Raw genomic sequence first — 121,896 nt, 5'->3', positions numbered from 1 at the left:
AAATCTTGAATTATATGGGTTATTTCACTTATTTGATAATGCACTCCCTTCATATGATCACTGAGCAACTGCGTAAAATATTATATGACTTCACTTAATTTCATTCTAAGCCATGGGACTTAATCCACTAAACTTAATCCACTAACAAATACGGCACCAAAACGTTGAGTTTCTTTCACTTTATATTTTAAAGCACTTGGTTGATTCCTTTATTCATTTATCTATTTAGTGAATTTCGCCAAAAACGTACAAACATAAATATTTGACGCAAGTTCTCTGTCACGTTTTCTGAGATGATTTTTCTCAAAAATCAAAACGATTTTAAAAGACAAACTGAATTCGTATAGGTTATATAGTATAACAAGTAGAGACGCGGGTGAAGTTTACAGTTTATATTATATTTCCAAAACATTTATGAAACAGGTTTTATGATGTTAATTAGCTAGAAAGAATCATGCGTTTATGAACTAAACTTAACTTTGCTATACACACAAAAAGATGCGGTTATGTCCCAATTAGCCCCTCTCACGATTACGAATTAACATGCCGCCATTTCAGTTGGGGTACTTTTCCTCAAAACTGCAAGCGTTAGACCTCATAACGGCCACCGTCTTTATTTTAGGCTGGAGTTATTCTTCCAATGGTCAGTTGATTCTTTTTTAAATAACCCTAAATACCCCTAAAAAATGCTTTTCATGTTGTTATAACTTTTAAAACCCCTTTGAAAAAATTGAAAGTACCCCAAAAACGTCATCGTAAGAAAGGCTAATACAACTGCTTTTTTATTATTTTAAGTGCCAATTGGCTAGAAAAAATCAACTTAAGCTTTATCAACTAAACTTAACTTTGCAATACCCACGACAAGAGCTATTCTATTTTATTACTCGCTATTCATCATCGTTCCTGTCACAAACGTTTACCAGAAAACTAGAATTCGAATCACGTCGCAAACACCTCTTGCGACAAAGTTTGGAGAAGCATTCAAAACAATCCCTGCTGCACACAAAAAGAAAACGAGCGAATATCGAAATAATTGCAAAGCATACAAGAAGAAAAAGAATTGCAGGAAACATCCCTAAAATAAGAACTTCCAGCCATTTGAAAGCTTTGAAAACTGGCACCAAAGGACCCTCGATATTTTGATGAGAACTAGAAAACACGGACCTAAACAGGTTGATCTGACCTAAAATGATCAGGCTGAACAAGGAAATGGACTCAAGGTTGTTCGAGAAAGAATTTTGAAATGGTTTAATTTTGAGATGCAAACAAAAAATGACAATGCAAGCAAGCGTCATGCAGAATAATCTGATGGATGGCTCGGTCACCACACAAAAAATTACGACCAAAATAAATCGACGCGCAATCAAAATGCTCTGCCAATACAAAGCTCCTCGCTTGCTCGTTTCATTTGGCTGTGCGTATGGACCTAGAAGCAACTCTTTTAAAGCGCTCAAATTTTCGCTATTCTCGGCATGTTCGTCTTCAGATCGACAAACGATGCGAAATAGCCTTTGAAACAAGAACGACACAGGACAAACAACAGCTAGGAGGAAATTTCCGACGGTTATTTTATCATGATAAAGTTTGAACGGAATCCAAGCGAGAACAAATATGAATGGAACGACAAAGATGGCATTGAAAAAGAAAGATGCATATTGCCACCATTCGTAGCATAAGACGTTTCCATTGTAAAACCATCTGAGCTCGCCTTCAACGGGGACACAGCGAATTAGCGAAATACTGACAGTAGCCAGGGTGACGTAGCCAAGGAACACTGTTTTGACGCTGGCTTGAAGGTAGGGAGAAATGTTAGGTCGAAGAGAACCTCTCTTGCAACGAATGAGGACGTGGAAGGCATAGAGAAGAAAGATTGCAGCGAGCGTCCCGAAGACCGGAGCAACTTTAAAAAGAAGCTTTGTCTTTGGTGTCAGACCTGGAATGGGGCAGACAAAACCACGATTTGTTACACCTGGTTGGAAGTTGAAGAAGCCAAGGACGGGCATGAGAAATTCAGTTTCAAAGAATTCGGTCAGCGAAGTCGACCAGAGAAGCAGTTGTGATATTTGGTAGAAATAAAAGATGATCTCCAATAAACCCGAAAATTGTCTTTTATCTTGTTTTGTTTGCTCTGATGAAGACAGCGATGGATTGTTTTGTTCAGTGTCATCCTCAGGAACCAGATCAACGTGACGGTACAAAGCCGTTTGCCAGTTTGCGAAGCGACTGCCATCTATAAACGTTTTAAACCAAAAAATCTGTCGTAAAGGATATTTTATCATTGGAGGTTTGAAGACGATGAGAGCTGCCATTAAGAAGACATACACTAGAAATACAATCCAGAACCAATAGTCGTTGCATTCTCGTGTTAAAGTACAGTTCGTTGACCACAGAGCCTCTGAATAGCCAGATGAACACATTCCACACATAAAACCAGTACGTTTACCTTGACATGCATTGTACTCAGTGCTGTCAGATGGCGGGGACTTGCAGTAGCCAAACGGACAAGTGATGAAAGCCAACGTAGGTGGATTCGAACTAGTTTTATATCCCCAAAAGTTCGACTTTGATCTAATGTATGGAACACATACTGCGCCTCGCGGGCATGGGAGGCACTGGAAACCGGAATCTACCTTCAATCCTCTCCCCGTTCCTCTTTGCAAAGAGTAGAAGTTATAGTCACATTTCCTGCATGATAGAGCGAGTGCGCTGTCATCACGACTGTTTAGGCTGAAGTATTTATAATTAGTCTTTTCAATGGCGTGAGCCAATGGACAGATACTCAGGGAAGAGTTATCCAATGATATTTGCTCTGCTTTGGGTATCAGGATTATTGGTTCGCCGACAGGCTCAGTGATGCGATTGAATGTTGTATAATATATGTCCGCCTTTCCAGTGCTGTAAAGTCGTAGGAAAGATGAGGCTACAAATTCTGTCCCATCACTCGTAATGATCTTCGGAATAGTTTGCCTAAACACACAATGGTTTAAACTGAGATCCGATTGTTCACGATTACCAATTTGACCGCCTTGGAACCGGGCAAAATTATTCAAAATTGTGCAATTTGTTAATTTCACCTCCCCTCTTGTCACCGCCAAAACACTGTAAACTAAAGCGATATTTTCTTGGAACAATACGTTGACAATAACAGCCTGAAAAGTTCGGTTAAAACTTTTATGTTTTCGCGACTTATAACTGAACAAATCGGAGAGAAATCCCAGCTCTATTGCGGCTCCTGAACCCTCTAAATTCCTGTTCCGGAAAAACGAGGAATCTTTATTCTTAGCGAGGTAGTTCCTTTCAATAAATACTAAGTGCCCCGCAGGAATTGTTCTTAAATGTTGTATTCGTAATCAAAATCTTAGAATTATTCAAAAACAGCAACATTACGGGCGTCTTGCAAGAAATAATCCTGTTTGAATCGATGATAGAATTTTTGCATGTAAGTGAAGTTTCACCTATGATTAATATTATTCCTGTTAAGCCAATATTCTCCCGAAATACACAGGTATCCAGAGTTACATTAGTGAATCTAGATTTATTTAAAGAAACAAGAATACTGCTACCAGCGATATTTAGGTTCCCGAGGAAATGCGTGTTTTTTAAAGTCACATCAATTGGTGTATCTTCAATTCCAAAATACAATACACCTGAAGCACCATTTCCTGACACTTTGTTTCGAACGAAGCTAACGTTGTTGGTTTGAAAATTAAATGTCGACGTTTCAGATGAGACATCTGCTTCCACAATACCAAAATCAACGGCGCTATTTTCAAGAAAATTATCATCGTCAAGCCTAACCGTAGCAGCATCGTTGATATAAAAATACAAAGCCCCGCCAATATTTCTCAAAAATGAACTGCCACGAACAATTGCAATAAGGTTGTTGGTAACTATGGACACCGCAGCACTGCCTCCCGTAACGATTCCTGAAAACGATGAATTAATTATACTTAAAAAGACGAAATTCTTCGATTCTGGTATGTCTGGCTGATCAATATATACCACGCCACCGTAATATGAAGTCCAAATGTTCTCAAAATTTGAGTTTTGGACACTAAGTATCGAAAAAGATGCGTCGATTGTAAATACACCGCCCGAACCAATGTTTTTGCCATTACGAAAACAAGAATCACGAATGTGCAGGTTACATTCAGCGACGACAAACACTTTAAATACACCACCCCCGAGAATGATCGAATTGTATCCGTCCAACTGAAAGTTTGAGATGTTGATATGCGCTGAACCTCCATTCACAGAAAGAAAAGCAGCAAATGTTTTGTAAATAAACCCGTGAACCAATGTCATGAACAATTCGTCGGTGAAAAGCATGAACATGCTGTCATCTTTGTCGCTCGGGTTTGTGTGAATATTTTCTTCCATCCTCAGTCGATTGACTGCAAGCTTCGTCGTTCCAAGTAGGTTTATGATTAACATCATTCCGTATCCCTCAAAGAGGTTTTCCTTAAAACTGCAGTTTCTCATTTCAATGCTGACCGTAGAATTTCCCTCGCTGCAATTTACCAAAAGAATTGACGAAGGAGAATTACCATTTTGAAGGAAAGACGTATTAGTTACGTCTATAGAAACCTCAATCCCAGTGTCGATCTCAATTCGTATGCACGCTTTATTCTGTTGGAAGATAACAGAATCCAACGTCAGATCAAATTGCCGCAGGTTTAACACTTCAATACGTATGCTGGTAAATTTCGTCTCTGCAAATACGGTATCCTTTGCAAATACAGAGGCGTCAATAAAGCGAAGAGATGTGTTCAAAAAGGTTATTCCGGAAAAGTTAACTTGTAAACCGTTCACTAGCTTAGTTCCGTTCACCAACCAGGGGTTTCCATGGAGACACGAGATGTAAGCACGTGATCTGATGCTGACGAATGATATGCTTTTATTAATACGAATTCCCGGTTGTCCAGGGTCTTGGCTTTCGCATTGGTAAGGGTTTTTGGCCGTTTCTTTGCCATCCAGGTAGATTACTGACCCTTCTATCAGTTGTAGAATGCCATAAGATATACTGCGACAAGGGAGTATTGGAGTGCCACAATTTGTCGTATCATTCCCATTGAAACGCGATACATAGATTGAGTGTTGAGATGATTCACAACACACTGAAACAAAATTAAAGGATTAAACAAATGGTATATATTTGGTAATACCCATAGAGATGGACTATACGGTTAGCATCTGCAGTAATTGAACTGGGCAAAGATACTGCGATCCTCGAATAGTCACGCCCTATTCCGTGGTTTATTTTTGTTTCACGTCTAAAGGTTTCATTTCACAGCCCAAGAGCAAAACTATCATTTTTAATGCAGAATTGTGGTCAGGAAAGTAACATTGTATTGTTCATGCATTCTAACACCTGCAAAGTTCACGTATAGATGTGAATTAGTCTTGCTTCTATCACCTAATACTCTTCCCATTGTCGTCTGAAAATATCCTCGCTTTTGTAACCATTTAAGATCCATGCTGAATTTTTGGACGCTTATTTATAAAATTTAGTTGACAAATTGACGAGCGAATTCAGTCCCGAATCCTAGTCCTCGGTCAAACAAAACGCATGAAATCTCAGTAATCATCAGCTTGAAATGTATTGACAAGGTCGATTACTGAACATTTCGAAGTGACATTTGAAAATACAAAGATATGCTTCTTACCAGATGAATATAATAATATTGCATACAATCCTGCTAACCAGATCAACGCCATCTTCTGATTAAAACAAGCGAAAAAACAATGACGAGCAATCCAAGTTACAGTGATATAACCCACACGGCGACAGCTCAATTGTACAAAGAGCTTCTAATAAGAAACTGAAGAAAAACAATTCATCATAAGCCGGACATCACAAGACATAAATAAATTCATTTTCAAACAACAAGTCCGTTTTACCCTTATATTTTCAATTTTATTTTTTGTTTTGTTTCCTCTTCATAATCAAGTGTTCCGTAATTAACGCAAAATTTAATATTAAGTATTTATTTATCTATCACCAAAGATTCAATATGGCGATATTTGTTTGTGACCCACATGACATTATCCATCCGTACTTTACATGAATATCAAATCGGATATTAAGTCTTAAATAATATAGGTTTTTTCACTTTTTTGATAGTACACTCTCTTCATATGATCACTGAACAACTGCGTAAAATATTATATGACTTCACTTAATTTCATTCTAAGCCATGGGACTTAATCTACTGACAAATGCGGCAACAAAACGTTGAGTTTCTTTTTATATTTTAAGGCACTTGGTTGATTCCTTTATTCATTTATTTATTTAGTGAATTTCGCCAGAAACGTAAAAACATCAAAAACTCAACGCAAGTTCTCAGTCATGCTTTCTAAGATACACAGACAAAATAGTCTGGAGCTGAAGTGCATCTCCGATACGTGGATTTTTCTAAAAAACTGGATTTCAAAAGACGTACTGAATTCCGGTATGAAATAACAAAAGAGACCAGGATGAAGTTCACAGTTTAGATTATATTTCCCAAAAAAATTAAACATGTTTGTCAACAATGCATTTATGTCACAATACAGTTGCTTTTTTATGATGTTAATTAGCTAGAAAGAATTATCTTTATCAACTAAACTTAACTTTGCAATACACACGAAAAAATACGCTTATGTCACAATACAACTGCTTTTATATTATGTTAATTGCCAATTGGCTAGAAAAAATCAACTTTATCAACTAAACTTAACTTTGCAAGTATCTTACAATACACACGACAAGAGTCTCGCTATTCCTCATCGTTCCTGTCACAAAAGTTTACAAGAACACTAGAATTCGAATCACTTCGCAAACGCCTCTTGCGACAAAGTCTGGAGAAACATTTAAGACAAGCCCTGCTGCAAACGAAAAGAAAACGAGCGAATATCGAAATAATTGCAAAGCATACAAGAAGAACAAGAATTGCCGGAAACATCCCTAAAATAAGAACCTCCAGCCATTTGAAAGCTTTGAAAACTGGCACGAAAGGTCCCTCGATGTTTTGATGAGAACTAGAAAACACGGACCTAAACAGGTTGATCAGAGCTAAAACTATCAAAAACATCAAGGAAATGGACTCGAGGTTGTTCGAGAAAGAATTTTGAAATGGTTTAATTTTGAGATGAAGGCATAGAATGAAAAGACAGGCAAGCGTCATGCAGAATAATCTGATGGATGGCTCGGTCACCACGCAAAATATTACAACCAAAATAAATCGACGAGCAATCAAAATGCTCTGCCAATACAAAGCTCCTCGCTTGCTCGTTTCATTTGGCTGTGCGTATGGACCTAGAAGCAACTCTTTTAAAGCGCTCAAATTTTCGCTATCCTCGGCATGTTCGTCTTCAGATCGACAAACGATGCGAAATAGCCTTTGAAACAAGAACGACAGAGGACAAACAACAGCTAGGAGGAAATTTCTGACGGTTATTTTATCTTTGTAAAGCTTGAACGGAATCCAAGCGAGAACGAATATGAATGGAACGACAAAGATGGCATTGAAAATGAACGATGCATATTGCCACCATTCGTAGCATACGACGTTTCCATTGTAAAACCATCTGAGCTTGTCTGCAACGGGGACACAGCGAATTAGCGAAATACTGACAGTAGCCAGGGTGACGTAGCCAAGGAACACTGTTTTGACGCTGGCTTGAAGGTAGGGAGAAATATCAGGTCGAAGAAAACCTCTCTTGCAACGTACGAGGACGTGGAAGGCATAGAGAAGAAAGATTGCAGCGAGCGTCCCGAAGACCGGAGCAACTTTAAAAAGAAGCTTTGTCTTTGGTGTCAGCCCTGGAATGGGGCAGACAAAACCACGATTTGTTACACCTGGTTGGAAGTTGAAGAAGCCAAGGACGGGCATGAGAAATTCAGTTTCAAAGAATTCGGTCAACGAAGTCGACCAGAGAAGGAGTTGTGATATTTGGTAGAAATAAAAGATGATCTCCAATAAACCCGAAAATTGTCTTTTATCTTGTTTTGTTTGCTCTGATGAAGACAGCGATGGATTGTTTTGTTCAGTGTCGTCCTCAGGGACCAGATCAACGTGACGGTGTAAAGCCGTTTGCCAGTTGGCGAAGCGACTGCCATCTATAAACGTTTTAAACCAAAAAATCTGTCGTAAAGGATATTTTATCATTGGAGGTTTGAAGACGAGGAGAGATGCCATTAAGAAGACATACACTAGAAATACAATCCAGAACCAATAGTCGTTGCATTCTCGTGTTAAAGTACAGTTCGTTGACCACAGAGCTTCTGAATAGCCAGATGAACACATCCCACACATAAAACCAGTACGTTTACCTTGACATGCATTGTATTCAGTGCTGTAAGATGGCGGGGACTTGCAGTAGCCAAACGGACAAGTGATGAAAGCCAACGTAGGTGGATTCGAACTTGTTTTATATCCCCAAAAGTTCGACTTTGATCTAATGTATGGAACACATACTGCGCCTCGCGGGCATGGGAGGCACTGGAAACCGGAGTCTACCTTCAATCCTCTCCCCGTTCCTCTTTGCAAAGAGTAGAAGTTATAGTCACATTTCCTGCATGATAGAGCGAGTGCGCTGTCATCACGACTGTTTAGGCTGAAGTATTTATAATTAGTCTTTTCAATGGCGTGAGCCAAGGGACAGATACTCAGGGAAGAGTTATCCAATGATATTTGCTCTGCTTTGGGTATCAGGATTATTGGTTCGTCGACAGGCTCAGTGATACGATTGAATGTTGTATTATATATGTCCGCCTTTCCAGTGCTGTAAAGTCGTAGGAAAGATGAGGCTACAAATTCCGTCCCATCACTCGTAATGATGTTCGGAATAGTTTGCCTAAACACACAATTGTTTAAACTTAAATCCGATTGTTCAATATTACCAATTTGACCGCCTTGGAACAGAGCAAAATTATTCAAAATTGTGCAATTTGTTAATTTCACTTCCCCTCCTGTCACCGCCAAAACGCTGTAAACTGAAGCGATATTTTCTTTGAACAATACATTGACAATAACAGCCTGAAAAGTCCGGTCAAAATAGTTATCTTCCTGCGACTTATAACTTAAACGGGGGACAAATGCCAACTCTATTGCGCCTCCTGAATTGACCAAATTCCTGTTCCGGAGAAACGAGGAATCTTCTATTCTTAGCGAGGTATTTCCTATCAATACAACACCAAGTGCCGCGCAGGAATTGTTCTTAAATGTTGTATTTGTAATCAGAATCTTTGAATTGTTCAAAAACAGGGACATTACGGCCGTGTTGCAAGAAATAATCCTGTTTGAATCGATGATAGAATTTTTGCATGTGAATGAAGTTTGACTTGTGATTGTTATTATTCGTGTCAAGCCAATATTCTCCCGAAATACACAGGTATCCAAAGTTACATTATTGAATCTTGATTTATTTGATAAAACAGCAATACTGCTACCAGCCATATTTAGGTTCCCGAGGAAACGCGTGTTTTTTAAAGTAACATCAACTGGTGTTCCTGTAAGTGCCAAAGCCAATACACCAAAAGTATCATTCCCTAACAGTTTGTTTCGAACAAAGCTAACGTTGTTGGTGTGAAAATTAAATGTCGACGTTTCAGAGAAGACATTTGCTTGCACAATACAAACATCAATGGCGGTATTTTCAAGAAAATTATCATCGTAAAGACGAACAGTAGCAGCATCGAAGGTATAAAAAGCCAATGCCCCGCCAATATTTCTCAGAAATGAACTGCCACGAACAGTCGCAATAAGGTTGTTGGTATATATGGACACCGCAGCACTGGCTCCCGTCAAGATTCCTGAAAACGATGAATTAATTATACTTAGAAAGACGAAATTCGTCGATTCTGGTGTGTCTGGTTGAACAATATACACCACGCCACCGTAATCTGAAGTCCAAATGTTCTCAAAATTTGAATTTTGGATGGTTAGTATCGAAAATGATGCGGCGATTGTAATTACACCACCCGAACCAATGTTTTTGCCATTACGAAAACAAGAATCACGAATGAGTAGGTAACAAGCAGTGACACGCACATCAAATACACCACCCCCGGAAATGATCGAATTGTATCCGTCCAACTGAAAGTTTGAGATGTTGATATACGCTGAACCTCCATTCACAGAAAGAAAAGTAGCAAATGTTTTGTAAATAAACACGTGATCCAATGTCATGAACAATTCGTCAGTAAAAAGAATGAACATGCTGTCATATTCGTCGCTCGGGTTTGTGTGACTATTTTCTTCCATCCTCAGTTGATTGACTGCAAGCTTCGTCGTTCCAAGTAGGTTGACGATTAACATCATTCCGTATCCCTCAAAGAGGTTTTCCTTAAAACTGCAGTTTCTCATTTCAATGCTGACCGTAGAATTTCCCTCGCGGCAATTTAACGAAAGAATTGACGAAGGAGAATTACCATTCTGAAGGAAAGACGTATTAGTTACGTCTATAGAAATCTCAATCCCAGTGTCGACCTCAATTCGTATGCACGCTTTATTCTGTTGGAAGATAACAGAATCCAACGTCAGATCAAATTGCCGCAGGTTTAACACTTCAATACGTATGCTAGTAAATTTCGTCTCCGCAAATACGGTGTCCTTTGCAAATACAGAGGCGTCAAAAAAGCGAAGAGATGTATTCAAAAAGGTTAGTCCGGAGAAGTTAACTTGTACACCGTTCACTAGCTTAGTTCCGTTCACCAACCAGGGGTTTCCATGGAGACACGAGATGTAAGCACGTGATCTGATGCTGACGAATGATATGCTTTTATTAATACGAATTTCCGGTTGTCCAGGATCTTGGCTTTCGCATTGGTAAGGGTTTTTGGCCGTTTCTCTGCCATCCAGGTAGATTACTGACCCTTCTGGCAGTTGTAGAATGCCATAAGATATACTGCGACAAGGGAATATTGGAGTACCGCAATTTGTCGTATCATTCCCATTGAAACGCGATACATAGATTGAGTGTTGAGATGATTCACAACACACTGAAATAAAATTAAAGGACTTGGTAGACACTTGGTATTTTTATATAAATTGTATATACTTTGGTAATAACGATACCTTATCAAAGTCTAATCGTACATAAAGATAATAACCATACGTAATCTAGGATTAGCGGCACTAACGATGAAGTTACACGAAAATTATCTCTCGCAATAATTATACTAAATAAGTATGTGCCTTAAAGCATACCGTTGCAATCTATATCGTAGGTGAAGTGTTTTACTTTCTCAAGTAGTCCCTCCCTATGGACGAGACAAACGACCCCTCCCTTGTTTATATTATTATATATGCCTTGACGTCAAGCACTCACCCTATGAAAGAGTGAAAGTATCACCTTTGTCATCAGACATATTAGAAAGTATTTATCCAACGATTTAACACAAACTTAAGTTCACGCCTTTAATACTGGGCGAATAGACTATTGTAATAGCCTGGGAATATCCGTGCTAAATTGTCGCATGTTTATCGATAAAATTCACCTATGTCAAACCAATCGTATGAAATTTCCAATCATCAGCTTGAAGTTTAAATGATAAGGTCGAAGTGACATGAAAAAATACAAAGATATGCTTCTTACCAGATGAATATACTAAGATTGCATACAATCCTGCTAACCAGATCAACGCCATCTTCTGATTAAAACAACCAAAAAAAAACAATGACGAGCTATCCAAGTTACAGTGATATAACCGACAGCTCAATTGTACAAAGAGCTTCTAATAAGAAAGTGAAGAAAAACAAGCCGGACATCACAAGACATAATTATATTTCTTTTCAAACAGGATGCCCGTTTTGCACCTATTTTCAATTTTACTTTTTGCGTTTTCCAGTCTTCATTAAAAACCATGCAGATTTAAACTTTGCACGCACGTGTTTGGGTAAATGCGCGTACCAGAATTTTCTTTAAAATAGACTTTCACTAAAACTTCAATGTCGTGTTCTAACATGCTGACCTTTCTTCGCAACGGACGACAATTTTACATTAAAATCGAAACGCCCTTGCCGGATATGATATTTTAATCGCTTCATGTATTTCTGTTTTACCGAAATAACTGGTAATACCGAAATTACTGAAATAAATTCTGATCAAATACAATATATGTTTCCTCATTCTCCTAGCCTGTAATCTGCTTTAACCACACTCATATGACAAATCATTTTGAAAATTAAAAATATGAAATCAATTACGTCAACTGCTTACTACCATTTTGAAAATTATTAGCAGCGAAATGCATCATATTATAGTTCAGAGTGATACTTCAGCTCTTTGCCCTTATCTCGTCATTGTAAAGTATATGAATTCTCAATGAATACTTGTGTTGGGTAATTTTTAAACGAGCTTTTTTCTGCATCATCATTTTGAGGGATTTTACGACCAGAATCGATAGCAATGCTGTGGCATTTCAATTTGCCAATTCTTTTCCACTTTACAAAATGTCCATTTTCGCAGAATTTTTTTTTATTTTAGCTATTTTTTAAGCGTTGAGTTCTTTTCCTGCCAAAAATCTCTATTTTTCTTTCTTTCTTTGTTCTAAAGCAGAAATGAGAAAGAAGCTATAAGGGGTGGTATTACAACAGATTCTGTAACAAAGCTGGCAAATTGATAACGAGAAAATGCTCACCTGGTCGTGAAGAAAAAATCTGAAACTAGCGGCCATTTGGACAAGTGAAATCTAAAATTCAACCCTAGTCTTTTTCTGCATTTTCAGATCACCGAGTATTAATCTGAATTCAGTAAACTTTTAATGGATAAAAAAGGACTCTTAGGGTCTAAACTCGATGGCTTTTTCACCGGAATAACATGTTAAATGTACGTCAATTTTTAAACGTACTTTTCTTCTTGTTTATGAGATCGTCTTGAACTAACTCCATGTCTTTCCAAACATCTTCTTCGCCCTCACTATCAACTTCGTCTTCTTCTGTATTAACATTGTGTCTTCGCTTGTTCGAGTTATTTTTAACCCCCCCGGAATCCTGAAAATAGTTTGGAAAGTTAGTAAACGAGAATTTGGTGTGGGCGCAGGGGCCTGGGTTACAGAAAGGGATAAGGGGGGTATTAGGTGGATACGGGGAGATAGTACACAATCATTTGTTACCCGTGTATATGTTTTTGAAAACAAGAGACTCTTTAATCTGGATTTTAAGTATATCTAAACAAAAAAATAAAATTATGATAATTTATTATTAAGACGCTGATCACTGACCTCATAATATACTGGATATAGCAAGCATATCTAATAAAGCTGAACTTTTTTAATAGTACTTTGAGCTTCTGTTTGATCTGGAGACCATATTTTTCACCTTATCTACAATCTGTCGTGTATCAATATGGTGAATTCTGAGATATCTGTCCAGACCACAAGATGCAACAAGTGGTTCTGTTTGATGGCACTGAATGCCCTGAATACTGCCAGAGAATGACTTGTATGATCCTAGATTTTTACCTGGGGTGAAGTCAAAAAAACATTTTTTTTTAATAAATGTCCAAGAACATCTATAAACACAATATGCCTGTTGATGAAATAGGGAATTTCTCACCAATTCTGACATCAATAGCACCCATATCTCCATAGGCATTGCCGACAATTATAAATCTATAACATTTAATTAATCCAACACATAAGGACAACTTGATTGAAATATTATATTTCAACAAACAAGTTCAACATGCATGATATCATTTTCTCAGCAATTACTTACTTCTCATGCATTGGAACTGAGACACACGTGATTGGCGATTCCTTATAATTGAAATCTAACACAGGACGTTTTTGAGCTTTCAAATCATAAAGCCTCAACTTGTGATAAGCTGTGCCAACAACAATCTTAGGTGTTGACCCTGATGATGAGAGAAATCCAATGTCCTTTATATAGTCTGGAACTTGCAGATCTAAATTATCATTCCTCACCTAATGATGAATACAAGTATAAAATTCTCAGTCCTAATTCTGCATTGGATTTTTAAACAACAGTCAAATTATGCTTCTCAAGCTCAATCTGTTTGGCAATTCACCTTTCTTCCTTTTCCTAACTTTAGATAAAACAAGCTTGACTCACATTTTTTGCTTTAAACAATGGTTGTTCAGGTTTATTGAGATCCCATAACTTTAAAACATTCTCATTCCCACCGGTAGCAACTTGACACATCTCAAATGGGTTCTTTTTCATCCTAGCAATGTGACTTCCAACTTTGATATCCGTCTAAACAATATAGAAATGAAGCCTTAATTCTATACATTCATTTCTCTGCAAATTGCATAATATGGTAGTGAATGTGCTTAATCATCTTGGCAAAACTAATGAGTACTGTTAAGTAAATGTGTTAAGTATACTTGTATATGTAAATGCAATAAGTGAATACTTTTCTAATGGGCAAATGCGATTAAAGTAATTGGAAATAATGATGTGTACATTTTTGTAAAGTCAGCATTTTTGTTGTACCTGATTATTATCAGAATCTCTAAATATTCTTAGAATTCCTTTCTCAGAACAAACCAGCAAACTTCTAATAATTTGTAACAAGATTCATAACTTTATCCACTGAAGGAAAAAGGCTGGTAAATTCAAACTGATTCAATTCGTAGTTTTCATACTCATCCGTTCTTTCCATTCCAGTGATTTCACCCTCTTCTTTCGTAAAACAACATTTCTCGTCAACAAACTGATTCTCCTCCGTATCAAATACTTTACAAACGCCTGATTTGGCAGCAATACAAATCTAAAGCGAGGAATGAAAGCGGTTGGACAACAATTTCGTCACAATATCTGAGATATAGACATATAGAGTAAAAAATAACAGGAACAATTTATATTTTATACTTTGCGTTCATATTCGTTGTACCAGCACATACGACACACTTCGTCCGAGTTCTTGTTCAACTCAGATAGATCTCCATGATTTTGAAATTCTTTCTTGTGCAAATCAACGCCTGAGCAAGATGCATATATGTATTGAAAGTTAGGACTTTGATTGCTATGAATGTATGATAAATGTTCGAATTGTTTTGTCACATATTCTAGCTAATATTTAGGGAACTTTTTCGGGCCTGTAAGTGTGGAAAAACGTGAAGGCTATTGTTATCTTTTTGTTTACTAAAGAGTGAGAAATATGAAGTAAAACACAGCAACCTTTGAGTATTCCTGTTTCACAACCAACCCAAACGTCCGCCATATTGTTTTCGTTTCACACGTGCATCGAGCCATCGACGACATATTTTGCGCGATATTTTTGGCTGAGGACGCAACACAATTGAAGAACATGCGCAATACTTGAAAATTTGAGTCATTTGACCAAAAACGTAGTTACCCACGGGTAGAAATGCTGCCTGAAACCACTACTCAAACCTGAGTGTAGACTTTGTGGACTACATTCATATTTCTGGTTTGCACTGTGACTGGTTAGCAAGTTTCAAGTTTCATGACCGGTCAGACAAAACGATGAACACTGGAACCATCATATACAGTAATGCGTCAAAAAGAAATTTTGATTTGCGCCTCAAATTGTCCATTAGACATTAGAATCTTTTGCGTCGCTCGCTTGCTGTAAAACACTGCGGTGTTTTACGGTTCTCTAATTAGACGCATATGTTTTTGGGGTGAAAATCTTTATGTTCCAATTGCCCTAAATGGCAAAAGTTCGAATTAACATCGCTGAATTGTAACTGTGATTGTACCAAGAAAATAAACGCACTGTGTTACTTCAACTATCAATACTTCTTTTTTTTGCGAAAGAAGTTTATTTAATATCAATTCATTTGTGGTTTTATTGGTGAAATTTGTGTGAGTTTTATTTGTGCACTATTTCCTGTCGCCATTTCATAATATATATCGCTTCAGTTCAACGACGACAAGACATTGTTCTGTTTTAATGAAGATAGTCTCTTTCGCATACAAAACTCATAGTGCAGATTACGAAACAAAAAATATCAATCGAGTTGACATTACATCTCTTTTAAGAAGGGTTTAAAACTCAATATGGGGTAAACGTTTCTTAAATATGAATTTTGCACACTAAAAGACAAGTTTATTTTTCAGTGCTAAGTTACGTCAAACGTGTGTATTTCGGCATTTGTTAGTTTGTTGTTGAAGATCATTCGTGGATAATTCGGGTTTCCATTGAATCGCAATGGGAAACGTGGTGTTGAAGCTGGGGATAAAACGTCATTCCGGATCCTCGTCAGGTGTTTGTAAACATTCGTCGGAAAGCTTCGCAATTTCCTCGCGCAGTTGCGTCGTGTGTCGTCGTAGTGAGTCGAGGTGATGCGTGATTGAGCGCATTGTTCGTTTCTCCTTCGCCCAAGCCTCGAGTTCTTTGATCCATCCATTGCATTGTGCTAATACTTCGTCCTTCTTCAGAAAGAAATGGCGTTCGATCACCTGAGAATGGAGAAGATATGTTATTATCACGTCCAGGTTTCTCAAAGGAAAGATAAAACGCGCAACTCACTTGTTTAAAGCAGGGACAAGGATTCTTTAACGGTTCCAGCATTGCCCATTTCACGGTGGCTTGTCGAATGTTTGCGTCATATTCACGCGAGTTCACGGTACCCGAGTGCGTCCCGCGAGACCTCTCGTACCCAGGTTCATTGAAGTAAGGTTCTGGGACTAAGATTAGTGATTGAATTGACACAAGAACCTATGAGCAAAACTCGTGTTTTAGTGGACGTTAATTGGTGCGAAAGTCACAGAAAGTCACAACATAAAATATCTTATAAAGAATTGAGAACGTTTCTGAAATTTTACCTGGAGAAAACTGGATGTCTGTGAATTCCATTTTTCTTCAGGCCGTCCGTGCCAAGTGTTTAAAATACTCAAACAAACCTGGAACATGAAATTATTATCATCTCCTGAACCCTATTCACCCTAATTGTAGCCACTATTTTATCCCTTACAGTTACCCCTATTGTAACCCTACTTGTCCTAATAGTTACCCCCATACCAATTCTATTCACCCTAGAAGTTCATCCTATCTGAACCATTTTATCCCAATAGTTCACCCTTTATCCACCCAAATAGTTACCTCTATTTCTGAGCTAATAATAACAGTAATCTAAACTGGCGCGAAATCTTTGTAAAACATGGCGTTTCATGGTGACGTCTTTCACTGGCTCTTACCTTTCCGTCATTATAAAGATTTGGATTAAATCTAATCCGATGATTTCCAGTCGTCTCAAAGCTAATGTGCATCGGATTAGAGGGATAATCGGGAGGAAAATATACATCAAATTCGAAGCAACCATTTGCGTACGGAGTGTCAGCAGGTCCAGTCATCAGCACCTGAATACAAAATGTTATTTGAAAAATAATATTACAGCATCTTTGGGAGGGAGGTAAACTCTGGGAGGGTGGGGGCTTTGTGGAGAGGAGCAACTTCTGAGGAGAGCAGCAATCTCTGGGTAGGGTGAACTTTTGGAAGAGGGGAAGCTCTGGGAAGAGGGGCAACTTCAGAGGAGAGGGACACTTCTGAGGAGAGGGCAAACCTCAGGGAGAGGGGCACTTCTGGGGAGAGGGCAAACCTCAGGGAGGGCAAACTTCAGAGAGAGGGCAAACCTCTAGAGAGGGGTTAATAGTGAGAAACAATTATGAATAGGCCTTATTGACCCGTGGCAATCAAGAATAAAGTCGACCAGATGCGCTACCTTCATAATATCCAACCGTTCCTCGTCACATCTTACGAAAACACTTGAACTGTATGAAAGAGGCAGCGATGTTGATAACGAGGCGATTTCTTGAGCTAAACGTCTTGCTCTGCCCGCGTTTGTTCGTTGGCCCGAGGATGTGGCTGATTTTACAGAGCTTGAAAAATGGTAAGGAATCGTAAAACTTGTCTTTCCGTCCGCACCTTCGGCCACCATGGAGAACGTATCTGCAATGAAAGACACTCAAAGGTTAGAACATCAGGCTTTTGAACAGACCACTGTGCGATTCCTACAAAACCTCATTTGAAAATTGGACAGATGCTGTATAAGTTCTGAAATGCATAGAAAATTGCTGAGATTTAAAGTGTCTGAGATATCTTCAGATATTGAAATTCCAAGAAAATTTGGAATTTTAAATTTCTGAGATTGAGATTCTGGGAAAATAAACTGCGGACAAACTTACCAAACTGCAAGGGCATCATTATGGACGAGTATCTTTCCTCCGTACTCAGTTGCTCTTCACCAGATCCCTGGCCTTGAGCATCGCCATCTGTACTCGAGCCGTCAATCGTCAAATGCTCCCAGCGGTATCTATCAACAGCCTTATGAACAAGCATGGAGGTTGTCTGCACATCAGGGATAAGCAGGGATAGGCTTTCGTTTTCAAGATCTTCGGCCTTGCTGTTGAGTTGTTTTGACGGAGGTGTTTCCACTCTGATTTTCGTTTTTCCATCGTCTACTTTTTCGGACGACCTTGAAAATAAACAAATATTAAAAAGAGCTGAAATTTTGAATTGTTCATGCAAGCAAATAGCAACTGCATTCTCCAGCATTTTATTGAGATCAAAGTTGAACTTAGGCATATCGGATATGTAGCTTACCGTAACCTTGACCCATATGTGTCCACGCACAGTTTCATCTTGGTCAGCAGACTACAGAGTGATGACGTATCATCGCTGGAGGCGTTCTTGGCGTTACGCTGTCCCGGATGTAGCAGTGGAACTAAATTTGGGCTGACCGCAATGCATCTTACAAAGCCGAGGATCGCACGATACAGTGGAACGTGGCGTGCCATGTCAAGAACTATGAAATACAGAAATGAAATTTTTGCATAAGAGAAAAATCCAGTGAGTTTGTTCTACCTGAAATAAGGTGAGTTTGTTTTACCTGAATCGTTTCGTAAGTACGATGCCAAGGTGGGAATTAAACACGAGTTCATGAAAATATCTGGTAGCGATGGCATGACACTGGCAATATCTTCATCAGAAACATCCAGAGATATATCATCGATATTTGACTCGATGATTGTGACACCAAGAGGACAGATAAAACTAGCGAGAACCTGTGGAAATACAATAGAAAACGGATAAACAACTTCTTGGAACTTTGGAAAATGAACTGGAGGTGGTCTTTACTGGACCTCTAGGAAGAACAGTTTAGAAGCTATCCGGTATGAGTGATTCAGCTTGGTTTAGCTTGTTATATTTTACTTCCTGCTGCATTGCAACATGAAGTACCTGCAGTATTGATGTAATATGTTCCTCTTCATTCTTCTGTTTCACCAGCGCCTGTTCAATATCCCAGCCAGAAGAAGTCGACCCGGTTCCAAATCCAGTTCCCTTCGCCCAGTATTGCTTGCTCGATGTTCTTCCGCTTGATGGAGTTTGACCCAACTCATTGCTGGAAAACAAAAACCCATCTCATCAGAAGACCTAACTCTCAATAACCCACCCCTTATCACATAAATAGGGAGATTTAGCATGAAGACGTGAAAGTCAAAGACGACGTGAAAATGTCGAGTAAATGGCGTGGCATGTCCATATTCAGAGGCATCACGCCATTTATTCGCCATTTATTCGCCATTTTCACGTCGTCTTTGACGTTCGCGTCCTCATGCTAAATCGCCCTAATATCAGTAAGTGTCGACGACATACTTCGCGTTGAAGGCTTTGAGCGCTTCCATGGTCGCCTCGTGTTGACCGTCTGTCTTTCGTGGTTTGTGATGACTCAGCAGTCCCAGGCATGTCAGGAGCAAATGCACCACGCCAATGTCCAGTGCAGTCTGACGTATCCCAGCGCCGGTTGCCGTGGCAACGGGATGTAACGTCATCAATCGTTGTAGAATGGTAAACGGTAATGTTGGTAATGTCTGCGGTGCAGTAACTACGGGAATAGCAGTTGAAAAAAACCGAGTGAGTCATAAGGTAATAGTTCGCCATTTCAAGACGCAGTTTAAAGGGACAGTGATACGAATACAGTTAGTTTAGTTTAGGTTTCCTTGTGTAGTAACACTGGATCAATAAGAGATGATCCTTACTGGACCTCTAGGAAGAACAGTTAAGATCTGATAGAGTTATCCGGTGAAAAGATCAGAAATTGTCATAAGAATAAACAGCTCACCTCCATCGCCATAATCATCGACTCCGAGGATCAACCTCAGCATGTAGCAAGCATTTGGTTGATCTTCCAACAATATGCTGGCGTAGCCTGGAAGGCGTAGAAACATTGTGAAACCCATCAAAGAGTGCCCTGGCACGAGTGACGTCACGACTGCCGGGTTGTAAGACGACGACGACACAATCCGAATTGAGTCCGAATTAACACCGAGGGAGAACCGAGGGGGAAGATGATCTGCAATGAGAGCCAAGCCACCAAGCTCGGAAAAAACTTTTAATAATGTAGATACAGACTTCTGAGATACCATATCACGTGATTTCTCGCTGGGAATCATGGTATTGCGGTCCGTTGGCGGCCTGATATCAAGCTTCAAACATATCGTGCCCATGCCTTGGCCGTGTTCAACTACTGCTTGCATGATTTGCGCGACGGTGGTATCTTTCGGCAGCGGTAATCCAGCAAGCGGTCCATCTTCACAGCACAACCAATTCTCGGTAGAGGGGTTCACTTTGGGGGGAGGGGCATACTCTCCCTCGCTACTAGTCCCCTGCTCCTTCTTCTTGTCACCATGGTTACTGCGTTTGTGTTTAACATTGAAGGCAGAGGATGTTAGCGTGAAAGTTTCGTGTTTTGATAAATCACCAAATTCCAATAATTCAGCCAAATCTTGCAATGTTTCCGACGTTTTCCGGGTCGAATCGTCCACCCCCGAACTAAGAGTTTGTAATTGTTGCAAGGGATTCATGGCAAATGTGTTCAAAATCTCGTGAACTTTCGTATTCACTCGGACAGTCGTAAGTTTACACGAACTTGACGCGCCAAAGCGCGGATGCCATAGGGGGGATTGGGAAGCATTCCCTGCTGACGTTACCACGTTCTGTGACGTGACACTCGAACACGTGACGGCAAGAGTCACATGATCATCATCCAACAATAATTCCAAAACAAGCCTCCGGAGAAATCCTGATAAAGTTTTAGATGTGACGCCATCACCTTCTCGCGCGAGCAATTCGTGTAGTACACGAGCTAGATTTTGTTGGTTCCTCGCGTGGCCTGCCACGCATGCCTTAAAGTACCTCAACGTGGTCGTTTGTAAGCTTGCGAGCACACGCGGACATATAGGCACACGCGAGGTGTCCCACGAAGCGGCACGCGAGGAAATACGCGTGGTAACTCGCGAGTGACAGTCAGTGAGAAAGCTTAGCAGTGATTGCCAGAATGAACTACCTTTATCGCTTCCCAACCAGTCTTTGAGCTGAACATTACCTAAACACATTGTTAGAAACTGCAGGAGCTTTTCAAGACCTTCTAGCGAGATTTGCGGTATCTTCTCTGCCACTTCTGTCGAACTAGACATCTTTTTTGACCCTTTCATAAACCTTCTGCAACATCTTTCCACATTCTCGACAACGTCCCTGAGGAGATTTGACGCGAGTAAATCCGCTGCGCCTGGTGACGAATTTGAAGCGCGGGCCAAGGTTGTGAGTGCTGGATAGTCAATCTTCCCTTTTGATTGGGCAAACGACTGAGTCAACAAAAACTGTAAGTAAGGCCTGGTGACGAAGCACAGGGAGCACAGGAGGTAATCTAAAGTTAGTTTTAACATCGGGATATCAACAACACGCTGAGACCACTCGTATAATCGCCTAAAAAAGATCAAAACAAATTCGGTATTGTCCGGGGGTTTTCAGCAATTTATCAGCAAATAAAATATTGCACAAAATCAACAAAATGAATCCCATTTCTACCGTTTATCATATGGAAGAAAGAAAACGGATTATTTATCGCAATATAATGAATTTTTGGTGAAAACAACAAGAACAGAAGTTTATCAGGGGTTTACAAACCTAATTTTTTCTTCGGTAATAAGTTCTTGAAGTTCATCGCAGAGCATCGGATCATCTTTTATTAACCAGGTGACTGCTGCTATGGTTCTTATTTTAGAGATGAGATTATTTCCGCCTTTCACAGACTGACTTCTTTCAATATTGGCTTGTTCTTCAACATACAATAACCAATCATACATTGGTTTCAACCTGTTGAGGAAATAATGAACCTTTAAAAAGCTGACTATCCAACGAATGTATGTTTTACTGTTGAACCATTGGGAATATGATGACCTGATAAGCAACAATTAACTCTAATAAACATGTAATTATGAACGAATAGACAAAAAGTTTATATTTCTCCATTTTAATGAAATAACTAATTGATGAAAGAAAAATCCTGATAAACGGACTAATTAGAGAAATAACGAATTTAATTAGTCTAATCATCAAATGATATGATCACCTTCCCCACGTCTGTCCATCTTTAATGATCCCCAGCTGATACAGCAATTCATTTTCGGAGTTTTCGCTATGCGCCCCACCCAAGGAGCCAGCAAGATCAGCTCCTCCGTACAACAAGTGATTCAGTAAACGAGTACAAACTGCTTCAGAACTCGAGGCAAATTTGATGAGAATAAATTCCACACAAGACTTGAGATTTGAACTAAGAAACGAACCATAAAAATAAATAAGTGGAGGGAATAGCAAATCTTTCAAGGAACTTGTTTCCGGCATTTCAAAGGCCACGTTAAATTTGATCCACTATAGAGTTCTTCCTAGCCGTCCCTTGAATATTGATATCAATTTATTTCCAGTAATCTTACTTGGGAAAACTCCAGAGAATCTTTAGTAAAACATCAAGCATTCCTTCAACGTTGGACAGCGTTTCCAGCACAGATGATGATAAGGTGTGAGAACGACGAAGACAGTAATCAAGTGCTCTTGACCAGTTCAGACTAAGGACAGTTTAAAAATGTTAGCCATTTGATCATAGACTAAGACGACTATGTATTAGCAAACATTTCAATCGGACAGCCTACCTTGCTTTCTGAGAGAGTAACACAGGCTGTATGGCAGGTACTGGCCCGTAAAAGCTCGTTCCCAAAATTTCGATACGATTCAAACCCAGCGTATCAGAGTCACGAGGCCGATGAAACCTTAGCCTTACAACCTACGAAGAAATACAATAAAGGAAACTTAAACTAGCTTTATTTATACTGGATAGCTCTATCAGTTCTAAACTGTTCTTCCTAGAGGTCCAGTAAGGATCATCTCTTATTGATCCAGTGTTACTACAGGAGAAAACCTAAACTAAACTAACTTTATTTATACTGGATAGCTCTATCAGTTCTAAACTGTTCTTCCTAGAGGTCCAGTAAGGATCATCTCTTATTGATCCAGTGTTACTACAGGAGAAAACCTAAACTAAACTAACTTTATTTATACTGGATAGTTCTATCAGTTCTAAACTGTTCTTCCTAGAAGTCCAGTAAGGATCATCTCTTATTGATCCAGTGTTACTACAGGAGGAAACCTAAGTTAAACTAACTTTATTTATACTGGATAGCTCTATCAGTTCTAAACTGTTCTTCCTAGAGGTCCAGTAAGGATCATCTCTTATTGATCCAGTGTTACTACAGGAGAAAACCTAAACTAAACTAACTTTATTTATACTGGATAGTTCTATCAGTTCTAAACTGTTCTTCCTAGAGGTCCAGTAAGGATCATCTCTTATTGATCCAGTGTTACTACAGGAGGAAACCTAAGTTAAACTAACTTTATTTATACTGGATAACTCTTATCAGTTCTAAACTGTTCTTCCTAGAAGTCCAGTAAGGATCATCTCTTATTGATCTAGTGTTACTACAGGAGGAAACCTAAACTAAACTAACTTTATTTATACTGGATAGCTCTATCAGTTCTAAACTGTTCTTCCTAGAGGTCCAGTAAGGAACATCTCTTATTGATCCAGTGTTACTACAGGAGTAAAACCTAAACTAAACTAACTTTATTTAAACTAGATAGCTCTATCAGTTCAAAACTGTTCTTCCTAGAGGTCCAGTAAGCATCATCTCTTATTGATCCAGTGTTACTACAGGAGGAAACCTAAACTAAACTAACTTTATTTATACTGGATAGCTCTATCAGTTCTAAACTGTTCTTCCTAGAGGTCCAGTAAGGATCATCTCTTATTGATCCAGTGTCACTACAGGAGGAAACTTAAACTAAACGAACTTCATACTGGAATAGTTCTTGGATCAATTTCTACTGATTGCTACTATGTGACAAGACTTCATCGTTCACTTACAGACGCCAACTGCGGGGTTGTGATCTGCAGACGAATGTTGCTCAGACCAGCGGTTAGTAAAGGTGGACTGATCTTGGTCACCGAGGAAGTTTCGTCGCAGAATTCGATCACAACATAACTTGTTGAATCTAATTATTATAAAGAACGATACTTTTTCAACCGTTATATTTGCAGCTAACAAATATTAAAGAGAATCTTCGATTTAGAAATACTCAGGTATAAACAGGATTATACAGAACAACAGACAATTTTTGAGCGATTGAGAAAAACATTCAAGCCCGTTTAGCTTAAACGATGGTGAAGTTGAAAATAGAAAGGAAGTCTATCATTTTATTCAAGGAGAAAACTAAGTGTTTTTAACCTTAATACAAAGATACTGTTTACAACTACATATTCAGTACATAATATTCAAGTTGACTCATTCAAGAGAGATGTAAGGGTGTTATTTAATTTTGACTTATCCACCGTTTAAGCTAAACGGGCTTGATACAACCGGTCCCAGGAGTTAATCTGAAAGCACATATCACTTACTTGAGAGCGACACGGAGTGTGGTTGAACAACTACTTCGTGCACAATAACAGTGTTGGGAAGATTTATTTGCAGGGAACACCAAGTATCCTTGTGGTCAAAATGATGTAACCATGCAGCAGTGCGGGCTCGCCTGGTAGGGACGGTCATGGATATGAGTTGTTCGGGACCATTTGCCACACTGTGAGAGGCACAGTGGATGGATCCTGAAATGAGATGACATCGCAAGTTAGCAACGTGCAATGCAATTCTACTTTTGAGGGATATAAATTTGGCAATTACCAAACTTTAGTGTTTATACACTCCATACGCGTTTCTTATAATTACATTTCGAAGAAATTATTACTTTTCACTAATTTACATTTCTTAAAAGTAGAAATGCATTGCAAGTTGCAAGAAAGATCGCACCGTGTAACAGGACCTTACCAATCGCTGTACCAATTTTTGGCAAGCTTTCTGGAAGTACCTGGAACAACTTGCATGGCTATATTTTCCGTAATACTTGACATTTTGCACTCAAACTTGGCAATTATACTAATTTTGGTATGCTCTTTTTAGCTGTGGTGATTTATTTCCTTCTTGTTACCTAGATCACAAGTTGGTCTATTATGCAAGTGGTCCATTTAGGGCGATAGACCTTACCATAAGGAGCGAAGTTCACCAAGGGTTTGTCGCTTTCCCAGGCAGCTGCTAAAAGATGTTTCTCTCCCTCGAGTTTTGAATGTACTTTTACTCCCAGCTGATGTATGACTGTAGACACCACGCCTCTGACCGGATGCAAGGCACGTGATGTAGCACGTGACAGCTTGCCACAGATAACCTCTACACCGCCTTGGGGGAAGATAAAAACTAATTATGCTTGGTGCTCAGAGAGGGAAAGGTGGGTGGTGGGAAGGTGGGTGGTGGGAAGGTGGGTGGTGGGAAGGTGGGTGGTAATGGGGAAGGGGGGAAATGGGAGGTAACTTGAAAATCACGATTTTTTAAAGGCTTACCATTTTCACAAAAAATTTGGAAATTCTCGTCAGAATCCAATAACTTCAGCAAAATCCAGAGAAGTAACTCTGACAGATGATAGCAAGAGTCTTGATTGGCCTCTTCCACGTCGCTTGAAAAGAACTTGAGTAAACTGCGCATGATTAGGGATCGTTCTTTCGTGTGCTTGTAAAGCAAACAGAATATCTTCATGACGCCATCTTCGATGGAGTTCGGCTTCTCTAGCCCCTGGACCTCCGACAGATCCCCGGAGACGATATTTACTCCGATTTCGAGAAGCTCAAAGGACTCACCGCGACACATGTTTAAGCATTTCAACAGCTTGTGCATCGTCGAGCTCTCGTTCACAAGACGATCAGACAAAGGTGACTGCTCTGCGTTGAACTGGAAGAGTTTTGACAATACGCCGAGGCACTGCAGCAGAAATTTTGCATGGCTCGGATCATTCGATACCTCCTGGGATGGCCCCCCGGTGGGAAATAGGGCCGTGAACTTTTTCTTTGACGAATTTGCGACGGAACAGAATTGGTTGGATGAGGATTGGTGGGCAAGAATCGAGGAAAGAATGGAGTCGATGATTTGAACTAGTTTTGAGAGATCTGGCAAAGGTGGATCAGTGGGAATGTTTTGCGCAAGAAATTCCAAGAATGTCATGCAAACGTCGAGTGGGTAGGAAGATAATGAGGGATGACGGTGGACATCGGAGCGACTAGAGAACAAAATGGGATAAGTATGGATAATCAAAATGGTGGCAACTAGGGGTGTTATGTACCTTCTTGCAATGTTCGTATTTATATTAAGAAAAGTAGTAACTATTTACCTGTGGGTGGTCATGTACAACAATGTATCTATAAGGACCTCTTGGAACTGTGAAGGTTTTATCCCATGATGTTCTTCAACCGAGGTCAACGCGGACAGTTCTTTCAATAACAATTTGAAATTTTTTACAAGGGATGGTCCAAGAACATTCTGTCCGGAGTCGCCTGTATCACACGTGGACAGCAGCTGTCCAAGGACGCGTGGAAATCGCGAGTTGGCCACGAGGTTCGCGGCGGTGACGTAATCAGTAGGTGTGTCCTCGTTGATGTATTGAGTCTGTCGTAGCAGCATTCTGAGCCAACTGATGGCGAGATTCCAAAATCGGGCTGATTTTCCCTCGACGGTGGAAAGACTCTCCAGTGAGGACTCCATGGCTTGCTGGCTCACTAAGAAAGTTAGATTGCTTGAATCACAGAGCAACAAACATAGCTCCATTACTGATTCCACCTCGTACCATCCTTTGAAAGAGTCAATAATGAGGCTTCCAATACACTCTGATACAAAATGATATGTCGTTCTGGCCTCGCTGTCATTTTCTTCACTAGCAGAATTCAGTGCATCATCATTGGAGCTACGACTCTCCCGAACCCCGGAGTTTTGACACTCCGACTTTTCAACCCCGGAACTTTCACCCTCCGACCTTACAGCTCTCGAGCTTTGACCCTCCGAGATTTCAGATCCGGAACTTTCACCCTCCGAACTTCCGACCCCCTGACATCCAAATCCAGCAACTGCGATCCCTTGAAGTTCGACACTGGACTTTAAATCCATACCAGTCAGAAACCGCTGGCGACTTGTAAAGGCCAGGCGGCGCAGTTCCTGTTCAGCTTTCATCTCGAGACTGATCTCTAAACGACAATCTTCAGCCGTTGATATTTCAGACGGGACTGAAACCACAACGGCCGAATGGCCTGGGGCGGGCTGTGCTTTCATGCCCCTCGTCTTAGAGTGTGGCTTGGGTTTTGCGATGATTATCTCCTGGATCGGTTGCTCGGAGATTTCCGAAATCTTGGGCTCGGAGTTTTCCGACGACGTGTCGCCGAATAAATCGTGGAGCATACCAAGCTCGACAAACCCTTCGTCGACAGGTTCGTCGGTTTCCGCTATATCCCCGAATGAGGTGTCGGAAAGAGTCGTAGGTTTTTCGGCAATCTCCGACATCTGTGCTGGTTCATGTTCGTCTTTTGCTTTTACTTGCGATGTTTCGCTGACGGGGAAAGGTCGTAAATGTTCATTACCTAAAAACAATAACAAATTTGATCTCTTAAACTTGATCTCTTCCTAACGTAACACTGGATGCAAGGCTATGGTCACAAACTTTCTAAAATAGGCCTGTAATTGTCAATTACTGTGTCTTACTTACCGCTGACAAGATCTTGCAATAACGTGACACAAGCATGTCTTATCCACTGATCTCCTGAACTCCAGCTACTCGAAGGTACACCCTCGGATATCACGCATGTCTTCAGCAGCTTCATGAGTTGATCTTTGCTTGCTAGTTCATTCAAGTTGACTCTTGGTTGGCTAACAAGCGTGAGGCATCCCAACACCTTGGTGAGCGAAACAAATAGATTTACAGCAAAGAAAAGCTACTTATTTCACTACGCTGTAAAAATAACCCTATGCATGCACTGTTAAATGAATGGCTTCTTTGAAAAGATTAGAATCTCGCCTGGTATATTAGCCCAGGGTAAACTAGTGAAGCTACCGGGCTACCCCAGAGTTGCAAAAAAGCTACGGGTACGCGGGTACCACCCGGAGGAAGGTTTGCTTTGAATGAGGTTTGTGAGGAAGGTTCAAAGTTGAGCACTCTAATTGATCACATGCATGTACTAAAAAAACAAATATTTGTTTATGCTGGTTGCCACTTGACTCACTGACGTAACGTCATTTTGAAGAAGGTTTTCAAAACTTGAAATCCTACCGGAGAAAGGTTGAACTCTTTTTGCAACTCTGAGCTACCCAAAGTACATGTTAACTTCAGTTTTAAAAGGACCAGCTATTATTACAATACACAATATCTAACATTCACTAGAGGTCTCTCCAACCTTACTGAAGGTTTCTCTTACCTTGCATACGAGTACAAAAAACTCAGCGCTACACGCTCCTTGAGGCGATAACAACACAGCAAGTAGTCCTTTCATGACAGGAAGACACAAATCACGCGATAATCTTTTATTACGGCTGGGATAAGGAATCTCTATTGCTGGCTCAGATGGATTGTTCGTGATCAATTTTTTCAACCGCAAGAGGTCTTTCAGAGGCTGGCATTTAAAAGAAATGTATTCTTTTATTACCACGATACTCATATGAGATCTTAATCTAATCCTTTAACTAATCTCGATGAACCGGATACCTGAAATTGATCTTAAACTGACATGACCTTAATTGATTTGCTCCGGAGCTGATCTCAATCCCAATTATTTAACTGAATTGATCTTCATGTTAATCCTGATCTGCTTCTGATTTGTCTTACCTAATCCGATTTCATATGATTTCATGTAATCGAAACTTCAGGCTAAGACTAACGCTGTCTAAATTTCTCCTCAATATGATACGTCGCGGAAAGCCTTGAGCTCTAACTCTAACTCTAACTTACCTTTCTAGCTTTTTGTCTGAACTGTTTATTCCACTGTGTTATTTGAAACGGCGACGGTGGGCTAGAGGATGAAGCATAGTTTTCGTATGAATGAGTTTTGTTCAAGATGTGTTGATGGTGTAAAGCGTGAAGCCGTCTTTGTCTTGTCGCAATCTGTTTCTTGAGTTTTCTCATCTCACGTTTTGAACCTTTCAAACCTTTGCACGAATCTTTGAGCGAATCACCGAGGGCGTCATTGGCTGTACGAGGGACAATGAAATCCCATCTTCTGGGGGTAGTTTGATGATCATAAAGTGGTTTTCCATCGTTGCTTTCATTTTCCTCGTTATCTAAAACGGATCATCTCTTATTGATCCAGTGTTACTACAGGAGGAAACCTAAACTAAACTAACTTCATTTATACTGGATAGCTCTATCAGTTCTAAACTGTTCTTCCTAGAGGTCCAGTAAGGATCATCTCTTATTGATCCAGTGTTACTACAGGAGGAAACCTAAACTAAACTAACTTTATTTATACTGGATAGCTGTATCAGATCTAAACTGTTCTTCCTAGAGGTCCTGTAAGGATCATCTCTTATTGATCCAGTGTTACTACAGGAGGAAACCGAAACTAAACTAACATTGAATTGGCCATTCTATTTTCTAACCTCTTGCTTTCAAATAACCATCCTGTGATCTGTCCATGAAATTATCCAACAGGTTAGAAACATATAACGTCACCCATTCCAAAAGACGTGAATCAAGAGAGCGATGTGGACCTTTATCCTTTTGTGTAACATGAAGTATTGGGGAGAGCAGTTTCTCCAGCAGGCCCAGGGCGCTTGATATGACGGGATACTGGACTGGGGAAAGTTGACTGATCGACGATAAAAGCAGGAATAACCTAGGAAATGAACATAATGATAAAAACCGGATAGTGAAAGTACCGGGGTTGAAAATTCGAAGGGATAAAAGTTCGAAGGATCGAAAGTTTGAGGGGAAAAGTTCCGAGGGTAGAAGGTCAGAGTCAAGTGTGTTAATTAAAAAACTCACCTTTCTTGGGAAAACATTAGAGTTTGATCTGAACTAAAGAACCTCTCCATGACCCAAGACAGGAACTCTCCCCACCAGGATTTCTCCCCACAGGTCCGGAGTAACATCGCCCCAACCCTCGCACGAGACACCGAGCTACCCTTCACACAAAATGTCGTAAACAGACTCTGGCACGTCTCGAAGGTAATATCCTGAGTCCACGGCATCCGCTGACCAGGAACGTCCGAGGACGTATCTACACCAAATATGGACACCAGTACGTGAACCAACCAATCGGAAATGAACTTGAGTTTACTGTACGACGCATGCTCAATGGTGACATCGATATTCTCGTCAGCGGTCAGCTTGGGTAATGTTTGATAACCAGTTATGCGTTTACTGATTCGCTGAATGCTTCTTTCCAAGAAATTTAAACGTAATTGCAGACCCATGCACACTTTATAAGCCTGCTTGACTTTCGACTCCTCCTTTTTTGATTTCTCGTTGCCACCAGACATGAGCGATCCAGGTTCTATATAGTTCAGCACAGACTCGAGTTTCGAGCAAGCGATACCATACTGGCAAAATACATCGTCATACATCAGATTAAGATATGCCTCCCTCGACGCATCTTCGTCCCTCTTCGTTTGTTCTTCGACCACGGCGGTTTCCGACGACGACACAGGGTAACCGAAGTACTCCCCGAGAATGAGCTTCGTACGTAACGTGCCATGACGGGCGAATATGGAAATCTGAAAATGTTTAAAAGCAAAAAATTGAGGTCTGTTTACATTAACGTTTTCGTCTTTTGATAGATGTGAACGAGTGGATAAGTTACGGATCTTTATGTGAGGGTCCCCACACGTCTGAGGACTCAAAACTATCCGTTTTTTTCCATCTATCAAACGCAGAAAACCGCGGCAAAATCCATCGAATCTCGGCAAGTTATATCATTGCTGCAAGTCAAAATAAAGCGAATGTCCACCACTGACCTTGAGATATCTACAGATTAGGGGTGGTAGCAGGTCCGTTAGTAATAATGGTTTGCTGCCGATATCCGTGGAAACTGTGATGCGTTTGAGGTCTTTTTCTTCACCGTTCACCCAGATATCGATGACAAGAGAGGATAGATCCGGACACGTTGGGATAAATATATCCGTGAGCCTTACACTCTGACCAAAGTCCAACACGACAAAATGTCGAGCACCCGTCTGAAGCTTCTCGATCGTTAAGAGCTTGGGTACTGGTAGCTGGAAAATAAAATAAATCAGTTGCCAGGAATGGTAGCACTGGTTGAGCTTGCATAGTTGGTGAAATAACTTCAGATATGACATAAATTCTGACAATTCTGACATAAGATTTGAGATTTTCTAGTTTTACAAATTTATCTGATTTCCGAGAGCTTTTGTAAACTGTTTTATTCATGCTGGATAGCTCTATTAATTCTGAACTGTTCCTTCTAGAGGTCCAATAAAGATAATTGATCTTGTTTTACCACAGGAGAAACTCACTCTATTTATACTGGATAGCTCTATCAGTTCTAATTTCTAAACTGTTCTTCCTAGAAGTCCAGTAAGGATCATCTCTTATTGATCCAGTGTTACTACAAGAGGAAACCTAAACTAAACTAAATTTATTTATACTGGATAGCTCTATCAGTTCTAAACTGTTCTTCCTAGAGGTCCAGTAAGGATCATCTCTTATTGATCCAGTGTTCCTACAAAGAGATATCTTTCAACACCATCTAGTTCTCATCAGTTTTACCACAAAAAGAGATAATCCTAGCATAAAACTGAATAAGGCAACATACCTGAAAAGATGCTCGTGACTGTGGAACAGGAATAGGACTCGCCTTTATCGAAGCGGGTTGAGAGGACGTTTTGCTACCAAACAAAGAAGGGGCCTTAACGCCGCCAAATGTAGAAGCGGGGCCAAACTTGTACATAAGAGAAGGGGACATATCCTTCACCCCCCAAGCGTGTTCCAACATCGTGTCTTTCTGTGCAGCGTTCATGGGTGAGAAGAGCATTCCACCGAGTTCTTCCAACTCCTGATGCTGTTCCTCCAGTTGCTGTTTCTGTTTTTGAAGTTTACTCAGAAGTTTCTCGTGTTCCTAAGTAAAGACGGACCAGTTAAAAACCAGCCAACCCACCACTAAACAACCAGCCAACCCACCACTAAATAACCAGCCAAACCACCACTAAACAACCAGCAAACTCACCATTGACCAACCAGCCAACCCACCACTAAACCACCAGCCAACCCACCATTGACCAACCAGCCAACCCACCACTAAACAACCAGCCAACCCACCATTGACCAACCAGGTAACCCACCACTAAACAACCAGCCAACCCACCATTGACCAACCAGGTAACCCACCATTGACAAACCAGGTAACCCACCATTGACCAACCAGCCAACCCACCACTAAACAACCAGCCAACCCACCATTGACAAACCAGGTAGCCCACCACTAACCAAGAGCCAGCCCACCAAACACTAACCAGCCAACCCACCATGATCAAGCAACTTTCTTACCTTGAGTTGTATGACATGGTCTTGAAATGTAGACATTGGTACTGCGGGGTCACCACCACTTGCACTTGGGTAGTACAACGACCCTATACCATTGTTCTCCCCACCCTGGGGTCCACTCCCCTGACAGTAATCAATCTTGCAACCATTGCTCATGGAGGAACAGGCAAAATCCAGAGGCTCCACTTCCAATATGCCGTACATCGAAGACAGGAGTTGTTCCATCTTGGACGATGGCCCAAGCGTACGACCGCCACTTCTGGCAATGATATAATCCATGAGGTCAATCTCATCCACATCGTGAGTATTCTTTCCAATGTTTTTCGGATCAAGAAGATCATCAGATAGCTTGCTGGTGGCGAATAGCCCCATGGTTTCCATGGAGACATCGAAGAAGTTAGGGTCCAGGGGCGTGCCATATAATCTGAAACTAAGATTTGAATGAAAGATTTGTATGAAAGATTTGAAGCGTGTTATTGCAGTCGGAGGTTTGTCCTTTTGAGCTATGGGTAGATATCAATTTCTCTGATACTTTGCGGGGATTTGTGGGGGGAAAAGTTGCAAACCAAAGATCGCGGGTTCGATTCCCACCGTGGTTAAGCTAATTTTTTAGCTTACCCGGTTGGTGACTCAGAGTAGCATCGTCACAATATTCAAATCCAAACATTGTTCGATTCCTGAATCCTGACCAACCGGTTGGTTAGGGTTACCCAAGGCTACCTTGACTTACCTGGATCTTAATATGCGATCATGATAGGTTAATTTACTGTCCAATTGCTGGGCAATACTCATCAGCATTTCCATGCAAGATCTTCCAACGCAGTCTTGGTCCTTTGAGCCCAACATACCGGTCATGAGTGTGAAAAACCAGTGGATGCCACCACTCGACTCCGAGGCGATTATCGATGGCAGTAGATCGATGAAAGACTTGAGAACACCGCTCTTTACTTCGCTGTCGTTTTCCGCGGAACATAGTTGACTGAAAAAGAAAAGAATTCAAAGTGAAGTATTCTTGCTTTTACGGGTGAGGGAGGACACGGAAAGTGCTTTTTCAAAGATCAATGTAATCTTGAAATACCTGACACATAACACAATCAGTCGACTGCATTTGTGAGCGATACTTCGTGAGGACGACAGCAAACATGACTGGATCAGCATTGGTAATCTTTCCAGAACGCGGCTCGCCAAACTTTCCTTGCTGTAAAATAAACATATCGTACTAAATCATATCGTGTTAACCGAATAGAGGTACTGTGAAGTTGTTGCTTAACTCGACCGAGGATTCTAGATTTAGCGCAAATATTACATGAAGTAACCTCAGCATAGTCCCATTTGCCGATAACCAATTTCCATTGATCTACTTTACTCACCTGACAGGCTGGTGTACAGAGATTCCTGCAATCCAACACAGTAACTCCAGTGCGACCCACTGAAGGTCTTCGCGTTCTTGCCCGCTGACCTCACTGCTAGGCTCTTCGCATACGATATCCATTAGCCGGGGGCAAAAGCCCGGTGTCTCCAACAACGCACCAAAAATGTCCGCGTTGAAGCCTGGACTCAAAGAGCGAACCGTAATGGATATCTCCTCGAGATCGCTAAAGCCATTTCTCCCACCGGAACTTTCATCCCCCTTACCGGGGGTTTTTGCTTCACTTTTAAACAGCACGTGTAAGGTACGAACTTTGGCCTTGAGTAAACTTGCACTGGTCAACACCACATGGCCCTTATCCCTGGACGGCATAAGGTTTTTCGTCAGATCAACAGGTCCACATATTACGTCATCATGGGTGGGTTGTGAGCCCGAAATCGTGAAGGGTTGTGCGGGCTTTGGTCTTAAAGAAGTACTGCGTGGTTTGGATAATATCACTTGGACTTTGTTCTTGGACGTTGACGATTTGTTGATTGTGAACGTGATGCCCACGTGACCGACGTAGCAAGGGCGTGGCAACATGAGCTTGAATAACTGGTCACCGCCAACCAGCCTGTAAACGAACGATATTAGGGCATAGTTTGGTCAAATTTTGTAGCAAGGTTGGTGATCTATTCTTCAGGTAGTTCAGACACAAACTACGACAGCTTATTGTAGATGCTACCTACACTAGACCACTACGTTTGAGATATATTTCTCAGGTAGTTCAGACAAACACGACAGCTATTGTAGAATACTACCTACACTAGATCACACGTTTAAGATATCTTTTTACCTGTAGTTTAGACACAAACTAAGGCAACTAAATATCCACAACACTAAGGCTCACCCTTTCTTTTGCAACCTCCAGGTTCTTGTGTGACAACTGGCGTCTCCCTGGGAGTTTTGCAGTAAATGCTGCGGATGTCTCCTTTGCTGCTGTTCCTGCTGGATCTCACTCCAGAAGACTGGTACGAGCGCAGTGTATCGCGGGACAAGATTTTCAAATGTCGTCATTTCGGCAAGAGATCTTAACGTCTTCAGTGAAAGATCGTCCAGTGGGATCCTTTCAGTTGGTTCTGTGTCGTACATAAGATTAGATTACAGCTTAACACGAGAGTTCAAGAAAAAGGGGGTAAGGGTGACGCCCTAAAGAGGCCTCATTCTGACCCACGATTTGATTTCTTTCTAATTGATGAACAGAAATCAACCGTGGGGTAGAGCGAACAAAATCTAGTCAAATACACCAACACCTGATTTGAATAAAACCACATTTCGACCAAGAGGGGGAAGTCTAACTAGATTTGGTTAAAGGGCAGCTTTGGTTAAAAAAAAATTGCATATATGGTCACACTAGTGGGGTAGTCAGTGGGTAGTCTGGATTGCAGAGGAAATAAAAAATCTTATTTCTAACCGACTTTTCGTTACCTTTCAAATGTTTCTCGGAATCAAATGCCCGACTTCCACCAGCCGAATCAACCTCATCCGTGGACTCGTTCTTCTTGACAAGATGAAGGAAGTGCAGCTTCCCATTCTCCGTACACATGCAGAACGATCCTAATCCCGAGCAAAATATAGCGCTGTGTATCCGTCCTTCCGTTTCCACGTTACCCGGGGAAAATCTCGCAACCGTTCCCAAGGTAAAACCATCCAGCACTGCCAGAGATCCTTCAGAAGACACACCTAAAAACAGGCAAACACGAACCTTCTTAAAGGCTCGTTTACACTGCGATTTTCTTCTTTTGGTAGATGTGAACCAGTGACTAGTTACGAATGCTCTGATAAATAAGAGCTCTTATTTGAAAATCCGTAACTAATTCACTCGTTCACATGTATCAAAGGAAGAAAATTGCACTAAAATCGCATAACCAAAGCATGGTTATATTGTTTAATGTTTGTATATGAGCGCCAAACATGCTGGAAACTTTACATAGGACAAGCATTTGACCATTTAAACAGCGTGGTTATCCATATCAAAATATTTGACATCATAACCAAAGCATGGTTATATTGTTTAATGTTTGTTATGAGCGCCAAACATGCTGGAAACTTTACATAGGACAAGCATTTGACCATTAAAACAGCGTGGTTATCCATATCAAAATATTTGACATCATAACCAAAGCAAGGTTATATTGTTTAATGTTTGTAATGAGCGCCAAACATGCTGGAAACTTTACATACTATCTATTATTTTCCATTAATCCTTAAATTGAGAGGCATTTGCGGCGATTTCAGAGACCTATATTTCAAAATTTTCCCAGACTCTCCTAGCAGGCGCGCGGTTCCGAGCCCCAGGCCCCCAGCAATACGAAAAACGCTGCGCGGTTCCTGGGCTACTGCTGCCCGCAAGTAAACAAACACGCCAAGAAATAAATCAACAAACCTGCGAGATAAACATTATTATAATCATTCGCTTCGGCTGAACTGGGCATAAAGGAGTCTTCGGCGTCATCAGGCAGGAGAAATACATCGCATAAACGATCTTCTTCAGAGGTCGTCAACACTGACCTACATGGCGAGTCCTCTAACAATGTCCTCCCCTTTTCTTTCCGTGTTTTGTACAGTAACAGACAAACTGAGTAATTTTTTTCATATCTACCATTATATCTTTGGAGCAACTCCGTTTCAGAGCTGTCCGCAATGGTTTTCATCTTATGGGAAACGTTTGAGTTCTCTTGTGAAGATTCCGAGTGTCGTGATTCAGAATACTTCATGTTACCAGGAGTATTTGATCCAACAGTCGAGTTTCCTTCGCTATTTCTAAGGTCTACATTTGATATAACATTTTTCTCTAACTCTGCGCCCGCAGGCACTGTAATATCACAAATTTCTTCGAGATACTTCACGTTGTTAGGAGATTTAAGTTCGGCGGTCGGACATTCCTCGTGAGTTCCTTCGGAATACTTGGTGTTATCACGCGTTTTTGTATCGTTGCTAGGTTCGGATTCAGCCGTAATCGAGTCGGAACTTGTACTAGGAAGATTATCATCACATAATTCATGATTACTGTATTCGTCTATTTCCGCGGGGATGTAGTCTGAAGTGTTTTCAATTGGCTCGTTTGCGGCCGCCAAAACACTACTCCCAACTGAGATGGTTTGAACATCACCAATCGACTTATCTATTTCACCGTTCACCTTGGATGCGATTTGTGTGTCAAAGCTATCGCTTTTCAACTCCAAAGGATTATTTTCGTTGGGATTTTGTTCGCTAAATCTGGATTCTTGGTTACAATTTTGCTGCCTTCTTGTCAAAACGAAGAGAACATGGCTGCCATCTTCATAGGGAATAACCTGAGCGACTTTAAGACATTCCAACTCGAGTTCTTTTATACTCAAACACTGCACAACTTTTGCATTTTTTACAATCTGGGTTTCGTCCGTTTTCTCAGTCCCAGACTTCGGGAAACCGTTCTTAAGGGGGCTGGGAATGCCATGGAAGACACTTGGCACTGAAAACAATGGGTCGTAATATTCATCTTCGCTTTCGAACGAGAGTTGTGTGCTGTACGATACTGACTTGCTTTTACCTTTGCCTTCGTCTGATTTCGGCACTTTCGATGGAGTGCCTGGTCGGTTTTTGTCCGCGGGTATTTCGCACACAAGAAGGTGAGGGCGCGCGGGTTTTGAGGAGTCGCTAGGAGTGGTGTTGACGCAAGCAATGAGCATTGCTTCTGGTATTGCAGTATGAATGATTTGCGTTTCAACGGTTGTCTCGCGTTCTTGGCTGTTTTTGAGCATACCAACGGAGGTCACTTGAACTGGAAGATGCTGGGATCTCATTTCAATCGTCGCCTTATCTTCAATGGTGTCATCTTGAAGAAATCAAAAGAGTCCAGGTTATAAATTAGAAGAAACCTGAACTGAACCATAATTTCTAAACAGTTTTCTTATTGATCTAGTGGTGCTACAGGAGGAAACCCAAACTAAACTAAATTCAACACTTTCCTCCAAACAAGGCCATACGGCAGGACAGAGATAAAGTTTAATAGTGCACCTTTTTCTGTTGTAGTATTTTTGTCACATTCACCGCTACCAGACGAAGTGGCCTTGCCACTAGAACTCAGACCACCCTTTTCTGGTTCGACTTCTAGCGCTTCTTTGGTACTCTCCTCGATGACGTCACGCATGACGTCAGCCGTCAATAGATCGTCCAGTTCACCGACATCGTTAGACAAAATTTTATTATCCAGTTTCAGTCTTACTCGCGTGCGCACCTAAAATTGAATAGTTTTTAAACCGTTTATCTAGCGATCGCAATATCCACTAAACGCACGTGTCACAGAACCGAATATATGAAACTGGACACACATGTCAAAGATCTCGATATTTGAAACTGAGCACATATGTCACAGAGCCTAATATACGAAACTGGACACACATGTCACAGATCTCAATATATGAAACTGAGCACATATGTCACAGAGCCTAATATACGAAACTGGACACACATGTCACAGATCTCAATATATAATATGACACAGGGTAAAAATTTCACAGATCCAATACACGAAACTGGATACACAAGTCATTTCAGAGATCTCATTACATAAAACTGGACACACACGTAACAGATCCTAATATATGAAACTGGACACACAAACCTCAGGGGTGCCATGACAAGCAAAACATTACCTTCAATTCATCTCTTATATCCCAAACCACGATTTGCCCTTTCTCACTCGAAGTTGCCATCAGGGGTACAGAGGTTGCAGAACTGACACAGGAAATCTTAAAAGAACGAAAACTATTAAAGATTGAAGCGTTTTGATTGGAAACTCAGTTTTGGCGGGAAAACCCGAATTTCAAACTTTTGACATTTCTTAAATACTTTGTTACGTTTTGGAACTCGAGTTAAAGTTTACGAAGGACAATCTTTATTGAATTAGCCGTATATGTCCTTGTATTGCATCACGTTAAGCAAGATAAACAACACATATTTCACCTTTTGTTTTTCTTGACTGTGAAATTGAGCGGGGGAGGTTGCAATAGTAACGGACAGAGGGACATTCTCCGTGCACTCTCCGCGGACAAACGGACATTTGGGCGAATGTCTTTCGTGTTCCGACCTAAAGAATACCGTGCAGAAATAAAATATAAACGGTTGATGATTCATACAAACGCCAAATCTCCCCCCAAAGGCGAAGGATATCTAGTTCATTTTGTTAAAACGACATCACTTACCAAGGTTCATCTGTTGGTTCCCAACACACAAGACCGACACTGCACGTAAAACAAACTGCTCTGTCGACAGAGCTAGGGTAGGTACGGCGATCAGACTACGGGAAAAAGGAAGGTTAGTTACGGCCAGTACAGTTCATGTTTCTTGACTATAGTTTAACTAACTTTTAGTAAAAGCAGAAAGAATGAAATCTTACTCTACAACTAAAATGAGCCTCTTTAAGAACAGGTAATATTGTACACATAATCTTGTAATTTTGTACATATACTTCGGGCATGCTATTTTGAGGGATTTTTTAGCCCGCGATGGTCAACGTTTGTTGTAAATTCCAGAGCAGCAAATGGATGGCAAATATCTTACCTGATGGTAAAAGCCAGCCTGGGCCATGGTATCAGGCACAGCCCATTTGTAGTCCCTGTGAGGCCAGTTGATGAAAGTTTTTCTACGATTCACCTCGCTCCACATCTGTCTTCTGTTCAACACAACATCACTTTGGTCATTACTTGACACAGGCAGCAAGCTGCAAACTTGCGAGAGTAATGCGGATGTGGAGGATAGCTGGGGACCCTTGGTGGAAGAGGTGTGAAGCAGGGTGACCATGTGGTTCAGGGTCGAGTGAATGAGGTCTGTCTCCACTTTGATGTCACAGGATGCCCACTAAAGTTGAACAAGAATTTTAGAGTTTGTTTGAGCAAGCATGCATTCAAATATTCTTAACAGCTAGTGTGTACCCCCCCCCCTGACTATGGCCAGCTGCTGACCTGAATGACAAGCATTTCCCCCTCCTCCCTGGATTGCTGGGAGGAAAGATAGGGACAGGTTGGGGTGAATTGCTTTGCAAACACCTCAAAGCCATAACAAGGAATACTGGGGCTTTATATCTAAGTATTAATAACAATAGGCAAGGTTTGGGGTTTAATATTATATAATAAATATATATAAATGCATAATACCTTTTGCAGTTTTTCATCACCATCATTAATCTTTGATTTAACTTGTTTTATGCTCTCGATTATTTTGTTGTTCAGCCTTTCCATTTTTGACAGGTGGGGCTCGTGTGCATCTTTCATACACGTCTGAAGTCCTGACAGAACATGTTCCATCTACAATGAAACAGAATCACACAACATAACTATACATCCTGACTATACTGGACCTCTAGAAAAAAAGTTAGAACTGATAGTTAAAGCTATCCAATATAAATGAAGATAGGCCACTGGATCAATAAGAGATGATCCTTACAGGACCTCTAGGAAGAACAGTTTAGAACTGATAGAGCTATCCAGAATAAATAAAGTTAGTTTAGTTTAGATTTCCTCCTGTGGTAACACTGGATCAATAAGAGATTATCCTACTGGACCTCTAGGAAGAACAGTTTAGAACTGATAGAGCTATCCAGAATAAATAAATTAGTTTAGTTTAAGATTCCTTCTGTAGTACACTGGATCATGATCCTTACAAGACCCTAGTGTTTACAACTGAAATGGTTTCATATCTGTAACACTGAAACGTCAACAAGACATTCAATTTATCTTACATCAGGTAGTGTCATTTCTACAACAATCTCGCCATCTCTTGCATTTTCCACGGGGGGCTGCAAGGCAGTCTTGAGCAGGTAAATGCCATTTAAATCTTTTCTTAATCCGATAGAGTTGCCATCAGTAACGACAAGGTTGCCAGCCACAGGGTTGAACACACATTGTAGACTGCCAGGATTATTCTCGCCTGAAATAAATATCCATTGTTTGTAAATAATTAAATGTGAAATGAACTCAGAATACTTCAGGACTTCTATCAAAGTCTAAGGATCCAGAACTTTATTATTCATGTAAGATCATCTGGCATTAGCTAGAGTTGAAAACTACTTGAGGTTGGAAATTCCTGCCATTAGACACTGTATATGATGTAGTTTTTTAATTACTAATGTAACTTTATGCCTGATTCTATTGACAAATAAAATCCTTGCCATCCCAATGGAGACCAACATTAGGAAGCGTTGCCATTCAATCAGCTGATGGAAATCAGTTAAAAATGTTTAAAGAAGAGGGCTTGTAAACAAAATGACATATTTATGCAAAATATACCAAAATGGATGAAATATGATCCATTCATTCATTATTCAAGCTAAGCTGTACTCAAATTATACATCTTTGGAATTAAAATTTCAAAGCAGATATCTAAAAAAAGTTGTAAATCTAAAAAGTGGTTGAATCTTGAGACATGCATAAAAGGAAATTATAGTATTAAAGGGATACTAGCGAATTTTTTTCATATCATAAACTTCATATGTCATGGATGAGAAATCATGTAATTTGACTCCAATCCAATTAAAAAAGTACAGATCATGTACCCAGAGGTGATTTGCCTTGAAACAATTCAAAGTTGTACAAGAGTCATACAGGATGAATGCTCTAAATTGTTTATTAGTTTTTATTCGAAGTTAAAAAATCCGAATTATTTACATTCCTGGATTATGCAACATATTTTTTGCCTATAAATATCTCAAATATCTCGAAAACGACGCACACTACAGTATACACTTCGTGCTGCTTTTAAGCAAATCTCAAATCTCCGCGATACATCCCGTTGCTACGACGATTGTGTGACCACAAAATCATAAATGAAAGAACAAGAATTTGTAACCACTGCCTAAAACTTACTTAAAACAACAGTTTTCCTCACTATGTCCCCAGAATTCACGTCGATTATGTCGATAGTATTGTCGGTCCGGGTAAGGATGATACAGTTCAGGTTTGAACAATACGTTAAAGACACAGGTTGTGTCTGGATATCCATAATACCGTCTTCTTCCCAAACCCACGAAGAAGCGGCCATTTTGAATTTTCATAGTTTCGTCACCACTCTTTCTTTCGCGCATGACGTTCGAAAACAACATGACGTCACCTCGTGTGGAGGAAAGATGTTTTAAAAAGAATGTTGTACTTTACTTCTTTTCTTACTCACGTTTATACTTAACTGTCCCCGGCTGAGCTATTGTAGTTGCATTGCATACCGGATAATTTGTCCAATTCAATTTAATCATCACATGGATTTTGTTTCCAACCCCTTGAAGCCCCCATCAAGACAACTCCCAACAGTCAGGCCCCGCCCTAAATGAGGGTCTTCAACCGTAGGACTCCAGTGTCACTTTATGTGTACACAAAGTTAACAACCCAAAGAAAATCCATTAAAATACTTTATCATTTTGACACGGGTTTTCGTAATCCTTTACGGCAAATAACAGCCCACAGGTACATGATCTTCAGTTCAAACAAAATATAGCCAGTACAGTTTCAGTTTTTCGTTCGTTAAACCTAATTGCGCCAATGAATGATTTTCTAAACAAATTCTCGATGCAGAATCATATCCGGGCAGATGATATTCTACCACCTACGCTTCGTAATATAAGACCTTTCATAAACATATCATAGTTACGATGAAGTGATTTGCATAACCTCTAACGTATGCATATCAGCAAACGTTCATTACAACGTCTCCGCTTTTGAGATCGATACTCGATGTTTCCTTTCGTTCAACGGCCATAGTTGGTAACAGAACAACGCTGTCTGGAGGATTTTCAATGGCAATCGAGAAAGGAACAATACGGCTATTTATCTACACACTTGTATACGTGTTTTATTTGTGCATGGGATCTTTAATCTTCGCGACGTTAGAAGCACCGGTAGAGCAAGCAGAATTGGATAAACTGAAGGAGCTTAGAGCGCAATTTCTTGACGAAAATCGATGCGTGAACGACGCGGAGTTAGAGAAATACGTGCTGAGGGTTATCAAAGCCACGAAACATGGCATTGAACCGATACGAAATGTTACAACGTTTCCGAATTGGAATTTCGCTAGTGCCTTCTTGTATTCAGGAACACTGGTTACAACAATCGGTAAGGATTAGTTATTGTTTGTTCCCAAACGTGACAGCTGTTACGGCTAAATATTTTACGGTTTTTTCCGCTTCTTTTACTCACTGCTGACTTATTAGAAATCCATTATGGTTTAAGGTGCGATTTGTTCGGAATGAAATTGCAAAGAATGAAAAGAATAGCGACTGAAATGTATGACAAAATATCAGTTGTGTGATAAATATATATAGGCGTTTGATGATAATTTAAATTGGACCTAAGCTCTGAATTCTGCCTTGATCCTAATCAACAGTTCAAGCGACAAAACATTGCCATTTAGCGTGGCTTTGTGAGTTAGAGAAGCTAAGCGTTACCATTGCTAATAGTATTAGGAATATGCATATACGATTGATTCCGTTGCAATCAAGTTGTGTGACATTATAAAGCTTCAGTCAAAGTCAATCATCGACAAGTATCCGTTTTATGTTAGTGACTTGGGGACCGTTATTCGTTAAGCTAGGATTGTCCTCATTTACTAAACTGAACTGGCTCAAAATCACACAAATATCTTCTCCACAATAACGTTCCTAACTGTGCGAATTTTAGTGAAACCAATCAACTATATCCGACCTACTGCATGAGTTCATACTCATGCATTGAATTCCGCCTTATAAAATAGCATGTACACAATGTGTAAGCCTGAGTCATTTGACCTGGGCACCCCCTAAAAGATCAAACGATATATTTCCTTATCCATCTTACCCTAAAACACATCAGAATAAACAATTTGTCGCCGTTAAAGCACTTGCTAAGTTTGATCACGAATAATGGTCGTAATCTTAGCCGAGCGAAGCGATGCAGAACTTAGATAGAAGTTATAATTCTCTGATTTTTTGATACATAGCACAGCACCACTACACTAAATATGACACTCTGAAAATCGAGAGATGAAATTTATATCGAGCTTTGGCTATTTTTTGTTTTTGTATCATTATATTGCTGATACAATATTGTAAGATACTCATATATAATAACATGCAAATTTTGTACAATGCTCTGCCTTTGTTAAGATTAATAATAATAGTTTTGGAATCGATATGAAGTCTCTTTTTTGCTAGTTCGAGTCAAGTGAAGCGTTCCGGCATTCCAGCGATGCTAGGCTATATGAAACAAGTGATGGCTATAAATGTTTGTCCGAAGATCAAATTGACTAACAAAAACCCTGTCTCAAACCGACGTCTGTCACCCAAAATGGCTGTTGAGCCCTGACGTTTCTTTCGTACAACACTTGTGGCATGATTTTCGACGTTTTCAAAATACACAGCTTGTGTCAACGCAAGGGATTTCTCCCAAACTCCGCGGAACGAAGATCACGGTTTTTTAATGCAGTTCATCTCAGTTTATTTTTATATCTCAGACAGAGGACGCCTGCAGCGAGCATTATACTCGGATATTTCAGCATGTGGCTTTGCTGTTAGTTTAGAAAATGCATGGTTTGCTTAAAAAATGCCTGTCCTAATTTCACCCGTGAACACAAAGTAAACATCACATTTTGATCACTTTCAATCATGTATTTGCATAAATCAATTTCGCCATTTATAAATATAAGATATATACTCCTGTTGTCAAAAACTAAACTCCCCTGTCTAAGTATATATGGCCATTTTCAGCGGCTTGAAAGATGACAAAAATTGATTACATATGCACGTATTCACGGCACAGTGCTATCTTCACACTTAAAAGATCGTTGCCTCGCATATAAAAGTTATATATAAATAATTTGACGTTTTCATGACTTTTGACTGCAATATAAACTCTAAGTACCCAGGTTATCATATATATATCTATACATATCTATATGGCGTTTCACGAAGTTTTGAAATGCCTTTCAATATTGTTCATTATTAGCGAAAGAAAACTGACATATATTCATTCATTAATTTGCCGGCTTGGTTCATGCATAGTTATTATGGTTCATGTTGATGGCGAAATAGCTCTTTGAGTCTTTATCTTCCGTTTTATCAGACTATGCCTATGGTAGGAGAAGGCTTTCATGAAAGAATCGTTGAATTGGTGTCGGCTTTCATCTGCCGCGTTTATTTACTGAAAAGGGCTTGAACGGCTCAGCATTTTTTAAAAAAAGGAAATTAAAGTTTTATTAGTGTCCTTTCCTTCAATTATTTGTATAGGAAATTAAAAATTATAATAGATTCATCGCTAATACATTTTGCAAAAGATTTGGTTGTGCTGACACGTTAAACATTCGTAAAAGCCGTTCGTTTACGTTTAACAAAGCTGGCGCTATAAGAAAGCTCTCACATTCAATCCATTTATAGATATTGAAAGATTAGAGACTAAAAGAACAAAAAATGCTTTTTGGCATAAAATATTTATGTGTATAAGTGTGAAATTACTCTGTTTCAACTTTTGGCAATTTTGTTTCCTATAGTAACCGTAGCTTAATGACTGTAGGTCTATATTGATTCAAAGGAGCTGCTTGTAAGATCGTGTATGTAGGATTCTGTGCGCTTTCTTGAATATTTACATCTCAAATGATTTGTCTACATTCTTACATAGCATGTTACAGGGAAGTCTTGGCAAGAGAATAAAGATCTTAGATTTGAATTCCTTTTATATGCATGTTATTTGATTCAACCAGTGATTCAACCAATGGTCACGAATCCCCTATGCCATCCACGTTAGATTTTCTCCGGATAATATTTGTGATATGAATAGACAAAGGCAAAGGAAAAAGATTACGGTCTACCAGTGATTTGGAACAAATCAGCGCCGAATTCATTTGCATGTAATTGAGAAAGCATCTTTTCTTTATAGAAGCGAGCTGATAAACGGTATAATTGCAGGTGTTATGCCGAGTTATTCTGATTTCAAAAACCTCTCGAGCGATGGTCGATCATAATTATCACATCAGGAAGGCATCTTTTGACAAAACACATCAGCTTCCATTTAAATTTCTCGGCAAGTGCGAAAGATGTAAAATGTTTTGAAAAAGAGGAAAAATATGATGCATGGTCTCATAAGTGCTAGTGAACTGGAACGAGCCAATATTTCATCATTTCCATGTAATCGTGGATTTCTTAGCCTCATCTTTGCATTGAAGCACCCCGTAATCTTTACCAGACCTTGGACCCCACTAGAAACACATTACAAAGATTTAACATAGTATTTTAGCCTTAGACTCGACAGTCTCCAACAAGAGTATTATACACATCAGACGCGAGTGCTTTATAGACGCGACTGTTGTGTTCAAGAGGCAGAACAAAATAAACTTCACTTGACAAAAACGGTAACATCAACTTCATGTGAGATTTGTTAGTTGTACCCAGCTAGGTCAAAGTTGTCAGTTCTGCCTAGTTTGGCTCGTATAATCAATGAATCATTATTTAGGTTAAATTTGATATTTTGATCATATAAAGAATTCAAATATCTAACTTTGTTGCTTTAATACAAAGAATTTAACACCGGTTTTTGAATTTACCAGGATATTTTGAGCGAGACATGTCAAAAGAAGGTAGAAAACCTTTTTTCTGGAAACTGTCTTCATAATAATGTTCAAAAAGGCACGATTCCATACGTATCTCCTACATCTTATATTGCTCATTTTACGCCGGATGCGTCAAGATTGTACGCTGTTCCGAAGGTGTTCTAATCTAGAAAATCATAGCAGATGCCTCTTCCCACAATTTACGCACAAAATCAGCTGCTACATCCATAACAGAATAGGATTATCATGAATGGAGGTGTATCCAAGGCGCCCACGTTAAGTGAAGGGGGGGGGAAGGGGGAATGGGGTATGTGGGAATGGGGGAGGTCGGGGTGTCCAGCCACTAAGAGAAATGATGATTCAAGCGTATGATGCATTGATCATCTGATCGATGGTGCCATACTTATTAATAGATCTGCATTCTGCAACGATAGGAAATTCGGTGAAATAGGAAATATCAAGAGATGATATCTCCTGGAACAGAGAGGAGGTGTAACTATTATCGAATTCCCATGCGAAAAGTCTATACCTGACCACATTGAATTGACCGATCACGGGGTATATGATTCAAGCCATCTGATTGGACAATTTACACTCAAGATTAATATTTCCTAATTTTTCCAGGTTATGGCGATATCGCACCACTATCAGATAAAGGAAAAATATTCACCATTGTATTCGCGTTGTTTGGCATCCCCATGACGGCAATTTTACTAACAGCAATCGTGGAACGTATGTTAGGTAGCGCTGAAGCTCTGGAAGGTTTTATGTCACGTCATTACTTCACTCAACCCAATCTTCCTAAGAGCTTCATCCGCGCGGTCAACGTCTCGCTCATTGTGATCGTAATAGTCACGCTGATCATTCTACTGCCGGCGCTGTTTTTCACGCTGGTGGAGAAATGGGGCTACTTCGAATCGCTGTATTTCTGCTTTATCACGCTAACAACGATCGGACTTGGCGACTACACTCCGGGTGACAGCGAGGTTTGGCTCGGAAGCAAGTACAGAAATCTGTACAAGATATTATGCGTGCTTTACTTCCTCGTCGGCTTGTCGTTCGTCGTACTGATACTCGAGATGTGCGCGAAGGTTCCCGAGGATCATCCGGGCATGCTGTTCTCCTGTCACAAACCAATGTTAGACGATGCCGAAGATGACACGGAATTAAAGCCATTGCGAGGAGCGCGGGAACACGAGAACACGAACGAGTCCAGGGACTCTCAAGGATATCATTTGATCAATGAGGAGGACAAGGATAAGCCTTACCCTTCCCCATAATTGTACATAGGCCAATCTCGTTTCCCGAGACCGCGATCGCAGGCCCTGGGAACGAGATATTGTCGTACCCAGCGCCCTATCTTCGCACTGCGCGCCGCATATTTATTTTTTTTCGCGATGAGGCCAGGTTAACTATTTAACAATTAGACAACGAGTCCGAGTTGTCTATGAGCGAATAGTCAACGAAGGCGAAGCCTGAGTTGACTATCCGCTCATAGGCAACGAAGGCGAGTTGTCTAATTGTTTTAGTATACACACTGTACCTAGATATATTAATTTCGAGGAAATAATCGATACACCGCAATTACACTGAAAAATAATTTAATTAATTCAATTTTATACGGTCGCGCGAGCGAATTTTTCCCAAACGTGCACTATCACGAATAGACGATGGTTGAGTAGCCAATCAGAATGTAGGATTTGTAATAGACGATAGTCGGGTGTATACTAAATTACTATAGTTAGTAACAGAATTGGCCAATCAGGATCGTTTATTTCGGATGTACGTTTTCGGCACTTTTTGCGTCACACTAGTCTGAATTCTCAAACATTTAATGATTTGAAATATTGAATTGAAATCCAATGAAGGGAAACCAGCTGTAGGCAAAATTTATCGAATTTTAGGACCAAAAACAGTGTGGCGAAGCACTTCCAAGCCCAAGGTCTTTTATTTTAAACTATTTCGACGTTATTGAAGCCATCTTTCCCATCCCAAAAAACCCCCCGAAAAATGTCAAAGAAATCAGTTTAAAAAATGGAGTAAAACTGAGAGGTTACTCGGTACACAGTGATAAAAACGGCCTACCTATTTGTGACCTTCTCTGCAAGTATTAAACTCTAGTGTGTTCTTTAACGATTTTATGTGCCTAAAAAATCTTTTAATTCCTGTTCACAACTGACGAATAAACAAGAGTTGCTTGCAGAGGACGTCAAAGTTCTAGGAAATATAATTATTTAGGTATTTATGTTCCTATTGTATTAACCTACCTGTCAAATCCAATTTGACATTATATTTGAAAGCACAATTATTATTATTATTATAAGATTATTATTATTATTACTACAACACTATGTCGTCTTTGTCGTGTTTATTTATTTTTTGCCCCCGGCTTGATGGTAAAATCTGAATTCATATTTAGAATATGTTTGGAATTCTTGTTGCGTTCTTTTGAGTGTTTTTGCAGTGAGTCTAAGATAAACAACATTAAAATGATGAAATCTCTTCAAAATGAAATTTATTGATGTGATAAATAAAACTAGCTATCAGAGGTATTGTACAGTAGATTGTGTATATACAAAAACACGTTTTAAAACCTCTAAGCTTTGGTTGAAAGCTTTCAAAAGGATTGCTGTTTCAGTGGTGCATGGGTCACGGATTTCAAATTTCTCTTCAGCTTCTCTTTTTCAGCCTCTCTTCTTCAGCCTCTCAGCTTCAGCAAAAAAATTCTTCTATCAAAATTAAAACTGTTCACAATGGAAGTTTTTCATCAGCTCAATACTGCCAGCGGTGATGATTTTCAACTTGTTTTTAGTCTTTACACAACAAAGTTTGCGTCAAATATTGGTTATATTCTTGAAGTGTAGTCTGGATGGCACCCGACCCACCAAATTATTCTTGAAAAGGATGAACTGCCAATCTTGAAAAATTCTGTTTCCAAAGATACAAGCCCTGATGGTATTTGCATTGAGTATACACATTATTCCAGAAGTTCATGGAACTGGATTTAACAATTTTTTTTTAAAGAATTAAGATCCAGTTTTCATGACTGGTCGACTCAAAATTTCATAGCAATAATCTTCTGGATGGAAGGGATCATAAATGCTGGGTGAGGTTTCATCTTTTTCAAACCTGTATAGAAAATGATATCAATGATTAGCAAGGAATACAGTAGAAATTATACAAACCAATAAACAACAATTTAGATTGTGGGCATACTTTAAAAGCTTTGTGAAAAAATCCATTGCTTTTTCATTATCTGTGTTAAAGAGTGTAAATTTCAAGTTAGACAGTGTAAAAAATTTTCAATCTTCCATGTCAAGGAAATGGGAATTTTATATATCTGTTTTAAGAGATACCTTTAAAAACAGTGACCATAACTTTTTGCATAAGATATCTAAAGTAGCAAAAATATGATTCAATATAAAAATACTATAAAATTTCACCCCAAAAGCACTAAACTGCTCACCAACTAAACCTTCCCACCACCACTTAGGAATCCATGTGTGCACATGATGTACCTATTTTTATAAACTCATCAATCCTTGTGTATCCATTGTTACCTGTGCGCAAGAAGTTGAAGAATTTGCATTATGAATTTCCCCAGACCTTTATTTCTGACAGTTTTGTCCAGTTGTATTTCATAACTAGCAAAATATAACACAATCATTTGTTCATTGTGTATGGATGGCTAGCCTCAATTACATAATTTTTTCGTGTTTCTCGGGAACAGTTACAGCATTATGCACTAGCTTGGAATCATACTTGGAATCATAATTTGTATAATTTATTCACCAGTAAAGTACTTCTATATCGTTGTCCAGATCAAATCTGAAATGGGAAAGACCAACTGCTTTGCCACTTTCGTCTTTTGCAATAAGATACCTTTCAAGAATAGAAAATAACAAAGGAGAAAACTGTAAAAAATGGAGAAAATCCAGCTTCAGCAAAGATTTCATAATTCATTGTTACCACGCTGTATCTTCACTCATCTCCTCCCTCTTCTTCTTGTCACTCCAGCCCCACGAAGTAGAATCGTACCTGCATGATGGCGTAAATTAGCTTTAATACGGCTCCACAAAGCTTTAACAACAAATCAATCACTGCCTCTTCTTCAACTGAACTCACAATGTCTGCATGTTGTCCTTAGTCAGATCAAACGCCCAATTAAATTCATCTTGGCTCAACTCCGATACTCGTTTGCATCCGATGGTTACACTTAGTCTGAAAGACAAATATTCTGCCGTCAGTACAGGAGATGTCTTGCTTTATTGTCCATGCAGTAAAAGATATTTTACCCGTTTCTGTCGTATTTTGTGAATGGGGCAAGCGGCTTCATGAGGTCATCAACCTGGAGGAGATTAAAAGCATTTGCCATGAGAATTACGCAGCAATATGCACAAATACTACTATGAATGTCTACTAATTAGTAGGTAGTAACTATGTTTACCAGTTTAATAATGGTAGCATCAAAATGGTATAGACCAGTTTCCCTACTTCTAACTCCCAATTATAGCAAGACATACTGACATAGGGCATAAGAATTTGTTGAAAAATTGTACAGTGAATGGGATGTAGTATTGTAGTATTCTAAGTATTAAAGTCTTACAGCATTGGCAACATCCACAATCGATTGAGCAGCAGTGATCTTTGCTTGTTCCTATAAATATTGCGTTTATGATAAAAATATTGAACAGCACATTCGTCGACTTGGCTATTTTGAATTAAAAAAATGACACACAACACCTCTTTTCTTCTTAGTTTCTTCTCTTTTCCTTTACCAGACTTTTTCTAATCATTAAAAATACAAAATTAAACACCTAAAGTAACCATACAACTCTACAGAGCTTTGAAACATCACAGAATATATCATAGAATCTTTTATGCCAAAATACAGCCTATCAAAGGTAAAATTTGTCCCTATTTTTAATGTCCTGACATTCTGTGTTCATGAATCAAACTATCGTTGCCTAAAGTATGATATAAACAGATATTTTAAGTATATTTACCCCCATTTTGTTCGCAAATTGTCGAAATTTATGACTTAGAAAACTCGTTCTCTCGATCTCCCGCGTAATCCCGCGGTTCCCGCCAAAAATATTTAAAAAATTATCCACCGTTGTATATGAACGTCCCAAATGCATTCCTTTGTTTGTGTACCCAAGCGTACCCTTCCATCCCTAAATTTGTTAAATTCGGGGAAGAAGAATTGGTTTTAAAAAGACGGAAATTGGTCGAAAATATAATATATCTTACAGCAATAAGATCACTTTCGTTATAAAACTACATATGCATTCGCTTTAAAAAATTAGAGGAATTTTCTGAATTTTTCTCATAATTAGCCTGCGCGCCACCTGCCACACCCTAAAAATAACCGGCACGAATGACGCATAGATAAAGACAAATATGGCCGACGGATATAAATGAGAAAAGTTGCCTTCATTTTGACTTGCTTAGACGCGTTCTGAAAGTAAAAAAATCTAAAGATGTCTCACGAAGCGAAAGCCGCGGAGCTTATGGCCGAGGCAGACAGAAAACTGAAGTCTTCTCAGGGTTTTCTAGGCGGATTTTTTGGGTTAGTTTGTCTTGTTTTTCTTTCAAAGTCAGTTGTTTTTGTCGTTCGTTCCAACTTTCAAATCTATTGTCACGCCAATTATCATGTACACGCAGCGATTTGTCGCAGTGAATGATATTTTGTACACATAATTTCAAGTATTAGTAGTAATATACCATCTAAACATAAGAGTTCTACACAAATACAACACAAATATGAAATATATGTGGAAATGATTTAATTGTTTATTGTGGCAATTGTGGGGATATTGAAAGGGTCAAAAGAGTAGTGAGTGAACCAGGAATCGAGAGGGGTATGTTTGACCCCTGGAGTTGCTTTTTCTGCAGCATTCTGGTTTTGATCTTATATTTATGTTATTATAACTCTCCTCTAACCAACCACGATCTTCATATATTTCTATAATAGTATTACCAAATCAATTGTCATTTGTGATTATGTTGATCTAGAGGTGGAACGAAGAAAGAAGAGGCAGCTGACCTCTATGTCCGAGCTGCAAACACATACAAACTGGCCAAGAACTGGAGTGGTGAGATGTCCTCCATAGTCCCTCCTGTTACAACAAAGAATCTACCAACAACTATACCTGTACCTTTTCTTCAGGAAGAGATAGCCTTTCTTTCTCCCTGTTTCAAAGATTCTGTAGTTTCAGAAAACAGTCTGAAATGAATCATTTTCCTTGCTCTCTTTTCCATTCTTCGCCCATTTTTTTTCTCAGGTGCCGGGAATGCATTCTGCCAGGCAGCACAAATCCAACTCAACTTTCTAGCGAACAAGCATGAGGCAGCCACTCAGTACATTGATGCTGCTAACTGTTATAAGAAATCTGATAACGATGGTATGAAAAAGTTCTTGAATTCAACCATTCTGCATTTGCAGTCCAGCAGGGATTAGAAAGACAAACTCCACTTGCTTGCAAACATTTTCAATTTCACACATTTACCCCATAAAGCACTGAAAATAATATTTTCCCAACAATTTTCAATCTTCTGCACTTTATAGAAGCAATCAGCTGTTTACAACAAGGAATAGAAATTTATACGGATATGGTCAGTCCAGCGTTTGCGTTTTGTTAAGGCCTTTTAACCACAGGAATATTTTCTGCACGTTTGTTTTGCCATTTCCCAAACAATTCTTATTCAAAAACACATGCGCTTTTTTTAATCCTGAATTCGTAAAAATTTCTGATTATCAGGGTCGCTTCACGATCGCCGCCAAACAGCACATGGCTATAGCCGAAATTTATGAAGGAAGTGTCATAGATTTAGAGAAGGTACACTCTTTACGCGACGTGGATGCCGACACAGTTTCCTTTCTGCCTGTGAAACGATTTTCTTTTAATTCGTTGCAATAGGCAATCGCTCATTACGAACAAGCGGCGGATTTTTATCGAGGAGAAGAATCGAATAGGTAAAGAGCATCGTCTGTAATGCTTATCTTCTTGAAATGAATTGTGAACTATGCCTACGATGAGACCTCAAGTTCAACTCCAAAACAAATTTTATTCAATTACCGTTTCAAATACAAGTCACAAGACTAGTTTGTTCATTAAAAATGACGGATGGTCTTATCTGTGCAAAAAAAATGATCCAGGGACAAAATGGGACATGTCGCAGCTCTCGGAAGCTTTCGTCCAATTGGATAATGCTTTTCTATGCTTTCTAAAGAACGAAGCTATGCTATTGGTTGAAACAGAAATGTATTGTAAAGTTCAGCCAATGAAAATCATTCTTGCGAGGAGCTGCGACACTACCCGGGAGGGGGGGGGGACAAAATGCAACATCACAGCTAAAAAAAGCATCTAAGAATGAGCACAACTGTAAAGTTTGGTCGAAAAATTTTTCAAAACGTAAAAAATATTGCCCGGCAAAGTTTTCATATTTTGTGTACATTTGTATATTTCCCGAGAAAAAATAACCAATTGTTATTTTTACCGCCGTTAAACTGTTGTTATCGCGATGGACTGCAATTTAGTTTCTTGCCCTGGTCAAACTTTGGTTTACAACTCTGTGGTTGCTCCATCTTTCGATATTTTCTTGCAGTTCTGCCAACAAGTGTTCACTGAAAGTCGCGCAGTACTCTGCTCAGATGGAAAACTTCGAAAAAGCCATTGAAATTTACGAACAAGTATATATATAAACAAATCGCGTTTTCGTTTGCCACGAGCATAATAATCGATAAATCACCGAATAAAATTGTATTCTGTCATTTCAAGCTTCAAATTCTCAGATATTTCATATTTTTCACCCCATGCTTTCTCAGGTCGCAGCCGACGCCATCGAGAGTTCACTGTTAAAATACAGTGCGAAGGAATATTTCTTCAAGGCGGCGTTGTGTCAGATGTGTGTTGACATGTTGGAAGGGCAGAGAGCTGTGGACAAATACTGCGACATGTACGCTGCTTTCCAAGACACCAGAGAATGTAAACTGCTCAGGGTACGTTTGTACAACAATTCCTGCATCTAATACTTCAATTCGATGGTTGTATGACCGTGCAAAGTCGGACATATGGTCTGGTAATTCGGCATATTTAAAAGCTTCTGTAATGGGATTAATGAACTACAGACTTTGCGAATCAGGTCGGCAGATTCCTGATTTCCTCTGCACACAAAAAACAAACACTTTTATGTTATTTTGAAGGCATTACTTGAAGCTCAAGAAGAGGAAAATGTGGAAGCATTTACGGAAGCGGTAAGGAAATTTTTACCGATTTTATCTTTTCCCGCCTTTTTTGAAAGGACTTGAGAATAGTGCCAGAGAACCGTTTACACACGCATCGCTTTTGCCTGGGTACTAAGCAGTGATTAACTCGATGTTAACTTTCTACCACTGCTTTCTACTTAGGTGAAGAATTACGACAGCATTTCAAGGCTTGATCAATGGCTGACTACAATTTTATTGAAAATAAAGAAAGGAATAAGCGAGGAACCCGAAATAACCTGAACATTAAAAAATAAACCTTTACTTTTAAAGCATTGATGAGTCAACTCCACTGTAAACGAAATCTAACTACTGTAAATGAACAACGTACAATCACATAAAAAGTCGGGTTTCCATCAGCGATATTTTTTTCGTTCGAACCGACATTTTTCTTCTCTTTATTTCGCGCGAAAGAAAAGTCGCAGGGTAATTTTTCAGATTGTGTGTAGAAAGCATTAGGCATATGAACTAGTTTACTGGTGATAAATCTAATCGCGATCTAAGAATGTTGTAATTCTAAGAATTGATTGTCAATTTACTTTCTAATGAAGCCCATATTGCTATTTTTTGTGTTTTGTGTAGAACATCGCCACATCTGTTTTAAACTTGCCGACTTCATTAAATTTTTGAAAATCAACATTCTGTTCTGCAAAACAGACACCCAACCCAGAAATACCGATCTACCAGCCTAGAATTTAGACCTATCTCTCACTAACTCAAGAAGACTGGAGAGAGATATGGCCGCGCTAGAGAAGCCTAGTATCTAGGCTACGCTCCACCCTTTTTGCCAAGAGGTGTTTTCAAAGACAACATGCGTGGATTACAGACTCAGGACTTTCCTTGCGATCATCGGGCTAATGTATATAGAGCGGCTCGCGTTTAATAACAGTTAACTATGCTTAAAAAAAATCTTCATTGGCGCGCTAACGTTGCCGCTGTACGATTACATCGCTGGCTGCAAACTAAATTGCCAAAGTAAATTGTTGGCACGTTCACACGAGTAAATTAAACTTGTCAAGGAAAAACTTGGCATAGAAAATTTGTCTTAGACACCACGCCCTTCAACCTCTCTGGGTACGGGGTTACACCCTGTCTTTCAATACCCCAGAGCATGCGCTCTGCCCCAAAGCAAATCGAGAGACCACATCAACATAACTGAGATTAATATTAGAACTAGCTACATAAAATCACTTTGGTGTAAAATTAATTTACTGGACTATACCTTACCTAAATGAGCTAATAATTTCGTACTACATAACTAACTTCTAATTGTTCTGCTATACATTGGCAGCTAATAACGGTTCAATAAAATATTCGTCTTTCACTAAATATATATCACATCTGTTTCAGTCGAAGATTCGATCGAATTTCTGTTCATACAGGCATTTTAATTGCGTTCAAAACCGTGATTCTGTGGAACACAGTGCTTGGAAAATAAGACGAGACCGCATCATTTGTTTGTTTTGTCTCCCTTGGACTAAATTCTATGTTTTGAAACCCGAAAAAGATATCTCAATCATGCGGTTCAAAATTAAGTGGTGTTTTACTCTGTCAAGTGCTGTGGTTGACATCCTTATTAACCAATTAATTGTAAACGATATAAATGGGGATTCTTGGAAGCCGATGACAAGATGAACACAGAGACCCACTCAGAGTTCCTGCCCGCGTATTTTAAAATCTTGCGGGTCGCCGGATGGGCGACAATATTTCCTTTTTTGACCTAAGTTTCACGCCTAACCTTAATGCAGAAAATGCCCAGACGAGGATGCCCAGAAATATAAAGGTAATTTGCGAATACAAGGTAATTTGCGATTCACTCGACGGTATTTCCAATGCACTGTATTTCCCAAAACAGTTTCCATCGTGCAAATATTATCTTCGTCCGTTTTGTGTTAACCAGATTTATACATCTCAGCAACTGCGTGCAATCTGCTTTATTTTTTCCATCTCATTTCTTCTTGTACACAGTTTCTTCGTTTTTAAATAACCCCACTTCATCGAAAATATTTCTCTAAATCTTCAAACGCTCAACGCATCCAGAAATCAGGCTAACGGCTGCATCAGTGCAAATGCAGACCGGCAACCCATGATCCAGTCTTCTCCCTGTTGCTCCCGATATCGACCAATCAAAGTTCAGTACAGTCCACGTCTATTTCAGCTTCAAAGACCTCACCGCAAATCGAGCCGTTTCGACTCCAGCCGGCACAGTCTAGTCCATTCAGTTAACTCCTCCGTACAGCTCAGATTTAAGGTCCTTAGTGCGTGCAAGAATTTAATCAGTGATTTTAAAATGGCAAGTGTTAAGGTCAATCGTATCGAAAATTTGGAATCAAACGATGCATTATGACACGTTTTTACAACACGATGAGCACAAATATTGCTTGCAAAAAATACAACGGCACGTTGCGAAAACTGTTTACAAAGTACAAATCCTCGAGCTTAGAAGCCCTCGAAGTGGCAGTAGGCCTCAAGCGAGGACAGAATGATGTACATTATCCAGAGAAAGACAAGGAATATGGTGGTTGGTAGTTTGTACTTCATCGGTCCGCCCAGGACACCACCGACCGCGGGGTGACGACGCAACATTAGCACGAATATTGCCGTGATGGCGAAAATGCAGAATATCAGCACGGAAAACCCGAGCGAGCCCGCGGCTACCTCGAATTCCGTCCCGCGTATCGCGTGGACGATGGCCGCAAGTGACCACGCGAGACCGACACCCAAGAAGACATTGACTGAGTTACTTCCGGTAACGTTACCAATCGAGGAGTCTGCGTACTCGTCTTGAACTGCCGCAACCTTGCTGGCGAATGTGTCTGCAAAAAAAGATGAATGAGCAGCTTGTTTCAAAGTGAAACTACAAAGGCTAGGTTTCTTAGACCATACGGTCAGCTCACCTGGTACGCTTGTTCCCAGGGCCACAAACGAGATGGCGACGACACTGTCCGACAATCCGATGGTGCAACCGAAATGAGACGCCAGATCACCGATAAACATCGTCAGGATACCGATCCAAATAATAGAGACGACAAAACATGCCCAACCGCTCCAAATATCTGTTGGCGGAACCGTGGCAAAAAGAACCTTCCAGAATAAGGTTAAATAATGCATCAGATAATCCCCGTACGTCGGGGGGGACGGTTCCCCGCTGTCGTCATCGTCTTCGTCATCGCCGCCGACCGTAAAGGCGTCGGAGAACTGCTCGCGCCACGACGACGTTCCGACGACCAACGCCAGATTGGCCTTCGCCAAAAGTCGGTCGACGGTGTTTTTGAATTCTTTGCTTTCAGTGATAGAGACTTCGACGGTCTTGATATCACCTTGGGAGAGAAAATGAGAGGTTCAGAAATAGAATTGAATAGCCCATAGCCAGGAGAAAAACAAGTGTTTATGCATAAAACATAGCGAGTTTCAACTGGAGATGAAATCAATAGAAGTCCGTGTTAAAAAGCTAGACATGAGACTTCTAAAGAAATATTTACATCATAATAATGAAATAAAGAAAAAAGGCCCCAAATTTTTTCTTCTTAACAAAGTTATTCGACAAAGTGTAAAACCAAACTTCATTGCCTGACAATGCACTCACCCAATCTCGGTTTCCCCAGTTCTCTTATTCTCTCCTCTTCGGGGGTGTTTCCCCCGGGTGAGGGAGGGGGTTGCTCCCCATCAGCTGTCACCACATAAGGCTGGCCAAGAGAAACCTGAAATGTTTCCTTCTTCTCATAATCTTCGTCATCAACAATCACGATGTGGATATCTTTACTAAAGATTAAACGAAAATCGTTTCTTTCAGGAATTGGTTGAAACCTGAAACCATTTTTCAATTCACTTAACATGCAAATTCCTTTCAAATGTTTATGAAGAAAATATCTCAATTCCATTTCGTCTATAGTCCATGGTTATCTACGTACGTTGCATATTTTAAGAACAGGATATCAGAAAACAGATATTTTAGGTCACATTACAACACGGGATCACACATTTTGGAATGTTGTTTGTTACCTAATTTCACGTTGTGTTTAATATCGCACAACAACGGGTACAAGTTAACAACGATTGTTTCTGCCGTTTCACAATCACTTTGATCCCCAAACCTTGGAAATTTTCATGCTGTGTACGACAGTGAAGGTACAATCTTCGACTGCTGTGAAGCACACGGTACATCCAATATTTATAGCTCAAGTAATTAAATTTCACCCCCAATTTAAAATCAAATTGTATGCAATTACAGTCGCTTTCGGAGCCTGACGTGGAATGCGACTGTCGTATATTTCATCTTCACGGCGGGCCAGCGGTGCCGGAGATAATGAAACTAAATAAGTCCTGACACTTCAATCACGAGATTCTACCAACTGGGTGACATTTAAACAAAGTCATCTCCATATACAGAGGGGACACTACAGGACGACTGTTTACCTATGAAATAGCTCATTTTTGACTTTGTTATTTTGCCCCCGTAAATGTGGATTTAAAATAGTTGTAGTTGGACACAAAAGGCTGAATATAGCAACAACAAATGTAGTTGTAGTGAATGTAGAAATAAAAAATATATTCACCCAACATAGTCCATGCATGTATGCATATATAGCTATCGTGATTTCAACTGAAAATGTTTTGTTCTAGTTACATGCTGCTTGTATCTCCAAGATTTTTATCACTTTATTTACTGCGTTTGGATCTATATATTAAAACCCCACTTCTAGGTGGGATTAAATAAAATAAATCTACGGCAAAATTAGAAAAAGTGTTCTCTTTTTACAGAGTTTACGGTTTGCATTACAGCATTAGCTGTAGCACTTGGATGCAAATGCGATGGCAGAAATTGACGTATATTTGAAATGATTAATAGAATTTTTAAACCGTATACTCAAGTGAACCTAATGCGGTTAATAGCATTTAAGATAACAAAAACAAACTCATTAATTAAGAAACCTGTGTGAAAACTCGCCCAAAAAGTTGGCCTGACAAGACTCAACTTACGTTTAAGACTGCTTGGCTGTTCTTACTTAAAAATTAAAAATTAAAATGGGGAACATTTTCGGCCAACGCAAATATAAACTTCATCAAGGCTCTCGGCCATTAATGCATGGGGCGTGATATATTCAAGTCAATTTAGATTCACAGGTGAAATATAATCGCCAAAATCCATATTTTGTATGCGAATTCAATTCGCAGCATCTCTTAGAACTGTTCACGTTTCATGTCATTTGAAATGTATTGATTTTTATAGATCAGCTGCATACAATATGACGTCCATTTCGACTGACAATTTGCAAAGAACCGCTGCACGATAAGAGAGTAATTGTGTTGTAAATGATCGAATTTAAACGGTATCGCCATTAGCATTCTAATTGGTTACATTCTGAAACGTAATGTAGGTTTGAGAGAAAAGAATGGTCGGTGCACTTCTGAAATATTTAGAAGATGTTCAAGGTGGTCACCGCAAGAGTTTAGCCTCGGAAGAAAAAAAGAAGAAAGATTACAAAGATTTTCTGGCTTTTTTTCAATGTTTACTGAAAACACACTATCTGCACATATGCCGAGCTCAGCTGGCTATTTCAAAAATTCATGTAAATTTAATTATATTTGTGAAAAAACATACACCCAAAATAAGCCTAAACAAAACAAACTAATTGAAATCTGCAGCGAGGAAAGGATGTGAAAAAATTGCTTTGCTCATTAAGGGTGTACAAAAAAGTAAATTAATTTTTAGGCCACTCCCTTGAAATTGGATTTGCAGTCTGTACGCTGTACTGCTATTGTGGTTTTGCCCGAACATAAACGAAGTTTTCGCAGGCCAATTTTATCTCGGGAAACCTTGTTTGGTTTCATAAAACAAGATCTTCCTCAGCGCAGATTTAGATATCATTCATTAATCATAAAGATTAATAATACGGAATGTTTTTGATCCGTTAAGTGGAAGTACACTATGCTATTGAGAAAAATCACCTGGGAATACTTTCAGTTGTCCAAGCCACAGACGCATTTGAAAAAGTTTGGCAAGCTAGCATTAGATATTGGCTTAGCAGTGGGCCGCGATAGTTACTAAAACCACACGCCTCAAGGCGAACTATACCCATGCATAAAGCCCAGTTTTCCACTAGGCGAATTCATATCGCGCGACGCGAAGCGATATCTGAAATCCAGTGATGTGATTGGTTTGCGAAAAAAAACTCGCCGCGATAAAGTAGATCGCTTCCTACTTTTTATCTGTTCGCGCGAACTGAAATTCACCTAGTAGAGAACGGCTTTACTCAAGTATAAACAGCAGTTCCATGCCGTGAATGCAATATAAGGCTAGTGTATTTGTAGGCATAGTGGCTAGGCTACGCCCTGTACGAAATTTTAACTATATTCACTAAAAAATACCCCCAAAAACCTCTTTCGGCTTATGAAACGAACTGAATGTAACGGACTTGTCTATATCAAGACTGGCGTTCAATTTCGGAGTCAGAAAAATATAAATAGTAATAATAATAACGGCACGGTAACACGAAAATGGGGAACTGACAACTTCTTACAAAAAGGCTCTTTGCTTTGTTCTGAAATGAGACATTTTGGCTTGGCAAGCATTTTTCTGTTTCTATAAAAAACTAAAAGAGTATATATGGCTTACTTAATATTGTATATTTGAAAAAAATGAAAGTGAATTGTAAACGATTGAGCGATGACACGAAAGCAGTCAACAACTGTCATCAACAACAATATTTTGTAATGAAAATTTAAATGTCCACTGCAAATATGTAGGAGTCATGCACAATGAATTATTAAGAAATGCAACAAATGTTCCGAATTATTCTGGTAAATAGCGAAATGCAGAAAGTGACAGTTTATCGGTTGCGTCAACTGTCAATATTGAGCACAATAATAGCATTGCAATGGCCAATGTATATACGTTATACGTTGCAGATGTTTCTCCCAGTTGTTTTCCCTATAAGCAGGATTTTATACCATCGTGCATGTTATTCAGACGAAATCTGTCAGTGACAGTGATTAACATCTTGTATTTGGCGTCAATTCACAGCGACTTAACATCAATCAAAGTGTGAAAATTGCTTTGGGAACTGATTTTAATATCGATTGCGCGAAATAAATTGCATTAGCACTTGGATATAGTACACATGTTTTCGTACAACAAAAAAGCGACTCTAAAATATTTGTTTCCGCCATTACGGAGCTTATGTTCGTCATTAAAGCGCTTTGCTCGGGCGTGTGGTCTTATTAGAATTTCCTCCATCATATATTAATAATTTGCATCAATATTTTTGAAAGACGGAATGAATTTCTTCGTTATTTTGTCTGTAAACTAATTGATTAAACAGCGGTCGGAATTAACCCAAATATACATGAGCGGTGCTCCAAGTGTAAAATCGTATTCACAATTTGTACAAATCAAAAACAATCGCGCAATTTAATTCTCCAAAAGTCAAAACAGAAAACACAATATTGATAGCATGCGATGATGAAAATGGGCGTGATGTTTTTAAGAGCAAAATATGTGTGAAGCGTATCAATTATTGAGGTTGTTTCTTTTCAAAAAGTGAGCTCATTTAGCCGACGTTAACGAATCGAATTTTGTAATCATCGGAAATATCCAAACTCCCTCCACGTATACACATCTGTCATGATTCCCAGGCAACCGATTTTTTTACGAAATAACTCTCAAGTTTAATACATAGGCACTGTCAACAAAATCTTCGAGATATTTAGACACCAAATCGATGTTATTTCAAATGACTGTTTTGATTTCTCAACGACAACGCTTTGGTTTAAGGCCGGTAACTTTCGATGCGGATAAACGACACACAAACATTTAAGATTAACCGGATATGGCTTGTCAATTCTCTTGGAAAAAAAACAGCATGACAGAACATCGATAAGTCTTTACATTTATTTATCAGTAAGAGAGACAGGATGATGATTTTCGATAAAAAAATGCTGGCATGATGCGTGCAATTAAATTGACCGCATACTCAACGGTTCGGCGAAATGTTGCGGCTTGTACAGTTTGATTTTGTACAGATATAATGTCGGCACATACCACGTTCAGTCGTGTACAGAATGCTCTAACGAGCGAACAACTCTTAGCGTTTTATTGCCCTCAAAACTGAATGCACAACGACGGTCGACAGATGTTTTTCTACATCCGGCCAAACGTCGTGTCAAAAATTTCGGACGCATAAAAGAATTGTGGGGCAAGCAAACACAAGTCCCTTGAATATGTTTTAAATAGCATTATATATTAAAGAACAAAATATAATTCGTTTTTCAAAAGAAATCTTTTCTATAGAAATGACGCCAACGCATGACCCAAAATTTGCATTTGGAGGTAAACAAGTCAAGTATAATGAGGAATGTGAACATGTATGTATTTAAATACAGTTAAAAAACCGAAGACTTATTTTCTAGATTGGAAAGTGATAGTTTGAGAGGCATAGTAAATAAACAAAATATTTTCACGGCTAGCGAGGCGTACATATTATAATTGCATCACGCCCTTTTCTAACCTCAATTAATATGGTTAGAATTTAAAAAAATATATCACGGGAATTAAAAAAGCGTTCGTCTAGTGTGATTTATTAGCTGCATGGGAAATTCAGCGCGAGGATTATTCTCAACGAACGAGCAGAATCCAGATTTGTAAGTTTCCAATCTGAGAAAATTAATACCGGCTCATTTGTGGTTGAATATTTTTCTTGCATTCAAATGTAATAGTACCATGTAACAGAAAAATGTTTTTAAATACCTGTATTCCTCGTTGTCAAATTCCATTTCGCCAATAGCGTCTTCGAAGGCCTCCCCACCTCCTTTGGCTGTTCCCTCCATGGTGTGGTACGGCACCCTGACAATCCCCCTCGCCCCTTGCTGTCGGACCACGGTGAGGACCACGATTCGATCGGCTTCGGGGACGGTCTTGCTCTGCTCCTGAAAGGTGAACACTCCAGGGTAATCATCGTCAAGGATGACAATCTCAGCTGTTGAGTTATGGCCCAGCACCCCTGCTGTGCCATCATAATTCTCCGGCTTTCCGTCCGACCCTGCGAGACGAATGTTGCTTAAACGCACGTTAAAATGTTCGTCCTCTTCAAAAATATCGTCATCGATTATCGTCACCGATATGGTTTTCACTGTTTCGCCTGGTTTGAAGCACAACGTGCCCTCGGTTCGTTCATAATCCTCGCCAGATTTCGCGGTACCGTCCTCTGTCTTGAAATCAACATACACGGTATTGTTCACGTCACCTCCCGCGCGTATTACGGTCACCAAGAGGTTCCCACAACTTTCAATACATGTGTAATGCGGTGGGTCGAAAAAAACGTGTGTTACATGCTGTTTCTCGAGATCTTCGAGTTCGTTAACCTCCACATCGACGTCTGCAATCGAGTGAGCGGCTGCCTGCTCTAATTTCTCGTGCTTTGCCTTCAAAACACTGCCGCTGCCGACCATTTTGCGCGTCGCTTCGATCCGGTAGAATGCACGACTTTTCGGTTGTGCTTTTAGGTTTTCCTGCTCCAATATACGATCGATCGTCTCCTTGTCTGCATTCGGATTCTTTTGCCGAATATCTCGAACGACTTGAATCGCTTTCATTTTCCTTTCCTCGGTCAAATCATGGCTCAGTAGCTCTGATTCCTCGTCCAGGTCCGCGTTCACGTCGCCGTTTTCCATGTCGTAAGACTTTCCGTCAAGTTCTGTATTCCGGCTATAACCGTCTTTTGTTTTGACTGCAACGACATCGTAATCTCCGGTCTGTACGACTACAACTCCCTGCCGCTTTTGCCGTCGAACTCTCTTCCTAAGATAACGGTAGAAGTTGAATTTACGATCGGCGCCCCAAGCTATAATAACTAACAGAGGAAAGAAGGCAAACGTAAGCAGACCTTCCCAGACGCTTACGATATTGGGAGAGCTGACAGCGACGATTATATACAACCAAATATATGCAAACAGCGAGCATGTAGCAGTCACTGCGAACACTTGAATATGCTTGATCTGCCTATGATCATCACACGGGATTGAATACACGCAGATTGCAATAATCACGAATAAATTAAACGCTGCTGAGCCTACGATAGTGGAAGGTCCAAGTTCCCCGGCATTGAAGTTTTTCCCACAGACTTCAATGACAGTTAGCAATATCTCGGGAGCCGAAGAGCCAAGCGCCATCAGTGTTAAATTCGAGACAGTTTCGTTCCATATCTTCACCGTAACGACGCGTAGTTTTCCTGTTTTCTTATCCGTAATTGTGATGTCTTTTTCTTTCGACGTAATTATTTCAATTGCTGCCATAAAGCGATCAGCGATGATTGAGACGCCGAGGAAGAAATACATAAGTACAACACAGTAAACAAACGCTCTTGCGACTCTTATTCCAGTCGATACATCGGCATCTGGATCTCCCCAAGTCGGCAGAACTATTCCTTCTTCGCATCTTGTATTCAGTCTACAGCCGCCATCTGAGTTCGTATCGTTGGCCGCTAGACTTCCCTGACTATACAACAGTAATAGCGCTGAACAGGAGAGAATACGTAGCCAAATTGCCATTACACAATATATCTCTTTTTTGAAACACTTTGCTTTGCACAAGTAACACTCGAATACTACTTAAATGCCATAGTTTGTCGTTCTTTAGCGAGCAGGCGGTTATATATTCTTGTGGCAGCTGAAATACAACGGTGTACGCCAGCCGAGATGACTGCAACACAAATGATTATCAATTCAAATGTTCTGACAGATAACGTAAGGTGTTATTCCGTCTGTCAACTGCTAAAATCGAAAGAGGCAGGCGATTTACAATTCAGGTTAAGACTAGAATGTCTGTCGTTCCATAAATCTTTATTGTCGCGGAGCTTTCTTTACTGCAGCTGGTTGTGACCGAGTCAGCCCACATATAAGCTCTCTCGACAAATGTAAATATACAATTTAAACCACAATCATTTATGCAAACCCCCGAGACCGACGCGCATGCGTCGTGCAGAGAGCGTGCAATTACCACATAAAATAACAAACGCGATTCGGCCTATCGCAAGCGGAGAGTGGAATCACAACAAGCGCGATTCGCGCGTAGAACACTGCTCTTGCAGATTAGATGTAATCATTGCGAATAACTATCGCTTAGGCGCACGGGAATTTTGCCAGTAACCCCTGTAACTCACCGACAACTTTCGGTCTCAATAAGCGTACGCAAATCTTGTTCGAATTTGTAGCGATTAATTCGCTTGGAAGACCTAATTGTTTCATTGAATATGTCAAAGAAAGCAACGTAATGCTTAAAGATGTTGCCCATTGTGAATGCTTGACCCCTTATCACCTTCGCAATAAAGGCAAGCGGGCCTAGATGTTTCTAAAGGTATCCTAGTGACACAAGCTTTGCGGCTATATCCCTGACCCTGCTCTCTCGAATATCACAACACCGACTGACCGACTTCGGTAAACAGTATTTCTGCCATGCTTACTGGCCCATAAACGAAGCGTTTAAATTATGTAGGCTTGCGATAACAGCTACGATTTTAATATTTCAAAAGGGCTAAGAAATATTGTGACCCCACGGGTGTTCGCGAGCTTCGATTAGCGTTCATCGGTTTATTGATTTCCGCCACCGGGGTCCATCGACCCTGGGAGAAATTTGCGCGCGCGTAAATACATGAAAACTACATTTTCTGTTAGCTGACTAAAACGTAGTTATGGCTTTACGTGGAATACTATAATTCCTCCGCATAGGGACGCCAGTTTTAATGCAAGAGTCGCTTTGAAACGTCGCAAATTCCTTTCCCAACGGGTAAATATAGGCTACAGCAGATTGCTTATAACGTTTTGCCATCTGTCTGTCAGAATGATCTTAAAAGGCGGACACTGTGTTGTGGCATCTCCAAGGCATCTATTCGAACCCAATTCCCCAGATTTCCTTATCTGTAGCGAGGCCAATGCCATTAAGATAGGATTAAGCACAACAGATAAGCTATCATCAATCCTATATTCACATTCAAATGAAAATATTATAGGGCAAGAAATAATCTGTGATGAACTACATTGCAACTGCTTGCTTGTATTCGTCTCTCGGCTCATCTCAGAAGGATGCCGCGATGATTTATTAATAAAATACCCGTCAACTAGAGGCAAAAATTACTGTATAGCTGTATTCGTATCATGAACTAAGAATGTTTCATTACCTTGCGTTGCGAATGTTAATATTTTATTAGTTGTATATATATATGCGTTTGACACGATTTATGTCGAAAACCGCCTACTTAGCGGACAAGGGCTGCGACTTATGAGAAAGGACAGTCGGACACCGCAAGCCTATGAGGAACGTCCGAGCGCCTTATCGACTGCCTTTTCTAACAGGTGACCATACACTGGCGATATAGATGCGTAAACAATTTAGCACGAACAAAGGTCCAGCGAGACTGTGCGCTAAAGTTTGCAAAAAATATGCGCTGAATTTGTATCGTTTTTAAAGGCTGAACTGTTAACAACATAAGGACATTTATCCAACTTGTGCGAAAAAACCTTTTGAGCTTTCGAGCAAACAGATTGGGCAACGCCCAGCACGCCGGAATCCAAACTATTTTAGGTTAGCCTAAGAAAATACCCATTGTTATTCTGAGACTGTTCTGATTCTCTCTGAGGGAAAATTCTCGATAATTTTGGATATTGCTTCTGAGAAGATTACTGGTAGCACTGTCGAGAAAAGCTATAATCAATAAAAAAATTCTTGTGGTTTCCAAATGCAGGTTTTAACCATATATTCGAAGAAACAACTTTTGCCTTTCTCAACTCTCGTGACACAAGTTCGGTCAACATTGAATTCCGAAAATGGAGTTCAAGAATTAGTGCTGTGATCATTTAAAACGAGAACGTTGCATATAGTGTCAGTTACAGTATTGCACGATATTGCAGGTTGAATATTTTATCATGAAATTAAGGTCTTGCATTAATGGGCCAAGAGCTAGATACTTGTAGACCCGTTTACCTATGCTAGCTTTTCAGAACAGTACAGAGTCTGTGGTACAGGCTGACTGTTCCGTAGGCAGAACAAAGATCAAGTGCAGATGTTGAATGCAGCCGGTGTTAATGAAGACTCCTGAATTTTATTATATTAGTGTTGATTAGGGCAACCACGCACGAAAAATAGGAACATGCAACTTTATGAGCCGGTATGTCAGCTGAACATCTCCATCCACGTGACCTGGCTGAAGGTCGCATTTGCGCCGCGCCTTAAAATGAAATGCGCAAAGCGAAATGAAGCACCAAACATTCCCCACCATATCACACTGTAAAGCTTTTCTAAAGCAAATCACCCCTCACCCCCCCCCATCTTAAATCCCTGAAAATGTATTCCCAATTGTGTGAGATTTGGAAGTTACCAATGCAAAGCTCAAACGATGAGCTTACAGAATCTCTAAAAATGCAAACTATTCCAAATCTATTGGTATTCTTTTCACAATAAGCTAGCATTTTGGAAACATGCTGTGGTTTTTTGATGTCAACCTCATGTGACAGTCCTTGTCTTTTTTATGTGAACCTAATCACATTGCCGTGGCAATCGAGGGCTTAGCAATGAGTGGAATCCAGGCACCCAATTGCTGGAATTCTAGTCTAATTTGCACTACCTTGTGAATTCCTAGAAATGCATGTATTTAATATAGATATCCACTTGTAAGTGAATCAGATTTTGATTACCAATAGAAAGTTTGGGAAAATTGTAAAGGGAGTTTTCGGTTAACAAACTGGATTAAACTACGAACTGTTGGCAAATTCAACACCCCCTACTGTTACAATATCGACTTATCTACTTGACACTTCACGGCTTGAAACAGCGCTTATAAGTGCCAATTCTTTTTTTAACGTACGTGTGTCTACATGCACGAAAAAGATTTCACATTCAATTCTACGTTTTCATATTCAATTTTACTTTCAGCGAAACAAACTGAAACATCAACAAACTCAAGCAAAAAAACATCTAGCCATGCATCTGTTTGCCTCGTGTATGCATCATTATTTCTTTCATAAGCTATCCTTTGCATCACATGAAAATATTTATACCGTGAGTGTTCAAGTGCACGAATATTTATCAAAATGGAAAGCTAGCATCGCACAAGTCAAGACGAGTCACGGCGAGTCAAGACGTATGCTTTCTTATCTGATCAAACATGATATGGCAATATGTCAGCTATTTGTCATAAACCACCATTACTTGCTTAAAATCAATTGAAGATATCCCCACCAGGATGAACCAGCCGTCAACTATTTATGAGAATGCTTACATTTGCATATAAGAATCGCTTCGAATGGACAAGTGTGTGTGTGACTAATTCGCTAAAACTTTAATTTATATCTGTTGCCATTGGTTATTTATCTAAATGCGTATTTTTTTAACAGATAACCTGCACATAAGCTTGTTTTTACTTCAGGTAAACCAAGTAATTACTACAGTCGTATCTTGCTGGCAGTTGTCGCTTCGATAAGCACGCTCTTCAATTTATTTCGAACAGACATTTCACTTTGTTATTTGTAAACAATCAAATGGCAAACGAAAACACGACGGCGATGAAACGCTACGATGTAAACGACTTGCACTATACAAGGAGATTATCGCATTATCTTACCAGACTTTAGCAAACTACTGTGTTTGCAAAACTTATTAGGGAAATAAAAAATTTTCTCCAAATATTTTGGAATCCCGGCAACGAAATCGACAGAGATTTGCGTCGTCATTAATAAAAATGCCTCATTTTGATTGGCCGAGGACAATCTTATCACTAATGTACAGTAACACAGGACACAAAGGACCAAATGTTATTTCGCACAAATTTGGTCATCTTAAATTAGAAAAGTGTTGAAATAAGATTGCGAAGTGTCGAACTCATTAGTGAGGCTTGTTTTTTTAATAAACGAAAACGTTTTTCTGATTAATTTTTTTTCATTCGCGTTTTTTCACCGATAAACAATATTAAAAAAATCCTGTTTACGCGAAATAACGACTTTATCGTTGTTTGAATTTGTTAAATTTGTATATATTTATTATTCAGTATTACTAAGGCATTTGTTTGTGTGCACGACCACAGTGAAAGAGATTTTAAACCTTTAACGGCGTTTCTGCAATAAAATACTTTATAGCGAGCTAGTGCATGAGAGCTCGCCTAGCTTATAGCTTATTCCGGGAAAATATTAGGATGAAAAACCGGTGTGCTCTTCAGCTCTTGAATAAAAAGGTTTTCCTGTTTGAATTTCGTTAATATGGAGATTATTTTTATATGGCTATTGTGTGAATTACTCTATTTACAGGAGAAATAAGTTCCCTCGTGTTTCTTTTAAGCACGTTCATTGTATTGTAGAGCACGATCGTTGTATTATGTTGTCGTTGAATATCGTATTGCGGACACACCAGAATCTTCAATTGTGGGGTATCTATGCGACTACAATATTCACTGGTTGGAATCAGGGATACATTAGGATAAAGGATACATCCATCGTTATTTCGAGTGCGGATTATTTGGCATTGGCCCAGCAGGTGAACTGGAGTGAACCTCAGGTTGATAGGTCAGTAGGACGATAAATACCCATAAATGTAGCAGGATCTAAAATGAAGACTCGTACATACATACATATCCCTACATATCCCATAATTCAATCAACAACCTTACATATCCCTATGGATCCCTCAACATCATCGTAAAACCACTTATATCCCTATACATTCGTCAACATCTTATAAAGTTCCTCAACATCCCTTAGCATCACTATAATCCCTAACATCCATCAACGTCCCTCCATTGGTTAGAAAGCCGGAATAGGTTATTAAACGAAACTTTGCGGTATATTATAATCTAAGCAAAAAGTGAAATCCTCAACATACCATATACACAATTAACATGAGCCTTGCAATGGGATAACGACGTAAAAACACACCAAGACGGATGCTGTAAGCCAAAATACAAGTTAACATAACGATGTACAAAGATTTACCTACAAACTGATATTCACGCACATGCAGTGACGCACCTGAATTTATCAATCTCGTTTACGGCCTTGTTAACTTTTGCTGACTCAGAGATTTGTGACGGCATTATTGACGTGATTGGGCGCACTCTCCCGCCTGGAAAAGTAATTTGAATTACTGCAAAGTTGAAGAAATTTCGCGTCTTTTTTCAAAAAAGAATACCTTCATCGTTCTCCACAAATGCTGTTGGCACAGAAACCCGGGAAGTCGAGCGTTGGATATCTTTGTACTGCATCTGAGAGAAGGTAATGGACAATCTAATATTTTTGTTATCTTGGCCAGATTACTAAATAATTTCTCAGAAACTCTCACAAGGAATCTAGCTCAATTGTACCCAGGGTCTTACCTTCGCTCGCTCCCCTGCTGCGGGAATCCAGGCTGATTAAAAGGGGACACACACTGTTGGGATGTGTATAGTTTACTGAGAGTTTAAGAGATCAATTCCTAAACTAAACGTATGTAGCCACAAGCCGCTGGACAATGAAACATTTTCGTACCTCTAATCTTTCCAATTGTAAAACCAGCGAGCTCTTTTCTGTGCTCAGTGCTTCGATGACGGTCTGTTTTTGAATGAGATTTTCCGTCAAAGCACGGACCCTTTTCTCCAGTTCTGCTTCGCTTGTCGTTGTGTAAGACTTGGCTAGCAACTGAAAACGAGAACGAAACGCGAAAACGTAAAATGATAGGTTTATGAAACGTCGAAACGAAAAACATGTTCAATGATTCTATTTACCTGACTCTTCAGTTTCTCTACTTCCCCATCTCTTTCCTAGAGCGCACAAACGAAACAAAATCTTGGCGTCAGAAATTAGGCTTTGAGGAAGTGCGGAGGATAACAGAGTTTATGTCAGCCTTCGTCATCAAGATTTAAACAAGTTCAAAGTTGTTGTGAGTCGTTCAGGGCTGAGGAAAGTTGATCTGAGGCAATGGTCAGGCGTTTTTGAATACCTGTATCTGCGCTATGAGGGTGGTCTTCTGCCTGTAGTGATCATCGCTGAGAGTTTGGAGTTCCTGAAGACGTATAAGAAGACGATAAGAAGGAATAGAAATTGTGTTGTTTTACATGGCGAGAGAAAAGAAGTGTTCTTTCTTTTTTTTACACAGCAACTGATAATCTGTAGCAACGCGTACAAACCTCGCGGGCTTTCAAGACGTCGTGATTAGCTTCGTCTTTTAAACGTTTCTCTTCGTCCAACAAGGATTGTAAATGATCAGTTTGTTCCTGAGCTGTCTCGTTTTCGGACTGCAACTGCTGCTCCAACTCCTGTGGAAACAAAATCCATACCATCAGTGTTGTTATCCAATTTTGCTGGATCCAATTCACCTCTGATGGATGCTTTATAGTCTATTGTTTTGTAATGTATATGAGCAGCACTACTGCTTTATCAATAATCTACTATATTTCATACGTCAGAAGTGAATTGGATCCAACAAAATTGGATCGTGTGAACAGAACTTAAGAAAGCGATATTCCTCCACACAATCTTACTGCACCTGAATGTCAACTTTCAGTTGTTCCATGTTATACTTGGCTTGATGCAATTCATCTCTAACAACATCTCTTTCCTGGCAAACTGCCTCATACTCGGCGCTTGTGATCCCGGAACTATCACCCACGATGGCTTTTCCCTCCTTCAAACTTGTTATGACTTTCTCCTTGGCCTGCAAAATGCGACCAGCCTTTTCTTTATAGTCCCTGAACTCCTGGTTCGCGCTCGACAATTTGTTTTCGCAAGCCTTTAACTTATTTGTGCAGTCATTTGCGTTACCTGATAGAATTATCAGCCAAAGTTAAGGAAACTGGAAACGCATACAGTTGCCTTTAGAGTTCAGTGGTCGCGCACACCTGGGTTTGAGCGCAAGCGGAGGACTGAGAAAGAGTTTTGTATTTTTGTTAAAATTGTGTAAAAAATTGACAAACAAAAGATACGTTTCTCTTCTACTATGTTTTTCTGCAAAGTCTTCACAGTTTCTGCCATAGATCGCTGTTCGCTTTCGAACTTGCTTTGACGCTCAGAGCTTTCGGTCTAAAATTTTGTTGAAGAAACATTTAAAATAACTATTTTAAATAATAAAAACTCTTAACTGTATAGTCTTTGTTACGTGATAGCTTCGATATTTGGAATATAGTTTAGCACACGAGTACCCTGGATTGCTGGTGGGATTCCTGTTCATGTTTCAAAGCTAACTGAGCCTCCTGTAGTCTTGTTCGTAAATCTTCCAGGACCTGATTTTGGATGCCGCTCGAGTCGGAGTGATCACGGAGTATTCTGTGGAGATTGTAATAAAAGTCTTAGACAAAATGCCCGATGTCCATGTAATACTAGGGTGGATGTCCTTTCCCCCCTGCTCGGTCGGTAACCAATAGCAAGAGACGCTCAGGTTTGGCGGGAAATTTTGAATTTCAGATTTTAATTGGAAAAAAAAACATGTCAATAATAATAGTTGGGGCAACTATTTGAACTGGTTTTTTTCGCTGTCATTGAGTTAACAAACTATTTTACCAGCTTAAAAATATAGAATTTTGCAAACAAGTACGATAATAATATCAAATACGACGCAATTTGAACTTCTGTTGTAACTTGGCAAGGCTATATTTTTCAAACTTTCCACTTTTACTAAGTTTAGGATGCTTTTTCGAGCTGTAGCGATGAATATTCCTAGTTTTAAATTTATTTAATTCAGGTCCATTCATTTGAATCGACCCGAATCAGTTTTCGCAGCAGAATTCACCTTTCATTCTCGTTTTGAAATCTTTCCAGTTTTTCCTTAGTTTGTCGTAATTCCTGATCACTTTCCTGAATTCTCACTCTGAGAACAGCCAGTTGTGAGTCCTTCGCCCCCAGCGTTTCACGGAGATCATCCTCACGTGAACGAAATTCTCGGATAAATTTTCCCTCTTTTTTTAATTGTTCGTTCAGCCTCTCGGAATCTCTTTCCGCGCTCAGAACTCCTAGAAATATACGTCAAAACATTCCTAGAATTAAGGCAAATCGATTTTTCACGCAGACCAAGAAAAGATGTGAAACTTTAATGGATCCGAAGCATGCAAGGTCAGTTCAACCTACGACTGATGCAATTGCCATTGCAAAACATTTATTCCACAAAAAACGACAAATCTTACTTTCTTGAGCCTCTTTCGAGCGAAGATGAAGCGACACCAACTCTTCATTTAGGGAGTCTACTTCTTTGCGTAAAAGTTTGTTCTCCAGCTCTAGATTCGATACTCTGGCAGGCTGTTCAACATTCTCTCTACCCGCTTTACTTTCCATCGTTTGGAGCGTCTCAACTTCGGGTAGTTTCGTAGCGACGATTCGCTCCGAACTCTGCTCGGGACTCGCGTCAATAACATCAACCGAATCGTCGCTCTGGTACGAGGTTTCGCCCTCGGGAAAATACCCTGTCGGGGAAAAATCGATATTTTAAGCTATGGAGAAAATTTCCCCCCAGAGAAAACAATAAAGACGAAATTCTACACTGCAGCTAGAGACGATCGACCTCGACCTCGAGACGGCCTCGAAATACATATGATTGCAAATGGGTTTAAAATGATTCACCTGACGCAGTTGAATCTCTCTTTTTCTGCTCATTTTCATCGTTCTCAAGTTTTGGCATCTTCGGCGACGATGTTTGAACGGGCGACGACGATCGTAATTGCCTCGTAATTTTCTTCCTGTCCGCGTCAGCCGAGCCCTTGTTGAGAAACTCGAACAGCTCGTCGTCATTGTTCTTGCGATTGCTGCTCGTCTGTGTTGATGTCCTCGGAGCCTGGGTACTAGTTTTAGGTTTCGGTGAAGACGGCCGACCTACGTAACGATTTATGACTACAACGTTTTATTGTCAAGAAAATGTGGCAAATTATTGAGGCAATCATTAGCGGGTTAGAATTTGGGTCAAATCACTGGCAGGTATTAAGCACTTCTGAAAAAAAAGCACCTATATGATACTGAATACTGGTAATATCATCTAATACCAGGGTAGGGCATGGGTGAATTTCCTGGGGGAGCACACATCTCTGACACCCCTCTCAATTTTTCAAAATGAGTCTTGAGCAGCCATGTAGTTAGACTTACATGAAGCACTTATCAACATAGTACTTACTATTAGTGGCAGAAACATTGCTGCCAGAAGGTCTTCCAGCCAAAGGGTTGTCATTAGTCCTGCTAATATTTCTCTCAACCTCCAATGCCTTCGTATGACCGGGTGCTGTATTTACATTGTTAGAGCCTGGGTCCGAACCCACCACATCGGCCGCTTTCTTATCAATATTATCCAGGAAAGATTCGGCCTTGCCGGCCAGATCAACCAACCAAGACATAGTGACGCTCCTTTTGAATCACTGTATCATGAACTATAAGATATTAAAGATATTTCATTGGATATTTAACAATGGCTTCCGATAATTGATCTAGTGACAGACTGGTTTGCAGAACAGGCAATCAAATTGAAAATTTGAGCTACCCTGTTTTCCAGCAGACAATCAGGGGCTTTGTCCACAAATTTGAATATAAATTCAATTTCGAATCTGCTTGTACCGTATGCAAAGAGGTTGTTTATTATAATCAAGTTACAAATTAAGATAGTGGACTATTACATGTTCTGCGGAATCCATTGTTCCTTTAACAAGCATTCAGCGATAAACGACAACGCCAAGTTATTAGATTACTGGAATACAAAACCATAATCGTTGACCTAATATTACTAAAATAACGAGTTTTTTTTAACATAGCAAGGGCAAGTCAGCCATATTTATAAACGACAACGATTTATGATCCATTAAAAACATTGTATGCTTAATCAAAAATCAACTGTAGACTCACCGTTATATCAGGAATTCAACGTTTTCTACATCTTCTCGGTATTTTCAATAGTTCGACAGAAATCATAAAGAAAAACGTACGAATTTCAATATTTTTGACTAAATTTTGTATTTACGTGGACGAAAACACACGCATGCGTTCAGCATGGCCTACCGCTGACCCAAAAACAAATTGTTCAGAAGAAACTGGGCACGAATAATAAAACACGTCACTTTCCAAATTTGAGTAATGACTATATTGCTTCGCAATCCGTTTTGAAATCTAGCTGAGCAATATATCTTGCAATTAGGAAGTATTTCCACTCAGCCAATATCTTTAACCAGAAAACACCAGTAATTAAGGTATTGGACCCATATCTATGTTAGTAATCGACCTTAGAAACAGACTCCCACACATGCAAGTCTCTAGCCCCTTCAACGAAAGCACTCTTTTCTTTCATTCTGTGAAACAGGTGAAGCATTTTTTTTACATTTTCTAGCTAAATTTACACAAACAATTTCTATAAAAAAATTAAATAATACAAACTACATATAGAAAAAATAATTCACAGCTCCGAAGTATACAATTAAAACGTAAAACTATTAGTACCACTGGGATGCAGCATCATAAAACTATGCTGTCAAGTTCTTCATAATATATACTGAGAATTCTTTCTGCTTCGCGACAACAGACGTCTTCGTCAATAAAGATTATTTTCCAACAGTTCAAGAGAATAAGTGGTTAAAGAATTTATATTTATGAGGAAAAAACCTATCTAATCTAGTAACCAATCTAGTGTCTCTCTTATTGTCTAAGTTGGACGAAATTAACTACTTGGACAATATGACATTCAACTAGTTAAAAATGGCAGAACAGAACGGAATAAATGAGGAATTCTAAAATAATTTGATCATGGCGTCGCGTGTTGGACCAACTCCAACATATTCAACTAAAAACAACAAGAAAATGATTTTATATATTTACCCACAGTTTAAATAAATATGTATAGAATATATCCAGTGGTTACCACTTTTGTGCCCATTGTAAATTAAAGGTGCACTATCCAGTGTTGTCTCAAGTCAGTGCCAGTACCCTAAATAGCTTAACTTTTTCAATTTTGAACATTTGAACATTTGAAACCCACCTGGTAGGCCTGTGTACTTTTCCACGGTTCTGACATAGTTTTGTGCGGCTTCGGGTAAATCTTCAAATTTCCGAACATTTCCGATGTCTTCCGTCCATCCGGGTAATGTTATGTACTCAACTTGCATTTCGTTTTGAATTTCCAAAGATGCTAAGATTGAACGAGTAAAGAAATCTTGAACCCAGAGTCCCTAAGCCTAGACACGGCACAGTGTGCCATGACCCTGGGTTCGAGGTTGTATTCACAAAAAAAGTAAAGTAAACCCAAGTACCTTTAATAAAATATATCTTACCTGGAAAAGACGAGAGTGTTTCTCCCTTATATGTATAATTTATTGCGATTTTCAGATCACCAAGATTCGTAAGAATGTCCAGTTTAGTTACAGCTAAACTGTGTAGAGAAAAGAGCGTGATTTACGAATCATAGCCGGTCTTTACAAGTGAAATAAGTATATTGCATTAGCGAACTAGTATTCACCTCGTGTAGCCGTTGATCATGTTTGTGTATCTAACAACGACCAGGTCAAGCCAACCGCATCTCCTTCGTCTGCCAGTCGTAACACCAAACTCTCTTCCAACTCTTTGAAGAGTGTCGCCAATTTCCTATGACAAAAATATAACCAGACACTTGATCGCTTGAAGGATTCACAGTCTTTTCAATGAATATATAACTGATATTCAATTTCAGGTACTTATAAAGCAATTTCCACTGTTGATGAAAAAACAGTTTATCGTATATATGTCCCTACACTACAGGGGCCGGTTGTATCAAGCCCGTTTAGCTTAAACGGTGGATAAGTCAAAATTAAATAACACTCTTACATCTCTCTTGAATGAGTCAACTTGAATATTATGCATTGAATATGTAGTTGTAAACAGTATCTTTGTATTAAGGTCAAAAACATTTAGTTTGCTTGTTGAATAAAACGGCAGACTTGCTTTCTACTTTGGACTTATCCACCGTTTAGGCTAAACGGGCTTGATACAACCGGCCCCTGATGGCTTACATGAAGATTGAAAATTGATCATCTTACATTTAACTGTTCCGTAGGTAGGACCCCTGGTCCAACCCTCGTGGTATATGCTTTCACAACACCTATAATTGTACCAATCGTTCTGGGGGGGATCCCAAGCCCCGCAGACACACCGCCAGACGAACAGCTGCTGGAAGTTACAAATGGATACGTTCCTAAAAATGACGAAAAAGATCAGATTATTTTCTGTACGACGGGGCCTGCTGGTCTGCGGTCTAACGTACCAAAGTCGATATCCAACATCATGGCATTTGCTCCCTCGACGAGAATTCGTTTCTTCTGCTCCAAAGCGGAGTGCATGAAACTGACTGTATCGCATACATAAGGTCGAATCTTCTCAGCACATTTCTGAACAGATTGGCGGAGTAATTATGTCGAGAAGAATAACGGATGATTGGTGAATATTGAGAGGAATTGTAGTGAATATGGAGAAGAATATGGAGAAGAATATGGCGAATTGAAAACAGGTAATGAATAAAGGAAAAAAAATAGTGAATATGGGATAGAAGGTGGCCAGTATGGAGAAAAGTGGCGAATATGGAGAAAAAAGTGGTGAACATGGTGAAAACAGTGATGAATATGGAGAAATATTTGATGGTTTAACAAACTGCCAAATATGAAAAAAAGTAAAAATTAAATTCTCATTGAAATGTTCCTTCCACCTTATATTTTTCAAGTTCTTCATCAACATTTATCTTCAAGCCAGGATATCTAAAATCAATTTTTTGTTTGAGGGCATGAAATTTTACAAAACATTGTGGTGTTTTGACTGGTAAACAGTTTCTACTTTCTATAATTTCATCAAGAAAAGACTTACGCTCTCTCATAGAAAGCTGATAATGACTGGAACCTAGAAAGGGATATTTCATCAAAGCTGATTTGGCAATGGGAAGAGTCAATTAAAAGTATATGTGATGTTGCTACTCTGAGTCACCAACCGGGCAAGCTGAAAAATTAGCTTGACCACGATGGGAATCGAACCCGCGACCTTTGGTTTGCTAGTCCAACGCTCTTCCAACTGAGCTACAAGGCCAAGACGGTTCAAGTGGTTGATATTTCGGAACTGAGTCTAGTCCCTTCCATATTTGTGTGTCTTAAATTGATAGTGATGATCATCACAGTCAATTAAAACTCTCCACTGACCTTTCCTTGAAATACTCAAAATCCCCAATTAAATCACATATTCTTATTCCTGATCTGGAAGCCTAAATCGGCAGAGAACAACTGATATAAAAAACTTATGGCCAAGATTTACACGATAAAACTGCAACAAACCTTAGCTGCATATGTCGGACCAATTCCTTTTTTAGTTGTGCCAAGACTATGAAAAGCAATTAAACACAATTAACAGTTGCTGAAAGTTCGGGGGATTGAATAAGAACTTTCAGGATACTTTTATTTACCTGACTTTACGTTGTGAGGTTTCCTGGATGCCATCAACTTGTTGAAGAAAGTCAAACACTGCAAGAATCAAAATTGATTAAACTTTCATGTTAAAGAATAATCCATTCCTTTTTAGGCAAACAGATCAAACTTGATTTAACCTATTTATCCAGCTAGTACATACCAATATGAGCTCGATCAGATATGAGTAATCGCTCTTCCCATCCAGTAAGCCCTAAAATAAATATGAAATGAAACATGAAGTATGCACTTTGCCTCCATCCTCTGATAATAGCATGCAACCTAGAAACTAACCTTTCTTGACATTCTCATCAATTTCATTAAACAATTGTTGAATGTGGATCACAACTCCATTGCCTAAAAATAAGCAGCAATCAGACCACATGTCTATACTAGATGTAAAGTGAATAATAGGATAAGGTCATGGAGCATTAAACAGAGTAGAATGCAAGAGAAAGTATTTACCAATGATGCTTTTACAATTTTTGTGAATAATGCCACTAAAAATGAAACACAAAACTTTGAAAGAGAATTGTAAAAGTCAGCCTGACAAAGCTCATATATTGTTACGGTACCTTGGAATTACATGAAAAAAGAAAGTTGTAGCACCATCAGAAACAGTATGTCCAGCATTATTACCACCCTAGATGGGCAGATCAGGGAAAGGAATTACCTCACCAATAGATTTCAATATATTTCATTCTGATTATAACCCCCTCCCCTCCCTCCAACAATTGAACAATGCCAATTTTTTTAACTTTCAATTGCATTTTAAACATTCAAAGTTTGCAAGTTTCATCTTCTAAACTTCCAAACTACCAGCGTGCCCTTAATCTTAATCAACGAATCTCGACAGTAAATTAGGAAAGCATGCCGAGCAGAACTCCATAAACGCTCAAAGATCATTGAAAATAATCACTGATAAGACAGAATATGCATAACATTTATTTATTATCAAATTTCGCCGCATGTTATGTAACTTTAAGAAAATCTGGAAATTCGATACAAATGTAGTTAACCCAATCAGGAATAGCACTGATCAATTTCATACGTGGCAAAATGGGTGTTCTTGTTCATTAAATTTTATAAAATACCTGATAACGACAAACCAGATCAACATTCCCTGCTAATAAATCAACGACCTTGCCTTTGCCTTCGTCACCCCATTGAGCCCCGAGGACAACCGAGACTTTGCCAAGTTTATCGTTTATATTTGATCTATGATCGTGTGAATTCATGGCGACGATCGGCGTGTCAGTATTAAACAAAATGTTTCACAATATTCCCGTAGAAGTTGGAATCGAAAATCGAAACAGAAATTTCGCGCTCTTTCCTTCCCGCAATTAGAAATTGTTTCCACGGTGAGGGACTGGGAAAGAACAAGCTGTACGAGGATCGCAGGCTCTGGTTACGATAAAGACGATGTTTCAAAAAAGAGGACATTTTTTGAACTCATATGTTGCCTTCCTTTTAGTTCTTCGTCAGAAATTTCCTCAAAACGATTCATTTTACTAAATTTGTATTTTATTCATTAAAATCAACAACCCGAAATCACCTCCGCAAACACACATCGGCAGGTGGGTTCGGGTTTGAACGCCTCTGTTCGTAGCCAATAGGAACACAGCTTTTACACTAGATATGAGATAAAATTAGAAACGTTGTAGCCCAGGGAAATTGGTGGACAGAAAGGTTACGTAATGGTTTTCAGATCTCTCCGGCAAAGCCATCGATGTACACGTATCCGCTCAGCCGTTGTTCTCAAATTCTTACACTCTGGAGAGCGTTTTCAAATTCATCCGTTTTCAGTTGGCGAAAATGCCTGACGCGCGTGACCGACGCTACGCGTAACCGGAACCGTAAAAATATTCGTGCGTTTTTTTTCCGGCTACTTGTGAAAAATCTGGCTCCGGCCATGTCACGATCAGTGATAATGAAAAAGTTCCCAAACATATTTCATCATCCCTTGTTCGCTTGACTTTAACCTCCTTAACATCCAGTGCCCTTCACGTTATATATCGTCCAGACTATACTATCAACAGAATCACAGAAAGCACAGCGAAAATAACAAAAGATGACTTCGTTTTTCGAGGTTCCCGACTAATACCCTTTGAGATTATTAAATAACTAGTTGCTAGTCGAGCTTAGCTCCATGATATAAATACATACACATTATTTTATATCATACAATAATTTTTATTTGCGCACTTGTTCCAACAGAGCCACGTTCGATTAATTTTGTTCCACTTGAGAATTTAACTACCCAGCTGCATAAAATCAACTAAATTTCAAAATCGTTTATCATTCATGTCATATTTGAACTTTGTGAACTGATGTTTTGAACTAATAAATCAGAAAAGGGAACGTAGTCATTAGATTTGCAGAATGCAACTCACAATCTAATCCAATGCCATCTAGTATAATAACTATAATTATTTCGCATGTTATTAAGAATTCGTTCTTCCATAGTCAAAATTAATCTTGGACATGCAATTAATACATGCTGATTACACCTAAATTGTATGTCAAATTAAGTATATAGGCTAGTAGCTACCCACGATACTGATTGGTTATACGTCATTTCACAATATTACTAGGAACGCTTGGACAGACTGTCTAAGCTATAAATATTACAATTCAAATATATCAATTCAACGTCACTTTTTACTGCGTACCAGCCAACAAAAATTAACGATATATGATTGATAATGTTTAGCATTGATTAACAAAAGCTATAGAGATAAAATGAGATAAATTTAATTGGACAGTCTGTATGGAAAAAATGAAAAATATAATGAGCATATTCTACCCAATGTTGGGACGTGAGGAACGCCATTTTTTATATCATTCTTTCTCGCTAAAATTCTCGCTAAAATTCACACAATACCACTTTATAGCTGTCTTCAAAATTCTTTACCGTACGGTAATTTGCTCCTTGAATTTCCATAATGCATTTGAAGTGACATTTTGCTTGCAATGTTTACGTAGTGTCCAACGTTACGTGGATGTGTGTTCATGGGTCAATAACATTTCTGTACCTGCTGTGTCATTCAGTGCCTGTTGGCCTGCGCAATTCGGAAGTCGAACAGCGCCGCTTCTGGACGGGAGCGTAGTTAAACCAAGACGTGACCGCAGATAATCTTGCAGTTGCTCTTGGTGTAACCGCAACATATTCTTGGAGCTTGTGTTAACGAAATTCAAATTGAACAGCAGCGAATGGGTTAGGCATGGCGCAAGCAAGAAGATCAATGACAGACGACATGGAAAGCGATGTTACAACAGGAACGAAAAAGGAATTGGCGCTCGCCAAACAGCGTCAAAATTTGGTGGCCATTCCCATTATTCCAAGACCGTTGGCAATTTTCTGCCTGGTTGCGAATATAATCGTCCCTGGAACTGGTAACACACTAAGCCTTATTCCAATCATATATATATCATATTTATATAATTATTTGTTTGGCACGGCATATATTCGGCAATATATATTGTGGGGTAACGATAATTAAGAAACGTTAATAAAAATATATATCCAGCATGCGCACAATTGCTGCGTTGTGAAACACAACATGATGTTTGACATAATAGTTAGGCAGAGTCGTAGCTGATTATCGACATTAATTACGGAATGTATTTCATAATGTCTCAGTTGTTTTGACTCAATGTATAAAATTGTTTATTTGTGTAACTCAGTGAAAAGGCTCGATCCAACACGCGGCAGCACTTAGCCTTAGGAATATGTCAGAATCCTAGAAAAATGGTATAGCATGGATGAATATTCTTGAAACCCCAATATTAGTTTGCGATAGGATTGAAAAGACGATACTCTCATCTAGTGGAAAGAAGTCAATACGTTTTATAATTATATATTTAAAAAAAACGACGTTTAAGGGAACTAATTACTAAGGGCCTTTATTTTCGTATATATTTATCTTTTTCGCATATATCACAAACTGTCCGAGTCAATCGCCCCTTTTTCTACCGAATTCTTTGCATGCATGATCATCCAACAACGCGAAATGGTAACGAAAAGCTACGTCTGTACTTAGAGCAAGGCTTGTATATGTCTTGATAATATGTACATGTATTGCTAAGTTTTCGACCAGCCAAAAGTACATTTAATATTGAACGCCCTCAAAAAACGGCCACAGCCGCCCAATGACCGACAGTTGTCAATTTGAAATAATACTGCTATTTGCAATCAAAAACGCAATAAACTTAGCCTGCATGCAACCTCTACAAGAATCATTTCCTGTATATACATTTCCTAGATACAGGAAATGATTCCTGTAGAGACTGCATGCAGGCTAAATGAAACTCGACATTATACAAAAGTCAAAAAGCTTCCTACGTCGTTTATTATACGACATTGGCAACGAAGTAAAGATAGTTTTGCTCAAATTTTCAATGTCTTAGCCATTCTCAATTCAAATGAACAATTCGCCAGTCAAACTTAAAAGACTCATGCATACAATATAGTTCGATTCAAATCAGTTTTAGGATTCCTAGGGCTAGGGCTAGGGCGAGCCAAATGTTTTTGCATGGATATTCCTAGGAGTAGGGCGTTTTCAATTAAGCGGCCAAAATGGTCAGACCGCGGTCATATTTTAAATTGAAATATTGAATATTTCGTTAGGAATATAGCGAACTTTATTTCCCGTGCTAGGCAGATGTGATGTAACAACGATATACTTAAATGAAGAGTTCTTGAAACACTCTAAAATACCAGTAATCTGTCTGTACCGAAATACAACAGGACCGTCATCTGGCCGTTTTTCCGTACAAAAGGAAAGTGCCCCTATAGTTTCTATTTCTCTGCATTTCATAATAATTCTCAACAGTGTATCCCCTCTTGCAGGAACAATTATTTCAGGATTTTTGGTTTTCTGTTTCCATCACAAGAAAGACAACTGTTTGAAAATGATAAACATGTGTCTGGGCAACGTTCTCGTCGGTTTGGCCCAATTAATTACGGTCGTCTTTCTCCTCATTGGTTGGTTTTGGAGTATCATTTGGGGCTGTGCTTTGGTCGGCCACTCGCGTGAGTACTGGGTCCATATATCGCTTTGTATCGTTTGGGAGAAGGCAGGGGGGGGACTGCTACAAACCCCAAGCTAAAGCGGAGAGGAAGCAGGGCGGGGGCAGCTGCAAACCTCATAATGCTAAGGTGGAGAGGAGTCAGGGGGGGACAGCTGCAAACCCCATAATCCTAGTGCAGGGAGGAGGAAGCAGGGGGGGGGGTAGCTGCAAACCCCAGAAATACTTGAATGAGAGTCGAATTTGTTAACAAAATACTGGTTTACTTTTAGAGAATTATCAAAAGGACTCTATCAAACCAGTCATATTGAGAGTGCAATCAGCCGACGATCGGAGCTGACCATCAGCACCCGTCGTTGACGGTTGACTGAAATTTGAAGGCAAGGGTGAAGACTGGCAACCAGACTGAGGGGTGGACAGCTCGTTTGTGAATTGAATGACAATACAAGATGTAAATATATCGGAAAATATGTTGCACTCATTTTGAGGGGTATAAAAAAGAACTATTTACTATGTAAGTTATTTGTTTAGTTTGATATGCTTCCCGACTCTCGATTTTACAAGACACTTTGACTTTCTTGAAATGATTTTAAAATTTCCAAGAATGTCCAGGCTGTGAATGAAACAGCTGATTAAGACTAGCCTCTGGACCTAACACTTTTGTGCACCGTTTATAGTTCCTTAAAAAGGCGTCATTTTTGAACGCAGTATGGTAAGGGACATGTTTCGCTCTGGCTGGAAATAACAACGTTTTTAAAGTTTGAAAAAACTGTCCAAAAATGGCTTTAAGTACCGCTCAAAATGGCTTTATAACTACTGGTAAAACTAATCCTTTACGATATTCACCAAATATTTGGAGCTTTTAGAATCTTGAATTTAAAAAATCGTCACCTTCAACGTCGAATATCCAAATTGAGGTGTGCAAACCCGGGTTAATTCGACAATATTTTTGAAGAATACAATCGGTATTAGTAAAAATATCATAAAATCTTACGCATGATGAGCTTTGCTCTATAAGTTATTACCAGTAACGTCGTGTCACATACTACATACGTCGAAAATGAATTGGATACAAAATTAGATCATGTGAACAGACTTTTAGACAGTGTCTAGTATTTATACGGTCACACAGCAGTCGCATAAGCTCTACAACAACAATAGTTAGGACCGCATTTACCAACACTGCACGAGTTATGCCTGTACACAGCCAACCCAAGCTTATTCGAGTCCGTATACTCCTCGTAATTATCGGCCAACGCCGGCTGTCGCTTGTACACGTGCAACGACTCTGCGCATGTCCACGTCAATTTCTGCACCTCTTTTGGCGACTGCTCTATCAGTGCTTTGTCTGTGCATATCTGCTTGCACGTGAGCACCTCGTTTTCGCCGCATGTTCGGCGCACGGCGTAGTTGAGCCCAGGTCCCTCGGCGGGAATTGAACCGCATATGCCCATCGCAAGCTCGTCCAGATAGTTGTAAAAATATGAGCGAAACCCACGTCGTTTGCGCTTTAAAACCAGTTCGGGTCTTTCAGGAAAATCGCGTGGTAATCCTAATATGAGAAATTAGTATGAACTTAGGGGCCTGTTTACATGGAGCGAGGTATCCCGGCTAGGCGACGTGAAAAACGCATCACATCAAAGGTTCAACCTGATTAGTCTTTCATTATATATGCAGTTTTCACCTCGCCTAGCCGGGATATAACTCGCTCCATGTAAACACGCCCTTAGACGAGTGCTGTTCACTGACTCTTAAATGATGAAAAATTTAATTACAAAACATAATATTATTAAAGTTTAGCCATATTACATTATGTCCCTTATGCATAGATAAGGCCTTGATAACTGCAAGTTGAGCAACTAAATCATTTCCCCTTGGCAAAGTACCCGCGCGGCAGATATTATAATTACGTGCAAAAAAACAAACGCTTCAGTGACTCACTTTGGTGATCAACTAGGCTTCTTTTATCCTTTTGAGTCAATTCGCTCGATGGGCTTTTTTCTTCCAAATGGCCGACGTAGTTTTGTCGTATGAATAATCCTCCGACTACAATCATCACCAACAATGTAACAAGAATACTCAAATTTTCATTCATCCTTCTTCTCATGTCATAAAACCAAACCTTAGCTGAAATGAAATCCTCGATTAGTCGCTCAGCATTGCCATGCAGTGGACCAAACGATCAGCTGATTAATACGAGACATGCAAGAACTGATATTGCAATTTTGATATCAAAGTGTACGTTTAAGTATATTTTCTTGGTCTTGCGTATGATTCGTTTACGATAACTTTGATTCCTGAGAACCTGTTGGTCACCTGCAATTGTAGCCTTTAACTCCGTTTTAGATAAGCTCTAAACTGGCGTAGTCAGTGCCCAGCCTGACGATTTAGTCCTGTTATGTAAATTTTGAGTGATTATAATGATTCATTTCGTTAAATTTGATTTTCTTCATTGGTAATAGACATTAAAGTATCAGTATGCACAATCAGACTGGCTACGCTAATAGCTATATTTATAAGTAATCGCATAGCTCAGGGATTAATGATTATTTAACCCGTAACCCAAGGCAGGTTTTATTCGAGAATTGCGGATATATTTTAACGCTAATCTCCTCATTTGTAGAGGTAAAGGTATAGTTGAATTTTCAATTTTGACATGACTAAAGGTAAAATGTTATTACTGATTGGGAAATTTTAACTAATAAACTTGTTTTCCTGGGGCCGGTTGTATCAAGCCCGTTTAGCTTAAACGGTGGATAAGTCAAAATTAAATAACACTCTTACATCTGTCTTGAATGAGTTAACTTGAATATTATGCACTAAATATGTAGTTGTAAACAGAATCTTTGCATTAAGGTTAAAAACATTTAGTTTGCTTGTTGAATAAAACGATAGACTTGCTTTCTATTTTGAACTTAACCACCGTTTGAGCTAAACGGGCTTGATACAACCGGCCTCTGTTGTGTAGATTGCAGAATGTAACATTTTTCATGTTTGACCGTCCATAAACACAAAAGAAATCCCATTAAGGCATCAACTATATGCTATTAACTAGTTTAATCGAAATTTGCATTCAGATCAAATCAGTTTAACATGTCTGATGATTGTTTCCATGGAGAAAAAATAGGTAAAACAGGAAAAGGGGATAGATAAGGGCGTGTGAACTTACTTGTATCCCGTGAACATTGAACCAATCAAGCGATCACAAATCAAAAAGACAACTTTTCAGGTACGTAAAGTTGCAACCAGTGGTGATGGAATTGTTGACGACGATATCATAGGGTCTTTTGTTTTATGGAAATTTCAAGTGCTTTAGAAACGAGGCTTCTCAGTCTCATCATTCAAACGTGGATGAGAGTTGAAAGCGAGAGTCTTGTACGGAAGTTTCCTGCATGATTTTTCACGTCCATGGCGTGGTAAAACGAAGGCAAGTGTTGCATGTGAGTTGGAAAAACAGACGAAGTTTTTAAGCTGAAAGTCGATAAGTGTGTGTGATAGTTTATGAGAATGAACGTCAGACCAATTGAGACAAAACGGCTGATGTTTTATCAGTAGTTATGCGTTCATTCATCTGTCGAGGGGAAGAGACATTAAATAACGCCAAAGTGTCTCTTCTGATATTTTCGATAAATTATATTTAATTCAATATACACGCGTCTTTGGCTATACACTCAATTAATAAACACCTCTTTTTTAGTACAATTGTACATTACACTAACTTGGCACTATGTTTCAGAATAACCCAAAGCATTGCCTAGTCGTAAACTTGTGTTTGAAAAGAGAACACAAAGCCTGGTTTCCACGATGTTCTACGATGTTCTACGATGTTCTACGATGATCTATTGTCGGTGAACAGTGAAATATGTATGTTTTTCAGTGGGAAAAGGGAGCGTTCTGTGTATCCACGACCACTGACAATAGACATCGTTGGTGAATTATGATATATTATGAAAACCAGGCTGACAGCATGCACGAGACTTGATAAAATTGAGAAGAACTATAATGCATGACATCTATAAATGGCGATAAGCAATACTGACCGGCCCAGGTGATTCAGAAAATAGTGCTAATTTATAATACTTTATGTTTCGACGGTACCTGTGAATTATATAATAATATTCTTTCTTCTAGTACTGCACACTAACTGGTCTTAATACACACAATATATAAACATACATCACCAACAATTTAGAGGAAACAGGGGGGGTGGGGTGGGGTAAGGTTCAACCTCGCGTAGAGGGGGACACATCAAACCGATGACCACAAGAGTCGCAGGCCCTTAGCGTGAACGGCACGTCTTTTTGGCAATAGGGACACGTCCGTTTAGAGACTGGAAACGAGTCCTCGGTGAATTCCTGGCAAGTAGCCTTGCTTGGGTAACCGGTCATGTAACCGCGCCTGAGCGTCGAGCGGTCGGGCATATTGTACAGCGGTAATGGTGCCGAGGCAATGGAAGGTGGGAGATATAGACGATGAAATTGATTCATGGGATATGGTAGACAGGGTGGAAAAGCCGACGGAACCAGTTGAGGACATCTAGGTACGCTCATGGGCATTGGTGGATACTTAAAGCCTGCCATGGCCTTTTCGTGGCTTGGTAGAACGCATTCAATTGTCTTAATTAGGTCGTTGTTGCAACCTTTGTAGATAAGTTGTAACACGCCACGTTTTTGCGTTGGGAACAGACGACAAAGAAGTTCAATTGGAGGGCATTTTGTCCGTCCCAAACCGTCTCCTCCAATCGTGTGACCTGGAGACGAGAATAGATTCATGCTTTCGTTTTCGACCGGTAATCCTTCGGCAATGTTCGGAGGCTCGTCGTCAGCTTGCGGCGACGTCGTGCCGATTTGTCTCTCGTTTTCATCAGGTGTACTGACCGTTCGACGCCGTTTGACCGCGCTTTCTTGCATTCCTTCCAAGTCTTCGTTTGTTTCTCGTTTGAGAGGTGTCTCACAAAACGCACTCTCTGTAAGATTAGATTATCAAAAAGACGTCAAATTACATCTTCACGTCATTTGAATCTATCTACATAATTTTACAGTCACAGCCTTTCAAACGGAGATGCATACATTTGAGATAATAAAAATATGAAATGACCGTTCTAGGTATTGCCAAACGTATTAAAAAGTAAATTTTTGTGTGAATTTGCCGACATAGAAGTTCTAGATTTGTTGGGATAGATCATAGACTGTACTTCACTATGTACTTCGTAGGAATAGGTCGATCTACTTCGGCATTCTTAGAGTGAAGTAACATGTTTCACAGCAGTCCTACCAACCAGTCCTAGCAAGGCACACTCATACTCCTCTCCGCATGTCCCAATTCATGCATGTATACATTTTGAGATACCGTTGTAATTGGGCAACATTTGGCCTAACATTTCGGTGAACACGAGGCTTGGCCGAAGCAATTCCGAGTTGACGTTTTCAAGAAGGATTTTTTGAAGGACCCAAAACCGGACGAAACAACGGACACAAAACTCTTTTTCAAAGCGTGAGCCAGCGCACTCCTATACCCCCCACCCAGGTCTGGATTAAATGTTCCCCCAAAGTTTTAGGGCACTAATTGATCATTGCTAAGCCTCGTGTTTTTGCAACTAGGAGACGTATTTAAACACATAAAGAAACTGTAATTACCGCCATTATTGTAACAGATATTGGTGAAATAATAGAGCTCGATAATTAGTTAATGAAATACTTCATTACGGCGGAATTGTTGCAATAAACAACACGTGGCGTAGTTGCAACTATAATTGCTTCAAGACTCACACACACACTTCCTCTTGCCCTTGGCAATATGGGTATCAAATTTGCATACACATATCCACTTGTCAGTCGAGTCTCACGCCGTTTTAAAGTGGACATATAATCTTTAACAAATTTTAAACAAATGTTCTGACATCCGAAGCTTGATACGAACTCGATGATGTTTACTTTAGGTTTGTCTGGTGTGTGGGAAAACATAAACCATTTTTGAGCAAATTTCCTGTTTGAAAACTAAGAACCACGTCATCCTTTAAAAAAAAATTTTAACTTTCACCCGTTCTGACCGGGAAATTGAACCTTTGAGGAGAATGAAAAACGAGAGACCATCTTTCGTGACATATCTCATTACAAAGCAACTGGCAGCCGCTAACTTCTTACACTTTATTAAATGAACAAATCTCGATTGGCGCAACTGAGAATCTGACAAACTTTTTAATTTTGTCTTCAATATGTTTGCATATATTAACGATAAAATCTCGATTATTCGAGCACGCTTTTTATAAGGGACATCTCAAGTTTACATCTTTGATAAAAACCGCTGGAAAGACAGAGATTATAATGTTGAAAAACATCTCTTTTTAAGCCGCAAAAGATTTGGCAACGAAGTCATATCATATACGTTTGCTACAAAACGATGAAATGCCTAAATGGCTGAATATAGTACGTTCAAAATGTGACTGAAGTTGTATTTTATGACTTGACGTATGTCAGATGGCAATAGCTGTTTTATATCACAATCATATCACAAACAATTGAAATACTTTCGGAGTCTTAGCGGATGTCGTTTCTAGACCTTCCCATGGGAAGACTCTTGAGCATGTCACCTGTGAGTGTCCCATTTTGTGATGCATGCACTATATGATTTCGCCAGCGTTAAATTATTAAACACACAAACGGTTTTCGAGTGTTTACACATTGAAAACGAGAGACAATGCAGAACATACACACAATGAAATACAGTCCTACCGTCATCGGAAATCGGGTCATCGCGAGTTGGCAATCCGTATCTGTCTTGGGACTGAGGTTGGGTAAACATCGGCAGACAACGAGACGAAATCGCCAACACGTTATGATCGTCCTCCGTGTCACGTTTCAAAGCGACCTGTGCTGCCATCAGGCGCTGTCTCTCGATGATCAGGCTGCATTTCGAGCACTGACATTCTTTCCACTGGCAGTAACGTTTGTGTCCCTTTAGGTAGGAGATTGTTCCGTGGTTTCGGCACCTAGCACAGCGTGGAGTCCTGATGCTTTCTTCCGACGTCGAGACCGCTATTTCTGAGCTGAGATTTGGTAGAACCTCGGTCATTCTTCCCAAATCTCCTTCGCCTCAACTCTTGAGAATACGTTTGAAGTTCTCACAAATTAACCGCTCGCTCTTCGTATAAATCTCGATCCAAGGAAAGGATTGATCACGCTTGCACCTTATACTTTAATGCTTCTTCGCCAAGTTCACCCGAATTTAACAGTTAAATGGTAACTATTTACGACATGTCATTTCGGCTTTGTTGCCATTGTTATTTAAAAAGTTTCCGACCAACCACAATTCAACAAATGCTTTGGCAAACAATAGCGAGGGATGCTTGTTTAAGTGTTTGGAAACAGCACAGAACTGGCGCGTAATTTACATGCAAATGAAGGCTAACCGGATACAAGGTCTTAAATTGTTTTCACGGTATAATTATGGCTGTAATCTAGTTAGGCTTGCGACGAGTGTACACGCTTGCTAGGAATTTAAGATTAATTCAAGTTATGCAAACAGGTCTTTCCGATGTGAATCATAGAGATGTTTTAGAAACACGCTTAGAAAATCGCTCTTGTTGTATTGGAAAGAGTTACAATAGTTGTTATTTGACATTACAGTCTACATATTTATTAAACGTAGCTGTGCGACCAGTACTCGTTTTTTATAATCAAAGTGTTTACAAGTCTAATGAAACCAATCTATATTTTCAATCTTTATTGCACTTTATATTACTAAGTACAAGATAGCGACCCAAATAAAACACACAGCAATAACAAGTGCAATTTAACTAAGTTACACTTAGCGTGGGATGAAACTACATTGTAATTTTAATAGTCATGTTTGTAATGCTTGTATTATCGACTCGTGTCTCAAAAAAAGCAAACACTGCGATTTGTATATTTCATTGTCCCCGAGCAACTATCAAGGGAATCACTTCACTCGCTACACAGACATTTTGGTGCGAGCAACCAGGCTTCTTCACTCTTCAGATTTGGAAAGAGGTTTCTTCGTATTCATTTGCTTAAGTTGAAATAACAAAGTGGATATCTCTCCGTAACTTCCGAATCCGCACATAACACCCCAATTTCCTGCGTAAATCCGGTTAAATCAGCCGGTAGGAACAAACACAATTCAATAAGCATGTAAATTTTGAATCGTTGGTGTAAAAAAATCCGTATCACACACAAAAAAGCCGATACGGGTCGTATATCGTTCACTGCATGGCATTGAGCCGGATCTCAAGGCAATAAGCTTTAAGTAGATTAGAAATGGAATAGAGAAAGGTTGAAAGTGAAACATGCACTAAATAGATTAATAGGGCATTGTCATAGGAAGGTAGTAAGTGCACAATGATCAACTAACATTAAGGAATTTTGAAAATGCAAAAGCAGTAAGTACTAGAATTTAGCAGGGACAGTGTTCCAGCGTAGCAACACTCAGTCGGACTTGCAGTACTGGCTGCAATGACCAACTGAGATCGAGGAAGGTTGAAAGTGAAACACTGAATAAAATATTGCAAAGTAGTAAGTACTAGACTAGTCTGACTAGTATATTGGTAGTAAAAGTCAACTCTCAGTCAGACTAGCAGTACTGTAATGATCAACTGACACTGAGGAAGGTTAAGAGTGAAACACTGAATAAAACATTGCAAATTAAGTAGTTAGTACTAGTAGACTAGTCGGGCTAATAATAGTGGCAACAGTCATCAGATCAGCAGTACTGCAAAGTCTGCAATGACCATGTTTGAATGGGAAACTGCATGGAAGTGAAATATTATTATCATCACGAACAGACTGGCTATGAAAAAATGCAATAAAAAACCGGAAAAAAAATTCATTTTTTACTCTGTCATGAACGTAAGTGCTACACAAAATCACATACACCAGAATGTGAACTCGACCGGACAATGGGGTACATACACAAGACTTCGTAATTCGTAAAAATATCATTGATTAAACCAAGTTGAATACCCAATTATCCTCTCGTACTGCCTATCTCGTAAAATGAGGAGGATGCAGTTCACTGAGATGACGCATTGGTTTATCGCTCAGTAAAAACAGGAAACCAGCCTATACATTTGATTCAATTGTTGGCAAGCTTCATTTAAGCCTTTGAAAAGCGGACAAATTTGAAAACATTTCAGAACATTGGGGCGACTCGATCAATTACAACACAAAGCCGGCTCGACAAGCGTAACCGATGACAATAGCCCATGCTTGCATGAAGTGTTTCAAACCTTTGGATACTTGAGTCATAATTAACCACAATCACACCACACGCAAAGATACGACGATACAGAATTACAACACAACACATTGGCAAGCGGCCATTTTTTAATCGACATATACATTTCAAAACGAACAAATTTCGTTGGATTTGACACCGTTTAGAGTTCGTTTATTAAAACGAAACTATACCATTTTCTATATTGGCTTCGCTAGTTTCCCAAATCGCTGAAGTGATGAGTAATTGATATAAAGAGAAATTGAATACAGCCGTTTTAGTGGTGAAATAAGTTTAACTTTATAGTTGAACTATTTTATGATGCTGGTATATTATAAAAAAGGCTAATGGCTTTGAGATATCAGTTCTCAATGCCAATTAGGGATCCATTTGATCGTGAAATTAAGGTCGTTTGCAGAAACAAAATCAACTTGATTTCATTAAACACATTAAGAATATTAGCTTTAGAACAGTCAAATGTTGTTATTGAACCGAGAATATTACCTCTCAAAATACACACGATTTCAGAATGAAATTTTATATTATGTTTTATATATGTGACTCCGAATAAAATAAGTAACATCATCAGTATGACAATATTTTTGAACAGGATATAAATGAAAATATCCCGAAACTCTCTTTATAATGTATTACTTATATGAACACTTGAGTCAATTTATCGCATTTCCCTCGATGTCTTTATAATATTCGCACCATTTCCGAAATATTGAATGGTGACTTCTTTTTTCCTGATAATTATATGCACAGGACTAACAGACCCCCATTGCTTGAGCACAATGCTAAGTACAAATAGATACATTCGCTTCAACTGTGATGTTGTGTCTACCAGCACACAGCGTTGGTTAACGTCTTAAAAGCTTTCAAACGGCTGTTTCAAGGCAAGGAATTCGTCTGAAAACATCGTCTCGATGGCGTTACAAACACCTTCGGGATGTTTCCTTGTGCAAAACCGATTTAACGGCCACGTACTTCAAGTCGATAGCGAGACAAATGGCGTAGGATTAAAAGAGAGATGCGAAAAGGCAGGAGGAAAACAATTGTGGTACAGAGATGGTAATTTTATCAAGTGCAAACACAACAACTTAGCTTTAACTATGAACCCAGGGATGGCGGCAACCGGCGCTAAATTGTACGTCGCCTGTTGCCAGTGGAGTCCTTATCAGAAATGGATAACAAAAGGAAAATGGAAGATTGCGAACCTTATGGAACAATGTAAGTTGATAAAGTTTCCCATTAATAAATATAGACTGAAGAGTTACTCTTTCGTTACCAAAATAGATTATTTCAGATAGATTGATAGATATAATTTCAGATACATAACTTAAATTTCTCAGTCTTATACCTGAGCAAGTATATACAATGTTAACACGGCATTCAATGTATTGTCTATTGATAATTATCCGACATTAATTGTGGATAATAATGTTATCGTATATATCGATCTGTGTGTATTGCAAAAGCGATTAAGTATAGAATTTTGTGTATACATGCATGCTTATATATCAACAGACTTTTAGAAATAGAGTTCTATCTACATTGAGCTCGCGTGCTTTGCATTTTATAGAGTTTTGTTAAAACTTCTCTCATTTGTTCAACAAGAATCGGAGAATTAGTAATGAGTTTACATCTAAAATAGAAATATAACCAAGGAGCAGCGTGGCAGCGTCTTCAAACAACTTAGCATCAAATGTGGTATAACAACTGCCTAAATAGACAAAATACTTCTCGACGTTTCGACCTGAGGGCCTTCGTCAGGAGATTTAGTATGGAGTTAGTATCATACTAACTTTCCTGACGAAGGCCCTCAGGTCGAAACGTCGAGAAGTGTTTTGTCTATTTAGGCAGTTTATCTAAAATAGAAAGTTTTACTCATAAAAAATCGCGGTTAGAGCAAGTAAAACGAGAATTAGTTTTGTCAAGAGCCGAAGACGTCAAGACTGGCATCTCTTACACGATTCTTTTAACAACACGAAATACGAAACGTAGCTGGTTTATATATTGCCTGGTTTACAATCCATTAATTGATTGCCATTCGCCACATTCATTGAGTAAATATAAAGATTTCATTGTTCTTCGTTGACGTTTTGATATATTTCAAATATCCATAACGATAAGATCTTGGATAGCTATCAAAATGCATACATTGTTTCACAGACAGAGCCGTTTTTATAAAGTACAGTACCAAACAGCGATATAACACCGACCATTAAGGTTTCTCTCATTAGAGCCAGGCATGGGACACCCAACAACCCTAGACAGCCCCCATTTGCATGCCATGTGCCTAATATTTACCTATAATGTTTCTTTTCGAATATCTCCATTCGCCCAGGCCTAGTTTTACAGATAGACGACAAGTCGAACCTCAGGGTGAAACTAGAAAATTGGAAAGACGATCCGAAACAACTGTGGAACTTTGTGCCGGTGGGTAAAAAGACAACTGTAGAGGAAAGAATACGGCTCTTATCTACGACAACTGAGATCTGAGAAGAGCAACTCTCAGAACTGTATTTAAGATATACTGTATATAAAAGAACACGTATATTTATAATAAAATTATTAAAACAAACTAAAATGAATAAAATTCTTCATGTAATAATCGTTTGGTGATATAATTGACGGGAGGGGGGTGTTTATTGATGTTAATAGGATTAAAGCCGTTTTAATTTTAGAGGCGTTTAAGGGCGTTTAAGAGCGTTTAACTGCGTTTAACAGAGAGTGAGGGTCGATCACTTCAATGAGTGGCGATTCAGGAGGTAGGCGTTTCCTAGAGATGGGATTTCTCATGGTTTATTAATTACAACATTGAAGATATTATTTTAAAAAATATATAGTCAGGAACCTTATATTGATATCCAGTGCTCATATCTTTATTACTCAGACTTGCTGTTTTATGGAAAACGAAACGTTTCCAAGAGTCTTTTATCTTGTACTAGATTATTAAAGGTGTTTGCAGAATATTTTTGAACACTCTACTGATATTCAGTCCTCGTATATATATTCATCTAGACTTTTTTTTCGATGGAATTTGAGCGTTTTCTAAACGGATAGAGTTCTATATTTTCTAGCAAATCATTGAAGGCATTTTAAGAGTACATTCGGGAATATTCTGTCAATAATGCCGATTCATTTAGACCTGTCGTCCAACGGCGATCGAAAAAGTAGGAATCTCTCCTAAAAAAAAGGTAAGAACTCTACTTTTTCGCGGCTAATTTTTTCGCAAACCAATCGCATCACCGGACTTCAGATAACGCTTCGCGTCGCGGGAATGAATTCGCGCAGGCCCGAGTGGAAAACGGGTTAAGAGATTATTCTTTTATGGTCTATTACATCATTGAAGGCATTTGAAAAATACCGAAGAACATTCTATCGATATTTAGTGCATACACTTTCATGTAGTCGTGCCAAGCTGAGCGTAATTTGTCTAATATTTCACCTTGTAAACAAGAGCTTGCATTTCTGATTCCCATGGCAATCATAAGTATCTATACTTCACGACGATAACATGTCGTAATAAACCGCGACTTCAATACACAACAACAGCGAATGATATCGTAAATATATTTACAAAACTAAGTTGAACAATAAAGTACTGTCTAAAGCCATTCAGTTTTCGCACTACTGCCTCCTAAAAGATTTTTGGATCATGATGCTTTATGTAAGAACTACCATTAAAATTGATTAAATATTTACCAATTTACATTTGCAGCCATTGTCGTTAGTTACCCTTCTACTATATAATCCTATCCATTCTGTCCAAGTGTGAGGGAGGGGAGGGTAAGGTAGGGCGGCCCCCAAATATAACACAATTACGTCATAATATACATCGTTTTATAATATATACATATGCCAAGCAAATAAATATGTTTGTCTATGAAAATCAGTGCTTTTTTATTAAAGCGATTCTTATACTAAACCAGGTGAGGATTATCGATGACCTTATAAAAAAACTACTTTCAAAACAGTATTGCTACATTTGAGTATGAGCCCAAAGTTGCTAAATCTCATGGTAAATAGGTCGTCTAATATTTTCACAGTATATCACAGTAGGAAGCTAAGCTTTGAAACAGCGAAGTTCAGGGATGAAATTGAATGCAAAATCTTACAGATGAAAATTTCGAAAACTTGACAACTACGATGGCTTCAGAGCAGTAACTCACAATTACTGTTTGGAACTTACTATTGGAAACTGCAATCATACCGACCCGCGGTCTTATAGTCACTGTTTAATGTTATGTCTATGTATATAAATTATTTGCACCTGCAGCACATGCTTTTGTTTATAAATATATAGAAGATCAGATGTTCTAGAGTCATAGAATTTCTAGTCATTAAAAATGTTGACAATGTGCAACTGACAATTTATTAGCGAGATTGATAACTGTGGCGAGGTCGAACCATAATAGTCGAACATGCAAATCCATACTTTTCCACATGCGTGAACTAGTTTTCGACTTTTCGTCTATGCTGGTAAGGTTTCGCCTTGGAAAGTATATTCTCAGTTTTACAGGATATTTTCTTTAGTTTTTTACTATCAATGGGACAGGATATTAAAACTGCGAAAAACGGAGGGGGGTTCAGTTCAGGGTTCAACAGGGACCTCTGGGGTCTACCAGGGAGATAGGGAATCCCTGAATCTCCCAGGGATCTCTGGGTTTTACCAAGGACCTTTAATTCTTTTCAGAGACTTCCAGGGTTTGCCAGGAGCCTCTAGGATTTACCAGGAACCTCTAGGATTTACCAGGAACCTCTGGGGTTTACCAGGAACCTCTAGGATTTACCAGGAACCTCTAGGATTTACCAGGAACCTTTAGGGTTTACCAGGAACCTCTAGGCTTCATCGGCAACACAATTTCTGAGATTAGGCAACCATTTGTGATGGCTAAGCCTTTCCATTTGTGAAGGAGTGTTATGGAGGATATATATATATTTCCAAGGTGCAACTTGAGTGGGCAGGTGGTAGTGACGAGCCTGCCTTAGACCTCAGACCAAATACTGATCATATTATCGAGTCCAAACAGATATCCATCTTCGTGGTTCCCTTCCTGCCATAACGCACGATGCGTCAGTGTAACACCATCGCCAATCATCGTCGTTTTAGCAAAGTCTATCATCCAAACATTCACATTACCTTGACTATCGTGTACGAATAGTAACGAACTACCAATAACCTAAAGAGAACGATTGCATTTTGGTGAAAACTAAGCTTACGACGCCCTCCCCCCCCCCATCATGTACACATTCCAATATTTACTACAATGCAATATTTGAATATTTACCACAATGCAATATTTCAATATTTAATATAATGCAATATTTCAATATTTACTACATTGAAACTACTGCTTGTGAAATACATGTATGAGGGTCAATAAACTCTCTGCAAGTAGCTATATGCTCTTTGTTACCCCGATAGCTTGCAATGCACTCGGTTTGCAACACTTCAACATTTACTGTTTAATGCCATGTTCAAACCCTCCCCTCTCCCTCCTCCCAGAGGCGTTCCCAAGACTACCCCGGGTGACTAATATCTGGAACATACCTCGTGTATTTTGAAAAATGGCGAAGACTCCAAAACACCTCGGATTGCTTTTAGTCGTTGTAAATATTTTTCCTGGTTCAAAAAAGTTTACAGTTAGACACAGCGCCCCTAAACATTAAGAAGAATGCATATTTTACGTCTAAACAGAAAACATACCTTCACATGACCGTTGTTGTTTATAAAATGCCGAAATTTTTCACAAACGTCCTCTCTCGAGCGCGTCGTCTTGAAATCCTTGTTTGGTTTCTCGTCTGTTTTCTGTAAAAAAAGTTAACTTTTCTTTCCTATTTTCCATTTTTCCGTCTAAAAATTTTATTCAAATTGTCTTCATCCAGTCATATATAGGACTTGATTAATGGAGTCATCACTCCAGCGTTTATAGAGTTCACCGGTTGTTCAACTACATCACGGGCACTGAGCTATATAATAATTCCTGGAGGACCGGCTCCTGTCAAAAAAGTGAAGCCACTAAGATGGCGGATTTTGAGCTTTGCTGACGCCACTTGGTTCCTTTTGCTCATGGTATTTACCACTGACATACCGCGATCACTGAGCTATATAATAATTCCTGGAGGACCGGCTCCTAATGTTTTTTTCTCAAAAAGTGAAGCAAGAAACATGGCGGATTTTTCGTGCTGACGCCAGATATGGTCCCACTGGGCAATGGTAATGACCACTGACACGGCTCAATATTGAGCCCGCTCCAACATTCACTCCCCCCTGCATATTTTTTGAAAACACTTAGCGGTAAATTGTTTTCGTTATGAATTTTTATTTTTCGACCTTTTTTCTACTATTTGTTAATTTCATTTTAAGATCTACACAACTGACACGTACTTGTTGTGCTTTAAATGTGGCATACGATTACTAAAAGCTGAAAATTTTCAGTAAATAATGGTGATATTTGAAAACAATGGCGAACTAAAATCTCGAAAGAATTTGAATATGAAGTTTTCATATCATATTTTAAGAAAACGGAAATTATTTACGTTTTATAGGTATGCTTGGTTGGCTTAAGTTGTATTACATATTCATCATTTATGATATGAGACAGAGTATTAACTATAAACTACAGTTTGACTTTGTATGTGAGAATCAGTTCATTGTCATTGTGCTCAGACTCAGTCTTTCACTAGCTGGTTGAAAATCTCATGCTATATCATAGTGCTATATATGTGGAAAAAAATTATAATCAAAATCACTTAGCCAAAGGGCAGCTGATTCTGAATTGAAAAAGGGCAGCTGATTTGAACAGGTCCAAGATTGCCAAACTACCTGAATAAGCTGATCAAAAGACACAGGAATATTTTCCCCATTTGTCCTTTATATTTACCTTGGCTTTTTGCCAGCTTTTAAAACAACTGACCGTCTAGCAGTAAGCTTTGACAATATGAAAAATCAAATTATAAAGCATAAGAAACTGAGAAGATGTATGTAAGTTCAACTATGTTTCACATTAATTAGTGACCAAGGATCACCAAGCAGATTTTGCATCTTTTGTGTTTTAATTTTAATAGTTTGAATCCTGGGTTTGCATGAAAATGGTGATAACTCAGAGCTTTGTTTTATATTTTAACAATAGGTATGCTGGTAGAGGATTTTTCATTTTTGGGAACAACACTATTACTTTTGACCTAAGCATGCAATTAGTATGTGGACTGCATCTGCTTTTGAAATGTTAGAAATTGAGAAAGAACTGAATAAAAATAGTGATATATTAACATTACTTTGCATTATTATAGACCATATAGGGTCTATCATAGTCATAATTGGTAATTTTGTATTGTGTGCAGTTTTTGCCAAGATGGAAAGTAGGCAAAAATTTATTTTCCCACAATTGACATATAAATCAGGCATTCTTCTACTGATTGACTCAGTTAAAATAGTCTCATACTCTCAAAGAATAGCAGTTTATAACACCTCTTTTGGATATGTCTAAATTAATAAACAACTATTCAGCTTGATGGCATAGATACAGATGGATACAAGGTTTAATAATAATAAAATGATATTAAACAATGCCCAGGCAAGTGCAAGGATCTGGCAAATAAACTTAAAATATATAATTTAGGACAAGAAATCCAAAGGATTGCAAAAACAACTCTACTTATAAATTCCATATGAGAAACAATTTATGCGGATAAAACTATAAGCGTGAATCTCGATTCATTTTCTATGAGAGCTGTCAAAAATGCCATCGATGAAACTTCAGAAGTAAATATAAATCGGCTTACAAGTATATGAGTCGATATTCATCCCTTCTGGAGACTAATTACATCAACACACTGCAAAAAGAGTCCATTGTTTTTAAAGGTCGAAAAAATAGTAGAAAATAGTCGGATTCGTTTGAAAAAAAAACAAAAAACAAAAAATATTTTTCGAAGGCAGCCGGAGGGCGAAGGAGTGCGCCTGAAGCACTGTATCGCGGTTGTCAGTGGTCATTACCATTGCCCAGTGGGACCATATCTGGCGTCAGCACGAAAAAATCCGCCATGTTTCTTGCTTCACTTTTTTGACAGGAGCCGGTCCTCCAGGAATTATTATATAGCTCAGTGACCGCGATACAAAGTGAAAAACTGTGTCCATCACCCTCCCGATTTTTACGAAAATATTTTCAGCTTTCCGTATATATTTTTTTGTTTTTCATATAAAATGGATAAAAGCGTTTCTCTTTTTCCCTGTTCAACAAATGGAAAGGACACGTAGCTTCGTGCTCTGCGTCTGACGTTGTGAATGGCTTAATTCACTTATCGGTAGAGTGAATTTTCTTATTTTGCCCTTATTTTATAAAATCCAGGTAAGCCGTTTTTCAACTTTTTTTACTATAAACAATTTCGTTTTTGGCCTTCGAGTTTGGACTATAGTATAAACTGATTACCAAAGCCTCTGAGACTATAAATCCATCAAAACGTGTGGTACAAACAGCCTTTGGTACATTACAATGCTGTCAATGCAATGTTATATACCCAAATGTTATCATTTTTTCTTAACTTGTGTCAATCTTTTGAGTTTGGTCTATGTTGTTTTCATGATAGCAAACATCAATGTTAATAGGTAAACCATTCCCCCCAGTGAGTCTACTATAGTCACTCTTCTATTGATCCCACCCAACATCAATTAACATGATCTGAGGGTGCTGATAGAAAATAATAAGTTGCTGTAAACAGTGTAAAATTCCAACCTCTGATAGTGAGCCCTGTTAAAGCCTAGTTAATATATTATCTTGTTTACCTTGTCAAACCCAAAGTGAAATGATCAATTATCACAGCTCTTAATTTATTTTTTAGCTTCTTGCACCTTGTGAATAAATCTTGATCATATCTCCATTTTTATTTTTCAGGATGAAGTTCATGCATTTTATGACTGTGCATTGTTATTCTTCATTACCATGTTATCTGATTTTGTTGTTGTCTGGTGTTTTTATACCATTTGTCATATTTATTAATTAATGAAATAAATATAAACATGCATTGACTGAGCAGTGTGTCTTTAATCTGCTGCAACTTTTGTAATTTTCTGTTTATGGTATCAACCTCCAAAGGGGTTATATTCATTAGGCTAATCAGTGGAGCCCATGCAGGGATAAATGTTATTCTTTACTATGACCAAGGGTCCAGGGATGCAATTAGAGAATGCTGAAAACTTTTAAAGCCTGTTATTAAGGTTTATTAGGGTACAAGTTGATGACTTGAATGAAAAGTATATTATGCAAATATGATTCTTGGTTGAAACTATATTGCTGCACTAAGTATTAGTCAGCTGCCCAGCATTTTGCCTGAGCTTTGGCCTCTGTTTCTTTGGATTTTGTATTGTGCATAGATATAAAGTCTTGAAGACAACATCACATACTGAATACTGATTACATACTTCCTGCAATTCATCAGTTCAGGGTTTAGAGAAGTCAAATTGTTGCCCATAAATTCCTAGTTGTCTTCAAAATATGCGAGGATAGTGCCAAAACATTCAAACATTTGTAAACTCTCATATTGGAATGTATAAATAACAAAAATATTATTACGAAAATAAAATAAGAAACCTGTCAGTTCGTGTCAGTATTAAAATCTTTAGTTTGCCCACATTTTTCCATATTTTAATATATTTGTTTCCGCACTGGCTAAAAAATAGCGTGTATGACTTGTATTCATCTTAAAATAAAACTTTATTGTATGTCCGTGCGAAAAATATAAAAAAAAAACCCGAAAAACATTTCAAAAACAAAAAAGATTTCACGGCAAAAAAAAATATAAAAACCAGGGGGGAGAACTGTTATTTACAAAAACCAGGGGGAAGAATACTGCTGTAGCGGGCTCAGAATTGAGCCTGGTCAGTGGTAAATACCATGGTCAAAAGGAACCAAGTGGCGTCAGCAAAGCTTCTGCGGTTGCGCAGAAGGGCGAAATCCGCCATGTTGGTGGCTTCAAAAAGATGGCGGCGAAGTTACTGAAAAATGAGGAGCCGGTCCTCCAGGAATTATTATATAGCTCAGTGATCACGGGTCCTTCGTGGAGCTGATTATATGATATCCTTATCCTAACCCTAACCCACTATCATTATCCCTACTTCACCCTGCTATCCACAGAGAGCCCCCATACAGCAGTGAAATGCTCTAGCAAAGAATTATATGCAGAATGAAGCTTTCATAATGTTACCTTGATGCCTTCAATTCTAAAGCCCAGGCTTGCAGATGAGCTGAGTTCTTCCCGCCATTTCATGTAACGAGGCTTAGAAATCCCACCAGCCTTCCGTTCTTCATCCGTAGGGGCGTTTGGATCAATGTCAATCATCTTTTGATAAAGATCCTGAAAATTTGGTTCAATATTTTCTCAGTTTTCACTTTTGCTGTCTAATGATGATAGACAAGTTAGCTTGTCAGTTTTACAACAGATAGAGAGCATGCATTATGTAAGCAAATGTCATTACATTTTTCCACAGGACATTAGCAACTTAATTATATCTTTTTAATGAAAGAATGCATAAAACCATAAATAATTCCTTTGAGATTCTGAAGAGTTCTTGAATTTATAGGGTATATGAATATGCAGTATTTCTTATAGCAGTATTGAGCTATCTATCACTCCCCATGTGATATATGTATGTACAAATGAGATAAATATTGGATCGAAGCAAAGCCAATAATGCAAGCAAATAATCATAACTTGTATGAGGCCAAGTTCCCTTCAGGGTGAAAACAGAAATTATATCCAAACCTTTCTTAATTTAGGTTTCTTTCTGGCTTGTTCCAACTCATCTTCCAGAAATGTCCTGGAAAAAATTCAAAACACAAAATGAAATAAAACAATGGTGTGACTCATCTTTAAACCTAGTAGGGTGTTACCTTTTCAAAGTGTTTTGACAACTTATCACAGTTAATTCACCTACCTTACGCCCATTTTACAATCCATCACTGATGGGGACTCGAAGCCAAATAGCAAGTCTTGTAATACTAAATAACCTTTTAACTTCGGTTAAGAGAAAAAAAGTTTATCAAAGATGAAAAAGCAACTTTTCTTAGGTCTTGCATTAATAAGAAACATAGACAATATTGAATTGATGACTCTTATCATTGGCGTCAATCAAACATTAATGACCAATTAATGTTCAATTGACGCCAATGACTCTTATGAAATAATTGCTATCAAAAAGATACTTTCGTCATGATTCAAAACTTCTCGTTTATACTCTGGCACGTAAGGTCTTAAAACGTCTTTCATAAGTTTCAACAAAACTCCTTTTTCAGTTTCATTACTTTTCTTCAAAATGGTTCCCTGTTCTCCTGCCTTGAAATTTCCTAAAACATCACATGAATAAATCATTAAGCCCATTAACTAACACCTTGAACCTCTTCAGAAAATCACATGAATTAACCATTAGTTCTAGCCACCAAACTAGCAGCTTGAACTTCCCCAATAACAAGGAATATGGCATAGTTTGTGCAAAGGTTTTATAGTCCAGGTTACCTTGATGTCCAGCCAGCTGAACCCATGGAACTTTCTTCTTGTAACTCTTCACAAACGGAGCCCACTGAATCATTCCTTTGATTTTTTTCCAATTATTGGCTTTTGGAGCACACTAAATAATTGACAGGGTCAGTCATAGCTTGTGGTTTAATTAGTCCCCACTGTGGGACAGTCAGTGTATAACTAATTAGACTGGCTTTGCAATGATCAGCTTGCTAGTTTATTAATGGGATATTAGATTACCTATTGTTAGTGTTGATGTGCAATCTGTTAGATAAATAGAGATTACTACCACCCCCCATGACTTATGAAGTGTTTTTCATTCCTCACTTGCCAGTTAAGATCATATACTTCTACTAAATGAGGATTAATTACCTCAGATATGGGGCAAGATTCCAACACATGGCCACTGACTTTATAATATGGAACAATGGTTATGAATTTCAGTGAAACAATGAAACAGAAGCCTTAGAAAGTCATAAATAGACTGTGCTATACACAAGAAAATTTAGCCACGGCCAAGTCCAATCTACAACCAAGTCTATCAAATTTCATATTGAGTTTAGGTATTGAGTTTACCACTTTTTGTTTTCTGCTTTTCGTAGGGATAATATTATAGCATTGAACTAATAACTAATTCATTGTGAACATTGATCATGAATATTTCACCAAAACCAAATTTGGCCAAACAGCAGTGACTAAATTACCAATGCTAATTGTAGACTTTTTCAAATGCAAATTAAGGTCTTTCCTCTAGATAAATATTAAAAAATTATACTGGTTCAACCTATATAACTGTTATCTTTCGCTGTTACATTTTCATTAAATCCTGTAATGTCACTAATGTCATCAATTTTATTGATTGTCAAACAAATGATGTTATATAATCAAGCAGTTGATGGATTATATAATCAGGCAGCTAAAGAATACAAATCTACTCACTTTGTCTTGTTTATAAATATGTAAGATTTATAAATAGCACATACAAAAACCAATATCAAGAGAAAGAGAAAATAAATATGGTACATTTTTATACTTAGGTACAATTTCTCGGCTGAGTGAATGAATATAAACAATGTTTTTGCAAGCTCAAATATCAAATTCGGAAATTTCAACTGCGAGTCTTTACTTTACAGCTCACCTTGGTTGTATAAACACGCCCTCGCAAAACGATTACGTTTGGTTTGATAGATTTTTACAGCATATATACCAGAGTTTTATAAAACTTTACGTGGAAAATTTTTTCGACCAAGTTGTGTTGAAATTTGATACTCGATATGGGGAACTTTGTTTAGCACAGCAACGAAACAAACCATGAATTACCCTGTATTTTATAGTCAAATCATTTCATGCCTTGGTTTTTATGGCAATAAAACGAAAGGGCATCGCTTCGCCAAACACAAGCAAGCGAATGTTTATACAGCAGGTCTTATATAATTCCAGTAAATTTTGCATCAGCGTATATACGTAAAGACGTTTGTTGTTGCATGGATGTAGTGAATGCCAACTGGAAAACCTTTGTTTAAAGATTAATTTAACGAGCTATTAAATTGATGTTTGCCGCAGCTGTAGCGAACAAAATGAAATTCTTGTAATACTATTTCGTAGTTGCCTCGCAAAAATCATCGTCGGGTATGTCAGAAGCGAACTATTAACGAAAGCATGTTATATATACCTCTTGGGTTTCACAACTATCGTTCGAACAGCTTTTTATCTCGCCTTCATCGTCAGTTAGTCCCTCGATTTCTGTAATAATACTATCACTACTGCACGCTGAACCTTCCCTGTTCAGAGGTGGCCTGTCCCTTCGCGTCCCCAACGCATCGAAATCGGGAAAGAAATCATCCCGAATGCCATTGCCAATGGTGGCAGTGTTCGTTACAAGATTTTCATCGAAGCCAGCCCCTTCCATATTCGCCGCGTTTAACACGACGATGGATGGCAGGTGGCGATTGTAACCGTTTCTATGTCTATGAACGCCGTATTTTGCTTCAAATTTACCACAACTATGTCGCTGTTGTCTTCGCCTTTCCTTGGTAGTAAACTTCCCCGGGTCTGCACGCTCGCAAGTTTTGATATTGTCTGTCTTCACATTCGTTTCATCGGTATCCTCTTGATCTATCGCATTATTCCTTGTCAACTTATAAATATTTAACGAAGTATTTGTGTCTGCTTTTAATAACGGTTTTGTACTCGTACATTCACAAAATTCCGAGTCTAGCATGCCTTCTTCTCCGACCCTGTCTTCGCATCTTGTCTTTCTGCCTGTCTCCAAAGCCTCGCACTCCGTCGACAAGGAACAAAAGGCCGAGCAGTGCACGCTAGAGCGATTCCTCTTGTCTGAAAGCTGCAGCGAAAGTGAACTCTGGTACACAGGTTGTACTTTAGTTGGAATGGTATTATTTTCGCTTAGTGGTATAGTCTTTTGTTCTTCGACTTCGTCCTCACTGTGCTTATCACCACTGCTGTCACGAAAAGACGCTGTAGTGCCTGGTGGGTGATCAACCACACGTATAGTAACTTTATACTTTCGCCGGCTATTCATTTGATCTAGTGTTTACAGACACGCGATATTCCTGCCTCAAAAGTGATCCGCAAAGGGTGGTTAGTCCACAAAGCAGAAACGAAATATATACCACCAACACTTGTGCTAAAGCCTGTAGTTTATTAATAGTTACTGTAGCCGGGGTTGTATGCAAAGTCGTGCTAATAATTATGTCCAGTTTGATATTAAAAGAGCGCCCTGTTTATGTGTGTCAATTTGTGTCAATTTCACATCTGACACGGAAGTGTTAAGTCATTCAACTGTAGAATCATATTTTCAAGTAGAAATTGATATAATTTTCTACGCTTTTCCAAAACCCCGAATATGGTGGTCAGGGTTTATTCATATAAACCGACAAGGTCAAATTGAAACTTGAAATATTATATTCTATGTTTGTGAGAACTTTACGAGATAAATAGATAAGTCGGATTAACTCGACGTGATAAGCGTTTTAGGCTCGGTTTATTCGTGATTTCACAAGTAATTGATTGAAATCGAGTTTGCTGACAAGTTTATTTTTCAAGGATTTATATATATTATAAATTTGGTATTTGGGGTGTATTATGATGTTTATGTATCGTTCATAGTCACAATATTATGACAGTGTCATGTAGTCATCATGATTCATGAATGTGCAAATCTGACTTCTTTGTTTTAATATAAAAAAACAATTTCGCACGTCAAGGAAGTAATTTTTCACTATTAGCATTGCGTAGTGGAAGAATTCATGAACGACACAGTCTCATAGCCACGCCTACAAGCACTACCACTGTGTGTTTTTAGGAAGAAATTGTGTCTTTAGATTTTGCCAATTTTGCAAGGGAGATTATATTGGTTTTCATTAATAGTTTAAGACCAAAATAATTGATTAGTTGAAAAAACCTCAGCATCAAGGTGTGACTAAGCATGATATCAGAATATGATATATCTAGTTTTACCCAGGCTGACAATGATTAACTAAAGTTGACACATTGCAGAGAAATTTGCTCCTTCACTCATCCCCATAACACAACTTTCTCCCCCCCCACAACCTCCCCCCACAACCCCCTCTAAGAGGCTTTCACTACCATATCTGTGATTCGCCATATGCGTTTTATCTATGGATTTACAAATTTATATCAACATTTATCTAAATAACTAAATCCAATATACCACACTTGTTCTTTCAGTTGTCGTTTCCAGTCTATTATTGCGTTTCGAATACCAACCGCTTACCTTACATAACCTTACATATCCCCATCTACTCCCCGATTATCCTTGAAATGTGCCCAATATAAAAGATGGCTTCCAGTTCGCGAGTTTTCAGGCAAAGTTTTCGATTCGCTCGTAACCTTAAAGTAAGCAAAAGGGAATATTGAAACATCATCATTGTGTAACATAATGTCGGCGGTGTTTTCCTGAAGAATATTTCTTGTTTATTTGTAGGTGAACAGCTGTAAGGTTCAAAGTCTTGTTAGCAGTGCCCACGTGCCAAATTCGGGCACACAGATTTCAAATGGTAAATTGGCCCGACCTTTAGCATCTGTCTGTGGTGAGTTTCTTTAAGATGTTCTCCATCGAAAATCCACAACAATGTTTCCGTCTTCGTCGTTTGTGACGAGCATTCCACTGATTCCAGAATTAATATCTCTAGGACTGGTTCCCAACTGAGCTCTATATGATTCTGAAGTGCTATTTACACAGTGCCAATTCTGTGAATTAATGTGGTTATATATTTTTCAGGGTTGTTAAATGGTTCAGCAAAATGCACTCTTAAAACCAAGATACAGTATGTTCAAATTGAATCTACATTGTTTACATCTTGAAATTGTAGTAAATATAATTGGAAATAAATATTGTTATTTTAAGATTTGCTGCTCCACAAGTTTCTAATGTCAGTTTGGTGGCAAGAAGTGCAAGTTTCCTCAGCCCAGCTTCTCAAGGTATAAAATATATATGGTGTCTCAACACTAAACTGCCACCCAATTCATATAATACCACTATACTATAGCTTGTCTATAAGACATTACCAACCTTATTGCAGAGTCGGATGAAAGCAGTTTGTCGACGTCTGAAGGTAGTGATTCCAGTTGCGAAGCTATGGAGGGGCCTCATGGTGATGACGATGGACTAGTAATTACCAGCAGTTCATCTGGCGAAGATTTATGACATCAAACTGCCTGACTGAGTGTATTGAACCAAAGACAAAGCTTTTAACAGAGACCTTTTTAAATGTCTGAAATGAGGAACTATTGTTCAAATGTGATGAACTTTGAGAAAATTTTATCCTCAAATGCAGTCTTGTGTAGCAAAGGCCTTGGCCAGGCAGTAATTTATCTTTCAAGAAGTCTGAACAAAAACTTTATATAAAAGTTCATGTCATAGTGTGTTATTTTATTTCATTAGAACTTTAAAAAATTAAGTGATTTTGTGTCCATGTTTTTCTACTGTAAATCAACTGTGGGGAAAAATACAACCAGTGCATAATAAATTACAGTTGTTAAAGGATATAAAACATACTGTGAAATAATTTTACCTCTGTTCATCACAAGAGCCAAATCAGTCCATCATCTGCCTAAATTCGATTAGGAAACGTTTTTGGCCCAGGTCCCTCCAGGCTCCAGCTAGAAATAAAAGCGCCCAGTTCTTCGTCTGTATATGACGTCATCATCTGTCATTACGCACCAGCATCTGGTCGATTCTACCAAACGTATTTGTGTTCTTTCAAAAGAGAAAACTAGTTTCACTTTACTTCTTTTATTCAATTTGTACCTTCGTACCATCTCCATCATATATTGAATGGTGGCCATTCGAGTACAGAAACGATAAAAATGTTTCCTGCACTTATTTTTAGAAACCAAGATGGCGGCCATTTTAAACCACCCAAGGCAAAAGTGAACTCCAAAAGACCAAAACAAACAAAAAGTTCAAAAGACTAAAGTTCAATACTCCACGACACACACACATCTCATTTATTACGTTTCCAGTTTCCTTTTAATCTTTATGACCTACAAGTGTTGAACACTTAATGGGTAATACAGTGTTATTTAAAATGAACGGTGTTAAACACCAAAGTTTGCCTTTGGCATTGGTCTATAAAGCATTAAAATGTCATCCCCTGCCTTCTCGAAATTCCTGCAGTATTTCCAGACAGTCACAGTTAACTATGTTGAACACAACAAAGAATCTTTAGCAATTTTCCTCGAGTTGAACAAGTTTTACAAAGCCACAGACACTTAACTAAAGTTTAAAATAATACTTTTTCTGTCGAGCTTACCATCACAAGAACAGACACATAAGATCGATGCATCTAGCGCTTTGTTGTGGGATTTGATTGACAAATTTCGAAAATCTAACACGGGTAACAGGCTATAAAGGTGATTCTAAATCGTCTAAATGCCCAATTCTTATCAAATTTAACAAAAATGATCGATCTGAACTCTGTTCAGTATAAATGTTAAGCCCCCAGCAGTCTCACAGACGTAAAATACTAGACATACAATATTACACTACCAATACGACAACTTATATTTTGTTACCGACTTACGAAAATATGTTGGCAAAACGAGTTAACGTTGATTGACACGAAGATAAGCTGACCACGCACGCATATAGCCACAATTAGCACGCAAAACAGGTGCGTAAGCACGCAACATCAAAATTTGTTAAGCTTGCACCATAATCTCGCTCGCCTCACATTCGCTGATTGTTTTCTACGTAAAATACGGCTTCTTAGCGTACTTGTCTTTGAGAATTCCCTCCAACATGGTCTTCAGCAGGAAAAACGAAATTCTTTTCTCTGGTTTTAGGTCCCAGCACTCTTGAATTTGAGCATAAACGTCCTCGGGACACGCTGGGGGTCTGGTAAGTTGTTTTCCAGCTTTCAAAAGCTTTATCAACTAAAACAGGTGAAGATTCCAGTAAAAATAGTTGTAAAAATGATAAAATGACAAGTTAGGATTTATCATCACAAATTTGTTGCGATTTTTTGTTTCATTGATGCCCTGTTAAGGCGCGTTCACCTTTTCTTCTATTGATGGATGTGAACGAGTGTACAAGTTACTGATGGTCAAATATGGCCAATTATATATCGAAGCTTTCCTAACTGTGCACTCGTTTACATCTATCAAAAAGCAAAAAATACGTCAAAGTGTAAACGGCCTTTAAAGGTAAGTTATCCGTCTCAAGACGTGGGGAAAAAAGTTCAGTTTTAATGGAGAAATGTCACTAACATCGTTTGCACATGAAAACTCCCAATCGTCGTAAGGATGTCTTCCGTAAGAGAACATTTCCCACAGCGTCACGCCAAGACTCCAAACATCACTATTTACAGTAAATTTCTTCTGTTCCAAGCAACACTCTCTCTGGGGCTAGCCTGTACGATACAACGAAGAAAAATTGCTATCAGCGATGATTCAATCTCAAATCTCAGCGATAAACTTATTGAGGAAAAGATTTGAAAACAATGTTAAATATTAATATACAACACTTTAGTAGCATGAATCTATCACGTGTACCATCTTATCGGCAATCTCTGATTGGTTCTTTGACTTCGGTAATAATTGTCGTCGTAGATACGACTCAGTCCGAAGTCGCTGATTTTGACAAGAGTCTCCGTGGCCACGAGGATATTTCGAGCAGCGAGATCACGATGGACGAGCTTTTTACCTTCCTATAAAACCCACGGGTATAATTGAAGTCAATAATATTAATGGCAGCAATTTTTACGGCCTTTGAAGGCTTTCTCAATGAAGTAAAGCTCCAGGATAATTGTTGGGTTCGAAGTTAAAGTATAAAAATTGTTTCATTGCACTTGTTTCTGACATTGAAATCACGCCGGAAATTGTTGTCTTGTTTTCATAACTCATATTTTAAGTCTACAAGTTGTCGTTTTTCGAGATCCTTTTATAATTGTTTTCACAGATGTCTCGAAAAGTTCACTAGTTCACAAGTGCATAATAATATCCCAATACATATATTGTTAACTCTCGACACTATGTACAATAAAAAGATAATCGCCTTACCTTTTATCTTTTTATCTTTTTATTGTACATAGTGTCGAAAGTTAACAATATGTGTATTGAAATATTATTATGAGTTCGAGCAAAACTTTCTTGGCTGCAGCAAAAGATATATCTAGACATCGTTCACAAGGGGTTAAAAGGGAATTATAACCACTCGTGTTTTACGCGCTGAATTCTTTCTTACTCACCAAGTACTGCATTCCCGTCGTTATTTGTATCGCAAACTGCAACAGCACCTCATTCCCAAGAATTCTCTGTCACGAAGAAAATACATACGATCAGGTGAAAAGAACGGCGAGTTCTTTCTAATAATTGCGAATTACTACGTGGTTTACCAACGAACAAACAGATATTCAAACTTCTGTCAGTTTTGAAAATAAATAAAAAATTGTCGCGAGAAACTTCAAGAGTTTATTTACCACATTCTTTTTGTCCCTCAGGTATTTATCTAGAGAGCCCTGTGGAACGAGTTCAGTGACCAAAAGCAAGTTCTTGCTTTCATCTGGAAGGCAAAAATTGATTCACAGTTACAAAGAATATTGCTTGAGTTTTGAATATCAGAAAACCTGACAAGAACAAGGACGGCCGTGGAAGACAAGCCAAAGAACGTACTGTACGAGATTCCTAGAAATTTGACGATAAAATCGTGATGTAGTTTCATTAGATTGACAGCCTCTTGCTTGAAACTGTTCTTGTAGATCTCTGAAGCATCGTCTTTGCAGCATTTAACAGCAACATCCTGTGGATGATTCGATAGAATAAATAGTTATACATTTTGACAACGACCAAACGGTGGGTTTTCTAATGGGTGCATACTTGGGGCACAAAAAATACCCTTAGATATGTGTCGAATTATGGCTGCGATGAAAAACTTAAAAGCGAATGCTTACCATTGGCGCCCGTGTCTTATGACCATGGCCGGGCCTTGTCAACTTTGCTTGTTTTACGATTCCAAATGCGCCCTAAAACAGAAAAAATACAGTATTTTCTCTGTCATACAGGCTTAAAATGAATGGACCTTCCCTGATGTACTACAAGCAGTCATTCAAGAACTGTTTACACATCCTACAAGCCTGACCCAGTGCTAGCTATAGGCCTAACGAAAAGTCTACGCGGTGACGTGATTCCCGACCATGTTCCTGATTGGTCAGCTGACCGCATTGCGGGCCAATCAGAAGCATGGTTTGTGCCAGTTCAAGCATGGTTTGTGCCAGTGCAAGGCCAGGGCCTAGCTTTGACCTCACCAAAATGCACTGGCATTTTGGTGAGGTCAAAGCTAGGCCCAAGCGTGTGATGTAAATAATATGAAAAAAAAAGTATTGTAATCAAAACAAATCTATTACAGTAGGACAAGATTGCAGTTGGAAGTAAGTAATACCTCTCCTAAGTTTCTTCCAAACGTGAGAGATTCAAACGGAATCAGATGGGACTTCATCGTCTCGTCGAACGATTCTTTCTTGCTACGAGACCGGTATGGATCTGTTTTACCGTGGATAATAAACATATTATAATATAAAGTGAAAAATATCGTTTTAGATAAGACACACAGACAAATAAAACCACAGACCTAGTTTTTGAATGGATTCTTCTGCAGCCTGCACGTTGAACGGATCGACAACAGTTTTGTCATCGACTTCGTCACCACCATCAGTATCCTGTTCAACCGGTACTACCGGTTCTGGTGCCTCAGCCCCAGGCTCTCCTCCACCGACCGCCCCAACCTCCGGCTCCTCGTACGCTCCTTGTATGGTCACCTTGGCGTAATCATTACCGAGAACCGACACCTTTCGACTCGGTTTCCTGCCGAGGGGCGGGGGGGATTCTGGCCGCCGCTCCCACCAGGCGGGCTTCCACCTTGCGGGCTGTCACCAGGCGGGCTCCCACCTTGCGGGCTCCCGCCTTGCGAGCTTCCACCTGACCGATTTCTTGCGGGTAATTTCGGTTGTGTAGGGTTTAGATTTGCTCCTCGTTGAGCTCCGTCGCTCTCCGGATTTGCGGCATTCGAGTAATTTCTCACGAAAACCGTTGCAGTTTGCGCAACGTTTGACCCTAGGTTTGATACATCCCCTGTACCGGTTGCCGCTGTTGAGAGTTCGCCGCCTCGGTTGAATTCCCTGTTTTCGTTTCCAGCAATTTTCGGAACCCCGTTATTAAATTCTTGAGAAGATTTTCTGTCGTGTTGCGCAGGCGCCGCAAATGGATCCATGTTATCAAATACCAACCCGGTGTGTAGTTCATTATCCCCAATTTCCCCGTCTGTCGTGGAAGAAGCTGTGTTTTGGGGATCTGGGGACAATTGTGGGCTGGGTATCTCTTTCAACTCAATTTGCTGAGAGGTATTCGCTTCACCTAATTCAGTCACACCCTGTAAGGTCATATTAGATAGAAAGTCACCCAAGTTCGTGTTGGAAAATGGAAAAATATCGGCAGTTCCATGAATGTCGCCTTCTTGTTTCGACATTTTAGCTCCCGGCTTCTCGCTGAGAGAGTTTGACTCAGGATTCCCGATGTTAGGTTTGTTGCTTTTTGAAACACTATCGAAGACCGTTCCCCTGCTTGAGTTGGGTTGTCTTATGACAGCAGGCGCGTACTTTGGTTTTGGATAGGCCCACGAGGAAGCCTTATTTGTGGTCCCCTTTCCCGTTAAGCTACGAATCCCAGTGGTAGGCCTTGCCACTTTCTCATAACCCCGCATGGCGCTCGTCAGCCTTGGACCCACGTTGTCCCCAGGTGGGTTTGCACGTGATGTGTCCCTGTCGGGCTCGGCTTCCGTGTAGAGTTTTATGCCGCTAAAGTTGCCGGATTTGGTTGCGCAAGGATCCATGTTTGCAGCTGACGGAAAATTCACAGATGCCTGGGGATTTCGTCGTGCGGGTTTATTGTTTTCAATCACGCCCATGGGTTTCTTTGGACTGGACGATGCGGCGATCGCTTTCTGTGGTTGTTGAACGCTGTTTAAACCAGTGGATAATTTCAAAGCCAGTTGGGTCAAGGAAGGCTTTCCAGGCGACGATTGCAATGAAGATTTAGGATTGTTTATAGTTGAGGATATAACCGCAGTCCCCTGCGTCGAAGGTACCAAACCTGAGGGTTTTATACCCGGTGATGTAAATGTCGGCGGCACCATTTTCGGTGTCGTAAATTCCATCGATTTCGCCTCGCGAGATTTAAGAAAAAGTTTGTCGTATCCGGTTATGCCGGTACTAATACTCGCAGGACTAAAAGCCGGTGGTCCAGAAACACGAGGTTTTTGTTCCGGGGCTTGACCTGACGTTGTGCTCTGTTTCCCCACGGCTTTGACAGCAAATGGATCCCGACTGGAATAAGCAATGTCCTGCATAAGTTCATCACGTGACTCCGTAGATGAATTTTGATTGGCAGATTCCTTTTCCGCGAGATGGAATCCGACGTTGCCTTTCACGGAAATATAACCTCTTCGTTCGTTCTGTTTTCTCATAACCTGCCCAGAATTCGGTGAAAAGTTTGTCATAGGAGGGGTGATTTTCCCCCGGCTATTACCAAGATGATATGCACCTATTTCTCCTGCACGGGGGGTATTCGAGCCAGAACGGTTGTAAGATGAAACATAACCGCTTGAATTGCTGCTTCCACTTGGGGATATGACGCGTTTCTGCGTGGCGAGGCTCTCGGTGCTATTCAAGTTCGGTGAGCCAACACTCGAGGGTTGTTTTCCATCGCCAAACGTCAGTTCTGACATTGGATCTCTGTCCAAAAACGACGAGAACATCGATTCCTCTTGCAAAGGTTCCCCTGATGAATTGTCGAGGGTTGAATAATGGCCTGGTGGCGCAAACTCAGACGTCCCAGTCTGTTGCGAAGGTATTCCTGGCTCGTTGGATGTGACGCCTTCTGGCTCAAAAACACTGGCCCCTGGAGAGGCCGCTGCGAAAGGATCGAGTTTTGAGAATTCTACCATTCCACTACTAAAGGACGTCTGTGGGTCTGTGGTAGGTGTAGCGGACGGCTGATCCCGGGGTTTCGACCCTGGGGCAGAAGGGGTAGGTTTATATCCGTTATGTATGACTCTTCTTTGGCTCGAGACTAAAGGTGCTGTAATATAGGGTGAACTTGGAGATTGCTTCACCAAATTTGAGATATTTCGAGATTCGGACCTTGTACTGGAAACGTACATTCCTTCTTCGTTTTCTGCTGTTTTTGTGGCTGCTGAATTCAATTTCGACGTGAATATCTCAGATTCAGCTGCAAATGGATCGAGATTTGCAGAGAAAAATTCTGATATTTCACTAGTTTCAGCGACACTTGTACATTCCTGCTCAGATATCCCCGATTCCACGTCACTTGTGCTCTCTTTATCTCCCAATGTCACATCATCATCCTTAATTTCACCACCTTTATCCATAATCGTACCCGCACCCATAAACGAACCTAAGAAACCGTTATGATCCATGTTTTCCAGTGAGACAAAATTGGCTTCGGGTTGAGCAGGCGATTGATTTGCATTGCGGATCAGCGGTTGCTCCTCTCCCTCGCCCTCTTCGTCATCAGTCGGATTATCTTCGGGAATCGGATTATTACCGGACGTACTCGGATTATTTTCGATATTTGCTTCTCGCGCGATGTTTTATTGGGTCGTCTATAGCCGTTTGAACTTCGTTGGTGGTAGTTTCATTCATGTGTCTGGAAAAGACAGATATTTGAAATTATTTTCTCAAGTACTAAAAGCAACACTCAAAAACTGCTGACGAACATTTTCCCGCCAAAAATGTGAAAACGGTTTCCACATTCTACAATATGCAGTAATCCAGAAATTCTTTTTATTGACGTCTAAATTGAGTTCTTGGAAGTTTAATGGACATTGTGGACGAATTAAAATAGATTCTGGTTGTCTAACCTGTCATATTCAGATGCCAAAAGGTGTGTTTGTTCGTTTGCTTCAAAAGACGAATCACTTTGTAAAATTCGGTCGTACGTCGACACCTCTGAAGGCTGTTTCACAGACAATTTATGACGCGCGAATTTTCCTAAAGAAAAACAAATTCAATAATTTATCGTGTTCTGTTGATCCTGGGGTAGCCCGCGAGCAAACCCACGATCAAGCAATGTGCCTGCTCGCAGGCTGTTTATAGCCAGCGCATGCGCCGAGAACATGCAAGCAATTTCTATATAAGGGCATCACCTTGATATTTCTTTTTTTCAATCTCCTCCGGCGACCAAAGTGTCTCGGACAGTTCTTTCTCCGGGATAAAATCAAGATCGTCTGTCCTGAAAGATCCCTCGTTGCTCCCGATATCCTTCGATGCCCCGTCATTGTTGTCATTGTTGCTGCTCGAGCCCGACGAAGTTCGTGGCAAACACTCATCCGGCGGAGTTGAAGAAGCCTGTAATTGACGTAAAATGCTTAGGATCGGGCTGGGTTCGGAGTAGGCTCGGGAGACACTCGGAGGCATATGATAAATGGAGCTACATGAAGTATACAGTGCTGCTATTACCTTGTTTACGTTAAGAGGTTCAATCGTGAATTTCTCGTCATACGTTTCAGGAATTTTTCGTTCTTTTTCTTGAGAAGTTACTGTGAACGTAACAATCAAATAGACGTGTTAAATTGTGTCCGGATGAGAGTCAACTATGCATGCAATTTCTCTGTCAATACAATTTGTAACTAACGATTCTTCATTTCTGAGGTTTGATGGCCAAAACACTCTCCGAGTTTGCAAGAAATAACCAACCAAAAATACTCACACTTGCGCGTTATTTGTCGCAGCTTCACGACAATTTCAGCGAATGTTGGACGATGCTAAAAGACGAAAATGCACATGTCAAAAAACGTTTCAATCAATAACTCCTTATAACCAATCTACCGTTAGTTCACCCCGGAATGACCATAAACAACCCTTCATAACCACCCTACCGTTGGTTCCGTTATCCAACAAGACTTCATAATTTTGCCGACCTCGTCAGGACACCATCTAAAAGAGATCTTAGTCATTCACAAGATGTATAAAAGTATTTTTAAACTTTGACTTATCCACTTAAACAATCGGCCTCTGATGAAAGGAAGACGCTAGCTTACCTTGGATAAGCCAGATGACGATCTTGTTGGAAAATTTGAAGAATCTAAACAAGATGGTGTGTGTTCAAAGATCGAAGCAATTCACGCGAGACTCCCTAAGTATCCTACTAGACCCACCTACTAGAATATAAAGGTGCAAGGGGACACTCTCCATAAATGTTCTTTACTGGAAAAGGAATAACATTTTTATATACAATTACCGTATCATCTTCCATATTCTGAAATGGTACTGTTTTCATGAACATTTCCCAAAGTACGATACCAAATGCCCAGACATCGGATTCTTTACTGTAGCGTCTGCCTTGAAAACATTCCCGCGCTTTCCATGGGCTCCTGGGAGAATAAATGGGAATGTATAGGGGTAAATTGGTACACCTACTGTATATATGTTTGCCAACAAGCAAAATCAGTGCAGTGAAAGGTGTGAAAATGGAACAGAAGTACAAAAAAGAAATCCATCAATTATTCCTTTACATTGGAGTACCATGAAATGTTTTACCTGTTTTACCTCTCTGTCAAACTTTACCACAGGATGACAGGATATTACGAAAGAATGTGAAATACTTTCCACAAGAAAAACATATGACTTGTAAGCAAAGCAGAGGCTTGTTTTCAACACAACTCACGCTTAAAACTATATGTTCCAATATTTACTGTTCCGTAGCGAGCCGGTAGAGTACATTACCTGTTTATGTTCACAGTTTCGCATAGCATATCTTCCTCTCTGAGACAAGGAACGGACACATCGCTCAATTTAACATGCTCGTCGTTGATGACCAAAACATTGTGCGCTGCAAGCCAGCCATGAACGAAGTTCTTCTCGTGTAGGTACATACAAGCTTCGGCTATCTGTGCTGCAAATGTCAATATTCTTTCAACTGTCACGTCGGTTTCTCTGAAAGACAAGAGCCAGCGATTTTCAACCAAACCGATCCCTCAAAGCCAGTTTACAATTGCATATTTTGCTCAAATTATAGGACAAACCACCGGAAAATATTGGCCGCATGTTCATCGTGGGGTGGAATATATGGACTTACTTTTTTAGATATTCATCCAAAGTACCAGTGGGAATCCACTCAAATGCGAGGTATGTGTTCTGTTCGTCGTTGAACTGTACTCCGTAGAATTGGACCAAATTTCGATGTATCAACGTTGCCATATTCTCACCAGCTTTAATCACTTTCTAACGAGACAATATCGAAAAACCAGTAAATTCAATAAAGCTTTGGTGAAACAAATAAATTGAAGGTTTTCGATTGACTTTTTGATCGATATGATTAGGGTGAGAAGTCAGCAGTTATACGACTTCAAAATGTGGGAGTTCTTGAAGCGAAGTCCTTCGTCTGTAAGGTTAAGACCTCGTGACTAAGGGCCTCCACAGACTAGGGATTTAGTTGTCGACAACTATTTGTGATCGACAACTAAAAATTATCGACAAGTAAAAAACGTAGTCTGTCGCGCAAGTTGTCGGCAACTAAACTCTAAATTATTAGTTGCCGACAACTAAGCAGTTTCCCTTTTCGAAAAGCCTCATTTTTTAGCGTTTTTCTAGTGTGTGAAAACTTTTGTTTCAGTTGTCGACTAAGTTTTAATCTCCGCGCTATTTCGGTTGCTAAATCAGTATTTTAAGCGCCAGTATGTCGAATCCTTTATCGGACTTATTTAGTTGTCGATAACTTTAGTTGTCGTTCACAAATAGTCGTCGACAACTAAATCCCTAGTGAGTGGAGGCCCTAAGACAACCGTTATTTTTCGACAATATACTATCAATTTACAAACCTCACGAAAGTCGGGCGCCCTTGATGTTTCCAGTCGTCTGCAGAAAACTTCCTGAACACCGTCTATGTCCCCCTTCAACCACATGGCTTTGAAAATTCTGTCGCCCATATCACCGCACTGGAATGTTAAGAATGCGACGTTTATTAGGCAAAGGCAATATCGCAAAACGTTGCTATCAGGTTGGAGTGCTTGTTATTTTGGAAACTGGAGCAAAACAGAGTATGTGAACAGAAGTATGTTTACAAATTGAAAATGGGAACAAAAATGGGGACAGAAATCAAAGTAGAAGTATAACCAGAAGTGGCACTCGGTGTCGGGAGCTTTGGTGTCTATGTTGCCTCCCGCTGTCTAAGGAGTGTGTTTGACAGATTTTATAGAAGGATTAAAGGTAGGTTTTTGTAAGAGTAAAGCTTCTGGTATCGTATATTACTCTGTGTCAGGCATGAATATGCTCACCGTGAAGGTGTGATGCAGTTTCTCCAGCTGTCGATTGCCAATGTATTCAAAGAGATAGTCAGGGTTTGCAGGTCGTGATGTGGAGGGAACACACGGTATTTCGACAACCACCTGGTCATCATACAACGCGCACAATCCTGAACAAAGAAAGAGAGAATGTAATGTCTCACATACAATGGGATATATCAGGATATATTAGAGTATATCAGGATATATCACGGTCTATCAGGGTATATCAGGGTATATCAGGCACGAATATATCAGGATATATCAGGATATATCAGGATATATCACGGTCTATCAGGGTATATCAGGATTTGTCAGGATATATCAGGGTATATCAGGATATAAGGATATATCAGGGTATATATCAGGATATATCACTCCTTCATTACCTTCCTTGGGTATTGGACAATACGTCGTGAGTTTTGTTGGAAACCGTGCCTGTAGAAAAGAACGGAATATCGGTGACATTTTGATTCAGCTTGAGCACGGAAAATAGCAAAGTTCAGATTCCACCCTCACTAACACTACCGTTAAGAAAACATGAACCAATCAAATGCGAGAGATCTATCGGATTAACCAATCACGATCACGATAGACCAGCGAGAGATAGCGGCAGAGAAGATCAAATCTAAATCTCGCTACTATGCATGCAGGTACCTCTAGGAAATCCAACCCAAGTTATCGCGGGATATTAGCTAAACGTGTTTTTTCCAAACCTATTCAGTTTTTTAAATGATTTATGAATGTGTTTTTTCCAAACCTGTTCAGTTTTATAATGATCCAAGAGTTCCGGTAGGGCGTCGAACTTCGGTCCATTTTTGAGGCTAAATTTTTCGTTTTCGAAAACGATCTCATAATGTCTGATCTCACTTCCATAGATCAAGGAAAGAATATAACTATCGAATTCCTTTCGACTCCTTCGGACCATATGAACTCCGGAGCGATCACCATTTTCTGTTTCCACCGCCTTCAACAACGACTCGACTTTCTTTCTCCTGTTGCAAGATAA

General features: G+C 39.3%; 14 protein-coding genes and 1 non-coding gene across 15 annotated transcripts in view; 4 read left to right on the top strand and 11 right to left on the bottom strand.

Annotated features, from left to right (window-relative positions):
* Window positions 1-6,576: 6,576 nt before the first annotated feature.
* On the bottom strand, window positions 6,577-7,874 carry LOC114520191. The gene has a single exon (XM_028540418.1). The coding sequence runs from the start codon at window positions 7,872-7,874 to the stop codon at window positions 6,759-6,761; it is 1,116 nt and encodes a 371-aa protein (XP_028396219.1). The 3' UTR covers window positions 6,577-6,758.
* A 3,595-nt stretch (window positions 7,875-11,469) lies between these two features.
* Window positions 11,470-15,203, bottom strand: LOC114520033 (WD repeat-containing protein 74-like). The gene is made up of 11 exons (XM_028540232.1): window positions 15,132-15,203; window positions 14,823-14,932; window positions 14,597-14,721; window positions 14,445-14,508; window positions 14,061-14,204; window positions 13,704-13,912; window positions 13,542-13,597; window positions 13,305-13,447; window positions 13,100-13,153; window positions 12,836-12,977; window positions 11,470-12,534 (listed from the first exon to the last, which is right to left on the bottom strand). The coding sequence occupies exons 1-11, from the start codon at window positions 15,172-15,174 to the stop codon at window positions 12,512-12,514; spliced, it is 1,113 nt and encodes a 370-aa protein (XP_028396033.1). The 5' UTR covers window positions 15,175-15,203; the 3' UTR covers window positions 11,470-12,511.
* Window positions 15,204-15,734: 531 nt separating this feature from the next.
* Window positions 15,735-42,168, bottom strand: LOC114520314 (baculoviral IAP repeat-containing protein 6-like). The gene is made up of 42 exons (XM_028540558.1): window positions 41,917-42,168; window positions 40,794-40,981; window positions 40,210-40,359; window positions 39,617-39,913; window positions 39,259-39,353; window positions 39,020-39,143; window positions 38,710-38,805; window positions 38,072-38,291; window positions 36,459-37,889; window positions 35,501-35,755; window positions 34,923-35,151; window positions 34,035-34,646; window positions 33,743-33,862; window positions 33,395-33,643; window positions 32,668-33,094; window positions 31,937-32,239; window positions 31,119-31,376; window positions 30,148-30,878; window positions 29,763-29,998; window positions 29,116-29,444; window positions 28,586-28,780; window positions 27,880-28,066; window positions 26,518-27,754; window positions 25,697-26,406; window positions 25,347-25,535; window positions 24,707-24,910; window positions 24,176-24,303; window positions 22,908-23,038; window positions 22,692-22,823; window positions 22,331-22,531; window positions 21,886-22,074; window positions 20,042-21,684; window positions 19,576-19,804; window positions 19,159-19,321; window positions 18,809-18,983; window positions 18,523-18,724; window positions 18,105-18,394; window positions 17,642-17,868; window positions 17,118-17,279; window positions 16,746-16,823; window positions 16,450-16,638; window positions 15,735-16,379 (listed from the first exon to the last, which is right to left on the bottom strand). Exons 1-42 carry the CDS (start codon window positions 42,089-42,091, stop codon window positions 16,164-16,166), a joined length of 13,602 nt encoding a protein of 4,533 aa, XP_028396359.1. The 5' UTR covers window positions 42,092-42,168; the 3' UTR covers window positions 15,735-16,163.
* Window positions 42,169-42,671: 503 nt separating this feature from the next.
* On the top strand, window positions 42,672-48,030 carry LOC114520078 (potassium channel subfamily K member 1-like). The gene is made up of 2 exons (XM_028540281.1): window positions 42,672-43,152; window positions 47,240-48,030. The coding sequence occupies exons 1-2, from the start codon at window positions 42,837-42,839 to the stop codon at window positions 47,893-47,895; spliced, it is 972 nt and encodes a 323-aa protein (XP_028396082.1). The 5' UTR covers window positions 42,672-42,836; the 3' UTR covers window positions 47,896-48,030.
* Window positions 48,031-49,113: 1,083 nt separating this feature from the next.
* Window positions 49,114-51,697, bottom strand: LOC114520079 (N-alpha-acetyltransferase 40-like). Its single transcript, XM_028540283.1, has 11 exons — window positions 51,622-51,697; window positions 51,359-51,403; window positions 51,222-51,272; window positions 50,911-50,963; window positions 50,741-50,836; window positions 50,585-50,653; window positions 50,408-50,497; window positions 50,176-50,259; window positions 49,972-50,009; window positions 49,832-49,871; window positions 49,114-49,744 (listed from the first exon to the last, which is right to left on the bottom strand). Exons 1-11 carry the CDS (start codon window positions 51,625-51,627, stop codon window positions 49,642-49,644), a joined length of 675 nt encoding a protein of 224 aa, XP_028396084.1. The 5' UTR covers window positions 51,628-51,697; the 3' UTR covers window positions 49,114-49,641.
* A 308-nt stretch (window positions 51,698-52,005) lies between these two features.
* Window positions 52,006-55,449, top strand: LOC114519952 (alpha-soluble NSF attachment protein-like). The gene is made up of 10 exons (XM_028540141.1): window positions 52,006-52,187; window positions 52,634-52,713; window positions 52,903-53,022; window positions 53,187-53,233; window positions 53,380-53,457; window positions 53,539-53,594; window positions 54,227-54,311; window positions 54,447-54,620; window positions 54,825-54,875; window positions 55,029-55,449. The coding sequence occupies exons 1-10, from the start codon at window positions 52,099-52,101 to the stop codon at window positions 55,125-55,127; spliced, it is 879 nt and encodes a 292-aa protein (XP_028395942.1). The 5' UTR covers window positions 52,006-52,098; the 3' UTR covers window positions 55,128-55,449.
* A 622-nt stretch (window positions 55,450-56,071) lies between these two features.
* Window positions 56,072-65,794, bottom strand: LOC114519917 (sodium/calcium exchanger 1-like). Its single transcript, XM_028540091.1, has 4 exons — window positions 63,631-65,794; window positions 58,471-58,646; window positions 57,782-58,204; window positions 56,072-57,700 (listed from the first exon to the last, which is right to left on the bottom strand). Exons 1-4 carry the CDS (start codon window positions 65,427-65,429, stop codon window positions 57,324-57,326), a joined length of 2,775 nt encoding a protein of 924 aa, XP_028395892.1. The 5' UTR covers window positions 65,430-65,794; the 3' UTR covers window positions 56,072-57,323.
* A 4,144-nt stretch (window positions 65,795-69,938) lies between these two features.
* LOC114520213 (golgin subfamily A member 5-like) lies at window positions 69,939-75,843 on the bottom strand. Its single transcript, XM_028540438.1, has 16 exons — window positions 75,708-75,843; window positions 74,989-75,238; window positions 74,445-74,711; window positions 74,012-74,287; window positions 73,621-73,840; window positions 73,034-73,157; window positions 72,818-72,914; window positions 72,382-72,656; window positions 72,023-72,151; window positions 71,836-71,898; window positions 71,621-71,656; window positions 71,385-71,534; window positions 71,050-71,122; window positions 70,890-70,983; window positions 70,744-70,807; window positions 69,939-70,465 (listed from the first exon to the last, which is right to left on the bottom strand). The coding sequence occupies exons 2-16, from the start codon at window positions 75,203-75,205 to the stop codon at window positions 70,361-70,363; spliced, it is 2,190 nt and encodes a 729-aa protein (XP_028396239.1). The 5' UTR covers window positions 75,206-75,238; window positions 75,708-75,843; the 3' UTR covers window positions 69,939-70,360.
* A 577-nt stretch (window positions 75,844-76,420) lies between these two features.
* On the bottom strand, window positions 76,421-80,626 carry LOC114519918 (adenylosuccinate synthetase isozyme 1-like). The gene is made up of 16 exons (XM_028540092.1): window positions 80,362-80,626; window positions 79,843-79,910; window positions 79,733-79,767; window positions 79,562-79,624; window positions 79,431-79,481; window positions 79,267-79,324; window positions 79,139-79,184; window positions 79,007-79,068; window positions 78,681-78,713; window positions 78,526-78,574; window positions 78,088-78,211; window positions 77,864-78,018; window positions 77,308-77,432; window positions 77,123-77,220; window positions 76,831-76,980; window positions 76,421-76,635 (listed from the first exon to the last, which is right to left on the bottom strand). The coding sequence occupies exons 1-16, from the start codon at window positions 80,503-80,505 to the stop codon at window positions 76,583-76,585; spliced, it is 1,314 nt and encodes a 437-aa protein (XP_028395893.1). The 5' UTR covers window positions 80,506-80,626; the 3' UTR covers window positions 76,421-76,582.
* On the bottom strand, window positions 78,824-78,896 carry Trnaa-agc. The gene has a single exon. It is a non-coding gene; the product is annotated as a tRNA-Ala (tRNA).
* Window positions 80,627-82,338: 1,712 nt separating the features above from the next.
* Window positions 82,339-84,708, top strand: LOC114520037 (protein SPEC3-like). The gene is made up of 3 exons (XM_028540235.1): window positions 82,339-82,663; window positions 84,120-84,302; window positions 84,571-84,708. The coding sequence occupies exons 1-3, from the start codon at window positions 82,492-82,494 to the stop codon at window positions 84,636-84,638; spliced, it is 423 nt and encodes a 140-aa protein (XP_028396036.1). The 5' UTR covers window positions 82,339-82,491; the 3' UTR covers window positions 84,639-84,708.
* A 3,248-nt stretch (window positions 84,709-87,956) lies between these two features.
* On the bottom strand, window positions 87,957-91,822 carry LOC114520263 (doublesex- and mab-3-related transcription factor 3a-like). Its single transcript, XM_028540496.1, has 2 exons — window positions 91,030-91,822; window positions 87,957-89,264 (listed from the first exon to the last, which is right to left on the bottom strand). The coding sequence occupies exons 1-2, from the start codon at window positions 91,367-91,369 to the stop codon at window positions 88,522-88,524; spliced, it is 1,083 nt and encodes a 360-aa protein (XP_028396297.1). The 5' UTR covers window positions 91,370-91,822; the 3' UTR covers window positions 87,957-88,521.
* A 5,269-nt stretch (window positions 91,823-97,091) lies between these two features.
* On the bottom strand, window positions 97,092-107,702 carry LOC114519968 (inositol-trisphosphate 3-kinase A-like). Its single transcript, XM_028540161.1, has 9 exons — window positions 106,722-107,702; window positions 105,047-105,158; window positions 104,737-104,877; window positions 104,469-104,541; window positions 104,297-104,351; window positions 103,739-103,888; window positions 99,246-99,347; window positions 99,090-99,161; window positions 97,092-98,718 (listed from the first exon to the last, which is right to left on the bottom strand). The coding sequence occupies exons 1-9, from the start codon at window positions 107,589-107,591 to the stop codon at window positions 98,524-98,526; spliced, it is 1,770 nt and encodes a 589-aa protein (XP_028395962.1). The 5' UTR covers window positions 107,592-107,702; the 3' UTR covers window positions 97,092-98,523.
* A 1,121-nt stretch (window positions 107,703-108,823) lies between these two features.
* LOC114519969 lies at window positions 108,824-109,982 on the top strand. The gene is made up of 5 exons (XM_028540162.1): window positions 108,824-108,928; window positions 109,017-109,122; window positions 109,314-109,359; window positions 109,440-109,513; window positions 109,615-109,982. The coding sequence occupies exons 1-5, from the start codon at window positions 108,872-108,874 to the stop codon at window positions 109,737-109,739; spliced, it is 408 nt and encodes a 135-aa protein (XP_028395963.1). The 5' UTR covers window positions 108,824-108,871; the 3' UTR covers window positions 109,740-109,982.
* Window positions 109,983-117,165: 7,183 nt separating this feature from the next.
* Window positions 117,166-121,896, bottom strand: part of LOC114520190 (tyrosine-protein kinase JAK2-like) — a 5,765-nt gene continuing 1,034 nt past the window's right edge. Inside the window, exons 4-17 of the mRNA XM_028540417.1 lie at window positions 121,648-121,882; window positions 121,277-121,325; window positions 120,882-121,018; window positions 120,426-120,542; window positions 119,684-119,829; window positions 119,332-119,541; window positions 118,847-118,979; window positions 118,647-118,690; window positions 118,485-118,542; window positions 118,316-118,370; window positions 118,066-118,145; window positions 117,753-117,954; window positions 117,468-117,597; window positions 117,166-117,253 (exon numbers count right to left, since the gene is read on the bottom strand). Of these exons, the coding sequence (XP_028396218.1) occupies window positions 117,166-117,253; window positions 117,468-117,597; window positions 117,753-117,954; window positions 118,066-118,145; window positions 118,316-118,370; window positions 118,485-118,542; window positions 118,647-118,690; window positions 118,847-118,979; window positions 119,332-119,541; window positions 119,684-119,829; window positions 120,426-120,542; window positions 120,882-121,018; window positions 121,277-121,325; window positions 121,648-121,882 (1,684 nt within the window). The remainder of the gene's footprint in view (window positions 117,254-117,467; window positions 117,598-117,752; window positions 117,955-118,065; window positions 118,146-118,315; window positions 118,371-118,484; window positions 118,543-118,646; window positions 118,691-118,846; window positions 118,980-119,331; window positions 119,542-119,683; window positions 119,830-120,425; window positions 120,543-120,881; window positions 121,019-121,276; window positions 121,326-121,647; window positions 121,883-121,896) is intronic.

This window comes from Dendronephthya gigantea, unplaced genomic scaffold, assembly GCF_004324835.1.
Source record: "Dendronephthya gigantea isolate DGI-Jeju-01 unplaced genomic scaffold, DenGig_1.0 000015F, whole genome shotgun sequence".
Lineage (NCBI taxonomy): Eukaryota > Metazoa > Cnidaria > Anthozoa > Malacalcyonacea > Nephtheidae > Dendronephthya > Dendronephthya gigantea.
Note: the sequence above shows the minus strand (reverse complement) of the source record. Positions and strands in the feature narration are given on the sequence as shown.

Excerpts from the sequence above, each read along its gene's own strand:
- LOC114520263 (XM_028540496.1), bottom strand. The coding sequence starts at position 91,369 with ATGACCGAGGTTCTACCAAATCTCAGCTCAGAAATAGCGGTCTCGACG. Across the intron at positions 89,265-91,029 it reads TGACCCGATTTCCGATGACG|AGAGTGCGTTTTGTGAGACA; the intron begins GTAGGACTGTAT and ends CTAATCTTACAG.
- LOC114519969 (XM_028540162.1), top strand. The coding sequence starts at position 108,872 with ATGGCTTCCAGTTCGCGAGTTTTCAGGCAAAGTTTTCGATTCGCTCGT. Across the intron at positions 108,929-109,016 it reads GATTCGCTCGTAACCTTAAA|GTGAACAGCTGTAAGGTTCA; the intron begins GTAAGCAAAAGG and ends GTTTATTTGTAG. Across the intron at positions 109,123-109,313 it reads ACCTTTAGCATCTGTCTGTG|GGTTGTTAAATGGTTCAGCA; the intron begins GTGAGTTTCTTT and ends TATATTTTTCAG.
- LOC114519952 (XM_028540141.1), top strand. The coding sequence starts at position 52,099 with ATGTCTCACGAAGCGAAAGCCGCGGAGCTTATGGCCGAGGCAGACAGA. Across the intron at positions 52,714-52,902 it reads ACTGGCCAAGAACTGGAGTG|GTGCCGGGAATGCATTCTGC; the intron begins GTGAGATGTCCT and ends TTTTTTTCTCAG. Across the intron at positions 53,458-53,538 it reads GTGTCATAGATTTAGAGAAG|GCAATCGCTCATTACGAACA; the intron begins GTACACTCTTTA and ends TCGTTGCAATAG.
- LOC114520079 (XM_028540283.1), bottom strand. Across the intron at positions 50,837-50,910 it reads ACAAAATACGACAGAAACGG|ACTAAGTGTAACCATCGGAT; the intron begins GTAAAATATCTT and ends TTTGTCTTTCAG. Across the intron at positions 49,872-49,971 it reads TATGGTCACTGTTTTTAAAG|ATAATGAAAAAGCAATGGAT; the intron begins GTATCTCTTAAA and ends TCTTTAACACAG.
- LOC114520033 (XM_028540232.1), bottom strand. The coding sequence starts at position 15,174 with ATGGCGGACGTTTGGGTTGGTTGTGAAACAGGAATACTCAAAG. Across the intron at positions 13,448-13,541 it reads TGCTATTGATGTCAGAATTG|GTAAAAATCTAGGATCATAC; the intron begins GTGAGAAATTCC and ends ACTTCACCCCAG. Across the intron at positions 13,154-13,304 it reads CACGACAGATTGTAGATAAG|ATATACTTAAAATCCAGATT; the intron begins GTGAAAAATATG and ends TTTTTTGTTTAG.
- LOC114519917 (XM_028540091.1), bottom strand. The coding sequence starts at position 65,429 with ATGGCAATTTGGCTACGTATTCTCTCCTGTTCAGCGCTATTACTGTTG. Across the intron at positions 58,647-63,630 it reads TTTGACAACGAGGAATACAG|TAAAGATATCCACATCGTGA; the intron begins GTATTTAAAAAC and ends TTTAATCTTTAG. Across the intron at positions 58,205-58,470 it reads ACTGGGGAAACCGAGATTGG|GTGATATCAAGACCGTCGAA; the intron begins GTGAGTGCATTG and ends TTCTCTCCCAAG.
- LOC114519918 (XM_028540092.1), bottom strand. The coding sequence starts at position 80,505 with ATGAATTCACACGATCATAGATCAAATATAAACGATAAACTTGGCAAA. Across the intron at positions 78,575-78,680 it reads TCAGCTTTCTATGAGAGAGC|ATATCCTGGCTTGAAGATAA; the intron begins GTAAGTCTTTTC and ends AATTGATTTTAG. Across the intron at positions 78,019-78,087 it reads GATGTTGGATATCGACTTTG|GAACGTATCCATTTGTAACT; the intron begins GTACGTTAGACC and ends CGTCATTTTTAG.
- LOC114519968 (XM_028540161.1), bottom strand. The coding sequence starts at position 107,591 with ATGAATAGCCGGCGAAAGTATAAAGTTACTATACGTGTGGTTGATCAC. Across the intron at positions 104,542-104,736 it reads AGTTTTGAATCATGACGAAA|GTTATTTAGTATTACAAGAC; the intron begins GTATCTTTTTGA and ends CGAAGTTAAAAG. Across the intron at positions 98,719-99,089 it reads CATTTTTCAAAATACACGAG|GTTATTGGTAGTTCGTTACT; the intron begins GTATGTTCCAGA and ends CGTTCTCTTTAG.
- LOC114520314 (XM_028540558.1), bottom strand. The coding sequence starts at position 42,091 with ATGGCCGCTTCTTCGTGGGTTTGGGAAGAAGACGGTATTATGGATATC. Across the intron at positions 39,914-40,209 it reads GTGATGAAAAACTGCAAAAG|TGGGCATCCTGTGACATCAA; the intron begins GTATTATGCATT and ends GTTCAACTTTAG. Across the intron at positions 33,095-33,394 it reads GATCGCATATTAAGATCCAG|TTTCAGATTATATGGCACGC; the intron begins GTAAGTCAAGGT and ends TTCAAATCTTAG.
- LOC114520078 (XM_028540281.1), top strand. The coding sequence starts at position 42,837 with ATGGCAATCGAGAAAGGAACAATACGGCTATTTATCTACACACTTGTA. Across the intron at positions 43,153-47,239 it reads AACACTGGTTACAACAATCG|GTTATGGCGATATCGCACCA; the intron begins GTAAGGATTAGT and ends TAATTTTTCCAG.
- LOC114520037 (XM_028540235.1), top strand. The coding sequence starts at position 82,492 with ATGGCGCAAGCAAGAAGATCAATGACAGACGACATGGAAAGCGATGTT. Across the intron at positions 82,664-84,119 it reads TATAATCGTCCCTGGAACTG|GAACAATTATTTCAGGATTT; the intron begins GTAACACACTAA and ends CCCCTCTTGCAG. Across the intron at positions 84,303-84,570 it reads TGCTTTGGTCGGCCACTCGC|AGAATTATCAAAAGGACTCT; the intron begins GTGAGTACTGGG and ends GTTTACTTTTAG.
- LOC114520191 (XM_028540418.1), bottom strand. The coding sequence starts at position 7,874 with ATGCCCGTCCTTGGCTTCTTCAACTTCCAACCAGGTGTAACAAATCGT.
- LOC114520213 (XM_028540438.1), bottom strand. The coding sequence starts at position 75,205 with ATGTCTTGGTTGGTTGATCTGGCCGGCAAGGCCGAATCTTTCCTGGAT. Across the intron at positions 70,984-71,049 it reads ATTTGTGGAGAACGATGAAG|GCGGGAGAGTGCGCCCAATC; the intron begins GTATTCTTTTTT and ends TTACTTTTCCAG. Across the intron at positions 70,466-70,743 it reads TCATGTTAATTGTGTATATG|ATCCTGCTACATTTATGGGT; the intron begins GTATGTTGAGGA and ends TCTTCATTTTAG.